This window comes from Quercus robur, chromosome 9 (assembly GCF_932294415.1).
Source record: "Quercus robur chromosome 9, dhQueRobu3.1, whole genome shotgun sequence".
Lineage (NCBI taxonomy): Eukaryota > Viridiplantae > Streptophyta > Magnoliopsida > Fagales > Fagaceae > Quercus > Quercus robur.
Genome location: NC_065542.1, coordinates 225451 through 363970, shown reverse-complemented (window position 1 = coordinate 363970; position 138520 = coordinate 225451). Strand labels below are relative to the sequence as shown.

General features: G+C 36.5%; 13 protein-coding genes across 33 annotated transcripts; 10 read left to right on the top strand and 3 right to left on the bottom strand.

Moving 5' to 3' along the window:
* The first annotated feature begins 18559 nt into the window (after positions 1 to 18559).
* LOC126699642 (protein NRT1/ PTR FAMILY 4.3) lies at positions 18560 to 23426 on the top strand. Its single transcript, XM_050397584.1, has 5 exons — positions 18560 to 18860; positions 19205 to 19422; positions 19767 to 20207; positions 20997 to 21139; positions 22336 to 23426. Exons 1-5 carry the CDS (start codon positions 18710 to 18712, stop codon positions 23228 to 23230), a joined length of 1848 nt encoding a protein of 615 aa, XP_050253541.1. The 5' UTR covers positions 18560 to 18709; the 3' UTR covers positions 23231 to 23426.
* Positions 23427 to 29240: 5814 nt separating this feature from the next.
* On the top strand, positions 29241 to 30333 carry LOC126699875 (ethylene-responsive transcription factor ERF039-like). The gene has a single exon (XM_050397845.1). It carries the CDS (start codon positions 29360 to 29362, stop codon positions 30044 to 30046), a length of 687 nt encoding a protein of 228 aa, XP_050253802.1. The 5' UTR covers positions 29241 to 29359; the 3' UTR covers positions 30047 to 30333.
* Positions 30334 to 42199: 11866 nt separating this feature from the next.
* Positions 42200 to 45067, top strand: LOC126699010 (probable beta-1,3-galactosyltransferase 8). Its single transcript, XM_050396555.1, has 8 exons — positions 42200 to 42497; positions 42747 to 42811; positions 42902 to 43095; positions 43393 to 43650; positions 43755 to 43842; positions 44291 to 44416; positions 44512 to 44621; positions 44747 to 45067. Exons 1-8 carry the CDS (start codon positions 42312 to 42314, stop codon positions 44893 to 44895), a joined length of 1176 nt encoding a protein of 391 aa, XP_050252512.1. The 5' UTR covers positions 42200 to 42311; the 3' UTR covers positions 44896 to 45067.
* A 3110-nt stretch (positions 45068 to 48177) lies between these two features.
* LOC126699539 (PHD finger protein At1g33420) lies at positions 48178 to 51675 on the top strand. Its single transcript, XM_050397425.1, has 5 exons — positions 48178 to 48782; positions 48898 to 49042; positions 49144 to 49359; positions 49906 to 50517; positions 50623 to 51675. The coding sequence occupies exons 1-5, from the start codon at positions 48416 to 48418 to the stop codon at positions 51476 to 51478; spliced, it is 2196 nt and encodes a 731-aa protein (XP_050253382.1). The 5' UTR covers positions 48178 to 48415; the 3' UTR covers positions 51479 to 51675.
* Positions 49447 to 62548, bottom strand: LOC126699543 (vacuolar protein sorting-associated protein 9A-like). 5 transcript variants are annotated; one of them, XM_050397433.1, is made up of 7 exons: positions 62209 to 62547; positions 61966 to 62113; positions 61480 to 61650; positions 60052 to 60231; positions 58858 to 59152; positions 58227 to 58465; positions 49447 to 49721 (listed from the first exon to the last, which is right to left on the bottom strand). In XM_050397433.1, exons 1-6 carry the CDS (start codon positions 62334 to 62336, stop codon positions 58233 to 58235), a joined length of 1155 nt encoding a protein of 384 aa, XP_050253390.1. In that variant the 5' UTR covers positions 62337 to 62547; the 3' UTR covers positions 49447 to 49721; positions 58227 to 58232. The 5 variants fall into 5 exon arrangements, with proteins under 5 accessions (XP_050253390.1, XP_050253391.1, XP_050253392.1 ...); XM_050397434.1 differs by lacking the exon at positions 49447 to 49721 and adding an exon at positions 59202 to 59241 and having other exon boundaries at positions 58114 to 58465; positions 58858 to 59095; positions 60038 to 60231; positions 62209 to 62548; XM_050397435.1 differs by lacking the exon at positions 49447 to 49721 and having other exon boundaries at positions 58114 to 58465; positions 58912 to 59152; positions 62209 to 62548.
* A 1138-nt stretch (positions 62549 to 63686) lies between these two features.
* On the top strand, positions 63687 to 74225 carry LOC126699537 (zinc finger BED domain-containing protein RICESLEEPER 2-like). 2 transcript variants are annotated; one of them, XR_007646811.1, is made up of 8 exons: positions 63687 to 63880; positions 64303 to 66478; positions 66588 to 67051; positions 67688 to 68185; positions 69131 to 69277; positions 72382 to 72601; positions 72826 to 72891; positions 73778 to 74225. XR_007646811.1 is itself a non-coding variant. In XM_050397424.1 (8 exons), exons 2-8 carry the CDS (start codon positions 64303 to 64305, stop codon positions 73799 to 73801), a joined length of 3483 nt encoding a protein of 1160 aa, XP_050253381.1. In that variant the 5' UTR covers positions 63688 to 63880; the 3' UTR covers positions 73802 to 74225. The 2 variants fall into 2 exon arrangements, 1 of the variants encoding a protein (XP_050253381.1); XM_050397424.1 differs by having other exon boundaries at positions 63688 to 63880; positions 72382 to 72489.
* A 7931-nt stretch (positions 74226 to 82156) lies between these two features.
* On the top strand, positions 82157 to 85337 carry LOC126699546 (SNF1-related protein kinase regulatory subunit beta-2-like). The gene is made up of 5 exons (XM_050397446.1): positions 82157 to 82584; positions 82887 to 82999; positions 84257 to 84456; positions 84546 to 84708; positions 84871 to 85337. The coding sequence occupies exons 1-5, from the start codon at positions 82581 to 82583 to the stop codon at positions 85222 to 85224; spliced, it is 834 nt and encodes a 277-aa protein (XP_050253403.1). The 5' UTR covers positions 82157 to 82580; the 3' UTR covers positions 85225 to 85337.
* A 385-nt stretch (positions 85338 to 85722) lies between these two features.
* On the top strand, positions 85723 to 90451 carry LOC126699545 (uncharacterized). 14 transcript variants are annotated; one of them, XR_007646816.1, is made up of 5 exons: positions 85723 to 86398; positions 86494 to 86646; positions 88482 to 88647; positions 88876 to 88947; positions 90106 to 90451. XR_007646816.1 is itself a non-coding variant. In XM_050397437.1 (4 exons), the coding sequence occupies exons 1-3, from the start codon at positions 85778 to 85780 to the stop codon at positions 88636 to 88638; spliced, it is 942 nt and encodes a 313-aa protein (XP_050253394.1). In that variant the 5' UTR covers positions 85723 to 85777; the 3' UTR covers positions 88639 to 88647; positions 90106 to 90451. The 14 variants fall into 14 exon arrangements, 8 of the variants coding, with proteins under 8 accessions (XP_050253394.1, XP_050253395.1, XP_050253400.1 ...); XR_007646813.1 differs by having other exon boundaries at positions 88471 to 88647; XR_007646817.1 differs by lacking the exon at positions 88482 to 88647 and adding an exon at positions 88122 to 88171 and having other exon boundaries at positions 85724 to 86398.
* Positions 90452 to 91766: 1315 nt separating this feature from the next.
* LOC126699542 (putative clathrin assembly protein At1g33340) lies at positions 91767 to 93643 on the top strand. The gene has a single exon (XM_050397431.1). The coding sequence runs from the start codon at positions 92134 to 92136 to the stop codon at positions 93517 to 93519; it is 1386 nt and encodes a 461-aa protein (XP_050253388.1). The 5' UTR covers positions 91767 to 92133; the 3' UTR covers positions 93520 to 93643.
* A 2193-nt stretch (positions 93644 to 95836) lies between these two features.
* LOC126699547 (B-box zinc finger protein 23) lies at positions 95837 to 97166 on the bottom strand. Its single transcript, XM_050397447.1, is given in 3 exon segments — positions 95837 to 96005; positions 96007 to 96273; positions 96918 to 97166. Coding segments are annotated over 3 exon segments (627 nt in total). The 5' UTR covers positions 97128 to 97166; the 3' UTR covers positions 95837 to 95855.
* A 5607-nt stretch (positions 97167 to 102773) lies between these two features.
* On the top strand, positions 102774 to 103727 carry LOC126699549 (22.0 kDa class IV heat shock protein). Its single transcript, XM_050397448.1, has one exon. The coding sequence runs from the start codon at positions 102960 to 102962 to the stop codon at positions 103536 to 103538; it is 579 nt and encodes a 192-aa protein (XP_050253405.1). The 5' UTR covers positions 102774 to 102959; the 3' UTR covers positions 103539 to 103727.
* A 683-nt stretch (positions 103728 to 104410) lies between these two features.
* Positions 104411 to 108284, bottom strand: LOC126699541 (pentatricopeptide repeat-containing protein At1g33350). Of its 2 annotated transcripts, none has more exons than XM_050397429.1 (3): positions 106449 to 108284; positions 105937 to 106123; positions 104411 to 104885 (listed from the first exon to the last, which is right to left on the bottom strand). In XM_050397429.1, exon 1 carries the CDS (start codon positions 108163 to 108165, stop codon positions 106576 to 106578), a length of 1590 nt encoding a protein of 529 aa, XP_050253386.1. In that variant the 5' UTR covers positions 108166 to 108284; the 3' UTR covers positions 104411 to 104885; positions 105937 to 106123; positions 106449 to 106575. The 2 variants fall into 2 exon arrangements, with proteins under 2 accessions (XP_050253386.1, XP_050253387.1); XM_050397430.1 differs by lacking the exon at positions 104411 to 104885 and adding an exon at positions 105218 to 105614.
* Positions 108285 to 110692: 2408 nt separating this feature from the next.
* LOC126699540 (CLP protease regulatory subunit CLPX1, mitochondrial) lies at positions 110693 to 137698 on the top strand. Of its 2 annotated transcripts, XM_050397426.1 has the most exons (15): positions 110710 to 112070; positions 112466 to 112527; positions 112710 to 112807; positions 112931 to 113010; positions 113431 to 113481; positions 120113 to 120187; positions 120279 to 120356; positions 132394 to 132450; positions 134151 to 134221; positions 134343 to 134442; positions 134585 to 134689; positions 136148 to 136210; positions 136325 to 136447; positions 136532 to 136690; positions 137375 to 137698. In XM_050397426.1, the coding sequence occupies exons 1-15, from the start codon at positions 111114 to 111116 to the stop codon at positions 137447 to 137449; spliced, it is 2154 nt and encodes a 717-aa protein (XP_050253383.1). In that variant the 5' UTR covers positions 110710 to 111113; the 3' UTR covers positions 137450 to 137698. The 2 variants fall into 2 exon arrangements, with proteins under 2 accessions (XP_050253385.1, XP_050253383.1); XM_050397428.1 differs by lacking the exon at positions 136532 to 136690 and having other exon boundaries at positions 110693 to 112070.
* Positions 137699 to 138520: the final 822 nt, after the last annotated feature.

Sequence of the window (138520 nt, the reverse complement as noted above, 5' to 3'; positions counted from 1 at the left end):
GGATGAATATATATATATATATATATATATATATATATATATTAATTTGAACCAATTTCAAACGTGGGGTTAAAAATGGGGAAGCTTTCTTTAAATTGTCTTCTTCTTCTTCAAAGTAATAATTGCTGGATCAAGAAAAATCTCTCCCTCTCTTGCAGATACAGAGTTACATCCACGCAATATGCACATACAAGTGGGATCATAGCAGTTAACACAAACACAAAATAAAATATGCTAAGAAATACCAAGCTTCATATCCTTTTTGGAACTGGAGGATTTGATATAGATTTGATAACTGGAGGCATATATAATTTCCATGAAAAATATAAACGTAACCAAAGCAGAAAACAAAAACAAAAACAAAAACAAAAAATGCCAATGAACTTTGGTCCAGTTGATAACATCCGTTTTCAATAATGGGACACATCTGAGGATTGAATTACCTTAAAACTTTTACCTAGCAAAAAAGGAAAAAAGACATGGCTTCCAAATTGGAAACAATAGACGGGGAAACCAATATCATTTCTACCTAAAAACTTAAACCAATGGGTCTAAAAATGTTGTTTTAATTATTTTAATTACTATTAACCAAGTAAAAAATTCTGTTTACCCAAGCAATTGTATGATGACTATATATATATATATATATATATATATATTCTAACAATATTTTCCCCCACTAGATCAGGTCATTAATGTTGTTGGTTAAATAAATCTTCTCAAAGCACTAAAAGTGGCAAAACGAGAAAATTACGACTAGAAAGGTGAAGGTAGTTAAAAACCAGAACTAATGCTTGGAATGCTAATAAGTAACGAGTGGTGTAAAATGAAAATCTAATGAAATGCAAAGTGGTTAAAGAGAGTAGAAAGAGGCAATTAATTAAGGTAGCTAGCGTCTGCAGCAAAAACACATGACATTGACATAGTCAAATTTGGTACAGTTACTTCGAAGAGGTTACCAATTAGGTTGTTGGGACCAATTATCAATTTGACAAGTATCACCTAGGCTCAACGAGGAAGCAACAAGTGGAAAGTGTAGGCCTCGAGTACAAGCAATGGCTCATTTTGCACAAGAATATGAAAGTAGCTAGAAGAGAGTGTGACTTTAGATAAAATATAATAAAGAAAAAAAAGACATATAATCAAATAGTCGCCTAAAAATGGAGCCAAGATTTCTTTTTTTTTTTTGGGGGGGGGGGGGGAATGAGGAAAAAAAAATCACCATTGTAGAATGAGAATATATTATTATTTTTTGTTAACAAAAAAAATAAATAATGTGCTTGACACACGGTCATTATCTCAAATCAAAATTCAAAACACTTTTCTTTATAGGTGAAGTAAAAGTCAAAATGCATACTAGTTTGGTTATAATTATGTCCGTAATCTTCCCTTTAAAGATTTCATCAAGCAGATTCTCACCCCCCACCCCACCCCCCCCAAAAAAAAAAAAAAAAAAAAAAGTTTTCATCAAGCCACTAAAAAAAAGGAGACTGTAATCTTTCTTTTCTGCCCACTCCCGTTCAATTTTCATCTCATCTCACCTTTGATTAATTAATTACTTTGAAGAGGATATATAGCCTGTACAAAACGTATAGGACATTAAAAAAAGAACAAGACAATTGGCACCAACTTTCTGAAAAAAAGAAAAAACATATGTTTATTTCCTACCGAATTGTTGTTATTTTTATTATTATTATTATTATAAAAAAGATTAAAAAAAAAATTATACAAAATTAAGGATCGGGTTGTAAACTTTTATCTATTGGTATCCAAAGTACACAAAATGATATGAAACAAAGTATTCTAAAGATATATATATATAATATTCTAAACCCACACCCGCACTTATTAATTCGTTAGAATGAATTTGGACAATAGGGAATGTTTGTCTCCCACTCACAAGCATTGTTGTGTGCAAACACAAATTAAAAATTGACACATTGACTACTCTATTATTATTATGTCCATAAGACTGTGCCATGTGGCATGCATAGACTAATAGGAGCTTGAGACACTTCTTGTGTGCTTTCTGATTTATGATCACCCATACTTTTTAATTAAGCAAATCATAAGTGGGGAGATAATGAAATGATGCTTGAGCTAAATCTTAGGCGTACTTTGTTGCTGATCTGATGGTGGCCAAAGACTATAAAATGTCCATAAACAATTACGGGAAAATCTTATTTAGAGGAAACAATTACAAGTAAGTATATATATATGGAATAACTTTTACCATATATATTTTTAGAATACAGCTGATATGGTATTCTACATGAATAAAAATAAGTTGTTTAATAAAATAATATGAATTAATTTGTTTTTTAAATTATGTGAAAATTTTAATTTTTGGATTAAATAACTTGTTGTTATAGTAATACATTTAAGGTACTTAATAATAATTTATTTATGTAACCAAAAAAAGAAAAAAGAAAAAAGAGTAGTGTATGGCCATTGTGTATGGCACTTTTTACCTACATTTACAAATTCTAGCTCATTTGACTCAACCAACTAATCCTACCGACCTAGCTACTTCTTTTGAGTTTTGACCCCTTTCCTTGGGAGGAAATTTCTATTATTTTTCTTCAAAGAGTAATTAATTATTTTAGCAAATTAAAGTGGATTTTACAGAGATTTGGTCGCTTGGTCGGTTGAATAATAAAGGATTTAATTACTTTTCCAAATATTTATTTTTTAATTATTTGGTTGTGTGTGTTTCCACGGAGGCACGGTTTAAAGCGGGAGTAACGTGGTTTAATTTGACACTCATACTAGCGAGGGTTGAAACGACAATTGATAATCATGAATTTGCTTGGTTACACAGAAGAAGATATTTTGAAGTAAAGTCACAAAAGTGCTGTATTTCAACTATAGGTGTTCTGACTGGCCAAAGCCAAGGCATCATCATTCCTTAGTATTTAATCTTCATCGAATTATAACTTACGTATCTAACAAGAGTATATGTATAAATAAATTATTGCAAGAAAATTCGAAACTGTAATTTGGTAGCACCTTAATCCGGGCATCTTATTAGTTCAAGTTCACTACTTTTTCGACAAGAAAACCAAATATCTTTAAGCTAGAGAGAGGAGCAAATTAATCTTGGTAGTTTCTAGGAAGCAAAAGATAACATTACTTCAGTAGAAAATGTACAAAAAGAAATATAAGGAAGTCCAGAAAGATGTAAACCATTAGTGAAACATTTTCTAATGTTTAAATAAAATTTATTTAACTTTTAGTTTTATAAATTTTCTTCTCACTTTTTAAGATTCAAAATTACTAACTTTTATGTTCAAGTTTTGTTGATATATATATTATATGTGGTTAATCCAATATATTTTAGATAGGATATTATCAATTTTAATTTGCAAAATAAAAAACATTCTATAAAAACAAACTGCAACAAATATTTTCAATAAAATTATGAAAATAATACAAGTATTCCGAAATGAATTTAGCTTTTTAATACATAATTTAAGTAAATTCATTATCCTTTTTTTTTTCCTACTTTCAAAACTTACTTTAAAACTTCTTGTTTTTGAAAATATATCAAAACCATCAACATTAACATTATAATAATATCATGTATGAGAAAACATTCAATATAAAACAATATATTTGTAAACTATCATCATCTACTGAGAATCTATATGACAACAGATTTGACAACAATATATGTAACCAGAAAGAGAGGAAAATTTTAAATTCATAGGAAGGAAATGGTGTTGAAAATATAGTCACGAAAAACAAGTTTCGATTCAACAATATAAACCCTAAAAAATTATCAATAACAAAAATAAATAGATAGAGTTAGAAAGATCTCACAAATTATAGAATCACGTAAATTGCGTTGTCCTTAAAAGTTGATTCATGCCGCATGGAGTGGAATTCGGTACGTTTGACTCTCTTGGCCAAACAACCCCCCTTGATTAGACTATAGCAAAAATATTCGAGATGGATGCACACCCAATCAAGAATGAAAGCTCAAATAGTGTAAAACACAATTGCTTATTTAGGCCCCCAATTCTTAATTACGACTTGATTAATTTTAAACTTAACATACTTAATGTGGAATATACGTGATTAGCAAATTAATCAATCAAAGCATTCAATAATTGCATGGATGAACAAATAAGTGCAATGCTAAAATGGAAAGCAAAGTGGGTAATAGAGTTGCAAACCCAAGATAACAAGACGATGTGTTATCGAAGAGGAAACCGAAGAACTCGGCAGAAAACCTCTCCTCGGCCTTTCAAGCCGAAATGATCCATTAGTGAATAAGTTGGAGTACAAGGATACCAAAAAGACCCTTCAAGCCTAATTTACCCTAAGTACTTGAGCCCTCCAAGCTCTAGTTACCAACAGACTTCTTAGAGTCTTGTCTTCATTAGCTTTCCGAATCTCGCAATACTGTAAAATTGCATCCACCAAGCCTGACTGGCTTATTTTGGCAAATACTCTCTACACTCTGAATATGTGTGGGTTGTATTTGGGTACAAATCTTCTCTCAAGGTATAACAATAGGAGAGGGGAGGAGAAGAGACTACAAAAGAATTCTCACTTAAGGATGAGTTATTCTCTCTAAAATGGTGGGTGTTGTAAAAACTTTTCTAGGGTTTTCTTCTGAATAGCCTCTTTACAATTTCGTGGTTAATGTTGTCTTATATAGTGTAGGTAAAGAAATGGGGAAAGAACTCTTTAAAATCATCCAAGTAGAGAGTTTTGCGGGTCACCCACGAGTTGGCTAAGTTGCGAAGTGACTTACGAAAACTAGTTTAGCATAAGTCTTTTCAACTTTTAGCATGTGCTTCTCACGTGGCCTTTCGCGGGTCATCCACTCGCAAGACAGTCATAAGCAAGTCGCGAACTTTACTGTCTTCACAATTCTCCACCAAACTCTCACACTTAATCCTTATAGGGAAATGATTGAACAAAATACAATCAAATTTGACACGGAATAAAAGCCAACAAAAACATAGTTGTAAATCACAATTTTACAAAGAATAACCTTCTTATTTTTCCTTTCCTTGCACCCAAAACAAGTGTATAAAGTTTTGTGGGAGAAGAGAAGAAAACAGAGGAGCAGAGAAGCTGTGAATTGTGGCTGGAAAAGGAAAAGATAAGAAAAAGAAATGAGGGCTAAAGGGTTTTATAAGCCAAAGGAAATAAGAAAATAGTGGGTTGGCTTCAACGGTCACTTTGCATGCCCAACAGGCAGCTTATTAAATGCCCAATGGGAGGCTTGGGCAAAGACCAACTAAAAAGGCTAGAAGGAAAAGAAAGAAAAATGATACAACCCAATAGAGATAGAGACAAGCATAAACCCAACCTAAGCCCAACTCTAACACCTAGCCAATTATCTTTCAAGTTACAACTTAAGGTGAATAATGGCTTATAAACACATAACATGGTTCACTCCTAATCAATGTGGGACATAAAGTACAATGCTTAGTGTTTGAAATACAACCCACTCCAATAAATAGTACCTCAATAGCATGGTGGTCTTTGTGGTATTTGAGAAAGAAAGAGCAGAGAGCACCATTCATGCAATCCAAGCAGTACATATTGCATACCCTCTTGTGGGAATTAGGGTGCAACTTGCATGGATCAAAGAACCTCTTTCTAAGCAAAGGTTTCAGCCATAGAGGCCACCTATTGTCCTCTTCATCAAAACCTCCAGTGCCCTATTTTCAAAAACCAAGAGAGGTCAGTATTTCAATTAAATCCAAATATCAAAAACCATAGCAATACAAATAAAAAATTTCAAAAAAAGAAAAAGAAAAAACCACTTGTACCCAATTCAAGTAAAACAGAGTACATTGAGCAGACCTAGAAGAGAAATCCAAAGAAAATAAAAGAAATGAGTCCAACGCAATGTAAAAGAAATAAAGAAAAAAAATAATGATTGTACCATGATTCTCGTATCCTTGGGCTTGATTTCCTAGATAGAGGTTTCTTGGTTTTCAATCGCTGGCTTCAAAATACAGAGTACTTTGTTTTTTTTTGGGAGAGAGTGTGTGTATGAGAGAGAGTTTTTTTTTTTTGGAGAGAAAGAAAGTGTTTTTGTTTTAAAAGATTGGAGGCAGTGAAGACAAAGAGAAACTAGTAAAATTAGAGAAATAGAGAAACAAAAAGAAACAGATCAAATTCAGAGAGAGAGAGTGTGTGTGGGTGTGGGTGTGTGTGTGAGAGAGAGAGAGAGAGAGTTGGGTTTTTTTTTTTTGGAGAGAAAGAAAGTGTTTTTGTTTTTTGAGATTGGAGGTGGTGAAAACAAAGAGAAACAGAGCAAAATGAGAGAGAGAGAGAGAGAGAGAGAGAGAGAGTTGTGTTTTTTTTTTTAGAGGAAGAAAGTGTTTTTGTTTTCTGAGAGTGGTGGTGGTGAGGGAGGGAATGGGTTCTATTTGTAGAGAATTGTAGAAGAAAAAGGAGGAGAGACAGAGAGACAAACAATCGTTCTTATCCCTACAGGAGCCTATGCCCAAGCCTTCAAGTTCCATGTTGATATTGAAAAAGACTCACTTTCGGTCGAGGTAATAGATGATCCCCTAGAAGGCACGATAGCCATCAAGCTGTCCAAGAAAACAAAAATGAATATTAAGTCTAAATGGGTCCATTCCCTTATTGTTAAAGTATTTGGGAGAACAATGGGCTTTCATTTTCTACATTTCAGGATAATGCACCTTTGGAGACCGACAGGGAGATTGGATTGTATTGATCTTGAGAATGACTTCTATTTGATTAAGTTTAGGTTAATTGAGGATTATGAGAAAGTCCTTAAAGGGGGGGAGGGGGGACTGGTTTGTAGGGGAGCGCTATCTTACTATTCGTGCATGGGAGCCTTATTTCAAACCCATAGCGGTTGCTTGCTCAAAGGTTGTTGTATGGACCCACGTATTGGGGCCCCCTCTGATTCACAATAAGGAGAGTATTGCATCCATTATTAGGGAGGGCTACATGTCCTTATTTGAAACTAGCAAAGCAAGTGCGTCAATCACCATTTGGAATGTCACAAGTTGGGCCAGCATTCTAAAGAAGGAAGAAGGAGAAACTCTTAATGATTAGATCACAGAAGAAGAGGTGAAAGTTGGGCTATGGATTATGAAACCCTTTAAGGCCCCCAGGCCAGATGGAATGCATTCGGGATTCTATCAGAGAAATTGGAGGATTGTGAAAGAAACAACTACTAGGGAAGTTTACTCGATCTTTAATAACGAAGTCATGCCTAGCCACTTGAATTAGACCTTGATCACACTTATTCCCAAATGCCCAAGTGCATATTGCTTAAGCCTCTTTAGATCAATTAGTCTTTGTAATACTATTTACAAGATTATAACAAATATCATCGTCCAAAGACTCAGACGTAACCTGGATAAATTGGTCTCCCCCCTTCAATCAACATTTGTCTCAGGGAGGAAAGGGCTCAACAACATGATTATCGTGCAAGAACTCATCCACACTATGAGCTTAAAAAAGGGAAATCTAGGCAACATGGCAATAAAAATCGACCTTGAAAAGGCCTATGACAGGCTTGAATGGCATTTTAACTGTGATATACTTATCCTATACAACCTCCCAATGGACACTAGTAATCTTATTATGAGCTATGTTTCTAGATCTTTTATCTATATTCTATTTAATGGAGGGAAGAACTACTCTTGGGCACACTTCTTTCTATTTGACATTTGGAACTTTTGGCTCCAAAGAAACAAAAGATTGTTCCAATCCACCCAACCAAATCTGAATCTATGCAAGGTTGTGGAGATGCAGGTATATGAATATTGGTTTTGCATTCTTGATCACGCTGGACCTAGGACTAGCTCCACTATTGCTGTTGGTTGGGTGAAGCCACCACTGAACTGGGTTAAACTAAATACATATGGGTTTGCTCTAGGAAACCCCAAGTTGGTAGGGGGTGGAGGCATCATACGTGACTGCAATGGGAATTGGTATTTGGATTTGCCAGGGCTATTGGCTTCACATCTAGCATTGCTATTGAACTCTGGACTGTGAGAGATGAGTTGGCTCGTTGCTGTAGCCTCTCCATAGCTGCGGTGGAAATTGATATTGATGTCTTTGTAGCTATTTCCTTGTTATCTCACTCCACTAGTACTAATGGAGAACTCTCTTCTCTTATTGATGATTGTAGGAACTTAATGAAGAACATTCCCCAAGTCTGACTAAAACATTGCTATAAAGAAGCATTGTTATTGATTCCGTTCCGTTTCAGCCGGAACGGCCAGAATTTTTTGTATCAGTATGCAAACCGGTACGAGAATACCTCATGTTCCACCTCGGGTCAAATTTCGGGCCGTTTTGGGTCATTCTGGACAATTTCGGCCAATTCCGGCCGAGATGTGAATTTTGGCTGGTACAAGATTTGGCTTGTTTTAAAAAAAAAAAAGAAGTCTTTTTTTGTGGTTAAGAACTTAGGAGTCAGGAGTTAAGATTAAGTGTTAAGAACTTAAGATATGTGATTGTGGTATACATTGTCATAAATAATGTCTTTTGTTTGTTCATTCCTTCTCCCTTTGTCATAATTTTTTTTTCTTATGATTTGTTTTGTGGTTAAGAACTTAGGAGTTATTATTTGATATTTAGTTATTGACTTGTAAATCTTATTATTGTGTGATGTTAAATTGATGTTATATTGATGTTTAAGACTTAAGAGTTAAGACTAAACGATTTGTATTATTTGATATTTAGTTATTTATTTATTAGAATTGACAATTTTATGTTCTACAAGAATATATATAAAATATTTTTTAGGAACCCCGAAACACTCTGAAACGGTACGCCGAAATCGGCCGGTATCGAAATATTCCATTTCACTGGACAAACCAAAACGGAGTCCGAAACGGGATTAATAACAGTGTAAAGAAGCAAATCGTTGTGCGGACTCTCACAAAAAATTTGGAGCAAACATGGAGGATGATTTTGTTATTTTTGAATCCCCTCCCTCTATAATTGCTTCCCTTTTACATTTTGACAAACTGGGCTTGACCCAAGATCGTGGTTGTAATATTGTGGTTGATACCACCTAGTTTTTAATATGTTATCCTGTCTACCAAAAAAAAAAATTATTATTAGACCTTCCACTTGGGATCCATGGATAATTACCTAAGTGGTCTGGTGCCTACTGCCTAGTGAAAGCGTCAGTCTATACCATAAGAGGCTCCGAGAATTTTATTGTTTTCACAAAATAGAAAGCTTATGGTAAGCGCTTCATCTAGGTACGAAGTAGTAGCTAGGTAGTTCAATTCATAGTAGATAGTAGATACTACGTAGAAAGGGTTACAGGCCATGCGTGTTGTCAAAACAAAAAGTGGCCTTCACATATTGGCGATTTTAAGGGCTGCCAAAGCCAATGTTTGCGGGAACTATAAATTCAATGTTTGCCACTATCATATATGAATTGTCATGCATGTGTCGGGCAACATAGAACCAAACCATAATTGATAATTGTTCTTTCCATTCATACAAAAATCATTCCAATTCCCAACCATATTTGGTGGCATTCTCTTAGTCAGTAACTTAATTGGATTATAAAATATATTCAAACATCTTAAGTGAATCAAAGCAACTGTTCATGACGCTTCCATGGATCGCCCACTACATTTGCTCTATCCAAAAAGGCTTAAAATGATAGACCTTTAAATGGGTGGGATCATGATTTGAATGTGTGACAATCACCAATGAATATATATGTTTAGAATGTGAAGTCTCCCCCTTAGGGTGAGTTTGGTTCAGCTTTTTGTAAAAATGCATAATGAAAAAGTGGAGTTTTCAAAAAGTGCATAATTGAAAAAGTGCATTTTCAAAAAGCTGAGTGTTTGGTAAAAAACTGTTAAAAAGTGTTTTTTGAAAAAGCTGAGTGTTTGGCTAGTACTTATAAAAGTGGCAGTTTGAGGGATAAATTACCAAAAAAGACAATGTATATATAAGAGCATCTCCAGCAGGTTAGACAAATGTTTGGACAATCAATAGTGACATTTATCTTTTGTCTATCCACTTTTTTAATTTTTATTTTGTAATCAAATTTATTCTTTTTTAATATTTATTTATTCTTTTTCTATTCATTCTCAACAATTATATTTTTCAACAAAAAGTGTTACTTTAACAATATTTTTTGCAATACTTTCACAAGAATCATAACAAAATCTTATATGAAAAGTTGTTACTGGTTCTAATTTGAACCCATTACTGAAATTATATTTTTACTCATCAATATTAGCTAATTACTTAAAATTTATTGTGAAAATATTGTGGTAATATTTTTAAATTGTGATTTCTAATTCTTTGTCTTTTTTTTCCTCCATACGTTTCCTTTTCCTTTTTTTTTTCTTCTCTTGTATTTTGTCCACCACACACGTATACATTATTTTGTCCACATCCTCTCCTTTTTCTTTTTCTTTACTTCCACAGCTCCACTTTCCAGAAGCTCCTTATTCTTTCATTCTTTCCTCTTTTATTTTCCTTTACTTCCACTTGATGATTCCAGAAGCTCTCCGGCTCTCTCAAATTTTTTTTTTTCTTTTTTCCACTTGATTCCAGAAGCTCTCCACAAACCACTGCTGACGCTATACACTTCCACTTCTTGACTTATATGAAGCAAATTGCTCGCAGACCTGAACTGAACATTGAGAAGCCTCACGACCTTGAAGTCATTGGATACGGAATCGAATCCGAACCCAACACTGTGGGTTCGGTCTTTCTTCGTCTTCCTCTTCTTCTTCTTTCTTTCTGTCTTTCTGCGTGTTTATGGTTGTTTGGCCGTGGGTTTGTGCTATTTGATTTCTGTAGTTTTGGATTGTGGTTTGTGTTTTGGGTAATGATTTTTCTGTGTTCTTTGGGTTGATTTCTCATGGGTATGGGTTGGTTATGATTTCTCTGTTCTTTGGGTTGATTTCTCACGGAGAGGGTAGAGCAGAGAGAAGAGATATGGGAGGCGTGAGGTTAGGCGTTGAGAGAATTGATTAATCTCATGGGTGTTTCCGTAATTCCATCATCAGCAACGGTAACCCATCAAACGCGCAGTGCGCGTTTTCATTTATGGACCCTCAGAGGTCCACAACTTTTCCGCGTTTAGTCCGCTTTTTTGGGCTTAACCAAACGCAATTTTAGGCCTGGCTTTTTTCAAAAAGCCCTTTTTGGGCTCAAAACGTGGAAACAAACGGGCACTAAATATTCTAAGACTCATTCTGCAAAGTGCAAGCAAACCAAATTTAAGCAGTTTCTAGATTGGAAACCTTTTTTTTTTTTTGATGTGAAACTCGTTACTTTCAATTAAACTAAAACCAACTACATGACATCTTGGGCCACCAGCCCTTTAATACAATCTGGTACTTCCTCAACCCACGCATATTGGTCTGGCACGCTTTTAGCAAATTGGGCTAGCGTGTGTGCAACCTTATTTCCTGACCGACCCACATGGCTAAAGTTTACTTCTCTAAACCCATACAGCTGGAGCAAGGACCCATTAATAACATTAACAATAGAAGCTGGGGCCTCTGTACGTCGCTGCATGGCATTCACTACTGTGAGGGAATCGCTTTCAAACAGGCATTCTCGGATCCCTATTTCCCATGCGAAACGTACGCCTTCCTCCATTGCTTTAGCCTCTATCTCAACAGCACCCAACGGAGCCTTTATCCGCTTGCTAAGTGCTGCCACTACCTCTCCGTGATGGTCCCTGATCACCACCCCAATCCCGGCTTCCTTTTGTTGAGTAAAAACGGCACCGTCCATGTTAGCTTTGTACCACGGAGGCTTGGGAGGTTGCCATATTGCTTCCACAGAATCTTTGAATGGCCGTGTAGAATAGTTGGCCATCACAAAGTTCTCCAAGAGCTCTTTTGTCCACCCAACGAGAACGGACGCTGGTTTTCTGCTCTTTCCATGGCGCACTTCATTCCGGTTCGTCCAGATGCCCCATGCCGTCGTTACCATCAAACCCACGTCCTCCATCGGCCACTGCTTCACGTTTCGGGCATACCACAATAAGTCCAAGAATTTCGGGCAGTTGTCCATCACCTTATCCGTATTCATCCCTGCTTCCTTCCATACTTCCTTCGCACGGTGACAGTGCCAAAGTGCATGGCCTGTTGTTTCTTCAAAGCTTCCACATACCTCACATGTATTATCCGACGTTATCCTTCGTCGAAAGAGATTATCCTTTGTGGGTAAGATATTCTGGCAAGCACGCCACGTGAAGTTTCGAATCTTATTAGGGACATTCAATCGCCATATGAACTTCCAAAACTCCTTCAGACGTGTTGAGTTTGAGCTCTCCTCAGCGTTGTTGCCAGCTCTCTCTTCAAGTGCCAATCTATAAGCTGACTTCACCGTGAACTTCCCTGAAGGAGTCAGCGCCCAGATAATGCTATCATCAGGCAACGTTGGGCTCAGTGCAATGGTAAGAGTCGATTCCACATCCTTGGCCATGAGAGTCCACTGTAGGGCTTCCAAGTTCCATTCTCCTCTTTGGTGATCGATTAACGAAGCCACTAATAATTCTTCCCCACCACTCGGGCATGGTGTGACAGCTTTAAAAGGGGAGGATAAAGGGAGCCAGCGGTCTCTCCAAATCCGGACTTTGGCTCCATTTCCTATCCTCCAACGGCTCCCTTTCCGGACTACCTGTTGTGCAGCAATTATACTCCTCCAAGCATATGAAGGTCTTGTCCCCATAGTGGCTGAGAGAAAGTCTCCATGTGGAAAATATCTAGCATGGAAGACACGATAGAAAAGTGAGTTTGTAGAGGTTTGAAGGCGCCATCCCTGTTTGGCTAGTAAAGTCAGGTTGAACGCTTTGAGGTCCCTAAAACCCATACCGCCTGTTTCCTTAGGAGTGCACAACTTCTCCCAGCTAAGCCAAGCCATTTTGTCAACCCCATTCTTTTGTCCCCACCAAAATTTGCGGACCATACTAGCAAGCTCATCACATAAGGAATCTGGAAGTTTGAAGCAACTCATAGTATAAGAAGGAATTGCTTGGCCCACTGCTTTTATTAAAATTTCTTTGCCCGCATTCGATAGGAGTTTTTCCTTCCACCCCGAAAGTTTTTTACCCAGTTTGTCTTTTAGATCATGGAAGGTGTTCTTTTTGGATCGCCCAACCAACGAAGGTAGCCCTAGATACTTTTCATGCTGGCGTATGACTTGAGCTCCAAATCTAGACTTTATTTCCTCCTGTATTGCCCGCGGAGTATTTTTACTGAAAAATAGGGCAGTTTTGGCTTTATTGAGTTGCTGTCCTGAGGCAGCTTCATAGACACTGAAAATGCGCTGTAACTCATCACATTTTTCCAAAGATGCTCGACAAAAAATCAAGCTATCGTCGGCAAAGAACAAGTGGGAAATTCTTGGGGCTCTCCGACACACAGCTACACCATTGATATTTTGCCTTTCTGTTGCACAACGAAGTAGTGCTGAAAGACCCTCTACACAAAATAGAAACAGATAAGGAGATAATGGGTCCCCTTGGCGAAGTCCCCTAAAAGGAGGTTATGCATTAAATGAAACAAAACAGAGTCCAAAGTACGTACAAATAATAGAATGTATAAGACGAGACCAACGCCCATCAAATCATCAATTCAAAAGCAACAATATTCAACTTGTGTTCTCCCCAAAAACATCCAAGGCATCAACGCAAGTATTCACTTCCCGCATGTTTGATTCTCGTGTAAGCAATCTTCCTCAAGAGCCACTTACAATCCTCTATATATAAAAGAACTCAAGCTAAGATGAACATTATTATAATTGCATTAATGAGAAAGGAAACCACTCAAAGTTTGGGCAAAGCACTCATACTCATACTTACTGGCCCTCCACCTTCTTGCCTCTTGGCCTAGATTCCTTTGTGAGGAACCATTTGTATTCAGCTTAATCCACCCTTTGTGACAATATGATTAATTTTTTGTTGTTTTTTTTAAACTCTTTTTTACTTGCCAACATGAATTGATATTTTAGTTGGAATATTACTATAGATATAATGAGATAATAAATATCATGTTTATTTGACTTGTAGATTATGAGAAAGTCAATTAAAACAATCAACTCTTCTCAAAAGAAAAAGAAAAAAAATCAAATGATTTAGAATCCAACTGAAGTACTATCAACTTCAAATGTTAATATACTAATTATTTAAAATCCTCATACAAAATTCAGAAATTTGAGATCAATGAAATTGATTTTATTTGTTAAAACATAATTTTGGATGGCGTTCATTAATATGGGATTATCATATTAATAACATTATAAAATTTGATCGATGAGCTTACATTAAGCTAATCCATACAACCTATTCTTCTTTTCTTATTGTTAGTACTTAGTACTATTCTTTTTTATTTCTTTGCTTTGACCCACTAGGGATAGATCATGATTCCATTCCTAACACTAACATACCTTTAGTAATGTGGGATTAAGAAATCATTTCACTTTCATGAGTTTTAGACTAGTGATTTAGCAGTTGCTCAAGCACGGCATCCAGAAGTTAGGGAAGACTATTTTTTTTTTTTTTTTTTTTTGGTTAACAGTTAGGGAAGACTATGCAACCATAAAATTGAGTGTTTTTAAGTTGTCACTTTTTCACCAAGCACCTTGTAACTCAATTGGTTAGCATTTTTTGATATTTTCAATAGAAATATTCAAAGTTCAAATTTCTCCACCCTCAACTATCAAATCATTATGGGAAAAAAAAAATTGAGACTTTTATTTGAGATGCGCCATGGGAAAAGCAATTTAACCAAATTATATGATTAAACAACAAATAAATCAAATCTAAAGTTGCCTTAAAAAAAAAAACATAAATCTAAAGTAAAGCAAATTTGTGGCTACTTGATTAATTCATTTAATTTTTGTAAGTCTTAATGGTTGCCATCATTTTCAAATGCATAAACTTTTCTTTTTCCCGTTTAACATATGCTTGAAATGAATTAGGTGGATTTATTAACGCGCACTCTAGCATCTGCCATGCGTCAATGTCTTACTCAGATGGAATCACCACTATCAATTAAAAATTTAAAAGTAAAAACCTAAATTCAATTGGCTCTCTTTCTTGGATACTGTTTGAATGCATACTATGACGTCTTTAACACTATGAACCACATCTCTCTCTCTCTCTCTCTGTGAGGCGGCAGGCCGGTTGCGGTTAGTGATGTGTTTGTCAATTCCCTTAATTAATAGCATAAACTATTACCAATCATAATTTCCAATCTTTGATCCAATTAAATCCTTCAAAAAGAGCAACAATTTATATTCTTTTTGGAACAACAAGGCCTTATATATTATTAATCCTGTAAATTGGATTGTGCCACGTACTACTACATGCTTCAAGGAACCTGCCTAGCAAATAGCGTTGGAATCTATCTGAGAAGTTTTGGAATACAGGTGCATGTACTCATTTTAATTAAAGACATTGCATGTATGATTAAAATTAACAGCCTTTGGCAAAACAAAAGAGATACGCTTACAGTTGCAACCAATGGCTAGCTTGTGTGTGCGCCTTCAGCAACACATGTTACCCTAGAGCTTTCGGAAATATTATAATAAAAAAAAAGACTATTTTAAATTATTTTATAGTCCCAGCAGCTGTATCCACATTATGAAGTGCATGCGTTTCTGTCCTATAATTAATGTATATATAGTGGTCACATGATCTTCTCTGCCTACCATATATAATGTATGAAAAACATGCCTACTTTAACGTCAAAAACATGAGTTCGATTAAAGAGACAGAGATTTGAACTAACAACTTCCAATTTCACGAGAGACACTCTTCACATAACTGTGTAATCCCAGACAGGCGATCATGATATTTAAATAAACTGTAACCAAAACAAGTCAGACCAACGTACACCCATGTGATATTCTGTCATCTGATTTTACATTTTGTGTATTACATGTTTTCAACTCTAATACCTTATTTTATGTCTTAAAAAAAAAAAAAAAAAAAAAAAAAAAAAAAAAACCTCCTATGGAGAGAAGGCTCAGCATCAAGATTAGTTCTAATGGATTTTCATTGATAATAATGATCTCTAGATCGATGACATAAAGCTAGCTATGACCTATGAACTGAGAATTGAAGATCCTACATAGCTCAAATGAATAATAGAATATACCTTAATTCTGGGGCCTACGTACATATATGGCTTGGTACCCACCAGCTGGCTCTTAAGTCTTGACCCTCTTAGTTTTACACTTAAGACAGGTGCAATCAATCATATTCATCATATCGATAATCCATTTTTGCCTTCATATATGGCATCGTTGGTTTTAGGTAAAGCAAGGCATGTAAACCCCTCCATGGTATAATTCATTGCCATGATTATTCAATTCTTGGTTAATCTTATCCAGCAAACTTGTCAAAAAATGCAATCATGCTCGACGTAGGAACCCCTTAAGTCTACGATTTTAAGTTTAACCATTACTTGCACAAGAAGCTCTTTCTTTCGAAATAATAAATTGTAGGGGCAAAGGCCCACAGGTCCAAAATCATACAATAGGCCTTGGGCCCCATACGGGATGATCAACCATGTCCGAGAAGAGAACGTGGATACCAAAAGGGGTCCCAGCCCAGTTCTCGTAGGCCTAAAGTCACTTAAAGGGCAGTCCGAGGAGAAATGTCTCCTCGGACGTGACGAGTAGTGCTCAACATGCACTCTGCCTACCAAAAGGATCCACCCCAACGAACACTAGTAGCAAGGACAAGTCCTACAGACCTGTGGCAAAGAAGGAAACGAAAGATGCCCAAGGAGAGGCTACAACTGCCACATTAAATGCATTGCAGCTACTTTTCTGGCCGCATTAATGTGGAGAAAACCTGTGAATATTGCTGCCTTGGCTACCACAACTTACAGTAAGGTGGAGGGGGTGTCCGATGGGACAAGCACTCAAGTGGGAGTCCAGATAATCAACAAGTGTAAGGCCACGATGGCTTTAAGGAGGCTATATAAGAAAGAGAGTCCTCATGAGAAAAGGGGACTAGGAAAATTTAAAGGAAGAACCTCCAAATATCTATCTCATCCCCTCGGACTGAGAATATTTGGACGTTAACAGGATCTTCTTGTGTCCAAGTGTTGTGTATCCCAACCTTAGTCTCTATCTACTTCGCTAAGGCCCGGTTTTGTAACCCACTCTCTACAAATTCATTGTTTCAAGACCCTTTGGACCAAGACTCCATATCTATTGGGCTTGGGCCCCAAATTCAGACCCTACATAATAATAATAATGTCATATAGAAAATAATATATTCAATACAAATTTATAAGCATTATCTTGCTATAATTACTTATGCATCTAAGTCAACTTGCAAAATTTTTGGAAAAATACTACAAAAACTTCATTGAGGTTAATTATAATGATTGAGTAATGCTACAGCCATAAAGTTGATGTGACCAACCTATTATTGGTTTTCATCTAAACTCATCATTGATATCACTTTTTTATTTATTAATAATCACTTACCACATCAGCAATTTGTAAAATCTTTTCACTCACCACATAAGCAATTTGTAAAATTTTTTGTAAAATAATTTGTATCTCTAGCATTATTCATAATAATTAGGACTTTATAGTTTCAAAGTTCCTAATTTACTTCATTTTCTCATGCGTCAGTCAAATGTTAATATAATATAAATTGGTAATCAATGATTCTTAGAAATTTTCCAAATTGCTTTTGGTAGATTAGAAAAAAAAAAGTTCTGCCATAGTGCCATTCATAAAGGCTTGCATCACCAAAAGCTGAACAATATATGCATTCTAAATGAAGTCAAGTTTTAATTGACTATGAGTTTAAGAAAAAAAAAATAGTGGTTCACCGATCAATTGCTTAGCACCATATCCTAGATCATTCAATTCTTGACCACAAGAAGATTTTGTAGGCACGGATTGGATGTTGATTTAAGCAAGGATAGCACAGTGTTAAAGCAAAATATTTTTTTTTTTAAAAATCCTTTTGATGAGAAGTAACTAAGAGTACTGGAAGAGCACAAAGAAGTGGTTTCAATGCTCCACTCCATGACTTGTGGGCCAAGTTTGAGAAACAATACGTCAGGCCAACTAGAACTATCATGATTCATCGGTGGATATAGTGCTCGACGACAAAATTAAGTACGGTCTATGGTACCCGGGCCTGAAGGAATTACCATATATCTGATGGTGGATGCTGGATATGGGTTTGGTTGGGAGGAGTTTATATATAAACAAAAGATTTCTTTCAAGCTAGTTGCTACTATATATCGCTATATATATACGTGTCAAACTCAAATGTAATTATCAAATACTATCAAAATATAGATATATGTATGTATAATACCAATTAAAACCGAAGTGGTGATTGTGATTTGTGGGGGAAAGGAGGCTGACTTGCATTTAAGCATTTTTTGCAATATTGCTTAATGCTTAATTAGTTTTGAGCCTAATGGTAATGGTAATGGTAATGGGGGCCAGGCTGCCACCTCCACTACTGCCTAATTAGTCAACTTGACGAGGAGTTGAAAAGATCGGCCACGAGGAATATTGTTGGATGGAAAATCATTATAAATATAAGGCCAACCCATGCCACTTTCTTCACTTGTCCCAAAATCACAAAAGAAGTAGTCCCTCAAGTTCCAAGTTTCAATAATACTAATTAAAGTATCTTTGTGACAGATAGTATAGACAAGGAAAGAAAAATTTGTATTTAGATAAAGGACAAATTAATTAAGGAGAAAGAATGGTGGAAAGAGTGGAGAAGACAAAAAAAGGAGATGCCATTGACATGCCTAATGAGTCTGTGTTGGTGGAGGAGACCTCTGTTGATTGGAGAGGCAGACCCTGCAAGCCTAACAAGCATGGTGGAATGACGGCTGCTGTTTTTGTCCTAGGTCTTCGATCTCCTATCTTTCTTTTTTTGTGTTGTTTTAATACTATTCTTCCATGTGCACCATGCATACTCTCTCTCTCTCTCTCTTTCATATATGTTGCTTCGCCTTGTAGTTGTATGCCTACAAAATCTAATCTCTACGTTTATTTAAAGTTAGAAGTACCATTTTAAACACTTATACTATTCTTCAAGTGTCGTAGTACAATAGTTAGAAAGAAATAAATATCAGAGTTTAGATTTTATTGATATACATGTTATGTAGGATATCCTTCATTTCATTTTGATGTTCTCTATATGAAAAATAAGTAACATACATATGCTTGATTTCTGTGGTTCACACTGCAGGTCTCCAAGCATTCGAGATGATGGCAATTGCTGCTGTTGGGAACAATCTGATAACTTACGTAATCAATGACATGCACTTTCCTCTGTCAAAGTCTGCAAACATAGTAACAAACTTTGTAGGGACAGTCTTCCTCCTCTCACTCCTTGGTGGGTTCCTCTCCGATTCTTATCTTGGGAGTTTCTGGACCATGTTGATCTTTGGCTTTGTGGAGCTCTCTGTAAGACCTTTCTCTGACATGTCTCTTTTTCTTATACTGCCCAACAGATTCTTGTCTCTCTAGAGATCTCAGTATATCTCTATTTAACATCTCTGCAACCTTATCTAATTATGAATTATAAAGTTTGAGATTCTTTTCATTTCATTCCTGTAAAAAACATAAAGATGAATGTATCAATGATGGTTTTTGTTCTGAAGCCCATTGGTTTGCTGCATCAAAAGGGAAAAAAAGAATATTCCACAGTACAAAATGCTAGCCAGTAGATCTTATTTAATTATATATTGTATTCATTTTAACAAATTATATATAATAATAAATATAAATTTGTGTTAATTATGTGACAGGGTTTTATACTACTTGCTGTTCAAGCCCATGTTCCACAACTAAGGCCACCAAAATGCAACATGATATTGGAGGAAGGCCAGTGTGAGGAGGCAAAGGGTTACAAGTCATTGATATTCTTTGTTGCACTCTACTTGGTGGCTTTAGGGAGTGGTAGTTTAAAACCCAATATAATCTCTCATGGGGCTGACCAATTCAGAACAAATTACTCCAAGCAATCCAAGACACTCTCTACTTACTTCAATGCTGCCTACTTTGCCTTCTGCATAGGGGAGCTCATTGCTCTTACTGTGTTAGTTTGGGTCCAAACTCATTCTGGAATGGATGTTGGATTTGGAGTCTCTGCAGCTGCCATGGCGATAGGAATGATCAGCTTGATTTCGGGTACGCTTGTCTACAGGAACACGCCACCCCGCGGAAGTATCTTCACCCCAATTGCTCAAGTAATCTCTAATGATTCTAACTACTATTATTTTCTTTAAAAATACTAAAATTACTATCAATTTTACTATAACAAGTTAGAAATTGACTTGATAATAAATATAATTGGTATCATTTAAATAACATAATAAATAAATAACTCTAAATATATATAGTAAAATTTGTAGTACACCGTCACTTTTTTAACTTAAATATAAAGGCCTTTATGCAGATTCTTTTGCTTCAACTTTTGGATAGTTAGAAACCATTCTTCTTTTAAGCTATTCCTCGAAATCCATGTTCATTAAGCATTATATTTTTGTAATCGATTGTCGGCTAACTAATTTTGATTAATTAATTCGAAAATGATAAATCAAAAGGCAAAAAGGAATAAAGTTGTCGATGCTGATATGTCATATGATGAGATTTCCTTTTTGTCCTTTTTCTTAAAAATGTTTTGTGACGAATTGTAGGTTCTAACTCAGGTACTCTCTGTTGGTTCAATATACAAAATATGTTCATTTTAGGGTCAGATGGTATATATAATTAATATGGCCATTCAGAGAGAATAGCTTTGGTTTACCTTTGTAGATTAAAAGAACAAGAATGGAAGTTTTTTGGCTTTGCAAAATACAATTACATGTAGCTATGTTTGATAATTCTTGCTTAAGTAAGTACTATAATAAATTTTTGTATTGTCCTATCCTTTTTCATATAAATAATACGGTCTACTTTAGGTAGGGATTTGGAAGTGACCCCTAGTTGTTTATTAAAATGTAAGTGCTTGATTTGTTATGTATTCTCCTTGTCAGGTTTTTGTTGCTGCATTTACAAAGAGAAAGCAAATCTGCCCTTCAAATAGTGGGATGCTTCATGGAAGCCAAAACAATGTACCGAACCATATTTTTGCTACGTCACCTAACATCAATAGTCTCCTCCACACCGAAAAGCTCAGGTAAGACAGAACATATTTGATGATTACCATACTAGATTTCTGTGAAGATGTCTTGCCCTGCATGAAACAGGGATTGTTTCAAATTTAAACAGGGAATTCTTGCTTTGGTTATATAATGTATGTTATTATGCCAAAATCCAAATTACACCAAGTTTGGGTAAATTCTCAGTCCTTCAAGTTTTATTTTTTGTTATTTCAGTCCTTAAACTTGAACATTTCTTTTATATTCTATGTCCATTGGCGTCTATAAAATTTCCCTTAAAGGTCCAACAATCCACCTCATATCACATACGTGAATATTGACAATTTTATAGACAACAATGGATGGGATGACCAATTTAACAAGAACAATATACTTTCAAGGATTACCTTGACAAAAAATTAACTTTAGAAATGAAAATGACAATTAATCCATATTTAAGGGTATAATTTAGATTTTAGTTAGGAGTGTTAATTCAGGTTAGCGTGTCGGGTTCGTATCGTGTCGAGATAGGAGTGTTCGACCAAATGGCTCAATCCGAACCCAACTCATTTAATAATCATGTAATGATCCTTCAACCCTAACCCGACCTATTAATAAGACTGGTTGACTTGACCCAACCCACTTAACACGCTTAGTAAACGGGTTGTGTTGGGCTGATGTGAATGTGATACAACCCATTTCAATCTGCTTAATATTAAATATAATATCCATCTAGAAATATATATATATATATATATATATATTTTACATCCCAAAAGTAGTGTATACACTTCAAGTTTCCAACCCATTTCAATTTCTAATTATATCATTTGTAATTTTTTGTAATTAGTCACTTTTCTTTTTAAGTTTAAAATATAGGTTGGATATAAAAGTTATTTAACAAATCTAAAATAAAATGAATATTATTTGCTATATGAGTTAAATGGGTTGTGTTAAATGTATCATTTCGAGTTGACACGAATAAATTGACATGTCAAATATGTTTATTGTGGGTCACGCAGGTTAATCCGCTTATAACACGTTTCTTATCGTGTCGCGTTCAGGTCGATCCGTTTATGACCCAAACTCGCTAAAAACCAACACTAACCCACAGTAAACCGTGTTGAGTTCATATTGTATTCGCAAGTTGGGTCAAATATTGACACCCCTAATTCTAGTTTTGTTTTTATTAAAATGTAAATATATATTCTCTAAGAGAGTCATGATATTGCAGATTCCTTGACAAGGCCTGCATTAGAATTCAAGATGGAAGTGAAAGTTCATGGAGACTTTGCACAGTTGCCCAAGTGGAGCAAGTGAAGATAATCATCTCAGTTATTCCCATATTTGCGTGCACCATCATCTTTAACACCATTTTGGCACAGCTCCAAACGTTTTCAGTCCAGCAAGGGAGCACGATGAATACCCGGATCTCAAGCAGCTTCCACATCCCTCCAGCTTCTCTTCAATCCATCCCTTACATTTTGCTAATCTTTGTTGTCCCTCTGTATGAAACTGTCTTTGTACCAATTGCACGAAGATTCACAGGAAGGGACTCAGGAATCTCACCTCTACAAAGGGTTGGCATAGGGCTGTTTATTGCTACGTTCTCTATGGTTTCAGCTGCAATGGTTGAGAAAAAGAGAAGAAATGTAGCTTTACATCTGAATGAAACTCTGTCGATCTTTTGGATTGCTCCACAGTTTCTTATATTTGGGCTGTCAGAGATGTTCACTGCTGTGGGGCTAATAGAGTTTTTCTACAAGCAGTCCTTGGAAGGAATGCAATCATTTCTAACTGCCATGACTTACTGTTCATACTCATTTGGCTTCTTTTTAAGCTCACTCCTTGTTTCCCTAGTGAACAAAATTACCTCAAGTTCTTCAAGTGGTGGATGGCTTAGTGAAAATGACCTCAACAAGGATAGGCTTGATCTTTTTTATTGGTTGTTAGCTGCACTCAGCCTCATCAACTTCTTTAATTATCTTTTCTGCTCTAAATGGTACTCTTATAATCCATCTCTATCATCCACTACTCCACCACAAGATCAGTCATTTCGACAAGACCACCCACAAAATCATAGCTTCGACCCCTCAAAGCAAATTGGAGTTGACAACATTGTACCATGATTCTTCTTTTCTTAACCTAGACGGCTAGACCTATCTCTAAGTAGTCTTTTGTATGTATTTATAAAGAAAAGAAAAAGAAAACCCTAAATATGTAGCTAGATGGAATATTACTTGATATACTTAGACCCACTTAATTAGTGCACCTGTTAGCTAGCTATGTAGCTAGGTTGATAATATAAAGTAGTATTATGGGTCACCTTTTTTTCTTTTGTCTTTTTTCATTTTCAATTTGTTAATAATAGTTGACTATATATATATATATATGTAAGGTGGACATTTAATTTGAAGGGTCCTCCGGGTCCCCAGTCCTTGAGATCGATGATATCAACTATCTATAAGGAAGTTAGGTCTAATACCATGAACCAGCAAGAAGATGCTACGCTGACGCATAGACTATAGTTCTCTCCTCCCTTTTCTTTCTCAGTGAATGCGTTGATCATGTGAAAGTAGGACTTCTTCTCATTTTTTCTTTTCTTTTTGGTAAAGGAGGTAGATGTAAGTGGTGAGTGGGCTTGTGCTATCTGCTTTAGTTAGTTAAAAGAAGAGTCTTTTAAAAGCAGATGTGATCTCTTGTGACTTGATTTTATGAATATGATCAATTTGGAAGATATTATTGCATCTAGACTTTCTATGCGACCAAAACAAAATACAAAATAATTAATTAAGAGTAAATAGTAGAAACTCATTTCTAGGTATATATAGTTGTCTTCTTCTCACTCGCTGATATTATTATATATATGATAATATCACTTTCACAAGGAAACATGTCCCCTACATGTTTTATATTGAAGCTAGGCCATCCCTTGCTATTGCTTATCTGCATAACTGTCCTCCCACCACCACTGGCTGTGAGAGTGTGGTTCTTCATTATACTTTCCATCCTATGTTTGCTAAAGGAATCACATAGCCCCCAGAAGCTACAGATGCACCAACAAACTTGGCCCATTGATCGATCTGTTGTTAACTATAAATCAATGATCAAGCGAGTCATGACTTAATAAATAAGTACTCAATTCTTAGCTCTAATTATTAGTATGGCTCAACTGAAAAACTCTACTACTACTTAATCTACAATAACTTGTACAATACTGTTTTTTTTTTTAAAAAAAATCAAAGGCAAGGTTGGATACTGGCTTTATATCTTCCCATCAAAATTAGTTTCGAACGTAATCAATTTAGTCCTCTAGCTTCATTCTTTTTTCTCTCTCTCTTTTCCTTCTTCTATTTTTTTGGGTTGGATAAAGTAGATTACAAAAAAGACCACAACTCAATTTTTCAAGACTAGAATCCTTCTCTAGCTTCATTCAAACAACCTAGATGTTAAAATTTACCAAAAATAAAAAAGATGGAGGAAGAGGTTTTTTTTGTGTGAGAATCTTATTAGAAGGAGAGAAGGTAAAAATAAGAGAAGTAAGAAGTAACTGAATTTAATATGACGGTGTATAACAATAAAAAGCCTTAAGCGGCTACACTTTGCTATTCACTTTTATTGATAATATGTTACAATGAAATCAATATATATTGCCAATTTGCCATACAAAAGTCCATAATAATTTAAATTTGAACTATATATTTATATAATATTTAAAAGTTGAAGCGTAGTATTTATCTTTTTATTTTTTTGTTAAAGACAAATTCATTCAAAACAACTAAACAGCTACATCAGTGACAAAGCAAACTTTGTTAACATACAAACCAGCAACATCATCACCTAAGATACTTCTAATGTCCACAAGCAGACTGTCAAAGGAAATAAAATCAGCAACTTGATCCATGCTCATCCTAGCAAGCATATCCGCACACGGATTGGCTTGGCGGTAGCAATGTCTAAACTGAACTTGGCGAAACCGAAGCACCAATTGCTTGCAATCATCCAAAATAGGCGAAACAACATTATTCTGATAGTTTGGGTTAAGAAAGACATCCACAACATTATTCTGATAGTATTTATTGTTGCTATGCTCATTTTGAATCACAACAACATAGCATTTCAGTCCATTTATGTCCATTCTAGTCTCATTTGGTCCATTTAGTCTATCTCAATTGTAAGATCTATTAGTAAATAACTAAATTAGTTAATATAATTATTTTTTCCAAATCTATTAGTACATGAAGTCATTTAAGTATTTTTAAAATTGATATTAATCAAACAAGAAGATCTTTTAAATAAAGCATCTTATGAATGTTTTCATTTAAATTTTTTTATAGTAAAAAGCTAACTAAATAATTTACAAAGTGACATGATTGGTTAGTTTCACATAAACAACATAATAAACAAATTCCTTATTATTTTTAGTAATACTATAATTAATACAAGTTTTACTACATATAAATCTTACAAATTTATATAATATCTAAAAGTTGAAGCGTAGTAATAATAATTGCGATCCATTATGGTCCACTTAGATCTATTCAGTCCATTTTGGTTCACTTATGTCTGTTCAGTCCAATTTGGTCCACTTAGGTCCATTTAGTCTAATTTGGTCACTTTGATCCATTCGGTCCATTTGGTTTGCGTTGGTCCACTTCGGTCCATTTGATTCACTTTGGTATATTTTGGACTACTTGGGCCTAAAATTGATTCTTTTTATAGGTTTATTTTTCATTTTTGGGCTCAAAAATTTATTTTTCCATAACTTTTTGGGTTGAAAAGTATGAAATTTTATTTTATTTGGGCCAAATTCCTTTGTTTTGGGCTTAAAAATACAAACAAAATAGGCATTATAAATTAGATATATGGGCCTTAAAAAAACAATTAAAATGATAAATATTTTTGAAAAACTACTTTATAATTTAAGTTTCAATAATATAAGTATTATACTTATATTTGGAAAGAAAAAAAAATACAATTCTAAACTTACATAATAATTTTAACTTAATGTAACGTGTTACATGTTTCAATGGAATGAGATTGTACATTATTCTCTCTCTCTCTCTCTCTCTCTTTGAATATATTTCTCAATCTATTGTGAAGAAGGAGACAATCACCCACAACAAACGATGCCTTTTGGGAGTAATAGGAGAAATTATTAGGTCCACCAGGAGGACTTTTGAAATAGTTCTCCCAACCAATTAAATAATGTCAATTATGCAAATATGTTAGTCAGATTCCTAATCAACACACACCCAAAAAAAAAAAACTAGGTGATGTCATATTTGTATAAATAGCAGCATTTTATTAGTTAGAATGGCCAAGAGGACCACTTTAGCAATCCTCCTAGTGGACCTAATAATGTAATAGGCATCAATGAAATTTTTTTCCTAACATATAGGTTACTCCATCAGTTAATATTTTAACAGATATGGACTAAGTTAGATTGTAATAGTTTATAAAGTTTATGGTTTAAAATGGTAAAAGTAGAAAATTTGAGGGTTAATTTCTCACAAATAGCTAAACATGGAAAAACGGGTCAGAATTATCTAACTCAACTCGACCTGAAAAATACTTGACCCGAACTCGATTTTTTTTTATCTGAAGCAAAAACGGGTTGACTCGTGACCCGAACCATTTTTAAATTTTTTTTTGGGTAAAAAAAATAATAAAATTAAGACAATATTGGTTTAATTGTTTGTTGTGAGTTTTAAGGAAACAATTGAGACATTTACATAACTGCAAGCAAATTAATTAAAAGATGAATGGTTGAGCATTCTGTAATGAGTAAAGATTTTTAGATATCAAATAGCAAAGTACATGCCAGATAATCTGGTTACAATACAGTTAAAAATATAGATTTAAAATTGTAGACATGTGTGAGAAACATTCACAAGTGTGAAAATAGTAAAACCAAAGTATCAAATTAACATAAATTATGAATGTTTAGACCTTTTTTGTAACAATTTATGTCCAAAATAAATGGCTTTCTAAAATAAATTATGATATTTCCTAGAGTGTGTCTTGCTTAACAATGATATGATATTCATAAAAAAGACAATGTATAAATAAGTATACAATCAAATTTTAATGTATATCTCAAATTGAAATAGAGTGCCAACCACAATTAACAATAGATTATAAAATTAATTTTCAAGATTGTAAATTTCTTATATGTTTTTATTTTTTTTTCAAATGAATTATCCAATAAGTCATTTGTAATTTTGTTTTATATTTTGAGATGTTGATATTGTGTAGAAATAAAATTTTTGTATTTATTTTACTTATCTTTGTGTTATTTTATTTTAAATAGCAATGTTAGGATTTGTATAATTTTAAAATTATTGAATAAGTATTAATAAGTGTAGTTCATTCTTGATATAAGTGGTGAATTCAAAGTAATGTATTTTACATCAAGTAATTTATTGCATAGCTTTCTAAATGGCAAATACATGTTGTTTTCTTTATTAAAAAAAAAAAAATTCATGCGAAAAATACGGGTCAACCCGACCCGACTCGCAACCCGATTGACCCACCCCAAACCCGAACCCGCCCTGCCCCATGTCTACAAATAGTTAACTTTCAGGATTTATTATTTTTACCATGCTCCATAACTTTAAGAGGTCATAGTAGATTCTCAACAACAACAACAACAACAACAACAACAACAAAAAAGAGGTCATAGTATATATATTGGGCCTTTGGAGTTTGGGTTGAATCCACAATAACCAAGCGAAACCTGCTATGTCTTAATGCACTTGGTGTTGTTACTGCAAACGCTTGGTCCCAAATTCTGAGCCCAATCAGCAGCCTATGATCCATTTGGTGACGGTTTACCCATAGCTGATAGCTCAATGGGAATGATTGGTTGGCGAGCAGACTCAATCCTTTTTTTTTTTGAAAATCTCAATCCATATTCATTATTCAGCGAGCAATCTATTCAATAATTAATTGTTAATTGATAGTCCATTAATATACCAATGACTTGGGGCATAATGCTATCTTAGTCTTAGCAATTCATACATAGATCAACACAACCACTACCCACTAAGCGACAAATCATTATGTAGCACACTTATATATATAACCATTTTAATTTCAGACATCTTTTCATGATGAATCTAATAATATCATTTGAATTGAAATCGAACCACCACGGTGGTGCTTCTAGTGGATTTCCTTTCTAAATAATAAATAGGTATGGTGAAAAAGAAAGGGAAAGAAAATAGAAATAGAATGATGTTCTATAAATTTTGGGTTAAACAAAAGAAACATCTAAGAAGGAGGGAAGGGAAGAAGTTGCAACAGAAAATATTAAAAAGCATATATGCATGTAGATGTAGGCCCCTTCACCTTGGATGGATTGAGTGGCCATACACTTCTATATTTTCTTATTATTATTAATGTAAGGAGTAAGGACTAACATTTTTTTTTTTTTTTAACCAAAAAAAAAAAAAAGAGTCAACACGGGGTGATGATATAATAAAGGCAATACTGACATGGTCAATTGGCATTGGTATTTGCATTTGCATGCCATATACCCACTCTCACAACTTGCAATATATTGCCACCTTACCCACCTACAGCTGGTTTTAACGCGTTTCATCAATATAATGTTGCTTTGCTGATGCATGCTTTTCTTTTTTCTGGATTCATCCTTCCAAATTACCACATTATCCTTCACTAATTTACTAGTTTTTTTTTTTCTTTTTTAATATACTTTACATGCATTAACTTCATTTTCGTCCGTTTTTATTCCAATTCCCTGAAATAATGAAAAAGAAAACAGTAATATTCCTTTTATATTTCAACTAAGTTGTCAAGATGACTAATTTTGCATAAACTAAAGCAGCAAATTAAAGTCTTTACAAATATGAAAAAGAAAAAGATCATATATAAAAATTAAAGAGAAAATGGTGCTCTTTTTTTTGTTTTTAGGTTTGGAGAAAATGGTACTTGGCATAGGTCATACTGGTCATTTAAAGGCATGTAGATAAAGGTAACGTCAGTTTGGGATGGTCTAGCAAAGTCAAATCCAGAACCCTCGCTATCATCCAAACTTTGCCAGCTAATCCTTTCTCACTTCCCACTTTCCAAACAAACAAACAAACAAACCCCTACTTAAACCCTCATCTGTCATCTCCACACTATCTCTTGCTATACGTCTTCTCATATTATTCATCCCTCACAGTGCACACTCGTACTAAGTCTGTCATTTTTTTATCAAACAGTAGTGATTCAAGTACTCCACACTATCAATGTCTGTCATGGCCATGGGAGAAGATCAACATGAAGCTCCTCAGAATCAATTGAAACCAACCCCCTTGGAATCCAACTCGAAGACCAATAAGAAGCGAACTGCCCAAAAACAAGAAGAAGCTCCCCAACGACAACGAGACAACCAGTTTCGCGGGGTTCGTAAAAGGCGGTGGGGCCGCTATGTCTCTGAGATACGACTTCCGGGTCAAAAGACGCGTATATGGTTGGGGTCATTCGGATCAGCAGAGATGGCAGCTCGGGCTTACGACTCGGCGGCCTTGTTTTTGAAAGGCAACTTGGCCTCTCTCAACTTTCCGGACATGGCCCACTCATTGCCTCGCCCGGAATCATCTTCCAGGAGAGACATTCAATCCGCCGCCGCCAAAGCCGCTCTTACACTTTCTGAAAATAATCGCTCAGCTTCCGCTTCCACTTCCAGTTCGGAGGAGGACTTTTGGTGCGGCTTTGATTTCGATTTCGATTTCGATTTCAATATGTGTACAACAAGTTCTTCTTTTCAGCAAGTGAATAATGCAACAGTTGAAGCTCCCCCGCTATTCATGATGGGTCCACTGAGTTTCGACTCAGTCGATCTCTCTCAACCTCAACCTCAAGACTTAACGGGTCTTCCCATTCCTTCGCCTACTGATGATGAACTTTTCTTGGCTTCCTATTTACATATGTGAAATTTTATTTTATTTTATTTTTGAAAGAAGTGAAATTTTGTTTTATTTTTTTAAAAAATCTTAATTTCCCAAATGTAAAAAATATATATATATAAGATAAGGTAACAAAACCATCCATGTTAATATGAGAAAATTTAGGCACAAAACTTTTGTTATAGCTTAAGTAATAGATTATGAACGATGGAGATAAAGTAAAGTAATGGGTTTGTGTCAAATTGTAACAAAAGCTGTTAAATAAATTGTGAAGCACTGTATTAATATACAATTTCTACTTCAATTTTCTTTTCTTTCTTTTGTTAAATTGTTTTTAAAGTCGACAAATGATATGTTGCGGATAATTCGTGTCAAACCTTCTGCTTCTGGCCACTCGAATTTGGATTTGTACATTACAAATCGACACTTCATGTAGATGGACTTAACATTTAAGGCTTTTATATATATATATATATATATATATATATTCTTACATACGTATTTTTACATTCATTCTTATATGTTAAAATATGGACATACATTTTGTGAATATTGATGTAAATGTTGTTGTAGGGTCACGTTCCGCGACGAACCGCAGTAGTGTTGGGTTCGCATGTGAATGGACCCAAACAATATCATTTGTAGAGAGTGGATTCGAAAGGCTAGGCCTTAGTTACCCAGCGGTGGTTTTGGTGGTGTTCATATGTTATTAAAGTGCCTTCACCCTTGGAGTCTTTCTCCTGGAGGTGGACTGGAAGCCCTTCCTTTTTGGCCAGTCTTCCCAGCCCCCTTCTCCAGATTACTTATTTTTTCTTTTATACTAGCCTGCGTTCACTTTCCTTCGTCCACGTGTAGGGTTAACCTTTTCAAGACTGATACTTGTCCCGTCAGTCCAAGTCCAAAGTTGTTGGGAGTGATTGATAAAGCTAAAGGATAAGGCTCTCTTAGGCGCAGAGCTATGCATGGGGAAGGTAGTAAGGGCAGCCTTTCCTAGATATTTTAGATTTCCTTTTAAGTATGTCCCTTTACCGTTTTGCCCCTCCTCTTGGTGGATCTTTGGGTCAGCCGAGGACTGCAATGTCCTCGGCTGCTTCTCCGGGCCAATTGGGCCTTATTATTCTTGAGCTCGGGCCATGACCTTTTTTTGGCTTAGGCCTTTGGACTCCCCATCAGCAAGTGGACCTGGCCCATCAATTATTGGGCCCCACAATAGCCCCTCAAAACCCTGCTGTCCGATATCTTGGTTGGAGAGGAGGGTTTTGATAATACCGAGCATTTATTATGGCTCATTTAATTCAGCCCTTGACTAACGCTGGCGACTCTTCACCTGACCGGGGAATATACCGGTCTGCAAGAGATTCCCCTTAATTTGCGCATGATGCTCTTATGCCGTTTGGTTATCCGAAGCGCGTCTTTAATATCTTCCTTTTACGAGACTTCCCAGATTCAACGGTTTTTGATGGCGTGGGGGAATGAAACGGACGCATTCATGTTTGCAGATTTCCTTGGGAATCTGAACACATTAAGTACTCTCCTCTTCGTCCCCTATATAAAGAGAAGAAACAAGAGTTGTTTCTCTCACAAATGAATCCCTTTAACCCCACCAAAATTTAAAAACCTCAGATTCCTTCCTGAGTTTGCTTTTACTCTCCGGTCATACTTTAACCTGAAATATATTCTCCATAGAAATAAGCAATGAAAAAAAAACCATTCCCCTCCCAAAAACACCGTGTTCTAATGAAGCTCGAAATGGCTCGGTCAGGACAAGGATGGCGGAGACTCAAAATTTGTCTCGCCTTTCTTTCAGCCAAAATCCGAAGCAGGGACTCGTCACGTCACACTTTCGGCGTGACTGAGCCGAGGACACACATCGTCATTACTACCTGCTCTCTCATGAGCATACCTAATATGGCCCCAGTGTGTTAGGAGTCAGGACTGGGGCAGGGACTAAGTGTCCCTGCTTCTTCCTCTCTTCGTTCACTGGCGCCTCCTTCTGCCTCTCTTTCTCCCTTCTCATCTTTTCCCTCTTCTTCTCCTCCTTCTTTTACTCATATCCTCCATCTTCCTCATTCATCTCCTCCATCTTCTGCTCATGTCCTCCATCTTCCTCATTCATCTCCTCCATCTTCCTCATTCATCTCCTCCATCTTCTGCTCATGTCCTCCATCTTCCTCATTCATCTCCTCCATCTTCCTCATTCATCTCCTCCATCTTCTTCTTCCTTGTCCTTCATTTTCTTCTTCCTTCTCCTTCAACTTTTTCTAAAGAAAGTTCTTCTCTCAATAGGAGCAATACTGAGGCAGAGATTGGAGAGACTTTGAAGACGAGTTTAAAAGACACCTGACTGTTTACTTATCTGTATTGCGAATACTATTGTTACTTCGGTAGTTTACCTTTTGTATAGGCTTGTTTAATCCCTTCTTTGTACGTTATAATAATTTTCATATTAATAAAAATTGTTGTTGTTTTACTTCGCATATTCTGTTTCTATGTTTTTACAAGTTTACAAGCGCTGCTCGGCACAATAGTATAGCATTTGAACCAATGACAACTAAGGCCGAAATACTTGCTAATAAAAAGATGTCACCATAACTTTAATAGCATTATTCGACACAGCAATGCCTACCTGTGAATAATGATACTTACCCAAGACAATGCCGACACTAGAACTGGATGCTCTATGCGGTGTAGGAAGTAATCATTTGAAGACATATTTCCCGCAAGAATGAACAACCCCCGTAGGCTGTCAAATAGTGGGGCGTCTCGCCATCATCCTAACACTTTTATCAACCTCAACATTTTAAAGTATTTGAGCCGCGAGCTTTCCACATTTGAGTAGTGGGCGTCCCAATAGGTTGGAGTCCGAGGACTTCACAACGCCTTGATTCTGTCCAAAACCTAGTTTTGTCACCTAGGCAGTTGGTTTCCCCATAGGCTTGAGTCCGAAGGCTGTAGTTCAGTTTCTCCCTCTCCTCAGGTATTTCGCGAGGTGCCGAGCAGGAGGCTGTCCTCGGCAACGGTTATTCCTCGGCGTGGGCCATTGTCCCTGGGCCCCCATGCAGAACGGGCCTGGGCCGCAAATTCACTAGGCCTACAACTTAAAGGGTATTTATGTAGTTTTTGGTCACGCAATACTTTTTGGCGTCCCAATGTTCGAGGTGCACCTTCCCGAGACTCCTTTAATCCCATGGTTGCAGGTGGCGTTGGAGATTGAGCCAGAGCCATCTTGTCTGTAGCGTTCCTCGGGACGCTGCGTGAATTAAATGCCACCACCTTATCTCTTTAAATAAATAGGAGAGAAAGTTGCTTCACCTACGCACCAATTCTTCAGTTTCCTCCCAGATCACAACTCCCATATCCAGTGCTATCCCCCCTTAGCATAACATGTTTGAGGCGAGGGTTGGGGAGAAGAAACTCTTTCCGCCACAGAGGCGCCGTGTCCTCCTGAGACTCAGAATGGTGAGGTACGGGCAAAGGAAGCATAAATTTAAGAGAGTACTCCACTTCGTCAGAGGGGAAAGGGTGTTTCTCCCTCTTCTAGTCAAAATCCGAAGCAGGTTCTGTTCATGCCAGAATTTTGGTGTGTCAGAAGAAAGATTCTCCGCCATCAGCGTCTCTGCCCTGTCGCAGGCAAATTTTTGGTGAAGGCTTCTCAACTTCCGGCTCCCTGCACCATTCCTTCAGCGGTGTGAGGCTCAAGTTGGGTTTCTTTTGCTGCCTGAGTTATGGGCATATAAAGGCATTGAGGAGGAACAAGGTCTTGGAGCAGTAGCCAACCTCTCCTCTGATCCACTTCCTCGGCTTTATCTTATTTTCTTGTATCTTTCTTTCTTTTTGGTTATGTGGTTAGCTTTAGAAGCCAACCTCTCGTCTGTACTGCCTCTTCTGCTTTGTTTTATTCTCTTGTATCTTCCTTTCCAATTATGTAGTGAGCTCTGGCATAGGCTGATTCCAGCTTTTCATTGTACGCTGTACTGTTTCTTTGTTTTAGTGAAAATGGAAACTTACTTACTTGTTTTGAATACTGTTCTTTTGGCAACACCACTTTGTGAATGGGTGTGCTCTATGTGTTTGTTTCTTCTCGGCGATATTTAAAGCAAGAACCCGTGAAATACAATCCAACTAATTCTAATTTGCCGACACTACCAGGCACAATAATAACAATTCGTAGTAAGTTGAACTTAGGAAACTAACTGAGATAATGGTTGAACGTTATGTAATAAGTGCGAGAATACTGTCTGAGAACGACAAATTCTAAATAATTCATCCAAGGGGATGACCGAGCATTGAATGACTTCGCTTATGCTTTTGGAAACATGTTGCCCCATTCCGTACTAGTCCCTTTGGTGTTGAGGATCCGAGGGCAAACTAGAGAATCCATGTAGTTCAGGAATTAACCCAATTGTTAATGGAGAGTTTTCCTCGGGGAGATTCTAAGGTCCACTTAACGTAGTTTTTCCTCTTAAATAGTTGGTTTCCCTAGAGGCTTGGGTCTGAAGACCATACAAGGCCTTGGTTCTGCCCAAAACTTGTATTGTCTTTGTAAGTAGTTGGTTTCCCTAGAGGCTTGGGTCCGAGGACCATACAAGGCCTTGGTTCTGTCCAAAACTTGTATTCTCTTTTTAAGTAGTTGGTTTCCCCAGAGGCTTGGGTTCGAGGACCATACAAGGCCTTGGTTCTGTCCAAAACTTGTATTTTTCTTGTAAGTAGTTGGTTTCCCCAGAGGCTTGGGTCCGAGGACCATACAAGGCCTTGGTTCTGTCCAAAACTTGTATTCTCTTTTTAAGTAGTTGGTTTCCCCAGAGGCTTGGATCCGAGGACCATACAAGGCCTTGGTTCTGTCCAAAACTTGTATTTTTCTTGTAAGTAGTTGGTTTCCCCAGAGGCTTGGGTCCGAGGACCATACAAGGCCTTGGTTCTGTCCAAAACTTGTATTTTTCTTGTAAGTAGTTGGTTTCCCCAGAGGCTTGGGTCCGAGGACCATACAAGGCCTTGGTTCTGTTCAAAACTTGTATTCTTCTTTATTTATTTATTTTCCGAAGGTTAGCTCCTTGAACAAGGTGGGGGAAGCTAGCCTGATGTTTGAAGCCCCTAGACTTGTCCATGCCATTGACACTGCGAGGCGTAGCCCCTAGTGGGAACTTATGTTGGCATAACAACACTGTGTCGCCGGTCATAAAGGCATCCTCATAGACCCTTGTTCGACAGAAGCTCAACTTCACCACCGCTCGAGCTAACGCGCAAGCCTTCCCCACAGACGGCGCCAATTGTAGGGTCACGTTCCGCGACGAACCGCAGTAATGTTGGGTTCGCACGTGAATGGGCCCAAACAATATCATTTGTAGGGAGTGGATTCGAAAGGCTAGGCCTTAGTTACCCAGCGGTGGTTTTGGTGGTGTTCATATATGATTAAAGTGCCTTCACCCTTGGAGTCTTTCTCCTGGAGGTGGACTGGAAGCCCTTCCTTTTTTGCCAGTCTTCCCAGCCCCCTTCTCCAGATTACTTATTTTTTCTTTTATACTAGCCTGCGTTCACTTTCCTTCGACCACGTGTAGGGTCAACCTTTCCAAGACTGATACTTGTCCCGTCAGTCCAAGTCCAAAGTTGTTGGGAGTGGTTGATAAAGCTAAAGGATAAGGCTCTCTTAGGCGCAGAGCTATGCATGGGGAAGGTAGTAAGGGCAGCCTTTCCTAGATATTTTAGATTTCCTTTTAAGTATGTCCCTTTACCGTTTTGCCCCTCCTCTTGGTGGATCTTTGGGTCAGCCGAGGACTGCACTGTCCTCGGCTGCTTCTCCGGGCCAATTGGGCCTTATTATTCTTGAGCTCGGGCCATGACCTTTTTTCGGCTTAGGCCTTTGGACTCCCCATCAGCAAGTGGGCCTGGCCCATCAATTATTGGGCCCCACAGTTGTATTTCTAACTTTATAAGTATTATTTCCCCTAGTAGCTAAAAAAAAAAATTATTATTTCCCCTCAAAAAAAAACTTTCTAACTATTTAAGGGAATCAAGTAGGTATATTTGCCAAGTTTGCAACATTTTCTAGAAATTTTAAGAATATTTCTCCAATTAACTTCTATCAATTTCACAACAGATGGAGATGATTATATATTATTCCATTTTGAGGAAGATGAAACATAACGTGTACTCTTATTGAAAATTGAAAGTACCATTTTTACTAAAAAGTGCTTTCATTATTTTCCTATCAAATGATGAGAAAATTGTCAAGAGTCTTGTACGTACCTCCTCTTAGTGTTCCCAATGAAAATGTTCAAAGTTCAAAATCTCTCCTCTTCCAATGTTACTATTGAATTATTATTTTTTAAATGATACAGAAACTATGTTATTTCACTATTTCAACCGTCATGCATTGGGTACACGAAACATGTTTGTATGAGCTAACATATTAAAAACAATGATTATAACCCTGCAAAAAATTTTACCAAATATTTCACAATCATTGATGTGATAAGTTGTTAATAGTAATTGATAAAATAATGTCAATAATGAACACAAATGAGAATCAATAAAATCTTATTAACTCAATTTTTGTGAAAATTAGTGCATGTGCATGTGTCGTTAGTCAATTAATAAAAAATAAAAAAAGAAGTTTTACCTGATATTTTAACAAAATTGTAAAACCATTTTGCAAATATAATTCATAAAAAAATTCAATTTTTTTTCACCTAGTACATTATTCATTAATAAATATACTTTAATTTATTGGCCGTATTTTCTTTATAACAATATTTGTGGTAGTGCATCAGAAAATTTATACTATTTAATTTCTATTACAAGAAAAGAGGGAAAAAAATTGGGGGAAAAACTATCTAAAACATAAAGAAAGAGAAATAAATCTTTGTATTTAAAATTGGAGCTTTCAAAAACTATTTTGTTCAACTAGACCACTCTTGTTTCCCAAAAAAAAAAAGGGCTTCATTTTCCCATTTGTGACCTTTTTTTCATAGAAAAAAGACCGAACACTTTTATTAAGAAAAACTAGCTATATAAGCCTAAAGTACATAATAAGTTTGTGGTGGAACATCCTCTATCTGCACAATACACTCTAGGACATTAATCGAATGTAGCTAGATTATGAGCAAGGTTATTACTTTCCCTACTAGTATGAGGGTAAAGTAATTGAGTAAAAAATTTAGAAAAGAGATTGGCATCTTCAATGAGAGGATTAAAAGAGGTCAGAGACTGCCCACCCTCCTTCAAAGCCTTCACGATGAGGACTGAATCTCCTTCCAACACAGCACTGACAATATCTATATCATAACCAAGCTCAAGATAAGTAATGCTATTTTTTTCGCTGTAATATTTAAGATTAACTAATCCCTTCAATAAATAATTTTTTTATATTTTAAACTTCATTTTCCCACTTGTGACCTTGTCTCAATTTTTTGTGCTTTATTTATTTTTGCTGCAATATTATAAATAATGCTATCTTCTTTTTTTTTTTTTTTTTTTTTTCCTCTGTAATATTTAAGATTAACTAGTATAGTTTCTCATCCTACATATATAAAGTGAACTCTCTTCAAAAAAAAAAAAAATATATATATATATATATATATATGTAGGGACACAATTTTTAACGACCCAAGAATGACGTTGTGCTCGTATGTAAAAGGCCCGAACAATATAATTCATAGAGAGTGGGATAGAAAGGCTGGACCTTGGTCGTTAGACGATGGTTTGGTCATGGTTTTCATGGAAGCTCATACGAAGGCAGGTTTGGCCTGTATAGCTGAGGCTTACATCGATGTAGTTTGAAAGGTTTGGCTCCTCGGAATTAATCCGAGGAGCATCGCATTCTCACCATTCTTCCCCTTTTTTGTAGGATCCTCCTCCCCTTTGTCTCAGCTCTCCTTTCCTTTTATACTAGTATTTACTTCCCGTTCTTCACCTACATGTCAGTTTTTCCTTTTTTAGGGTAAGTACTCGTCCTGTCAATCCATACGTCAGAGCGGTTGGGGGTGGTTGGGGAAAGTTGAATAGCAAGGTCTAGAGTATGGGCTTGTCAGGTGCTGGGCTCCACATTACGGTGTGGGCAGCTTTCTCCCTTGTAATGCTCTTGTACTGAGTTTGTCATTTACTTCAGGCGTTTTGTGAGGTGTTGAGCATGAGATCGTCCTTGGCCACATCCTTGGGCCTTTAAGGGACTTTCATCATACGTCCTTGGTTGTAGGGCTCCTTGGCTCGGGCTTTGGGCCCTTAATACAAGGTGGGCTGGGACCGCAGATTTTGGGCCCCACAATAACCCCTCAAAATCCTACTGCCCGGCCTTGTTGTTGGGGAGGAGGGTTTTGGTGAGGAGGGTTTTGGTGAGATAGGGCCCACATCATGGCTCACTCAAATTCTACACTTCTACTAATATCTGTGTTTTCCCACTTACATGTGAGACGTGCCAAATTAAGAGGCATTCCTTTATTCACTCACGCGGAGTCCTTTGATGCTACAGTATTCGAGGCGCGCCTTCACGAGGATCTTCAGATCCTACAGCTGCGGATGAGGTTGGAAATTGAGCCAAGTCTGCCTTGTCCGTAACATTCCTTGGAAACTTGCATGGATTAAATACCACCGGTTTGCTCTCTGTATAAATAGGATATGGGGTCACTCCCCTTGCATATAAACCCTTCTGCTTCCTTCAGAATCATAACCCTTCCTCCATACCCACGATCTCCATTTCCAGTGCCGTTCTGCCTCAGAGCAATATGTTTGAGGCATGGGTGGGGATGAAGGGTCTTCACCCACTTCAGAGGCACCGAATCCTTCCGATACTCAAGGTGATGTGGTCCGGACAAGAGAGGCACAGATTCAAAACAATCCTCCGTCTTGACAAGGGGGAAATGGTACTTCTCCCTCTTTCAGTCAAAATCCGAAGCAGGTACTGGTTGCACCAGATTCTTGGTGCGTCAGAAGCAAGATTTTCCGTCATCAGCGCCGTCTGCTTTATCGCAGGCATGATTACGTGGAGGCTCATCAACTTCCGGCTCCCGGCACCTTTTCTTCAACTGTGCTGGCCGCAAGTTGGGTTCCCTGCACCTTTTCTTCAGCAGCGCTAGCCCGGAGTCGGGCTCTCTGCACCTTTTCTTCAACGGTGCAGGCCCCAAGTTGGGCTCTTTTGCTGCCTGAGTTATAGGCATGTAAAAGTATTGAGGAATGGCTTCCTTAGACAAAATCTCGGAGCGGCAACACGTCTCTTCTTTGCATCTCTTCTTCGGATTTTCCTTCATTCCCTTGTATCTTTTCTTTTCGCTTGTGTAGTTAGTTTCAGTATGAGCTTATTTAAGCTCTTTCATTGTACGTTGTACTGTTCCTTTGTCTTAATAAGAAATGGATTTGCTTACTCTCAAACACTTTTCTTTTCTGCAACAACTACTTTGTGCATGAATATTAAATGTGCAATTTCCTTTAATGATGCTTAGAGTAGGAAAAAACCTTGAAAACAAACTCCTACTAGTTTGAACTTACTGACATTATCAAGTATAATAATGGTAATTCCCAGTAGATTAAACTCCTGAAACTAACCGAGATAACGACCGAGCGCTTCGTAATGCATGCAAGGCGACCGTCCGAGAATGATGAACTCTAAATAATTCATCCGAGAGGGTAGCCGAGCAGTGAGGGACTTTGACTGTGTTTTTGACAACATATTGCCCCATATTGCATCAATCCCGTTGGTATTGAGGATCCGAGGGTAGACTGGGGAATCCATACAGTTTAGGGATTAGCCCAACTATCAATGGGGAACTCTTCTCTGGGGTAGATTCTAAGGGCCATATAACGTCCAGGTTGTGTCCAAACCCCATGTTGTCTCTTCTAGGTAGTTGGTTTCCCCATAGGCTTGAGTCCGAGGACCATACAAGGCCTTGGTTATGTCCAAAACTTGTATTTTTTATTTTAAGTAGTTGGTTTCCCCATAGGCTTGAGTCCGAGGACCATACAAGGCCTTGGTTCTGTCCAAAACTTGTATTTTTTATTTTAAGTAGCTGGTTTCCCCATAGGCTTGAGTCCGAGGACCATACAAGGCCTTGATTCTGTCCAAAACTTGTATTTTTTCTTTTAAGTAGTTGGTTTCCCCATAGGCTTGAGTCCGAGGACCATACAAGGCCTTGGTTCTGTCTAAAACTTGTATTTTTTCTTTTAAGTAGTTGGTTTTCCCATAGGCTTGAGTCCGAGGACCATACAAGGCCTTGGTTCTGTCCAAAACTTGTAATTTTTTCTTTTAAAGGTTAGCCCCTCGACCAAGGTGGGGAGAGTTAACTTAAGGTTGGAAGCCCCTAGAGCTGCCCGTGCCATTGGCACCACAAGGCGTAGCCTCTAGCGGAAGTTTATGTCGGAGCAACAACTGCATGTCGCTGGAAATGGAGGAAACTTTGCGGACCTCTGATCGATAGAGACTTGACTCCACCGCCACCTGCGCCAACGCGCAAGCCTTCCCACAGACGGCGCCAATTGTAGGGACACAATTTTTAACGGCCCAAGAATGACGTTGGGCTCGTATGTAAAAGGCCCGAACAATATAATTCATAGAGAGTGGGATAGAAAGGCTGGACCTTGGTCGTTAGACGGCGGTTTGGTCATGGTTTTCATGGAAGCTCATACGAAGGCAGGTTTGGCCTGTATAGCTAAGGCTTACATTGATGTAGTTTGAAAGGTTTGGCTCCTCGGAATTAGTCCGAGGAGCATCGCATTCTCACCATTCTTCCCCTTTTTTGTAGGATCCTCCTCCCCTTTGTCTCAGCTCTCCTTCCCTTTTATACTAGTATTTACTTTCCGTTCTTCACCTACGTGTCAGTTTTTCCTTTTTTAGGGTAAGTACTCGTCCTGTCAATCCATACGTCAGAGTGGTTGGGGGTGGTTGGGGAAAGTTGAATAGCAAGGTCCGGAGTATGGGCTTGTCAGGTGCTGGGCTCCACATTACGGTGTGGGCAGTTTTCTCCTTTGTAATGCTCTTGTATTGAGTTTGTCCTTTACTTCAAGCGTTTTGTGAGGTGTTGAGCGTGAGATCGTCCTCGGCCACATCCTTGGGCCTTTAAGGGACTTTCATCATATGTCCTTGGTTGTAGGGCTCCTCAGCCCGGGCTTTGGGCCCTTAATACAAGGTGGGCTGGGACCGCAGATTTTGGGCCCCACAATATATATATATATATATATATATATATATATATATAAAGCAAACTTAAACATCAAGTAATACATCTCAGGCATGTTACTCCGGTCAATTGCCCACCAATAGAAGCTGGCAAGAACCATTAGAAGTGGCATGATATTATCTTTTTGATAAACAAGTAGGATGATATTGTCGAAAGTGTAACATGGCCAAAGGTCATGAGGATACTTAAAAATTTGAAAGCAGATTTTTATGAAACAAAAATTGAAAAAGTAAATAAAATTGAGATATTTGCACCATAATTTGGAATTGTTGACTAGTGATTTTATGGTTAGGGAGAAGTGTGAAGCATGATTAGAATGTGTGCTCCGACAGAGGGACTCTAAACAGCAAAAATTAAGGCCTATGTATGTCCATTGTCCCAATCAATTAAGAAGTTGAACTACTTTTGAAATATATATATATATATATATATATGTATGTATTAACTTGCTTGCAAACATAACATGTGGTGTTAAAACTTAAAACTCTCTCTTATTACGTGTATACACACAAATCAGGGTATTCTATGTAGAAAATTTAGGTGATAGACGCAAGTGGTACTGGTAGTGAAGAGAAAAAGGATTCTCACACAAAGAGAGGAGAGTTCATTTCCGTTATGAGACAGTTTGTTAAGGCATGAAAACCACATGATTTAACTGCCATCCCATACCTAGCAAATCAAATCCTTCCATCTAACTACACTCTATAGTTTATAGATCGAGATAGACAGATATTCCTTTTTAAGAAAATATATTCACCCCTTTACCCTACCTATATTATCATTCTGCATTAATAACTATTCGCCCTCATCCCGCAATCATACAGCCCTTCTTAAGGTATTTTCGTTAGCTGCTTTGCCTACTGACCAAAATCAAACACAAAAGCCGATTTTTCATTCTTGATGTTGATGTTTATAAATAGCAACTTTGTATATACTTTTCTTCTAGAAAGAAAATAAAAAATTGTTCTCATAATTAATGTTTTCGTTTTTAGTTTATCCTAAGCTAGCATTCAATTTTGGCAGCATAATATATTTGCTTAACTTTGCTCTACAGGATGCATTTATTTGAATCTTAACCAAAGGAAGGCGTGGTTGCGGGATTGTATTTGTGGCGTTTGACAAAAGAGTCCATGAAAATGAGGGGCAAACCAGTTTCAGGAAGAACCATTCTTGTAATATGTATTGCCAGCTTTCTGGCGGGTTCACTCTTTACTAGTCGGACATGGACATGGAGTAGTATTCATGACCATTCTCAACCTCAGATATCCATCATCCCACAGCTCGAGTCAGTGACACAAGATTGTGATCATAAGCGGGTAAGCTTATTGCTTCTTCAAATACCATCTCATCAATTCAAGCAATTTCAGTCCATTTGCGTTAGTAACTAGTCCAAGTTTAATTTGATGATTCAACTTTTAAATCAATTTGACATAACAGGCTAATAAATTTACACGCCTTGTTTGATGATCAAGCTGACTATTCATGTGGTTTTCTAGTCATCTTGTTTGTTTTCATGTTTATTTTGTATATTAGATCTCTCATATTCCTAATGTTACTTAAATCAGAAATTGGTTGAAGGAAAATCTGGAGATATTATGGGAGAAGTGGCAAAGACCCATCAAGCCATCCAGTATGTTCAATTACCTTCTTCTTGTGCAAATTAATGTGCTTTTTTGGATTAAATTTTGGGGGCATCTTAATTATGTGTGCATCATGTTAGGTCACTGGATAAAACAATTTCAACATTGGAAATGGAATTAGCCGTAGCCCGTACAAGGCAAACCAACGGACAAGTTCCAATAGAAAGAAAATCTAATCAGAATCTACAAAAGGCTTTTGTTGTCGTTGGAATTAATACAGCTTTTAGTAGCAAGAAACGCCGAGACTCAGTTCGAGAAACATGGATGCCTAGGGGTAATTTATTTATTTCCTCTCGATCTGCCTATTAATCTCTGTATCTCTAACTAATTTTGAAACGGACAAATTAAAGCTTATTAGGTACATCCTTCCTTACAGATCCAATGGCATGTTTCTTATATATAAGAAATTGAATTAATTGTATAGTAACTAATACTGCTTTTTATACAAATTAAGTTGTAATGAATGTAATCATATATTTTTTTGCTACATAAGAAATGAATAAATAGATATATATAGACTTCTATTTGATGTTTGGTTAAATATATAACATATGCATTATTATTACTGCAGGAGCCAAACTGAAAAAATTGGAGAAGGACAAAGGGGTTGTTGTACGTTTCGTGATTGGACACAGCGCCACCCCAGGTGGGGTTCTTGATAGAGCAATCGATGCAGAAGAGGCTGAGCATAAGGATTTCCTTAGGCTCAAGCATGTTGAGGGCTACCATGAGCTATCTACCAAGACCCGCTTGTATTTTTCCACAGCTGTCTCTATCTGGGATGCTGATTTCTACGTGAAGGTGGACGATGACGTCCATGTCAATTTGGGTTGGCTTCTTCTTCTTCTTCTTCTACTACTACTACTACTTAATTAATTATCAGGAACATGAATTTATTGCAGCCACAAATGTGGAATTAATGTGCTTTTGTAGGTATGCTAATGAGTACACTCGCAAGGTACCGATCGAAGCCCAGAATTTATATTGGGTGTATGAAGTCCGGCCCAGTTCTATCTCAAAAGTAAGTCTATTTATCAAAAACATTCAACTTTTTGTTTTCTATTAGGAGTCCCATTAGTTATAATAGTGCTCTTAAGTCTCATCCAATGGCCTAAAAGCAATTGTTAAGGTGGGATTCTCAATGCAATGGAATCAATTTTTATTTTTTATTAGCTTTCGTGAGTTTTACTATTTCTCAATATAGTTATAATTCATTTTATTCTCTTTAATGAATGTCCTAAAGATACTTAATAACTTATATACTTATAATTATAATTTAATATATTTTTAGTGGAGTTGTAAAATCATAATAATTGTCTTTTATTTTATATGCGATGATGATGCATAAGCTATGTTCTTGTACAAACATGAAAGCATGATTTCGTGTTGAAAACAAATTGACACTCTAATGAGTTTCTAGAGAAGTAAAATGAAATAAGAGTTAAAAGTGAGATTGTATGGTGTGGTAGGGGTGTGAGATATCACGAGCCAGAGTACTGGAAATTCGGGGAAGAAGGGAACAAGTATTTCAGGCATGCCACTGGACAAATCTATGCCATCTCCAAAGACCTTGCTGCCTACATCTCAATCAACTTGTGAGTCCACAATCTTACCATTGCCTTCTTTATTTATTTATTTTATAAAGGGTTTTGGCAATGGTTAAACAAACAAAATTTAAAATTTGGGGCAGGCCCATATTGCATAGATACGCAAATGAGGACGTGTCACTGGGCTCCTGGTTCATCGGATTGGAAGTTGAACACGTAGATGAGCATTCCATGTGCTGTGGGACACCTCCAGGTACGTAATTATTGTCTTAATGGGCCTTGTTAGTGAGGGTGTATGATCAAATATGTTTTTACGATGAAAAAGGTATCAATTCACGTCTCTTTATTAATTTTATGGGTGTTGGTTCGGTGTGATAGATTGCGAATGGAAGGTACGAATGGGGAATATATGCGCGGCATCATTCGATTGGAAATGCAGTGGAATTTGCAAATCAGTGGAAAGGATGAAAGATGTGCATAACTCATGTGGAGAAGGAGATGGTGCTATTTGGAACGTTGATCTTTGAGCGAGAGAGAGAGAGAAGACACTAAACCCTTTCTTTGTTATTCTGTCTTACTAGACTACTAGTTTAGTAAAGGTTACATCTACGCCTTCTTTTTTTTTTTTTTTTTATCAATTATCTTTTCTGTTATAATGGAATAAGTTTGAGGGTCATGCCTTTGTGCTAATTTTGTGGAGGATAAGCCTGAATATTACTATTACTTTAAACAAAACTTAAGGATTCATGCTTATAATATATAGTTTGGTTCTCTTACTAGTAAATTTCAATTTGATCTTATCAATTTTTATATGTCAATTTCATTCTTCAATTATGATAATTTAGCTTCTCAACTATCAAAATCAAATAAATTTCATCATTGAAAGTCGAGGAACCAACCAAAAGGTGAAGTGACTTGATTTTGGAGGCTTAAGAACAAAATTAACAAAATTAATTGTTAATTCATTAAATTGAACTAATAGTTGGAATTTGGAAAACTAAATTACCTTTTGATTACCAAAAAAAAAAAATTAACCTGTTCGACTTCTAAAATGGGCGGGGACTCCTTTCTCAAATTAATTGAATGTTCATAGCATAAAATAAGAGATTCATGATCAATGCAAATGTCATTACTACTTACTAGTCATGAATGATGGCATATAGATAAATATATAGTTTTTTTTTTTTTTTTTTTGAGAATAAATCGATAGTTGGAATAAGAGGATTTGAATTCTAGATATCTCAATTTGAAACACCAAAATATACTATCCAATTAAGCTACAAGATTATGCTATAGTTTATAAACAAAAGAAAATGGTGTATTTATTTATCATAATATTAACACCTTTGAAAACTTTCACCACAATAGTTTCCCTCCAATTAGATATTCCATGTTATGTTTAAACAATTAAACATTGATTTTTACAAAAATTTAAACTAAAAAAAAAATTAATATTCAAAATTTAGAAAAATATATTATAGAAAGTTTATGGATTCAGCTTTTGTACCACAACACTGTGACAATAAATAATAGAAAAAAAAAAGTGATGTGATGATACAAATTATTTAATTTATTTGCTTATATATTATATTTAAATCCAACATTTTCTAATTACAGAACTACCTATTTGCTCAACTATCCAACCTCAAATATTTTGCAGGTTTTTTTTTTCTTTTTAAAAAAAAATCTTTAAGAGAGTTTCCGTTGAGGCTCCCACCTTAAATTTGTAATTTTGTCGTTCAAAAACTGCCTTCCCTCCCTCCCGCGTTAATTGGATTTGGAGGGAAAATCCAACTCACGTGGACAGTGTCCTTTTTAGTTTTTAATATTTTTGAGCTGTTTTTCTCTTTTGTCTACAAAGTCAATGCTTAAAACCCAACCCAACCCAACAATTCAATAAATTGAAACACCAAACTCAGTTGCCCCTATCCAATACCATAAAACTGTTTTGAGTCTTTTGACAAATGGATAGCGACTTGCTGCTGTGACCAGTCAATTTTCCATATGAAGTTCTTAGCTTCATTTATTTTTATTTTTTTTAAATGAAAAAAAGAAGAAGAGGGTATCAGGGAGTAGTATCCTCTAGAATTTATGGGATTAGTTTAATACAATGTCTATACATTAATTTTAAAATAAGTTAATTGAATTTTAACACCCGTTAACATTTAATTATATGACAAATTAGGATGATATGACAAAGTACAATTCACTTTTTCAAATTAGATAATCAGAATTCTAAGGATTTGATGGGGAAGTAACTTGAAGAATTTTAATAAATCTAGACCCAGTTACTATAACAAAATGTTCTTATAAATTATTATTTGAAGAATTAATGTTTTAAAAGGGACCATTGTTGCTATCAAGAATCTACCTATCTAGTCCTTCAAACAAGAGGACAATTAGACCCGGATTAATTTGAAAAATGGGAAGTTTTCAATCATGTCAACATATCAACTTATAGTAGGAAGTCAAAAATGTGAACACTGTTGATTCTATTAGAAGCATAATCTAAAAGATTGACATTCATGAGAGGCTTAAGATGCATCTTTGGTGAATTGCTGCAAACCTTTTTTTCAATCAAGGATCAAACTAGTAGGTCCATTAATTGATCTGAATCAAATTGTCCTCTTTGTAATTCAGAGACAAACTCATTGACCTCCTTATAATCACTTATAATCCAATATCTACTTAGTAAATACCTTGATATTGGACTCAACACACACCCGCACAATCTAATCTTATTAAATTTGCACAATTTGGGGTTATAGGATATCTAGCTATTTGTATTTTGAGCTCAAAGTCTAACCAAACAAACACATGAGAGAGAGAGAGAGAGAGAGAGAGAGAGATGAGAAAATGGGCCCATAGTTTTTTTTTTTTTTTTTGTTTGGATAATTGAATTGCTAGAACAAATGGGGGAGGATTCATATCTTGGTTATCTTCTGCTGGAAGATTAAGTAATAATGTCGAGCTATAAAACTTGAGAAATGAGACGATAGTTGGATTATGATTTATTATTATTATTTTGAGATAGGTAAAAAGTGGGGAAAGCGGAAGTGGGTTCGAAGTTTAAACCACAAATATAAGATAATACAAAATATGTCATTACTTTTGAAGTATCACTTGAATATTGTATTTATGGTTTAGATAAAACTTAGGCACAATATTTTAAGTGTTGTTTCTTAGGTTCGTCTTTTAAGATCCAACCATGTGACTACTTAACTAAAAAATACACTTTCATCCTATGAAAAAAAATCCACATAACATAATTTTAAAAGTGAAATTTAAAAAACAACATTTTGAATACTGTACTTAAGTCTTGCTTTTATGGTTTAATTATAATCCTAGTTTGATTTAGACATCGTAGCAGACTTTATAGTTTTGAGAAAGTTTGTAAAGACAATTAATAATACAACTCTAATGTGAATAGTGGAGAAAAAAATGATAAATTTAGGTATATTAGAATTGTGAATAAAATGTGACAGCCGAAGAAATGCAGAGTTTTATGCAGTGTTAAAAAGCGGGAAAAAAAAGACGGAGAAAAGTGGAATTTGGATCGGATATAATATATGATAGGATAAGGAGAGGATAGAGAAAACTGTAGTGTAAAAAGACGTAATTGACCCGAGATGGAGACCCAGCAGCACAATAATAATAGTAGTCAAAAAAGGAAGACAGAAAGATACAAAACTATAATGTAAAAGAAAAGAATCAGCAAAATTAAAATTGAAAAGAAGAGAGAGAAGCGACCCGCCATTATTGCCCATATTAATTTTTCCGTATATATAAAAATAAAAATAAAAATATAGCGCCCACCCCGAAGCGAAACGAAGCCCCAAATTTGAGCAAAAAGGAAGAAGAAGGAACGAAGCCCCAAATAATAAAACAAAACATAAAACAGCCCCACCCACTCAGTCGGACAAAAACACACAGACTCATACTCATTCATCACTTATTATTATTATTATAGGACTGTTTATTGTTAAAATCTCTCCTCTTTTTGTTGTTGTTGTTGTTGTTGGTGGCAGATCTGGTAAGTTAGTGACGATGGTAGTGAACGAGAGGCCGATGAAGAGGATGAAGAGGAGGATCTTTGCCGATCTCTACGACTTCCATACCTTCCCCACCACTACCAACACCACCGAGGAGGCCGAGCAGCCCTTCAGAATAAAGATGAGAGCTTTTCTGGAGAAACACGCCCACCTCACGCTCTCGCACTCCGCTGCCGTACTTCCCTCTCTCTTTACTTGGCAGCTACTGTTACGAGTTACCTCCCACAGTATCACTCACACTACTAATAATATGCTCTCCCTCTACGTGGTCGAAGAGGATGTTACCCGCATATCATCATCATCATCATCATCATCATCTCGCAATCGCAGATCCGTTTACTGTGATCATTGCTGTGTCGCTGGTAATTTCTTTCAATTTTTAATTTTTTTCTAGAATGAATTATTATTGGATTGTTGTTAGAATCAATGTACTAACACCCAAAAAAAAAAAAATTATATATTTTAAAAATGAAAAAGGATGGAGTGGACACCCGGTGTGTCGTAAGCGATACCATTTGATAATACGGGCAGAGAGTGGGTGTGGGTCATTGGATGATGGATGCCAAGACCATAACAAGTCCTGTTCAAGCTGCGGAGCTCAACTCCATCTCTCCGAATCAAGGTACCTACCTGCACTCTCTCTCTCTCTTTCTCAGAGAGTCAGTATAGTAACTCAGCACTCACACTCCCTTACTGTCTGTCTATCTATCTCGTCATTTACAGGTGTAGAAGTTGCAATTGTGTGATAACGGCAGATGATTTGGAAGATTGGGCGTACAATCAATTTGAAGATCACACTCATCTCCTCCATGCTGTTGTTCACTCCAACGGTTATGCCCACCTTCTTACCGTCAATGGTAGAGAAGGCGGCTCCCTTTTTCTTTCCGGACGTCACATTATGGACTTCTGGGATAGGCTCTCTACATCACTCGCTGTCAGGTCTGCTCTCCCATTCCATATATTCCTATCTATACTATATTTGCAATTTTCCATCACAAACAAAACGAGAGACTGTTTGAGCCTCCAAATTGGCACTACTCTTAGTTATTGTTACATCATATGGAACTCAAATTAAACTCATATGCTGACACTCTGCTCTAGACCTAAGATAAAAGGACTTCTTTTTTTTTTTTAACAAGGTGCTTCCAATTTCGTATAGTGTGCTCAATATTCTGGACCTTGTTGCATATTTTCTTTTCAGCACCATAACTCTGTGCCATCAGATTTCTATTTGATTCTAAGTTCTGCCTCTTTTCAATCCTCTACATGATTCACATATCTGTGTAATAGTTCTCCCTTACCTGAGTCACAAACCAAAAACAAAATTGACAAATTGAACACATACACAAAACACGCTACCTCAAATAACAGAGCAACATGTTTCTCCCTTTTTTCTTCCCATTACAGTCTCCTCTTTCCCATGTAATTATTGCATGATTTGCTTTTGACTGATTAGCGTCATTGAACTTTCATTTGTTTGATCAGGAAGGTTAGCGTGATGGATGTATCAAAAAAATATGGGATGGAGTATCGATTACTTCATTCAATCACCAAAGGTCATTCATGGTATGGTGAATGGGGTTACAAATTTGGTGCAGGAAGCTATGCTCTCACGCAGGAAGCTTACCAGAAAGCAGTAGATACAATATCCAGCATGCCCCTATCCCCATTTCTATTCCAGGGGAGAGGACCCCGAACTCGTGTGCAGGCTGTCATTGCTTTTTACCAGTCTCTATCAGACACTGAATTTGAAACAATCAAGGATCTTTTCTCCTTTTTATTAAGTATGATCCATAAAGCATGTAAGCCATTGGTGCCCACTACATCTAAGAAGCCCGAACTCAGCACCTCTAATGTCTTGTGTGCATGGACAAGGAATGATGTTGAGTGCGTGCAACAAGCTATGATGAAGGTGCTACTTGCAGCAGCTGGTGAAGCCAGCTGGGTGACAAGGCGTGCCCTTAAGGGTGCAATGTGCAAGACAGCATCTCGGGAACTTCTTGATTACAGCCTTAAGCACTTGGGAGGCAAGGTGGCAGCCAATGGATTGGTGGTTCGTTCCTGGTACAATCCCATTTCCAGTGCAGTGGAATTCAGGTAAGAGGACAAAGATTTTTTGGTTTGAGCTGCTTTTGTTGGCTTTTTTTTTGGTGTGTGTGTACATGGAACTGATTTTCTTCTGACTTAACATTTGATAAACAGGCTTGAGCCTTTGAGTATTGTCCACGGCAGATTTGATTTAAATTCAAACTACCCATCAAAAGAGCAAATTGTTTGTGATCTCAAGCTTCTTTATGATTCACTTCTACACCCTGAAACCATGGTCAACTTTAGACCACCAGAAATGCGGGAACATCTTATTGACTCTGCAACTAAGCTTCTTGACTGCAAGCAATTTATGAAGGACTATGAGCCTGATAGAATGGCATTAACAAACCCTTTGTCTATACAACTCTGGTGTTATGTTGAGTTCTCAGATAAGCCTAAAGATGACATAGCTGTACCCCCAGAGCTAGTTGTCTTGCCCCTGAATGCCACAGTTGCTGATCTTAAGAGTGAAGCAACGAAAACCTTTCAAGAGGTATATGCCATGTTTAAAAGGTTTCGGGTGGAGGAATTGCCGGAGTTTGGATCTTTAGATAATTCAATTACAATGAAATTTTTGGTCGGATATGGTGCATCAATTCGAGTTCAAGGAAGATGCCCTGCCAAACATGGGCTAAGCCGTTTCCGGATGGAGAGGGGAATGGAGAGCTGGACAGTTGATTGCACCTGTGGGGCTAAGGATGATGATGGTGAGAGAATGTTGGCTTGTGACACATGTGGTGTTTGGCAGCACACAAGGTGTGCTGGGATTGAAAGTTTTGAAGAGATCCCAAAAAAGTTTATTTGTATGAGATGCTTTAAATTATACAGCAAAGAATCTGAAAAGGACTCTGATTCTAACCTTGAAACTAAAGATGCTGTGTTACCCAGCACATCTTGCAGGGACAAAGCAGTAGAAACTAATGGTCCTGGAGTTGCCTCTAACACGACTTTGACATTTGGTGTGCGTTGATTGTATTTTCTGTATGGTTCCATGTAAATGTATAGTTTCTTTTTGGTTTAGGATTGGTGATAAGGCCTATAATGCCTTATGGGGAGATTGTCAGATTACTTGAGGACACTACCCTTTTTTGAGTATGAGCTCATGGGCTTTTTGACTGTTTTGTTTCATATATATAAAAAGCTCAAAGAAAAGAATATTCTGTTCTATCACTTGTCAGTTGTGAACTTGCGAGTGCATATGTAGCCTTAACCAGATGGCCAATGAACATGCAAATAACAATAACCAAATTTGAACACGCAAATAACAATTACCAACACCTAGATAAAAACAATGTTAAATTTAAAATCTTCTGAACAAAATCCAGCAAGCCCATATTGAATTCAATGAGAAGAGTAGTCAAATTTGAGAGACGGAGAAAGAAAATCTAGATTTTTATTTTTTTTTTGATAAATAAGAAAGATGTATATTCAAGAAACTACCCCATGAAAACATAAGGTAGGGCAAAGAGTACAGAGAAAGAAACAAAAAGAAGAAGAAAAAGACTAGAAAACAAACGGAAAACAACAAAGAGCTAATTACAAAGAAGAGAACTAAGGAACAAAGGGAGAGAGTCACTAGAGGTGAGTCCCCAAGCCCTAGACCAATCAAAGAGAGAACCACAAAAATAAGCAAGCAATTGGTCATCGGATTTGTCCATGTCCTCAAAGGTCCGCCAATTTCGCTCCCTCCAAATACACCACATTAGGCACATCGGAACTAAATTCCAAATGCTAGAGGAGTGCTTTCCAAACCAATTCCACCAACTGAAAAGCATATCTGCAACCGATCTAGGCAAGACCCAAGAAATCCCAAAGGATCTAAACACAAAGCTCCACAACTGATAAGCTTTTTCACAATGGAGAAGCAAATGATTCACCGTCTCCCCATTACAACGACACATAACGCACCAGTCAACAAAATCAAAGCCTCTACTTCGCAGAATGTCTCCTGTAAGAATCTTCTCCCAAGCTGCAGTCCAAACAAAGAAAGAGACGCGCGTAGGAGCCTTAACCTTCCAAATACCTTTCCAAGGAAAGATAATAGGCAAGGGGCTTCGAAGCCTTTCGTAGAACGAGCGTATGTTAAAATCTCCTTTCTTCGTCAATTTCCATATCATACGGTCACCTTGCTCAGAATGAGGTAAACTAGAAGCCAAGGTGTGAAGGAAATCATCCACATCACCCATCTCCCAATCATTAGGATTCCTAAGTAAAAGAACCTTCCAGCTTCTTCGAGCCTCGGTCCCCAACCGTTCGAGAGACGAGGCCACAGAACCCTCTCTATTAGTGGCAATCCCATACACTACCGGGAAGGATAGATGGAGTGGTAAGTCCCCACACCACTGATCTGTCCAAAACTTCACTCTATTCCCCTCCCCTACCTCAAACCGGATATATTTGCTAAAAACCTCCCAACCTTTTCGGATACTTCTCCATAAACCACATCCATGAACACCTCTACCTAGCTTAGAAGACCATCCCCCCCACTCTTCCCCAAACTTCAAAGCTACGACCCTCCTCCAAAGACGAGTCTCCTCAACCCCAAACCGCCATAACCATTTACCTAATAAGGCTCTATTAAAAGTAGTTAACTTCCTTATCCCCAAACCTCCATTAGCCTTAGGAACACACACCTTATCCCACCCCACCAAATGAACCTTCGAATCCCCCCACATGAAGTCCCTCTGGATCTTCTCAATCTTATTAGCCACATGCGAGGGGATAGTAAAAAGAGATAAATAGTAAGTAGGAAGACTAGAGAGCGTACTCTTAAGAAGCGTCAGTCTACCTCCTTTTGACAAATACAACTTCTTCCACCCGGCCAACTTCCTATTAATTTTCTCCAAGATAGGATTCCAAATAGAAGGGGACTTATAGGAAGCCCCCAACGGCATACCAAGGTAGGTCATAGGCAAAGACCCAATCCGACAACCAAGAATCTCTGCCAAGGTATGAACATTATTGACCTCCCCTATTGGAACCATCTCACTCTTCAAAGCATTAACCTTCAAACCTGTCACAGCCTGAAAACAAAGGAGAAGCATCCGCACATGAAGGATCTGCTCTATTTCCGCATCACAGAACAGGATAGTATCATCCGCAAATAGAAGATGCGAGACACATTCCCCTTCACCCCGTCTCCCATCCGCCTTAAAACCCCTGATCAAGCCAGCACCTTCAACTTTTTTCAACATCCTACTTAAGACCTCCATCATGACCAAAAACAACATTGGAGAAAGTGGGTCTCCTTGTCTCAATCCCCTCGAACTCCCAAAAAAATCAGCTGGAGTCCCATTAATCAAAATAGAAAACTGGACAGTAGAAATACAAGTGCGAATCCATCTACACCACTTCTCCCCAAAGCCCATTCTCTTCAAAAGATCTAGAAGGGCCTCCCAATTCACATGATCGTAAGCTTTCTCAATGTCTAGCTTACAAATCACCCCCGGGATCTTACTCTTTACTCGACTGTCAACACACTCATTGGCAATAAGAACTGAGTCAAGAATCTGTCTACCTCCCACAAAACTATTCTGAGACTCAGAAATCAATTGATCTAAAACCCGTTTCAAACGATTAGCCAAAACCTTAGACAAGATCTTGTACAAGCTCCCCACCAAGCTAATAGGCCTGAAATCTCGAATATTAGAAGCATCATTCTTCTTAGGAATAAGGGCTAAAAAGGTAGCGTTCAAAGATTTCTCAAACTTACTATGAAGATAGAACTCCTCAAAAACTGCTAGAACATCACTTTCCACCACTCTCCAACAATGATGGAAAAAAGCCATAGAAAAGCCATCTGGACCTGGAGCTTTATCTCCAGCCAACTCATTAACAGCTAGAAGAATCTCCTCCTTCTCAAATCTCCTTTCAAGCCAACCCCTCTCCAGCCCATCTATCTGATCAAACTCCAAACCTTCCACAAAAGGCCTCCACTCCTCTGTCTCTTGATACAAATTTTTATAAAAGTTTACTACTTGGGCAGCCACCTCGGATTCCTCCTCATAAATCACCCCATCCACCTCCAAAAAACTCAGATGATTAAACCTTCTACGGGAATTAGCCACCTTATGGAAGAATTTAGTATTATTATCTCCTTCCTTAATCCATAGCATCCTTGATTTCTGTCTCCATGAAATTTCCTCCAAGGAGAGAAGTTTCTCAACTTCAGATCTCACCGCAACTCTCTCACATGTCTCAGCATCAGAGAGGCCAAACTCCCCTTCCTTGGCATCTAATAACTTCAAAGCCTCTAATAGTTGAGTCTTTTTGCGTCCGACATGACCAAACTCCAACCGATTCCACTGAACGATGTCTTCTTTCAAAGCCTTCAGCTTTTTGGCAAACACAAAACTAGGAGTACCAGAGAAAGAATGCCGATTCCACCAAGAATGCACTCTATCAGTAAACCCTTCCGACTTTAGCCACATGTTCTCAAATCTAAAAGGGCTTTTCCCCCTCGCCATTCCCCCTATCTCCACTAGAATTGGGAAATGGTCTGAAATAGGGCGAGGTAAAATCCGTTGAGTCACGTCCGGATGAAGTTCCTCCCAATCGGGAGACACCAAAACTCTGTCTAATCTAGACATCGAGGGCTGATTCGATCCGCTAGACCAAGTATAGCTCCCTCCCTCCAAAGGCAAGTCTAACAAATTAAGATCCTCAATGAACTCTGAAAACAATTCCATAGCCGGAGTAAGACGAGAATTTCCCAACCGTTCACTAGGGAAACGAACAATATTAAAATCCCCGATGCAACACCAAGGGACGTTCCAGAAATGATGAACACCTACCAACTCGTCCCACATTAGTCCCCTCGCATTGTTATCTACTTGGCCATAGACCCCAGAACACGCCCAAATGAGGCCGTCTCCCAACCCTTGCCACCGAACAGACACAGAAAAAGAACCCACCAAAAACTCCAACCTCTCTAAAACCCTACTATCCCACATCAACAACACCCCACCAGCCGTCTGGACTGCATCTAAAGCCACCCAATCCACAAAAGGACAACTCCACAGGCTGCCAACCATCTGTCTGTCCATACCAGAAAGCTTGGTTTCTTGAAGGCAGATTACATCACACTTCCACTCACGCAATAAATTTTTCACTATCGAACGTTTTCGAAAGTCATTCAAACCCCTAACATTCCAAGAAAGAATTTTTAAATTCATAAAGACTTGAATTCCCCAACTAATAAAATAGCTCAGCAGCCAGCACACTACCTGCCATCATAATTAACCGAAGATTGCAAATTCCTCAGCTCTCTCTTCCCCTTATCCTTATAGATGACAACTTTTCTAGAAGCTGTTACTTTCTTGGTCAACACTTTGGCAGCCTCCGTCTCCCTCTCAATCTTTTGTAACAAAGCAATGCATAAATCCTCATGTCGGCTCAAAGGCAGCCCCACCAATTTACTAAAACTAGGAAGCCTGTTCTTAACCCATCTAGAAATATCCAACATATTCTCACACTCCACAATCTCATTACCACAATTCAATTCAGCTGACGAAGATAATCCAAAGGGAGTGTTAGACAACAGAGGTATAGAAAAACTTTCCTCTCCACCCAGACCCAAGTCTGGACTAATCAATCCTTCCACCGCCAAAGCACTCACCCCAGGGACAGCACACACTGTCTTTGGGGGTGTCACTGCCAGACTGGGTTTCTCAATATCAAGGACAGCTTCCGTCCTAACAATGGCATAACTCTCCCAGCCTCCTTTATCCCCTTCATTGTTACCCAATACCACAAGCCCAGCCCGGTATAGGCTCCAGAAGAAATCAGCTAAAAAGCATTCAACCGGTGGCCGGGAAAACCCCTTGATAGACTTACCCGGTGTCCCCAAGGGATCATCAGAGCTATTTCCGACAAAGAAGGTTCCGGCGACCTTGCCCGGTGGTAACGAGGGCACGACGGCGCTATTTCCGGCAGCGGAGGAGCCATCGGCCATAACCGGAGGCTCGTCGGAGCTGGAACCGGGTAACCAAGGCTCGTCGGAGCTAGTACCGGGTAACCCAGGCTCGTCAGAGCTGGTACCGGGTAACCAAGGCTCGTCGGAGCTTGTACCGGTGGAGAATGGGCCGTCGGCCACCAACGAGACTGCTGCGCACTGGACCGACTCTACTGGCTCGAGATCGAAAGACTGGGAGAAGATCTTGGGGTGCGCCAGTGTCCACGGGGGCTGGGCCGAAACTCCTTCTCCAGTCAGAGAACTCTCGCCCACTTCAAAAAGACTTGGGCCTGAGAAAACTGACTGAAAATGGCCCACACCAGCTTCGGTCAACACTGGGCTTGAACCTAGGCCCAAAGCTGGGTTAATTGCAACCTGGTTGGTTCCCCGTGGAACCCATTTAAGGGTCTTAGAAGCTTCTTCACTGCATTTCCAATCTCCTGCCCGTACATCCCTTCTGATCTTCATATCTCCTCTTTTCTTTCTAACCCAGAAAACCCGCCTCCTCCCTGTCCCATCAACCTCCACGACAAGACTTCTCCCTGTCCAGCAAGATCTCCTTACTTCTCTCCTCCTCCCCTTTTCATAATCTTTTGAATTCAAACACAGACTAGGACTTGGGAAACGTATCCTATCTGCCAGATTTTGCTCACCTACCTCTACTACCTCATTAATACTTTGCTCCCTCCTCACCCCTCCCACCACCTCCTTCTTATCAGACTTACCCACCGGAAAATCCCTTGCTTTTGTCCCTGCAATTCTCAGATTCAACTCCGTTTTCTCCTCTCCTAGCTGAGTAACCTTCCCCTTGCCTGTGAATCCTAGTTGCTTTAGATTCTTTCTATGCTCTGTTCTTCCGTGAACACCTTGCACAACTTCAGCAAAAGTTCTAGAATATTGAGCCTCCAAGTTATGCCTCCGCACCTGAGGAATGAACTTAGGAAGACCTTTACCACCCTCCGCAAAATGAGAAGGGTTCAACAATTTTCTTAGTTCCAGACCAAAAGCCCTCCAACCATTTCTCTCTTCGCCTTCCGGAATAATAAGCGACCTTCTAGGCCCACCAGCTTTGAGCTCAGTCAACAGCAAGAACTGACCAGAGGAGTTAGAGCTCCATTGAAGAGTAAACGCAGTGTCACCTTCTCTAAAAGTAAAAAACTGTTTGGAGTTCTCCCCAAGGACAAGGTGTTCAATGTTAAACATCAGCCATTGTGCTGCATTCTTTGCAAACTCGCGAGAGAGGCTAATATCATTTTCCATGTGTATTCTCTTGGTTCAACCATGGCAGCACTGCCAGAGACGTGCCAGCCTGGTAAGCCACGGACTTCGGCTTTGGAGGAGTAGCCATGTCTAGTAGCGGCCCTCTAAGCCCAAAGCCAACCAAGTCTTTGTTTGAATGTTTTTGTAAAAATGGAGTGGATCTGTAGAGACCAACAAGCTGTGGTGGCTGGATTCGACTAGAGTGGGAGATGGGGGACTGTTTGGTTCCATGGAGAAGGTGGCCCTGTACTTGGTTTAGTGTGAACTGTAATTGATGAGTTAGCTTTAAATTGCTTCGGTGGCATTTTTAATTTTTAAATGGTGTGTATTATTCGTATTGGGCCACCTCTTATACATTGCAGGGATTGCATATTCATCAATTGTAGGTGATAAGCTCCAATGAGTTATTTAACATTGTGAATAGACTTTCAAATGACAATATCATTCTATTATTATCTAATACAAACAGCAGAGAACAAAAAAGCTGCACTAGAGAAACACTTACACGTTGTTAGTTCCCTCTTTGATGATCAATTTTTGTATTTGTTCCCTCTGGCTGTGTTAACAAAAAACTGGTTCCTTCTGAATGAGGAATTTCTGTTTTGGACATGGAAAGGTGTCTAACAACTTTGTATAGACTTGTATATTTTGTAACTACATCCTTGTACAGACTCAGCAATCTCTCCACATCCCCGACTGTCAGTTCACCGGCCTCTGCATCCATGTAAGGATAACTTGATCCACCTAATGCAATCAAAGGCATTTCAGATCTACTAGTAAAAAATATCCATGTATTCAATACTTTTGTTTTTTCCATTCCACTGAAAAATGAAACATTATAATGTTTCTATGAACTCCAGATGAGAAATTGATATATGGGGTGGAAAGTAGCAACTGCAGTAGTAATATTTATCTCATGCATCTGACATGTGCATCATCTCTCTCACATGTGGAGATGATGCATATATGCCAAATGCACAAGATACTTTCTTCTGCATCAGATAAAGGACAACAAAACAAATAGCTCAATGTAATATAGTATATCTCCTCTAGAAACAAATAATAAATACTCAGATAAATATTTTTTAATCTTCCTTGGAAAAATAAGTAAGGTTTTTTAGCAGTTCGAGGGTTACCACTAGTATCTTTTTCTTTATCATGCATTCTTGTTAAAGTAGGATCTGTTTGACCTTGCAATGTGGGTGAGGCTTCTATTTGTGTCGCTCTATTGGTCTGTGTCAATCTTGCTGCTTGCATGCTCTCCTCAAACTTGATTTCATCCATGGAAAGAGATTTACCATTTAAATCAACAATAAATGTCTTGGCTGAGACAAGATTTGTGAAATAATAAGCTGCTTCTGAGACAAGTTTGGCCTGCCTCCGATACAATTGGATGAATTTGAGGTTAGAATGCAATTGTGGAGGATTGGCCTGATAATAACAAGTTCAAAAGCTTAGTAATACTATTGTAAGAACATACCTTAGTTCTTGCCACAAATAAACAAAAATTAACATTCTTACTGCAAAAAGGACATGGACGATTTTCATCATACATATACCAACAAAAGCTGACATCAACAATAAAATACATGAAATTTTACAACTTAACTGATGACATCAATCAGAAATTGTTTTCCTACAATTTGTCAGGTGGTTTCATACATGTAGGACAAACTTAGTAACAACAGTTGATGTTGAAGGACTTCCAATGTTTCATCTACAATACCAATCATTCAAATTGAAGGCTAGATCCTGAGCAAGAGCAAGAAACACCAAATACAAACCAAAATATAATTAACGTGTTCCTAAGTCCTAACTCAAAAATTACCATACCACCACAAGTAAATTAGCAACTATGCTAATTTACTTGTGGTTTCCATCCAAAATATTCAGCATTTAAATAAAAGAATTGCATCCCATGAAAAAAGAACATGTTTGCTCCATTAGATAATATCTTCATTCACGATAGTGTACTAGTTCATTTGTTTCTTTTTTATTTTTGCTGCACAAGGATAAAGGAGATCAACCACAATTATCACCATAGTTAATGGTAACAATGTTGATAACTACACAGAAGTAATCAACATGGACATTGATCAATAATGATAGCAACTTTAAGTTCCTATATTCATTTCTTTTTTACAAGTTCAATTACTTATTCATTTCAAAATAAAGAATAAAAAACAGGTTTTTGGTAAGTATGGTTCAGTGGGGCTAAAATATCTCTCATTTTAAAGATTAAACTTAACAGATATATTATCAAACAATGTGAATAATTAAGAAACAGAACAATGATTAGCAGAAATGGCTTATTACCAAGGAGAGCTTGCCTTGATCGTAACATATATAAGAACAGGAAGAAAGTCATCTAGCCCTGCTAGGGCATGATTTTCTGACATGGATGCATTGAGCAACAAATTGTTGATGACCCTACAACAATTCATAATGCACAAAAGCTTCTCACGAGGGGCTTTGAAAGTGTTGATTTTCTGCAATTCTTTCTCTGCAAGCTGAGTAGGGAAAAAAAAGTGGAACAATTATGGGTTGTCCTTTGGAGGAAGAGGTAAGATAATTATAACTTACTGTTAATAGAAAAAGAATGAAGACTTCTACTACTTATAAAAGAAAAAATAATACACCTCAGGCACTTAAAAAAACCTGTTGGAAGACAAACTTCTGGGATGATTATAACTTCTTCACACCAAAAAAACTCAACAAGGAAAAGGGGGATGGGGGTTGGGGGTGGGGGGGGGGGGGGGGGGGGGGGTGAGAGAGAGATATAATACACTCCCAGAAATTGAAGGACCGAAGATCATTTGATAATATGATTTTCACCTCAAGGAAGTCTGACCAGTGAAATTTATTTTAGACAATTCTTTACAATTCTATCATAAACTACAAATAGTGAGCTATTAAATTAAAAACCTATTGTCTGTCAAGACTTTATAAAATGCCACACATAATACAAAAGATAAAATACATCTATGTAACACATTTATGCAATAGCATAAACCCTATTTTCCTGCAGACACTATAACAAGGTTTGAATTTGCCTTTACTATTGATTATTTTAATGCAAAGCAACTAACCGATTACATAAGAGTGAAACAATTTTTAAAGTTTATGTATTTATTTATTTATTTATACAGAAGCAAGTAGAACTGGGATTCTGTCTGGAAACAATGAACTTGGCTTACAATCATGATGCAGTGCAATAGCAGCAAAAAATTAAGGTTAATTTGTGAAAAATAAGAGGGGTCCTACCTAATCAAAATATTAGGCTGCATGCCATTGTGTACTCATTTATTGACTATATTACTTATCTGTTAAAGGGAGCTGATATAATACATGTTTCATGGTTTTATTTGGTAGTGCTACTTTAAGAATTTTAAATTATATGTTACAACAGAGCAGCTTAATAGAGAATTAGGATTCAAATTTCTAAGCTATCCTTTTCTAAATGCTACTTGTCTTCACTAGAGCAGTCTCACTAGAATAAAATTTAATTTCTGTTATTGCTAGTTAATATATGCTTTTCCCCCTTGGTGCATCATATAATATCATGAAATGCTCAATAAATAATAGTTCACCTTAGCATCCCCATGGAACTAACAAGCTTAACATACCATGCATGAAAATATATAGCAAGAGTAGTATTAGTATCAGCAAACTAGCTAAACACACATGTTTTAAACAACAAAGAGTAAGTTAAAAATTAGACAAATTTCCCAAAACATAAATAAAGCCAGCATGCCTACCAGCCATGAAGCTTCATTATGAAGAACTGCTGGTATATCTAAATGCTCGGGCTTCAAGAAGTTCTGCAACAAACATATTTTCTCTGAGACTTCACGATCAATCTTTGCATCCTCTGGAACAGAAGCGAATGTCCGTGAAAACAACTTTGTCATGACATACTTCTCTAAACCCTGCAGTATGCATTGTACAACATATGGCTGAATATGTAACTAAAATTTACAAATCAGGCACGCACTTGTCTACGTTTACAATTCGTTTTCCCACAAGAGAACAAGCATATTAGAGTGTATTTATTGTCAAGTGGAAAGAGATATATCCCCCTAGGCCCTAGAGATTCAAATTTCTATGATGAAAGGGCAAATTATTATCATCCTTGTGTAAAACTAAAACTAAAACTAAAACTAAAACACACATACAATGTGTTTAATAAAAGCTTTAAAAAAAGAGTAATTAGCGCTCTATTGCAGTTGCACAGTAGTGGGTACCTCCATTGCAGAGTCAAGTTCTTCAAAAGTAGCAGCTGCCCACAATGGGTGTTCCCTAATGGCTGCTTCCATTGACAAGTAAAAGTCTTGCACCTTTTTCCCATCATTGTCAGGGTTGGGCGTGTAGAATGAAAACGATACAATGAAGCTGGTGGGGGGAAGCAACAATATATATAAGAATAAAAGCAAAGAATCTAAAAGTGAAAGAAGGGAATCAAAAATATAAAATACAAAATTAAATACCTTTTGATGGATCGGACAAGATCGAGGGAAGCTGGGTTTCGCATTCGATCAAGAAAGTCATAGAATGTGACCGACCCTCCTGTTGATGTTGATGTTGATGTTGATGAAGATGAAGGTGCTGCCTCCATTGATCACAACTTCTTCTTCTTCTTCTTCTTCTTCTTATCTTCCTTTTGTTCTGTTTTTTAATTTAATTGTCCCCTCTTTTGATTCATACAAAACAATATAAAATAATATAATATGGAGAACATCTTCCATCCATATACGATGTTCGATGATATATCAATGTTCAAATTTCCAAGTTCAAAGTTCAAACCAACTATTCCCCACTTCCAAACTGTACTGCAAAAGCTCTATGAACACCCAAGACTGTTAGGTTTGCCTTTGCCACGTGACGCATCTCACCATTTTTTTTTTTTTTTTTTTTAATGCTGAAATCTAAAGTACCCCCTCATAGTTTGGGTAATTTTGATTTTATCCCTTCAAATTTTAAAATTTTAATTTGATCCCATAACATTATCTATTGTTTTGATTGTGAGCCCTTTTGTCTTTATCTCGTCTAGGTTGTCCATAAAATAAAATAAAGAAATTATTTTATTATATGTAATTTAAAATTTTTTAGAGCTATTTAATTGATATAAAATAATAAAAATGACATGGCATGATTTAACAGGATCAACTAAACATATGTGATAGACTTAGGTGTTACTTAAACGACATATCAACATGAGCATGGACATAACTCATAAGAGCTCTTAGTCAAAACTATAGGTAACATTAAGAGACCAAATAAGAAATTTTAAACTTTATAGGACATAATTAAGATAACCCCAGACTTTATTGAAACATTTTATTGTCTTTTGTTGTTAATTTAAATATGATTTCATAATGATCATGGGAGAAAAGAAAGTGATTTAAACTTAAGAAATACCAACCTATATCAACTAGTGTTTCTCAACCCAAAAAAAAAAAAAACATATATCAACTAGTTGAACTAAAAAGAAAAATGTAATTTATTAAATAATAATAAGGTGATGGTTAAAATTAAAAATTTAGAAATAATATTTTTTTTCTTTTGTTTTTGGGAAAGGAGTAAGTGATGAACTCAAATTCATCTGAATTAAAAAAAAAATCATAATAACAATTTTAAACTTTTAATATTTAACTTGAGACACTTTTTTATTTATTTATAAAAAGACCATAACTTTTATTTTATTAAGAATAAAATAAAAACAATATATCTTGAGTCACTGCATACTCAATCATATGAGTATATACATGTGTATATTCTATAAAATTCATTTTTGACTGCAAGATAAATATTTCATATTAAAATCATCCAATTTATAGGGAATTTTTATAAATGAAAATCAAAGTTTTATAAATTGAAATAATTTTGTTTAATATAAACAATAAAACATTAAGCAAACAATATTGACCATGTTGTAATTTGCTTATTTATAAAACTAGTGGTCCAATCCGGTCTGGTCCAGTCCAGTGCTAAGTGCTAGCTCAAACTCAGACGACTCACTCCCTCTACTGTCTACTGTCTCCCCTTTCACTTCTACTCTCTCTCTTCGATCAATCTCTCCAATCTCTTTCCTCCTTTAGGGTTTGCAGTCTCATCAAAGTCCAAATCTATGTGAAGAAGTCTGAAATTTTCTGAAGAGAGGTATGTTTCGAAATTTTTATAGGGTTTGAAATTTTGTTCTAGCTAGTCCATTATTTAGTTCTTTTGTTTGCTTTTTATATTTTCTTCGAGGTTTTCATTGTTTGTGAATAAATAAATAGTAAGAAATTGAGAAATTAATAGTTCGTTTTGGTCGGCTGTATTCTAAGAACAGTAACTCCGAGATAGTAAGTAAGAAATTGAGAATTTCATAGGGAATGTGCTTCTAGAGTATGTGCTGGTCTAAATTTGATTACTTAAATATTTTGTTTTTCAAGTTTTGACATTTATAAATGAATGCTTAAGAAAATGATAATCTATTATTCATGGGCTCAAAATTTCTTTTATAAATGAATGCTTAAGGATGTATGTATTGTTTGTAAATATCAGTGTTCTCTAAAATTTAATTTTTGTTTTGTTTTTAGATGTCTGATGTAAGCCCCATGCGCATTGATGGGAGCACCACTGGCCATGGTGATAGTGGTGGAAATGCAACAGCTGATACGTCATCACAAGGGAACCAAGGCCTTACTACTCCATGCCCACCCAATGTGAGTACTACTGCTGAAGCTGCTACTAAGGGTAGAAAAAGATCTTGGGTTTGGGAACATTTTACTATGGTTGGAGGTGGAGATTCTAAAAAAGCAAGAGCGGCTTGTAAGTATTGTGGGACTGATTATGCAGCTACTAGCGCAAATGGGACAAAAAACTTGATTGCACACATTTTAAAGCAATGCAAGAAATACCCAAATAGCATAGGTAAGAGCCAAAGCACCCTAGCATTTGAATTTACTACTGATGGAGGTAGTGGTGATCTTTTTGCGGTACCTTTTAGTGTTGAGGATTGTAGGCGAGCATTAGTTGAGATGGTGATCCTAGATGAGCTTCCATTTAGGATTGTGGAGGGTGAAGGTTTTAAGAGATTTATGCGTGTAGTTTGTCCCAAGTGGACTACAAATAAAATACCAAGTCGGATGGCAATTGCAAGAGATTGTTTCAATGTCTTTTTGAGGGAAAAGAAGAAGCTGGGGAAAGCTCTTAGGGGCCAAAGAATTTGCCTTACCACAGATACTTGGACATCTGTGCAAAATTTAAACTATATGTGTCTCACGGCACACTTTATTGATGACAATTGGACATTGCACAAAAGAATAATCAATTTTTGTGTAGTGGACAACCACAAAGGTGTCACACTTGGAAGGGCAGTTGAATCGTGTTTGTTTCAATGGAAGCTGAAGAAGATTCTTACTCTTACTGTTGACAATGCAAGTTCCAATAGTAGTTTGATTGAGTTCTTGAAGGATAAGACGAAAGAAAAGAAGGATACTCTTCTAGAAAATGAGTTCTTGCATGTCAGATGTTATGCTCATATTTTGAATCTTATAGTTCATGAGGGGTTAAAAGAACTGGATGAGTCGATAGCAAAGATAAGGAATGTTGTGAGGTATGTAAGATCTTCACCACAAAGGTGGAGTAAACTTCAGGCATGTGCGGAGAGGGAGACAATATCAAGTAAAAGTCAACCTTGCCTAGATGTACCAACAAGGTGGGACTTTACTTACATGATGTTGGATAAGGCCCAAAAATTTCAAAAGGCGTTTGAAAGATTGGAGGAGGTTGACAAGAATTTCCTCCCTACTTTGAGAGAGGGGGAGGAGGACGAAGATGGTGATGATGGAAATTGTGGGCAAAGTAAGAAAGGTAAGAACGTTTTTGGGCCTCCGGAGAGGGAAGATTGGATCAAAGTTAGGTTGTTTGTGAAGTTCCTTCAACTTTTTTATGATGCTGCATTGCGGTTTTCAGGCTCCAAGGCTGTTACTGCAAACCAATTTGTTCCAGAATTGATGTTGATTCGAGATACAATCGAAGAGGAGTGTTTAAATGAGAATGAGTCATTGAAGAAAATGGCGATGGATATGAAATCAAAATTTAATAAATATTGGGAGAATCTTGACAATCAAAATTTATTGTTGTATGTTGCAGTTGTTCTTGATCCTCGATACAAATTGCGATATGTTCATTTTGCTTTTAAGGGACTCTATCATGATATTTCTAAGGTGGATGAGAAGACAGAACAAGTGAAAGATGCTTTGGTTCGAATGTATGAAGCATACCTGAAAAATGAGAAGGGAAGGGATGCACAAAATAATATGTCTACACAATTGTCGCAGGGGTCAAGTGGAAGTAGTAGCAGTGGGCCTTTGAGTGTGAGACGATCTTTGAGGATGGCTCAATTTATGAGAGAAATTGAGGAGGAGAATTCTTTAGAGAAGAAGTCTGAGGTGGAAAGGTATTTAGAAGAGGGTTTGGCAAAACTTGATGGATATTTTGATATATTGAATTGGTGGAAGGCTAATTCTTGTAGATTTCCTGTGCTTTCCTTGGTTGCTCGTCATGTTCTTGCAATCCCTGTATCAACTGTAGCTTCTGAATCTGCATTTAGCATAGAAGGCCGTGTGCTTGATCCTTTTCGCAGCTCTTTGTCTCCTAGGATGGTTGAGGGCCTCCTTTGTGCGCAAGATTGGCTTCGTTCTTCTTCTACTCCAATAAGCCTTCAAAAGGCACTGGAAGATGTTGAGGAATTTGAAAAGCTTGACTCAGGTATACATTGATTTTTTTTTCTTTTCCTGTATTATTTTGTATAAGTAATTTCTCTTCTTAGAGCTTTTTTGAGTTTTTATACTAAACAAATTTGTTTATGTTTTTTAAGAACTTGGTGAACTTACGATTGCGGATGAAGAAAATCCTAATGCATCACTAGTAAAACAACAGCAGCAGCAGCAGCAACAACAAGAAGTACCAACGCTAACATGGCCAGAGAATAGCGAGCTTGATCTTGATTGGATCAAGAATCTGATATCGACCTTTGACTGGTCTTCCAAGAATCTACCACCCTCGGAATTCCAGTCAGTACTTCCAGTTCAAGTCTTTGATACTCTGATTCTTGCCGCATCGAAGATCCTCCACGAGGAACCTAATTGTCTCACAATTGATCCTGACAAGTCGAGCACTGTCGTTGTTGTCGGTGACATTCATGGCCAAATGCATGATCTCATCTTTCTATTGAAACAAGCTGGGTTTCCTTCTCAAAATCAATTCTTTGTATTCAATGGTAATTATGTCAATCATGGAGCTTGGGGCCTTGAGACTTTTCTTCTCTTGTTGGCCTGGAAGGTATTTCATTTCTCTCTTATTAATCAAAATTCCAACTTTACTTTGTTACAGTTTCAGCAAGTTTTGAACTTTTTTTTTTTTTTTATAATTTCAATCATAATCTTCTTGTAAGCTACTTTGTATTTGTTAGAGATGTATGGTTTTTGTTAAAACAAGCTATATCCTTCTTAGTGGTTTGCTTAATCTCTAAGTTCCATGTTTGATTCATGTTCATTTTGCAAAGAGTGATGTTATGGATACTACAAATTTTACTACCTAAAATTTTCAAACTGTCACTAGTCACAGAAAGTAATACATAAATTCATTTATTATGCTGTTAAAACCCACCAATCACATTCACCAACATGTCAGTTTGTTAGTTTGTAAACCCTGTGTATTAAAAATTAGTGTAGCCTTAGCATTTTCCATTCTCAAATAATAGCATCTTCTACAATATTTAGCATACATATAGCTTGTTTTTGTTAAAGCTATAAATTTCTAATTATTGATTAAATTGGGGTTAAGGTCGCCTACCAATTACTTCTCAGGATCTGTAAAAGTGAGAGTTTTGTACATTAGATATGATTTTTTTTTCTTCTTAAATTATTGTTTAGTAATTGATGAATTTATGCTGTTATGGGATGATATTCTGGCTAGGTCTTTATGCCAGATAGAGTATTTCTTCTCCGTGGAAATCATGAATCCAAGTATTGCACCTCTGTTTATGGCTTTGAGAAGGAGGTGCTGACAAAATATGGAGAGAAAGGTGAGCATGTGTATCAGAAATGTTTGGGGTGCTTCGAAGGGCTTCCTTTGGCCTCTGTTATAGCGGGATGTGTATTTACCGCTCATGGAGGGCTTTTCCGCAGCATACCTTTGACCCAATCAAAGACATCGAAAGGGAAGAAGAAGAGTCGTAAACTAAGTTCCAACTCTGAGCCCGAGTCATTATCTCTTGGTTCTTTGGAGGAATTATCTAGAGCTCGAAGGTTTGTTCTTGATCCTCCAGTTGAAGGCTTAAATCTGATTCCTGGTGATGTGCTATGGTCAGACCCATCAATGACTCTTGGTCTTTCTCTGAATAAAGAGCGAAACATTGGACTATTGTGGGGTCCTGATTGCACTGAAGACTTCCTCAAAAAGTTCAATCTAAAGGTTATTTCAAAAAACCGTTTTAATTAGAGCTGATATGGCTATCTTGTGATATTGTTCATAATGGGCATGGTTTATTTTCTGGTAATCTCTAATTGCTTAATGGAAAATTTCAGCCTAACTATATATATATATATATATATATATTAATTGATTTATTGCACATAAGATTAAATTTTGAATAAATGTGGTTATCTTTTGTGTCATTTTGATATTCAAAATCTATGAAAATATATATTTCATGTTTGCATTCATATATGTCATTTAATAAAGATATTATATACATCTTATTATCATTATTGTTCCTTTTCCATATAAATGTAATGAAGTAGCTGACAGTTGTGCTTTTCTTGACTCATACTTTCCCTTTTTATTAAGTAGCTAGTTTTAAATATGGGTTTATTTTTTACTTTTATTTTTTGTTATCGCTACTGAAGTTGTTTACCATCTTAACCGATACTTTTTACAACTTCTGACTTGAAGTAAAAAGACAACATAACTTTTTTTTTCTTTTTCTGGACGATACAATATAACTCTTTAATGGCTTTCTTTTGATATGTAAATAAAACTCCCACCAATATGGGATTGAACACTATCCTCATGCTATACTCCTTATTCTTATGGGGGGAGGAGATGCCATTTGGTCCATGGTCCATTGGCAGCTCCTTTAATAGTTGTGTATGGTCATGGAGTTCTATTTGATGGTTATAACTTATAAGCAAAATATGGTTTTGCGGTCCGTCTTGCTTTACTCTAAATGAAACCGCCTGTTGCTGTTGAAAGTGGGGCAACATACGACACTCCATAGTAAAACCATTTATACAGTTTCTCTGCACTTGTTTGTGTTTATTTGTTAACTTATTTGTTGGTGTTAATCTTTTATGGAAACATGCTGGCTTTTAATTTTCAAACTAATATTGTGGTTATCATTTGTTGATTTCATCCCAGTTAATCATCAGATCACATGAAGGCCCTGATGTGAGGGAAAAGAGGACTGGTTTTGGAGGAATGGATGAAGGATATACCATTGATCATGTTGTGGAGTCAGGGAAGCTGATCACTGTGTTTAGTGCTCCAGACTACCCGCAGTTTCAGGTTTCTATAGGCTCCTCTCTTTTTAGATTTGTTGCTTCCATGTGTTTTTTCATGCTTATATCTATATGAATTTCTTCTTGTATGCTTTTACCTAAAGAAATATTTGAATGCGTTCTATAACATTTAGAATGAGTTTTTTTTTTTTTTTCCTTATTGTATTGGAAACTAGTTACTATTACAATTTATTAAATAAGAGGAAAATATTTTGAAATGGGAATAATTACTTTTCATGAACAGTCAATCTTCATCAATATATAGTAATAATGATGGATTGGGGTTCAAGTGATAATCTAGTGATAATAGCATCCTTTGTAGTGCCCCATGTTTTTGGGTTGAATCCCCCCTCGACACTCCCCTTTCCCCACTATCTACTTATAAAAAAAAGGATTAATGATGGAATGTTCCTTCAAAATTTCATGGATTTGCTCATTTTGATGAAACTTCAGAACTCTAGACATTCACACTTAATGAGGTCTCATTCTGTGAGCTCGCACACATATACGCACAAGCATTTATTTTTTTAATATTTTTGATAGGTATACACACATGCATTTCTTAGTTTGATTTAAATGCTATTCTCTAGATTGTTTTATCAGAGTTACATTTTTTTTTTTTAAATAGTTAGAAAGAAATTTTTTCGGAGTTGTATTTATTTTTGGCGAAAACACTATTTTGGTCCTTATATTTTAGTGTTATAATCAATTTAGTCCCTACATTTTAGTAGCAGTCAATTTAGTCCTTATTATTTTCAACTTGCAGTCAATTTAGTCCCTACCGTTAGCTTATTAACAGAAAATGTCTATGTGGCAAACGGTTTGTACCGTTGGTGTTACCAAATTGAAAAATTAAATGAGATGTTGATATGTCTAAATTTTATTAGCTATTTCAGTGATTAGTTGGAAAAAAAACCACATCAACCTTTACAAATATATTTCTTTTCTTTTCCAATTTTTTTCCACTATTTTTTCTTTCAATTTTCCTACGATTTCTTTAAAAATTAATTTTATTTTCCCACATTCTTCATTGTTCTTCTTCCCAAACCCAGAACATTCTTCATTGTTCTTTCCCCAAACCCAGGACAGCCCTCCGTCTCTCCCAATCTCCTACTCCTCACTTAACCACTGGTGCTTGTGCCACCTCTCTTTCTCCCAATCTCCAAATCCGAATCTCATGCCTTAGAAACTAACCTTCTTGGGATTTCTCCTCCTCATCCTCCTCTCCCATGTGGATCCAAATCCCAGTTGCTCCAAATCCAGCCCCTTAGTGGACCTCCGATTCTAATTCAAAATGGTCTAGAATGATTGCTCTATTCAAGTTTGCCAATTTGACATGCAACTCGGATCAGATCCATGTCCTCTTCGTTTGGTTAACAACTGCATATGAAAGTTTTTCTCCTCTGTATGGGTTTCTAGTGGCCTTGGCTACTATACATTCACTTGCTATACAACACAACACAACACAATAACCCACAATTATTGAGAGAGAGAGGGGTTTCCGAATCATGGTCTCCACCAGGTGAGATAGTTATGCACATTCAATGGTTGTTTGCCGAAACAATGAAGAAAATTGTTATTGAAAATAAAATGAAAATTATGTTTGATTAAAGAAAGTTAAAAGAAAAATAGAGAGAGGAAAAAAAGAAAAGAAGAGAAGTATATTTATAAAAGATGATGTGGCATTTTTTGCCAACTAATCACTGACATGGCCAATAAAATTTAGACACGTCATCATCTCATTTAATTTTTTAATATTAGACATGTCAACCTTACAAACCGTTTGTCACGTAGGCATTTTCCGTTAATAAGTTAACGGTAGGGACCAAATTGACTGTATGTTGAAAATAACAGGGACCAAATTGACTGTTATCAAAATGTAGGGACCAAATTGATCATGACACCAAAATGTAGGGATCAAATCAGTATTTTTTCATAAGGTAAGAAAGAAATTTTATTAACTAATAACCATACCATAGAAGGGATTAGCCCAAGTACATAGATAAGATGCTAAAAAGATCATATAAACATTTCAAAAGTCAACAAACTCAAGCAAATTAGAAAAAGAGCGGTCACTAGCAGCAGCCATCTGGTTATACCTGGAGGGTAAAAATAACATCTTCATCTCCACTGTGGATCATTCAATTACTTGGGCTGTGCCCTTTTCATGCAATACTTATTTATCAAAAGCAAAAAAAAAAAAGAGAGGATGTTGTCCTCAACAAATAGTCCACATTATGTAAGAAGGTATTGCATGCCAAATAGCTGCACTTTGATGCCTTCCAAACCGCCCCTTCTAGCATGCCAACAAATCAACCACACTCTTAGGCATAACCTAAAACACCCGAAATAAGGCCAGAGACTGTTATTTGTGACCAATATCACAATGTAGAAGCAAACGATCTATGCAATCCCCGTTTTTCTTGCACATACACCACTTATCCACTACAACCATATTCCTCTTTTTTTTAATCATCCAACGTGAAAATCTTTCCTAGTGCAACTATCCATGTAAAAAAGTTCACTTTAGCTTAAAATGACAGCTTGGTTTCACTGCCAAATTATTAGGTACAACTATACTTTGACACAACTTGTTTTTTGAACAAATTATCCAATGGTAATAAGCTCATCTAAGCATGTTCTTAAGTGTTTTAAATTCTGAAGGTGTTAAATTTGTTTCTTTTCAAAAGCTAAAAGATACTCCTTCCTTAAATAGGTAACAGTAACATATGTGGCCATACTTTGTGTTGTGATTGTAAGCGAATCATTGTAATTGGATATATTTAGTTAACATTCAACATAGCAGAAGAAAGAACCTTAAACTGCTTCTGTGCACATTATGTTCATTGATGGAGAAGGTAAAAACAATCATTTGTAAGAACAGTTACGGGTCTTGCACCAGATTACCCCTAATTTCATTTTTTATTTAAGAGTTGATGCTAAAGAATTTCCATCTCTAAATAGGAAGTATGGATTTATGCCACTGTTGAAGAATGTTTTCTGATTTTGTTTAATTAACCTTGTGTTTTAATTACTGAATTTAAATCTTTTCATATTGTTTACTGCATCATCTGTAATCTGTCCTGATAAAATGTCTTGTATGCCATGCAGGCAACAGAGGAAAGATACAAAAATAAAGGGGCGTACATTGTTCTGGAACCCCCTAATTTTGATAATCCAAATTTTTACAGCTTTGAAGCAATAGCTCCAAGACCACAGGTAGTTAATAACACTCATTTTTAATTGGAAAAAAATGATGATTATTTTCAGGTTTTATACAAATTTTCCGAGAGTCTGAGGATAATCAAAGCGGCAAGCTCCATAATCGCGGGTGCTTTTGCTTTTGTATTTCCTTTTTTTTTTTTTTTTTTTTGATAGGTAAACGTAAAATATTATTAAAAATTATAGCCAACCTGAGTACATTGGGATGTACGGTGGGAGCAAATGCTTTTGTATTTCATATTTGTTAGTTTGTTTTATGCAAGTTATGACTATATCAGAGCTACACTTTCTTTTTTTTTTATTTTGTTGGTGACTGTTTCTTAATGGATGCAGGTGAATCCCTATTATGACTACGTAAATGTGATTGACTCTAATAAAGAATTGGACCTGGCATCAATGGTAATTACTCCTGAAGGTTCATAATCACTTGCTGCATATGAAATTCATTATTTTGAATTGTGCATGTATTTTCTCCATGATTTTGTTGCATTTTAGCTATTTATGTAAGAGATTTCTTTCCCTTGCTAGCTGTTCTTTTCAAATCTAAAATTATGTCTTGAGCTTAGACAGAGCAGTTATGGTAGAATAAGAGGTAGAAATACTTCTTTTTTTTTTTCCTGGGATAAGTTAGGGAGAAATACATGCTTTTAAGATATCAATTGTCCCTATTTTTTTTTTTTTTTTTTTCCCTCGTGATACTAGTTTTGTTTTCAGCCAACCCCAAATTTTGAAACTAAGGCTGGGCTGTTTTGTATACTTGTTTTCATATATGAAAAATTAGATCATTGGAGTGCTCGTTAAATGTTGATAATGAGCCACTCCATTCCTTTAAAAATGCCATGTTAGATAATTTTTGAATTTTAGCTCGTTGGGTTTACAACAGTTTTGCGAAGCTCTCTCAACCTAAGGTATTCAAGTCTCATTGTGAGGAGCCCCATTACTGTCTTGCATCCTTCTTTTTTCCCCCTACCTGTCTTAGTCCACTATGACCATTAATGGTATGGTACAAGCCATTAGAAACTTATCTGGTCTGACATTCTATGACAAAATGAAATCGAGAATAAATAATCTTTACTCATCTCTGGTACCAAAATGGAGTTGCTCAAGTTTAAGGCTTCTTGGAGTTAGTATTTTAAATACGTAATCGGTATTATGTATTGTTGAAGCAGAACCTTGGGGGAGTTTAGAATTAACTGTGTGGAACTAGATGCAGAACTATAGTTTTACTTCTTAACAATCATTCTCTGAATAATCTTATGATGGAGCCGCTGCTCAATGGTTGCAGGATCCTATTGAGGAACTTCCATAGGTTGACAATCAAACACAGCTACAAGGAGGCGAATCAGTGTTCTGATGCACTGGCTAAGTTTGGCACTAGCCAATCTACTGACTATGTTATTTTTGATAGCCCACCACTTGTGGTGGAAAATTTGCTGGCTTTTGATAAATCTGAGCTATTTATAATAGATTTATTTGCAGTTAATATATTTGCACTGTCGTATTATCATTATATGATATTTTGGATGATACTTCCCAAGCTAGTAGCAGATATGTAGATGTAAAAAATTAAAAATGATTTGGTCATGTTCAATGTCTTAGGAGTTCATGGATTTAAGTATATGAGTTGGGTTCAAGTTGTATATGGAGTAAAATTTATGAGTGTACATCACTTAATAACTTTTTACTGGATTCTTCAAATTTATTATTAGATTGCATTATCTCATTTCAAGTTATACGTGGTGTATTTTTTTTTTTTATCAATGTTGCACTAATTAATAATTTATGTTGGATAATTACAAATATATATAGGATGTGATTTTTGATGAGTCAATTGTTAGATTACACTAGTTGCAGGTCCACGTTTTGCATGAGAATAAATAATTATTTTGTATTGTAATATAATGTATAATTTTTTCTTTAAATTTTTTTGAATATAATTTATTTTCCCTAAAACTAAATAATTTTCATTCTGTCTAATTAGGTCTACTTCGGTCTAATTAAGTCTACTTCAATCCAATTTGATCTACTCGGTCTAATTCAGTTAGTTTTGGTCCACCTTCAGTCTATTTTTAGAATTTATTGGATGTGTTTTTTTGATAAATTTACCATTTGATTACTATGCCTCCTTAAACCCTACATGTATTTAAACTTTATAAGCATGTTTAAAATTTTAAATTTCAAGTTTTTTTTTTTTTTTTTTTTTTTGGTACTTTAAAATTATCTTCTATGTATTTAAATATAAGATAAACCCAACTCATTATTATTTTGAGCATTATAAGAGTGTAGTATGGAGAACTTTAGCTTTAAAGCTCTAATTAGTTTAGAGCTAAAATGCCATCTAACCCACTTGAAGGTGTCTAATGAAGACATGAAGAGAAATATTATATTCACAACTAATTTTAAGTAGTAGGTTGTTACGAGTTGTTATTAGTGAGACAAAAAAGTAATTTTAATGAAAAATTCAAATTATAATCAATTATAATTGATCACCTATGATTTGTTTGTGAAAATGTTGTGGATGTAGTATTTCTCAAACATTAAAGTATTGTCATATAAAAAGCTTGACGCCCAATTTGCATCTTATACCAAAAGTGAAAAGTAATTACCCATTAAAATGAAACTATACCTAAAATTTATCCAATGTTATATGTATTTACATTTTCTTTTCTTTTCAAGAAAAAACCCAAATCTCACATTAAATGATCTAATATTGTAGATTCTAAATTCATGCATGATCCTATTCATAAGAATTGTGCATTAAGGGTTTGTTTGAGATTCGTTTATTTTGTTGAAACTGAAATTTTTTTACTGAAAGTACTGTAGATAAAAGTAAAAGTTAGCTGAAATAGTACAGTAGAACCCATGAATAATACCAAAAAGTGCAGTGAGGCCCATGAATAATAGCAAAAATAAGCTGAATAGTAAAATAAGTTGACAAAAATAAGTGTTGTCAAACGCACATTAAGTGACCCATTCCTAAGATGGATTTTTTTTTTTTCAAAATAACAGCCTCGAATGGCAACCTAGAAAACACAAACAGACCAACCTAGAAAATAAAAAAACACATTCAAAACAAAAAATATTCCACCAGAGACAGACCAACCCAGAAAACATAGAAAACAAATCAAGAGACAAACCAAATTAGAAAACACAGAAAACAGACCTTTGGTGCCAAGATCAACAAACCCAAGCTGCTCCAAGTGTCAAGATCGTGATTTTTGGGTTTGGATTTTTGCTCCGAATTTGAGATCATGATTTTTGGGTTTGAGAATTTGAGAAATGGGTTTGGATGTTTGAGGAAGGAGAAGAAGAGGGAAGAAAGCTAGAGAAGGAAGAATTGTCTTGGATTTTTGGGGCTTGATTGAAAAAAAAAAAAAAAAAAAAAAAAAAAAAGAATGAAGGAAGAAGATATTGTAGAGGAAATTAAGTCTAAAAAACTCGAGTACCACGTGGATTTTAAGTCCACCTCAACTTTGCCAGCACACAGAAATCGAGTCCAAGAAACTCGAGTTGCTATAGGAACTCGAGTCTAAGAAAGTCGAGATGCTAGTTTCTTAAATAGTTTGGATACGTTGCTAACTAACAAATTTGTTAGCAAAATGGTGTTATTTTGCAAAAATATCCTTCCTAAGACTTAGCAAAATTGGACTTGGGTTTGTTAATTCATCCAAACCCAAACAAAAAGACATTATTTGGGTAATAAGAACAACAACCTGTTTTATCTTGATAAGTTGATGTTCTTTACCTACTTTTGACTTGACTTGGTTGGGTCGAACTTGTTCCCCAGCATGATCCACCCTACTCTATTCAAATTTCTCTCTGTCCAAAGAGGTGAAGGGGTGAGGACCAGTTTTGCTTGTCTCACCCCTACCCAAATGTGTATATATACAATCCCCAAAACACTTTCTTTTCTCCATGTTCTGTTTCAACTCCATCATTAATGTCAAAGCCTCCATATTAGGGATAAAAAAAATACCTCCAACCTGACATATTTAAATAGATTTCACAATTTAAAAAGAAACAATTCCCTAACAAGATTACCACTACTTAGCAAAATATTTACTATTTAGCAATATACCATTGTTTGCAAAATACTTAGCAATCTACCACATTTTTGAAACTCAAGTTTGCTGTGTAACTCGAGTTTTAGAAACTCAAGTTCTTTGAAAAAAATAGCCTTCAAGTTTGTCGTGCTATTTTTTATGGAACTCGAGTTACATAAAAAAATGGTGGCTATTTTCCATGGAACCTGAGTTTGTGAAACTCGAGTTACATGGAAAAACTTAAGTTTCACAAACTCAAGTTTTAAAAAAAGTGGCAGACCCTAATTATTTCACAAACAATAGTAGATCCATACATATTTTGTCAAATAGTGGTACTTGGCTATTTTGGTTTATTTCTACTTGCTAGTTGAAAATCCTAGAGCCCTTCTCCCTCTCAAAAGTGTTGTCGCTAGAGAGTTTGCCAGAATATGACAAATTTTCATCAAAAAAGTTTATTTGAGCTCTAAAACACCATAAATCAAGAATTAACGAAATGCTAAGCAATCTTGATTTTATAGACAAAAATATTTGTGATATACTGGTCAAAGATGTGCTCATAGCTAACCTATCAATTTCCATGTTCGTAATCTATATTTTATATATATCTAAAAGCTAAAACGTAGCATTTATTGTTACTATGCTACAGTTAAGCCACATTGGCATTCACGTTATTACCCTATTTCTTTATAATTTTTTATAATTCTTTTTAACATTTACTCATTTTTAAAATATTTACACTTTCTCCCATCCATACCTTTTCATCTCCCCACTACCCTTTACATTAATATCACTCTTCATCTTTCCCTTATTTTGTCTCTTCTTATTCACACCATTTTACTATAAATTTGTCACTCTTTTCCATTCTTTGCATAGTTTTCCGTCACAAAAACAAAGGTTTTCTCTCTCTCTCTTGATTTTTTTATTTTTATTTTTCTTGCATCTCTGCTTTAGGTTGATAAATTTTTGTATTATTTAGAACTCTACTTTTGGTTGATGCGATTTAATTTTGTATTTTAAAATTTTTTTTTTTGGTTCTCTTTGATTGTTGATCTACTCTAATCAATTATTTTTTTTAAAAAAAAATAATCCTAATATATTAATTTAGTACAATAACAACCTCCATATCTAATAATTGTCAACTATGTTTTAATTTTAATCTTCTATCATGAAGAAATGTGGAAAATACTCAAATTGAAGGAATTCATCTACAATTCAATATAAGTTAGAGTAAAAGCAATTAAGTATTAATTTAAAATTGGGGGTCTAAATAAGTATTAGCGTTTTCACACTAATTGAGCTTTCAGAATTAAATATAGTATATAAAAATATAATATTATTCTATTACATAGCATGATTTGGATAATTTGGTTTTTTTTTTTTTGGTTTTCTTTGATTGTTAAATTTTATCCTATTGTGTTATAAAGAATTAAATATAGCATATAAAATATAATATTATTTGTAGTTGCACGATTTTTCTGGCCCAAACCCTTTTGATCAGGCCCTGACCCAAAGCGCAACACACAATAAATGTTTGTAGAGGATGGGTGAAAGAACTTAGCCTCAGTGAACCTAGTCGGCCTTGGATATGGAGAAGGTTGTAGCAGGGATAAAAACACCAGAATGAATATTCCCCAGAAGATTTTATTTCCTAAGTGATGAATACAGTTTTTTCCGTCCCCTTTCTTTGAGGGACTCTATTACATTATATAGCTCTATTATTCTTATCTGAACCTTACACTTGTTGATCATCTAAGCCCCCACTTAAGCACCTGTCCTATCAGACACCTTTATCATCCCCTTGTGAGTTGCAGTGGCCAAGGCAGTACTGTTCAGGGGTCTTTTCCTCATTAATGCGGCCAAGAGGGTGGTTGTGACACATTTAATGTGGCGGTAGCAGCTTTCCATGAGATATTTTGGGTTTTATTCTTTTTATATGCTTGGAGGATGAGCTGCAGTGGTAGGGGCGAGCTCTTGGTCTGGACTTCGTAGCGTCCGAGGAGATGTTACTTCTCGGACAGGTTTCTTTTACCGTAGTTAGGCCTGAATAACGTTTTGGCTATGACTTCTCCTCGGACATGATGCTTTTCGGACGGGCCTGTGTTTAGGTGGCCCATTGTTTTGGGCCGGGCCCCACATTATTCTATTACATAATACATAGCATGATTTAGATAATTTGGTATTTATTTTATTACACATCATGATTTTTTATAGTGCTTAATTTAGATGTTAAACTATGAGACTTTACTAATTTTTGTTTATTTTTTAATCATTTGTGGTGGAAAAAGTACTCTTAATAGTTGTATTAGAAGTACTCTATAATGTCATTTATTTAGAGAAAAACAAAGGTTAGCTAAACCAAAAATAATCAAATGGATGACAAATTTTATCTTTTGCAATTTTACTTTAAATGTTATTATTATTTTATAACAATGCATATATAGAAATTTAATTATTAGATTTTGCTAATAATTGTTTATTTGATAATATGTTTTGGGTGGATGAAATTACAATTTTTGCAAAGAAAATAACCTTAATAGATTATCAACAACAAATTGTTTTTTTCTAATTGGTCCAATTAATCATTGTTAAGTTTATTAATTTTTTTAGTTACATTTTTTGGTGTTTTGGATTGTAGGCAGAACAAATAAGGTTTGAGAAAGTTTGTTTAAAACTAAAAGAATAATTTCCAAATTTTATATTCTTTTTAATGATTCACAAAATGTTATATATACCTTTTATTAAAAATGAATATTTTCGTTAACTTGCCTTTTGAATTTTTGAAAAAAATGATATTATTTTCATTTTGGAACGAAAAAATTTATATTTATGATTGTTCTTATTTACATTTATAATTTTTTTATATTAAATAAAAATATGATTATGAAATACATTATTTTTTAATTAAATTAGTTTAAATTGTAAAAAAAATTAATAAAACCACCATAAAAATGATTATCACGTGTAATGCGTGGGTTTGCGGCTAGTATGTATAATATTTGCCACTCTTTTGTGTGCATATATAATGTAAATTTGCATTCTACTGAACCATGTAAAAGAACAATTTAATTTCTTTTTAGATATGGCCTCTGCAGTCTGCACACACATTAAAGATAGCAAAATTAGAAGCAACTACTAAGTTACCCGTATGCTGCACGGACAATGTTATACTGTTTTATGTAAGATAGTTTTGGAGAATTTTGTATATGTATTTGTTGGGACACGTTTTGCAGCCCAAGCCCAAGATGTATGAGATCTTGGACCAGTGATCCTGATACAATAAATTTGTAGAGAGTGGGTCAAAGAGCTAAGTTTTAGTGCATGGATAACAGTTAATATGGTGTTCATGACAATCAAGTAGAGATGAACTGAATTTATCAAAGAAGGTTGGTTCTCGGCACAATCCGAGGAGTTTTTTTCTAGTACGTCTTGAGTGGTAGCGGTTACCCACCCCTCAAATTGCCTCCTGTCCCTCATTTTATACTAGCTTCCCTCCTTCTCCCAATGTCCACGTGTAGATTTAAATTTGTAGTGCTAATACTTGTCCCATCAGCCCCTCCCTAAAGTCGTTGGGAGTGGTTGTAAAGGCTGAAAAACATGGTTCTGTTAGGTACAGAGCACTTAATGCAATAATGGCAGCTTTTCCTTAGATATTTTCATTCCTTCCGTTATCCTTTTAATTGTAAGGACACATTTTGCAGCCCAAGCCCAAGATGTATGGGATCTTGGACCAGTTAGACCAATACAATAAATTTGTAAAGAGTGGGTCAAAGAGCTAAGTTTTAGTGTATGGATAACAGTTAATATGGTGTTCATGACAATCAAGCAGAGATGAACTGAATTTATCAAAGAAGGTTGGTTCTCGGCACAATCCGAAGAAATGTCTTTGGCCTCTACTTCCCTTGTCTTAACTGTGTCATCCTGAATCTATTGCCACCGGGTTTGCCTCCTATATAATACACATGGGGGGGGTCATTCTTCCTCATTTACAGATCCTTGAGTTCTGCGGGAGTTTTAAGCTCTTAACTCTTCAGACGTTCCCAAGGGCCCCACCAAAGTGGTGATTGAGGTTTAGGGAATGAAGTGGCCAAGGATAAAGGTGAGGGTGAGGGAACCAAGCCTTCTTCAGAAGCCAAGGACGTCGCCAAGATTCAGAATGACACAGTTAAGACAAGGGAAGCAAAGGCCAAAGACATTTCTTCCTTTCAACCGAGCAAGAAAGAAGTCTCTCTTTCTTCAAGACGTACTAGAAAAAAGCTCCTCGGATTGTGCCGAGGACCAACCTTCTTTGATAAATTCAGTTCATCTCTGCTTGATTGTCATGAACACCATATTAACTGTTATCCATGCACTAAAACATAGCTCTTTGACCCACTCTCTACAAATTTATTGTACCGGGCTCACTGGTCCAAGATCCCATACATCTTGGGCTTAGGCTGCAAAACGTGTCCCTACATTATTATAGCATAATTGTTATAGAACTTTATTAGTAATAAGTTTATCATAGAAAGTAACCACTATAATTTGCACACACATATCTATTATAATTATTTAATTGAATTAATGAGAAAAAACAACAACTTTGGACGATTATTATAGAATAAAAGTTGAAATAAAATGTGTCTTTCTCTTTCACTTTAATTCTAAAACAAAATATACATCCCAAACACCCACAATCAATCACATCATTTACAAAACTCACAAATCCACAACGTTTGTCCTTAACATCAAAATTGTAATTGTCGTTGTAACTCAATATAAAATGCAAGTTGGCTTCATTAGTTGTTGCTATCTCATACGAGTTAGGATTACATGAAACAATAATATTAGAACTAAGTAGGTGTTGTCGAAAGATTGAAAGTAAATGACATCATTTTTTGTTTGTGTATTTGACATGAGAAGGCATGAAGGGCTATGAGTAGAGGGTAGGTATATATAAAGGGGTAGAAGTGCAAGAGGTGGAAATGATGAATTAAAATAAAAAGATTTTTGTGTGTTTGTGTGAAGGATGAAAAGTTTAGAAACATTGAACCAAAATGAAAAAAAAAAATATTTATTTTTTAATTAGAAATGTCTTGAAACATTAAACCAAATAAAACAAAAAGTCAATATTTAATTTGTTCATATCTCTGATGTGGCACATAAGAATATTTTAATTTTCTTTACATAAAAAGCCTCACTTGTCAGAACCTCATGCTTTCCTAGATGAGATCTCTGCTTTTATAATGTCTTGAAGCATTTAACTAAATGAAAATAAAAGTCAATATTCAATTTGTTCATATATATATATATATATATTTTGAGAAACAATTTATTTATATCTCTGACGTGACACATGAGAATATTTTAATTCTTTTTACATAAAATGCGCCACTTAACAGAACCTCATATTTTCCCAGATAAGATCTCTACTTTTTTATATATATATATATATATATATAAATGTTTTTTCCTATGTGGTAGCACTACCTTAATTGCAAGAAAAATGCTTCTACTTTTATATATATATATATAAAATTTGATAGGTGGATGATTACCCGAGTAATATATTTTATATATATATATATATATATATATATTTGTAGAGTAATATACTACTAAATTTTAAAACTAGTAATTTTTGTTTTCTCTTATTCTTTTTCATTCTCTGTATCCGCGTCTTTCTCTTCGTCTAGTCTAGGAAATGGGTTGGTCTGAGTTTGGTTGTGTCGAAGGTGCGGAGGAAGGACCACATCAGATCTTGGAAACACTTTATTTGTTTTGTGGAATTGGGTCGGGTTTTAGGCTTAGGATAAGGAGGTGATTTTGACTTGAGTCGGTTGATTATCTGGGATGAGCATGATGACAATGCTACAAATCATTCCTACTAGCTATCGGAAACTGATACTCCTGTTTGCTATTTCTCCTCCTCTTCGTATTAATAATAATATAGCTTATCGTTAGTATAAAATAAAACCAGGCACCAACACCACTCCTCATACTTTCCTTTGCTCATTCATTGCTTTGCTTGTCTCTTCGTTGCTGTGCCTTCTCCTCTATGCTACAGACATGGGTATGTTTTCTGTTTTCTTCTTGTTTTTAGTTTCTCTGCTTCTAATCATTCAGGTAATGCGGAGTTGTTTTTGTTTATATAACCTATAAAAGTCTTGGTTTTTATGATTCTTAATAATTTCATGTTTTTCTACTAATGTTCTTCTTCCACAAAAATATGGTTTTTAATCTAGACCAACTACTTAAGTCGTGTAAAGGAGTTTGATTGTTGTAATAGTCCAGATTATAACTCGGACAGTTGGCAAACACACACACTCAGAAGAGAAAGAAAGATTATAACATTGTTTTATTTTCACTTTTCAGCTGGTTGGAGAAAAGGTGGAGCAGGCCCTTCTGGAGTTAAGAATTTTGAATACAACAATGACCATTGGAATGGCTTCACAGAGTACTATAATGCTCATCACTATAATCCTCAGGTCAGTGTTTTTTTCTATCTAATTTTTATTTTCAGAATCTAATCTTTTGGCATCCTATTATTAATAAATTAAAAAAAAAAAAAACCAGTTATGAAGAAGGAGATTTTTAAGTAGACAATGTTTATTTGTTTATAACTCTGTAATTTTATGGAGTAAAAGAGCTATCTACGTAATTCATTAGTTGAATGTTTTGTGTGCGGCTTTGTTATTTATTCTCTGAGGGAAACTTGGGAAGAAGTAAAGTCCTACCCTACATGCTGCCAAATTAGGATGAATTTTGAAGTTCTGAAACCTGTTTGTAATTGCTTTATGTTAGTATACTTTAATTCATTGAACTGTTTAGTTCACCATTAAGGAATGTCCTTGAACAAACTAAATTCTCCACTATCTTGTTTCTAGTCTTTTCCCCCTCTCTGTTTGCTCTCTGTTTTGCTTTTCCAATATTCAAGCCTAATATTGCTTCCGTTTAAATTGAAAATATTGAATATATCCCAATTCTTTGATGACATTGGGAATTTTTTATTTTATTTTAATCAGTGACATTGAAAATCCTTTAAATAAGGATACTCATAACTAATATTCCTTCTTTTAAGTTAAAATTAAATATGTCTGATTTTTGTGGGATTAAAATTGTAGTCTTGAGACAACAGTTCTCACTTTCAACTCATTTATATTTCATGTCATGCACCATTCGACATATTTTGTGCCTCTGTTATTGTCAAAACTATATTTCTATAAAATACATTAAAACATGATGAATATATCTAAGTGCAATACAATAATAGTGTCACGGAAAATATTACGTAATGTGTCACATATAGAATCATAGCTATCAAATTTCTTATTGTGACACGTGGTTAACATCTAGTGATTATCATGTTTAGACTAATCTAAGAACATCTTTAGAGAGTTAGTGCCTCTCCATAACTAGCAATTTTGAATTAGTGACACATCTGACAACGAATGCTTCATAGGCTTCTTCAATACAATTTTGGTGTGCATACACATAGAGAGAGAGAGAGAGAGACACAGAGGACACTTGAGGAATCTAATTGTAGTTATACATGTAAAAAGATTCACGTTTATGGTTACAGATATCTTCTTTCTTTACTAAATTTGGTGTGTACATACACACACACTTGGACACACAGAAAATCCCAAGTCACAGTGAAGCAATTAAAACATGAATGCCCATAAGGGTCAAACATGCACAAAATGTTTATGAGGATTTAAGCTCATTTTACATTTTACTTGCAGGTTTTTGTGACTCCCATGCCAACACCCCGTGAATTTACACCTTGTGAATTTATACAGTCTAAAATGCGGCATCCATTGCCAGGAAGCATGGTGCATAATGAGAATTACTTCGGTGGAAGATTAATTTCTGTTGAAATCACATGGTATGGTGGTGGCAATGTAGTATCTGTGGTGGGATCGTGGAACAACTGGCAGACTAAGTAACATAACTTTTCATTTTCCAAGTTTCAACTTAGTTTATTTTTCTCCTTTAACTTCATAATTTGATATTGATGAACTTCTTCAACAGGGAGGACTTGCAGAATATAGGAAAAATTGCTTCTGTTACTATGATGCTTCCATTAGGAATACACTACTTTTGCTTCATTGTTGATGGAGAGTTGAAATGTGCTCTCAACTTGCAACGGGTCAATAATAGCGTAGGAGATCACTATAATATGTTATACTTGCAGGTAACTTTGTGGTTTTCTTTTGGTTTAATGCTACTCATTTATATATTATTATTACAATGTCATTAATAATAGATTACTTTGTGGTAGAACACAAACTCTCTCTCTCTCTCTCGTGTTCAATTATTAACATTTTGCATTTGTTTATATATGTGCACATGACAGGAGGATGCCCTACAATTAGCAGCACCTGCAATTGCAAATGGTGGTCCAGATTTGTCCGAGTTTGAATGTCCTCCTTCTCCACCATCAAGTTATAACAATCAACTATTTTCTTTTGATGAACTTCAGGTTGAACCACCAAACCTACCCCAACAATTAGAAGAAGCACTTGTGGATATGCCGCCAGTGCCTAATCATACACAACTAAATCATCTATACTGTAGCAAAACAAATGATGCTAATCAGTCTGTGATGGTCAACTCAACTGAAAGATTTGGTGCTAGATATGTTACACGAGCAGTATACAAGGCAGCTTCTAAAACCAAATCATGGTCAAAGAGATTTTTTTTTTATTGAGTAGATTTTTGGAGTTAAAAGAACATTAATAATGACTTTGTTTACTGTTCATTGATTTGTGGGATCGATGTTTATTTTTGGGCTTAATCATGGGATTTTTATAGTTTCTACTTTCATTTCTGAATCTATCTTTATTTTCCAAAATTCAAATTACATTTTTTGGTTCTAAATAGCAAAGCAAAATTAGTTTTAAAAAGAGGCTGCAGTTGCCTACATTCAATTTGAGAGTCACAAAATTAGTTTTCTCTAAATTCCTCCCTTGTGTAATGACTGGTTTCCTATGCAAAATATGAGGTTAGATTCAATTTTTTTTTTTTTTTTTCTCTAATTCAGACATGTTAAATGGTATTATTGAGAACTCAAATAAAATAAAATAAAATGGTATGGTGTGACCGGACGAGGAGGGCCAGAAAGTTGAATTGGGCCTACAGAGTTATGGGCTAGGCCCATAGAGAGAGAGAGAGAGAGCACGAAAGGAAGAGATATTTGGGGGAAGCTTTCGGTAGCGGGCGATCGGTTTGGTCGCAGAGAGAGAGAGAGAGAGAGAGAGAGGATGGGAAGTGAATTGGTATGGAGATGGTGTGTTGCTGGTAATGGTTTGATGAGATGCTTTTATAATAATAATAATAATAATACTGCCATTGCCAAGGCCTCCTCTTTGTATTTATCATCACCCAAACCCAAACCCAAAATTTTAATTCAAACTCCAGTGCCACCACTGGCACTAGTAAGAATAACAAGAAGCAGCAGCAGCTTCAGCTTGAATTTGGGTCAAGGATATAGCAGCAGCAGTAGTAATGAGAATAATGAGAAGAAGAAGGGTGGTAGAGAATACCTGGAAATGACAGAGCAAGAACTGATGAGAGAGTGCGAGGTGGACACATTCAAGGCATCGGGTCCAGGTGGTCAACACCGCAACAAGCGGGAGTCAGCGGTGAGGGTGAAGCACATACCTACTGGTCTTATAGCCCAGGCTGTTGAGGATCGATCTCAGCATATGAACCGCGCTTCTGCTTTAGCTCGCCTCCGCACTCTCTTAGCTCTTCATGTCAGAAACACTGTCGATATTCACACCTATTCTCCTCCTCCTGAGCTCCTTACCATTCTTCCTCTCAAGTCTACTCTCAGATCTTCTGGTCCCCAGATTGGACCCAATAACCCCAAGTTCCTTTTGGTTCGTTCTATTATTTATTTTTGTTTGTTACCCATTTTGAAACAAATTACAAAACAATCATCTTTTATCTTTATCTTTATCTTTGTTACAAACAGGGAATGCAAGCTCTCCTGGATTTAATTTTGGCAGTGGATGGTTCTGTTTCGGAAGCAGCCAAATATGTTGGTTTAAGCACCGGTGCCCTCTCTCGCTTAATACTATCTCATGATTCTCTTCGAATGGCTGTCAATCAACTCAGGGCTTCCAAGGTAACCAACCACCTTCTTCTACTTCTAAACAAAACAAATAGGATTTCTTCAATTTCACCCTCATGATATTCTTCCTTTCACACAACTGCAAAATTTAATATACTTTTGTCTTGTCTTAGTTAGTACTGTAGCAGTAGTAGTAGTTACGAGTTACATATTGGCAAAGACTGCTCACTAATATTTTTCATTTATCTTTGGCATTGACAAAATGATATCAGAAAATGAGTTGGAAGCCCCTTAATCCTAATGCTCTAAACCATATGCATGCTTTAGATGTCTGTTGTAATGCACGCTGTTTTGGCCCTCATCATCTAATTGCCTAGTTGTACAAATGCATTTTTCACATCAACTTTCTATAATAGCCTATATCATTTATGTTTACAATTTTGATCAGGAAACAAAGATATGTAATTAGTTTCTTAAGGAAACTTAAAATATAAGATTCTGTCAATGCAACCAAGTCCTTTTCCAGGAACTATGCTTTTGATAATTGTTATCAACTGTAAATAAATGATGTGAGGATTCTCTGTGAAAGACATGGTATAAATAGATGAGTCCCTTGGAATTGGAGGGCCATGTCCATAATTTATTACCTCCTTTTCTTTTTGTCTTACAATAACTGGGGAAGGGGTATTTGAAGGTAGGTTCTCCTAATTTGGGAGACTCGGGCAATGCCATTGAACTACAAGATGCTTGGCTTATTACCTCCTTTTTTCATAATATTTAAGCTACTACTTTCTCCATGAATGTCTCACTGGTTTTCCTAGAAGCATAAGAAGGGGTATACATGATAAACTAAACAAGTACTGGAACTTAAAAATGGGTCATGCCTTTACTGATACTCTCCAAAGATAACTTTATTTTTCCAAAGAAAGAAGAATTAAGGTACAAACAAGTGCTCAGGACTAAAAAAGACAAGCCGCAAACCAAGATGACCAAAGCACACTACTCACAATACTTTTTTTTTTTTTGTTTGGTAACACCCACAATACTAACCTCAGAAACAGAAGGATAAAACCCTGGACTCCTCTCTAGAAGGATGAAGGTGATCCTTTAGTAGAAAACTTCTGCCCATGGTCGATAGTCAACTTCAGGCCAGACTTGTTGTGGAGCCTTCTGAGAAAATATGACTGGATAAAATTTCTGTTCAGACACACACACTTCTTTGGACATCTGATGTTGGTCTATATATATATTTGCATTGCAGATGTTGATTTTGTATTGTTTTGTTTTCTCTTCTCCTCTTGTATTCCAGTGTATACTCCTAGGGTGGCGCCTTTTTTTGTGCTTTTAATTGAATTATAATTATCTATCAAAAAAATAAAATGTTCTGAAGTTTGTGCCAAACATTTTCTGATTACTAGTATACATCTGGAATCTTCAGGTTTAGCTGATTATTTTTTTCTTCCCATGTTGCACCAAATATACTGCTGTGTTAGTTCTCTTCTAGTTTCCTGATCAAATGTGGTGTGTAGGGTTTGAAGCCTCTCAAGTAGGAGTTTGTGGATGCTAATTGCATTGTTAGGTATAATTCTTCAATTCTAATCCTCTTCAGGCCAATACAATCACTCTGCAAAACTGGTCTTGTTGCTAAAATTCCAGAGCACCATTTACTGTTTCCATATATTGAGGCTGGAGTCTATTATATTGAAGACAAGAAAGGATGCCTTTTGATTTCAAAAGAAAAAAAGAAGAAAAAATTTTGAAACTTGGAAGTTTTAAGTATTGTGTCTGATTACCTTTGCATTATGTGCGTGTGCATGTGCGTGCGTGTGTCTTCTCTCTTCTTGTTTGCAGCTTCCTTCTAATGCAGTATGATTTTAGAGATGCTGCAGGACTCAGAAAAGGGGTTGCCATGGTATCATTTTATCATTTATGGTGTGGTTCCAAATTTATAAAATTCATAGACAGCAGCCCGTACTACCCAAAAGAGGGGGGGAAAACCTATGTGACCAAATCCTTTCCAGTCTGACAATCTACATGGCACATTGAGACTAAAAGGTTGGATGTAGCTAGGCATCATTCCGATTTAGTTAACTGTATCAAGTTCTGAGGAAGGTTATTTTCACTCTTGTGTTGGTTTTTGGATGGTGCTATTTGCACACCTCCAATCTTCTTTGCTAGTGTTACATCCAGTAATCATCAGTTCTATTAACTTTAATTTAAAAATTAATGGTACAGAGAGGTGAATGTAATATTTTTCCTGATGTTAGTGGATTTTACTTGTAGCAATATAAGGAGTTAAAAGACGAGTAACTTATCATGCACTTGGAGAACCGAAAACGTTTACTTGTAAATGTGGTATGTTATGCAATCGTAACCAATTAGTTCTATTCTCACCATGGATTTTTTCATTTTCATCTAAATGTGGCTTATATTAGATCTGTGATTCAGGTAGAATTTTTTCCCCCGAACTGAGCTTTAGCTTTAGCTGCATCCTCCCTCCCCTTCTCTTTCTGGTTCTTAGTCTGTTAGTCATTTGGTGAAACAAATTCATTTTCACGTATTCATAGTTGTCAAATCACGAAATGGACTATGAATCAATTTTTTATTTGTGCATATTATCTAGATTATACGATATATGATTATGAACACTATAAAATCAATATATGTCTAATTTTTTTGGCTTTTACCCTGGACAACTGCGCAACACATGACTTTGGGGGTGGGGTGAATGGTGGTTGATTTAGTAGCCAATAGGAACACCTCACGTGTTGCTTAGCTATTCAATGGTCTGTTAGTTACCTAAACAAAAAAAATACATTGGGAATAATGATTAGACACGTTTTAAAATTTTTGAGGATCAAAAAAGAACCTCATAAATTTCATGGACTAAATTAAAATTTGTATCCAAATTTTAGAGATTAAACCCTTTTTTTTTTTTTTTTTTTTCAAAAAAAAAAAAAAAAAAGGTCACATGCATCTATTACATGGTTCATGAGCATCCTTAATCCATTCACAAGATGTTTAATTTTTTTTTTCTTTTGATTTGATAGATACTAACAATCATGTTTCTAATTAAGAATGTCCATGATAAAGAATCTTTAATTGGCCTGCTGTCCGAATTTGGTCCATCTAGCATTGTATTGGTATTTTCATTTATTAATTATTATCTGAAACAAGAAAAAGGCTATCACAAGTTGGCAACCCTTCCCCCCCCACACCCAAAAAAAACAAAAAAAAAAGGCTATGGAATCTATAGCAAGGAAAGTTTATTTTAATAATTTTGTTTTCTCTTGCACATTTGTTCTCATACCTGCTTGTCTACATTCTATACCAAATTTTAAAAATAAAAATCAAACTTAAAAAATGCTTAATAAAATCATTTGACTCTAATATAGGGTTCTAGAGAGGATTAGATTTGTTTTTTTTGTTTTTTCTTAATAGAGGATTAGATTAGTCTCTTGTACTTAGCTGCTTTAATATTAATACTCACGTATGCTTTAATGGGTTGCACAGCAACTTGGCATTTGAAGGAATTGTCCAACTAGAGCAAGAGAATATCAACTACAATGTATAATCATCTCCCCAAAACAGAAGCTGACAGGTCTCAGGAAGCATCGAGATTACTTTTTGATACATACATCGTAGTTGGCCCAATGGTATGATTATTTATTCTTGCCAAGCAAAACCGTGTGTGTATATATATATATATATATATATGATATACTGCTGCTGGCAAATATATTCTTTCTTGAATGATTTTTTTTTTCCCTGGTTTTGTTTTATGCTACACGAGTCAGCTTCTCTACATCAGTCAGTGAAGTAATAAATTCCCATGATCAAATATGACATCTTTTCCTAATCTGTTTGTACTTTTGTATGGGACATAATAGTGGTTTTTTGTTGTTGTTAATGACGACTCTAAGTATTAGTCATAGCACAAACATTTTGGATAACTGCTAGTATAGAATATGACAAATTAAAGGCCCTTTTTATTTCTATTTACCACTTTCTTCCCTAGTTGAGTAGGGGTTTCAACCTCCCCTACAGGAGGAAAGAAAAAGTTGCATGATTATGAAAGAACCTGTGGATGAGAAGAAAGAAAAACTTTCCAAGGTCAAAAACGTTGTTTATGTTGTGATGTTGCGAATGGGCAGAGAGTTTGATGCAGAAGAATCCTATTCCTAAAGAATGAGGTTCTTTTTACCCCCACCACAATTAGCTTTTCCCTCGTTGACTCTTTAATTTGTTTGTTTATTCATATCCAAGAAAGTTTAGAAATAAAGCCTTCTAAGGCACTCTTTGTTATTCCCTCTCTCTTTTAGTCCCCCCACACCCACCCTAACTTTTTGTGTTTAATTTTTCATATGCATTACCATCAAGTCAAGTCACCCTTTAAGAAGTGGAAATGTTGGATGAACACAATTAGATGAGTATAAAGAGAATCCAAGGCTTTTAGTGGTGTGGCCAGTGACCGAATTAAAGTTCCTTTTCTTCATTCTTTTGTATATTTGAAAAAAAATAACAATAATAAAGAGTCTCATTTCTCAATCAATTCTTATTTAGCTTAATGTTGGGGCCGCCATTTTCCCTCATTTAAGTATGGAAGGACTTATTGGCTTTATATGTTTATTTGCTTCATCGTACAAAATGCTGCAGTCCATGTTATCAAACTTCTGTACAATTAACTTTTTTTTTTTGGGGGAGGGGGTGCGCAAAAATGAATTGTGCAATGAGTGGGCCCTTTTAAGAGATCCGTTAGATCCAAAGCCATTCTTAATAATATCAATGACTCTGCTAGAGTTTGCACAAATTAATACTCCATGAAATTGATGTTTTAATCCAACCTTTGTGTAAGTACATTTTACCTTGGTTTGAAATTGAAGTAATGCTTGCCAAAGATCATAAAAGGACAATATATTTGATATTGCGGAAGTTTGAAGAAAGCACATATAATGCTCGGTAGAACTTGACATAAAAAAATCCTAATTAATAATAGCTAACCATATTCCGTCTCTCCCTTCCTGTGAGATCAAAATGAATCTCCTATCTGCACCTGATTGAAATGTTTGCGTGTTGGTTCGTTTGTTACCCAAATCAACGCAGTTGGGTGATCAATTTAATCCAAAGTGTTTCTTTTAAATCACTCAACGGTAATAATAACTTAATAAGTTCATTTCTACAGTCCCCGTTGACTTGAATGTGAATTACTCCTGTGTAACATAGAATAATGATAGTTGTTGGGCCACGGAGTTTGGAAAAAAATATATTTATTTAATAGGAACATTCTTTGAGCATAATGTCTCTTTTGTTTTATGGAGTAGAGTCTGACTCGAGAGCACTCAGGTCATGTTTTAATTTAAAATACAAGATTTGATTCCTCATTCCTCTTCAGTCTTCAATTTTCAATATCTCTCTCTCTCTCTCTCTCTCTCTCCACCTCCCCGTTTTATATATGTGTTCTCTTGTTAGGCCAGCTTTGTTTCTACACACAAAAATTGCTCCCATTTCGAAACTAAAAAAAACTCATCTTAACATAGAGAAATGCGGGTAGACATGCAAGAGAAGCTGAGGACAGCCCTTGGCTCAGTAAAGGATCATGCATCAATAGGCAAGGCCATGATATACAATTACAATCATCACGAGAATGGCTTCTCCAACATAGAGATTGCAGTCCTGCGTGCTACTGGGCATGATAATGGCCCCATCGATGACAAGCACATGCATGAGATCCTCTTCCTTGTGTCAAACTCTCCTGGATCCATTCCTTTTTTGGCTGAACGAATTTCTCGTCGTCTTTGCAAAACCAAGGACCGTCTGGTGGCCCTCAAGACACTTGTGCTCATTCATCGCCTCCTACGTGGAGGCAACCGCTGCTTTGAGCAACAGCTACGCGCTGCTCATGTATCTGGCCATCTCCAAATCATGACTACCCGTTGGTTTTCCAAAAGTAGTAATAATTCTGACCCTTCACTTTGTTTTCTACACAAATATTCAGCCTATCTGGGAGAGAGGATGGGGTGGCTCATTAACCAAGCTGGCAGACTTGAACCAGCTGTTACGTCCACTCATCAAGGCTTGGAGTTTCGATGCTATGAAGATAAGTCCATTGACATGGTATTTCGTAAATTGCCTAAATGTCAACTACTGATAGATAGAGTCTTAGATTGTTCTCCATCTGATATTTTGCCTTCAGATAACTTGGCTCAAGCAGCTATGAGTAACACCTTGAAAGAGAGCTTTCAAGTTTACCTCACATTTTGTGAAGGCATCGCAGCTCTTGTTAATATGTTCTTTGATTTAACAAGGCCTGCCAGGGCTTTAGCCTGTGACATACTCAGGAGAGCTTCTCATCAAAGTCAAGAGCTTTATCATTTGTATGAGAATTGCAAAAGGATTATTGAAAATAAGAACTTGGAATACCCTTCGGTTCAAATCATCACCATGGACCATGTTATGGCATTGGAACAATGCTTGGACTGTCCACAAATTAATCAACCACCAGCACCAGCTTCGTGTGGCTCTGTATTGAGCAAGACTTGTTCAAGTACACCTCCTCCTATCTTGGACTGTCTATCAAAATCAATCAAGCCCAGGGTACTGCCAACAACAGCAAAAGAAGGCAAAAAGAATATTGAGAACAAAAGTGATATTAGTTTGTCATCAACTCTTTTCTCATGCGCACTGGAGACCAAAATAAGCAAAGTTTGGGTTGTGTTTGAAGAAGATGATCTCCACCAACCACAAGTCCCGGTACCAGTACCAGTACCAGTAGACAGCTGGCTCTTCAATGGTAAGCTCTGTGATTTTGCTAAGCAGCATAAACTGGGGGATCTTGTGACTAATAAAGATAATGAACAAAGTAGGCCTTGTGGTTTTCAAAACCCATTTACAACATGTATAGATACAAGCATGGTGCCCAAGGAATGAGCTCCGATCAAGAAGTTATATTGTTTATAATAGGAGTGAGTGACCTTTACTGGTTTTGTACTTTCAACTCAATTTTTCATTTTTATTACATCTTAATGTGAGTGAGTTCATGTTGCTTGCTTCTTGTTTCAAGGAAGGAATTTAATTTGAAGGTGCATGCTTTAATTTAGCAAAGCAATAGTGTGATCTCAAGTTGAATTGGCCCCAAAGGAAGCATAAAGAAGAAGACAAAATTAGAACAACATATATAATAATAAAAGCCAAAGAAATAAAATTATAAAGAATCTTATTTAGAACTAGTAATATGGTAATACAAAGTTTTAGGGAAAATTGAAATTAGTCAGCCATCGGAGATTATTACTAAATTCACAGTAATGCCAAACAAGAAGATTACATTAAAGTATTATAAAACGTGTGAACACCAGTCTTTATGGTCCAATGGTACTTCTTTATAAAAGGAAAAGTTTCTGATTCAACACATGGGAAGGGCGGGAATTGAGGATGGGAAGTTTCCACTCGTTTTGAGAAAAATTGAAAAGAGAAAATAAAAAAAGGAAATATATATAGAAACTCAAATATTTTAGAGAACAGCTATGATAAAGTCATCTCATTTGAATCAAATATTGGAATAATGCTTTTAAGATCTGATGCTCGGTTCATTGGACTATTCATTCCTTTTCAATGACTTGGAAGATTGATGTAACTTGTTCAAAAGGAATCACCTCTTTAATTAATGTTGAGTAAGAACTAAGAATAGATGTCACCTCCAAAACTCAATTTGTGTGGTGGGCATGGGTTATAAATCAGGTATGATGCAGTTCTAGTTTTCTCCAGCAGCAGAGGCAAATCCACGGCATATTTATTTTCTTGATCCAATTGGTAATTGAATTTGTCTATGTGTTTGTTCACTTGTGTACATATTAATGGTATCTAGTTAGACCTTAAAGATGGGTGTGGATCAATTACATATGCATGCTATATGTCATAAAGCTAACGTGACTGTTTTCACTGTATATGCATGTGACGCAATGCATGTGGATGTGGTGTATGCTGTATAGCACCACTGCATTACTAATTATTAACCTCCTGTCCTGTAGTTAATATGGCACAGACAATATATTTTTGCTCATGAAGAGAAGAGATCCAACACCTACAGAGTCTAGTAGAATAGTTAAGTTCCATCATTTTCTTTTTCCTTTTTCTTGTTTTATCTTTGTTATGTACGAAAAGAAGCTAAAACCTACTCTTGACTTTCCTCCCATTCCCCAAAGTCCAGACAACTTAACAAAGAAGTCATAAAATGCAATCTCAGACAGTGATCGAATACTTTAAGGATTGTCAATGGTAATGTCTTAGTGATTCCAGTGAAGCAAACAACATATATCATCAATATCATAGGCATCATTGATATAGAAAAAATCACCAAGAAATTATTGGATTTTCGAACTAGAGGTCACCATAATCATAGCGGGTATGACCAAATCAGTCACTAAAATGGAAAAGGAGGGTCCTAAGGCCCAAAAGCTTGACAGTATGGTAAGCGTGACAGTTGCATTTTCTGTTGCCCAAGGGATGCGGCCACAACGTCAACGTGCAATGCATCGCCTGTGTCACTCATTATATACCTCTTTTAAAACTCCTAGACTGACATTTGACATAGATTGGTTAAGGACGTATTGGTGGTCAAACTCAAATAATGCTCCAAATAAAAAGAGAAGGCAGAAATTAGGATTGGTAAGCGTGGATAGACACGGCCAATGTAACAAAACTTAAACCAATCTATTTCTTTCGGGGTAAAAAATTAACTCAAACCGTATTACATATATAACAAATGATAGATTGATCTAGATTGTGTATATGATTCCCTTTATGAGATGTCATGTTCATGGTTATGCGGCCTTCATCTCATTATTGTAACTATGCTAAATATTAAAATATACCTTTGAAAAAGAAAAATATTTTTATGAATCAAAAGACTTTCTTTTCAAACACATGTCTAGGAAATGTATTTCGAGGAATTTTTTTATTATTATTTTCAATTCACTCAAGAGGACTAATGAGCTTCAGTACTCCAAAATATATTAAAAGCTATGAGCGCTATATATATTTCTCATGCAAAATACTAAAAAAATGAAACGGAAAATAAAGAGCTCTCTTTTGTGAGTGATTGTGTATATAATGAATTTTAACTCCTCTCCTACGAAGACAAGGAAATAAAGATCTTACCGTACTAGATATATTCTTGTGTGTTTTGAGAGCACATTTGTTGTTTTATTTGTCTTTAATGTTATGTGGATATGAATCTTTAGTTACTTGCTGCACAACAAATTGGAATTTTATTGACTGCTTATCCTAGATGATCCAACTTCTGAAAAATCATTGAAATTAAAATTATTTGGGTCAAATATCTCATCCAATGACCAACCAGGTTCGGTTGCCAAGTGAGTTTCACCCGAGAAGGTAGCTCTAGTTTCTGTGGACTGTGGATCCAGCTTCAACTTCCATTGTCATTGCTGTCCTGCTCTCATTGTCGGCAAGGAAATTGAAAGAAGTTTCTGGCATTGGCAAGCTTGAATTTCTGCTATTGAAGCCTGTGTTGTTGTTGTCAATTGAAGAGTGAAGAGTGACTTGGATGCCAGAATTCAGAAACCGTTGGTGTGATGATGCATGGAGGCTTCCCATGTGGGTTGAAACATCACAGTTTGTGCACAGTGATGCTCTATCCTCCAAGCAGAACAAATAACCATTTCTCTCCTGCATGAATAATTCAAAATTCTATGCATGAGTCTGTTGAGCTACTCTGTATCTGGACAGGGCACTACAAGATGCCAGACAGAGAACTAAAGGAATATAAGCAATAATTGTAGTTTAACAGAATAGTCAAGAGTAAGACCATCCCATAAGAGAAATTCTTCCATGCTCTAGGAGTGATGCTACTTACACCCTAATAAAGTAGGTCCATAGTTTGCCCATTAATAATATGAAGGACTCCTAGATACTATTTAAATTCATGTGCTAGTCGTGTTAAACTTGGCCTGATGATGATCAGAAATTTAGAATACAATCTCAAATATGTTAAAAATGGGTGACACTACACAAATTAACCAAGTAGCAGCAGATCAACAGTTATTAAATGTTAAAGTAGCCAGACCGCTGCAGCATCAGTTTTATGAGCCATCCATATCTATTAAAGATGTGATCTAACCTTAGTTTTCAAGTTGTGGACTAAACAAAAGTTAACTGGCAGTAGATCCTTGGGGCATCAAAACTGTAGACATTCTTTAGCCTTAGATTTTCTGTGTATTGTGTGTATAGCTTGGTAATAGTATGGATGCATGTACAAGTTAAAATAATATCTTTGAAATTGAAATCTTCCTGAGGGCTGCAATTATGCATACCTGGCACAAATCACATGGAGGGAGCTGCACATTTGAAGAGGAGAAAGATGAGGATGATGATGGTTGTTTGAGGAGGACACGCTCATGATTTTGTGACAGCTTGTGAGCTGCATGCACCTTCCTGTCGCATTCCCTGCACAGTACCGCCTCATCTGCACAACATAGCACCTCTGCCTCTACATTCTCGCATACATCACATCGTATTTTCATCTTTTCTTCTTCTCCACCTTCTTGAGCTCTACAATGCAATTGATACTACAGAATATTTGAATGTTTTGTTATTATGATCAATTATATGGCTCTATTCTTCTTTAGCTTTTACCTGCAATAGATCTGAGGTATTTCTTGAATGCTTTTAAAGAACAAGCACATATCTCTCTCTAAATGATGTGAAAATATCCCAAATTTACTGGATGCAGGCAACAAAAAGAGGTCATATCATTCTCTTGCAAGAATAAAATGAAGGGCATTAAGACAATAAAATGTCAGTAATAACCAACATATATGGAAAGAAATAGGCTATAAGATCAGATTATACGGATTCACAAGGATATTATCTTCTTTGAGAATTAATGGAGTGGACATGTTCCTATAAGCCAGCAGCCAGCATGCAACTTAAACAGAAATATTCTTTTCCTTTAGGTAATTTCTTTGCATTTAGTGTGGTGTGGGTATCATAAGGAGGGAGCCAGTATATATACTGATGCCAGTAAGGAAGCAAGGTCTCAATTATTGCACTTTCTGTCTCTAAGACTAGAAAAACCCAAAACTAATCCCTTCTTATCTCTTTTTTATGGTTGAATTCTTAATACCAGCCTATATATATTTCAAGCATGTCAACAACAACAATTTGGAAGAATGGATGGTCCCATTTTTGACAGAGAAAGAGACAGGTGCCCTAATTAATGTTGATAGATAAAAAATTTTCTTTTTCGATGGGTGAGTTTGGTCCAAGGGGGAAGGGAATGAAAAAAATAAAAAATAAAAACCAGAACCCTTTGTTCCATGAGGCATGATTCCGAACTGATTATTCTACTCTCGAGGCATCCTCTTCCTACATATACTTACATTTCACCTAAATCAATTGAATTACAACGTGAACACAGAGAAATCCAAATAAAAATCCTATGTTTCAACCTGAGTGTTTCACTTGATGCTTCACTAATTGCAGTATGCCCTGCGCTCAACTTCTTTTTTTCCAAATTAAAATTTAGTTATGCATACGAAAAAGAAAAAAACGTGTGACAAGTTGCAATTGGTAAAACACTCAAAATGAGATTTTTATTCATGAAATCCCATATGACTTGCTATGCAAGCATGTTGACATCTACACTATGGTACAGTTCATGAAGGATGTTCTGTCAGTGAGAAGGTTTTCTACGCAACATGCCAAGAACACAAGAAAAAAGCATACGTTCCCAAGGGTTTAATGACAGCAGAAAGATCGAGGCTGACCAATTTCTATTGCAGAACTCCCAGTTATTTAATAGTTTCACTTTTCATTCCTAAAATCTTATAAAGTGGTCTTTTAGTTTGATCACATTCTGCTAGCTCGAGGTTATCTCACTTCTTTTCTCTTTCTGATCAGCAACTGGGATAATCTCACTGAACAAAGTTCATTGTATTTGTGTAGTCTCCTTCCCATGAGTCCTGCACTAATTATGTCAAGCTGCATGTATCACTAGCTAGGATAGACTGCCATTGCCCATATGGTGAATCAGCTAGAAGGGGGACCACACAAATAGGGAACAGTTGGCTCAGTTTTGGCTGTGGTGGTCAAAACCACATCAACCCATCTTCTCTTGCATGGTTTGCTTGCTTGTTGGTCCATTTTGTCAGTGAAATTGGCATGGAATGGTAGACTCAAGACTGCAACTTGATCACAATCAAATCTTCCTCATCCCCTTGCGGCCATGCCTTCTTTTTAGTGTTTATCTTCAATGCGACCACCAGCTACTGCGGTGACGTAGAGCAGATAGTGCAAACTTTTCTTGAACAGAGGAACCGCTAGAGATGTAGAGGGGATAGTGCAGACTTTTCTTGAACAAAGGAACCATTAGAAATCAGACTACAAGAAGTTAGGAAAGTAGAATGACTTGACTAGTAAAGATCATCAAGACTAATAATAAAATCACGTAAAATTTGGTGAGCTAAAAGGGAATTAGATGAGAATCAACTCTACTTTTTGAGCATATTCTTTTATTTAGACATCTGTTAGTTAAATTATATAAATATATATATATATATATATATATATAAATTTGTGTTATAATTTTCAATTTAAAAGTCAAAATAAGGTCTCATTAGTTTTAAGATGCATGTTTCCTAGAGTCAATAAGATTTAATTATGTAATTTAATCCGTTTTTTCTTTTTGGTGATTTTTTCTATTTTTTAACCTAATTTTGTGCTTAGCCCGAATAAGATTTTTAGTCGGGGATGACAAAAATTCTCCAATCTAGCTTGACTTCTCCTCCTCTGCTTATTCTCCAATCTAGCTTGACTTGTCCTCCTCTGCTTTGTCTTGTACGGATTTTGCTCGTCCCAAAAAAGTGATAGGGAAGGGATGTGTTTAGTCACTTTGACTTGTTTCTCATAATTATCCATATTTCATATCTACCTCTTTAATGTTAAAGCCACCGCAATAGGAATAACAAAAAACCTCCAACCGGCCTTAATTGTAACTTGTTCTAATACTATTTCACGCAAGTTTTTCCTACCCCAACCCCAAATAGAGGACCATGCATGGATGGGCCACCTGATCCGCTCAGCCCTGCCCTATTGCCATTCATACTTCCAATGTAGGGAGGAGATTGGCACAATGGAGGACACTTGACTCAGTTGATCTATTTGAACTCAGAGATGAAGCAATGACAATATTTTTAAAATAAAAAAGAAATAAAAGACCAATTAGGAAGAAGTTTGACATGGCATTCCTTTATTTAATGGTTGACGTGTCTAATGTCACAAACTATCTAATCAATATGTAAGAAACTTATGGTAAAATAGGTAACATCCCAACAAAAGCTCTTGTTTAATTATACTTTCACATCTAGGTAGCATGCCAATTGTGGATTGTAGTTAATTCAACTAGTAAAATCTCGTATCGTTGAATAAGATATTTGCAGTTTGATCCTCGCCTACACAAAAAACCAATTGGTGTCTTTGGTTTGATGATAAAGAGCTACCATTAAAAACAATTGTCATAAGTTGAAACTCTCTCTAAAAAAAAAATAGCATGCCTATGTGAAAATAAATAATAAATATTGACTAAAAATATTTAGTGTTAGTTAGAAATTACACAAATTAACCATAAACTGTGAGAATATTTATACTTTATATCACAAACTTGCCAAAATTTATAATTGCTACCCCAATCACAAGTTTTGTTATAATTAGGATGATGATTACAAGTTTTCATAGTTTTTCATACAAAGTATAAACATCCTATCATTTATGATGAATTTGTACAATTAATTAATTTTTTTATTTATAAAAAATTTGAATATTAATTACTCTCTTATTGTTGGACTAAAGATCTTATTTAATTTGTATACTTCTAATTACTTTGCATTGGTTAAAAGTTTTATAGTTCAATTGGTTGTTTACACTAAACTTTCATTTTACAATTCCGAAAGGGTTGAAAGGGGGACCTCATATATTAACACTAAAAATTAACAATACTTTAGTTTCTAAAAAAAAAATAATAATAATAACAATACTTTTTCTTTGTTGGCCAAATAGTAATTAAACGTCAAATGAGGTTTATTTATTTATTTTTTTCACGCAATACAACATACGGGTATACAACAAACAAGAAGTGATCAACTTTGATACCTTTCGTCAAAGCCCATTTTTTTTTGAAGCCCAAGATAAGGCAAGTCCAAGTATAATTGTGCCCATTTTTTTTTTCTTTCTTTTAACACTTATATGGCCTAAGCCTGTATAAAAATTGTGGTGAATCTTGTGATTTGGAGACCTAGAATAGCTCAATAGGCATAAATTTTTTTAGCTTATCCATGGGCCAAAAGTAAGGTTCTGTAAAGCAAGTTTAGAGCACTTGCAAAACCCATACGCGAGAAAGCCATACTGTAAGGATCCAAATTCATCCCCACAACATGTTGCAGAGGAAAAAAAGACATTGATTAACTCACACTCACTAATATATTTTTTTGATAATTGCTCACACTCACTAATATATATTATATAGTACACAGTCAATTTTATTTCTAAAAAAAAGGGTGAGAGTATATTCTTAGAAAATGTGAATATAATGTGTAAAATATAGACATTGTGATTAGAAAATGAGTATGAAACAATATTAATGTAAATGCATTTTTGGTTCTTATATATTTTGACCTTATTTCTATTTTAGTTCTTACTTTTTTATTTTACTTCTTTTAGACCCTAAATAAAAAAAAGGGTTCCATTTTAGTTTCTACCGTTACTTATTTAATGGAAATATCTTATGTGGCAGACGGTGTGTACTATTGGCACACTACATATTGACATGGTAAATAAAATAATATTAAAAATGCCACATTAGCATTTAATTTTTTTAAAAAAAATAATTTATCAATTTTAACAAAAAAGAAAAGAAAAAAAAAACAGAATTAAAATTCAAAAAATACATAAATTTAGATCTGGGTTCATCTTCAACAAAAAGAACACAAATCCAGATTTAAATATAAGAACACGCACCCAAATTTTCTAGCATGTTCTTGCCATTTCTTGTCAACCAAACACAAACACAAATCTGGCAACTGACCTTTCTTGTCAACCAAACACAAAAAAAATAAAGGTGTAAATGCAAACATAAACCCAACAATCCGGCAATCCCAAACTCCAATAATAATACTGTAAGGGGGTGGGCTGTGTTAGTGGTGTTGGGCTGCCTCCTGCTGCACTAAACCCAAATTTCTCAATCCGGTTTTTTAAGCATAGAGAACTTGACATATGTGGCAATTCCATGAACCCCTAAAACCGAGGTTGGACTGCACGGTTCATTCAAAACCGGTGGCAAGAACCGTGAAGTCCAACCCCTTAGCAATTTTTTTATATATAAAAAAAACTTAACAAAATTTTATTCTACTTAATTAAATTATCATTCTCTTACAAGGAATTAAAAAAAAAAATTATAATTAAAATCCTTCAAAGATATTCAACTTTACTTCAAAAATTAATCATAAATTTTAATGTTTTCATGGTTATTATTTTATTTTATTAACTTTCTTATTTAATTATTAAATATATGTTTAAAAATCATTAAATTTCTCTCACATATATAGATATATTAGTCAATTTTGCTAGTTTTATAAATTTAATATTTATATTTAGGTTTTTTTTTTTGAGAAAAAAATATCTATATTTAGGCTTTAATTAATTATTAAATTAATTATGATATCATCACGATTTGATCCTGATTCAATTTCGGTTCGACCTTCAAAAATCTTGAACCTCCTCCTTTTACGGTTATTAATTATTAAATTAATTATGATATTATCACGATTTGATTCTGGTTCAATCTCGGTTCGATCTTCAAAAATCTTGAATCTCCTCCATTTACGGTTCATTCTGTTTCAAAAACTTGATATGCAGTACTCATTATTGTGAATAGAACAGGACTACGAAGCGTCTGGAATCTGCTGGAAAGATGTAGCACTTCCGTGAGAGCTCAGACTAATTTCCACACATAATATAATCAAAGCTGGAACCTTCCCTACCTTTCTACTCTCTTCACTTCTCCAAACTTCTCCAATCCTCTCCTCAAACATCCACATAGGATTTCCAATAACAACGTAGACCCCGCCACGTATATTGCTTTGTCCCTTCCTTTCCCCATATAAATAGCCATTGGCATCCCCTCCCCCTCCATATGTAGGACACAGCTGCCACGCTCATAATACATATCATTATCATCATCAGCCTTCTTCAACTTACCAAAATCTCCATAACTAGTCCTTCCAAAGAAAGCACTATATACGTGACATATAAACAAAAACACGATATATCCAATCTACTAGTCTAGTATATAAGAGTTGAAAATGAGAGCTCGAGTGCAACAACTTGTCCTCCCTATATTTCTCGTACTCTGTCTTGTTGGGTTCTCCAATGGATCTTTGCTACCATTCATAGATCGTCCAGGGAGTTTGTTGGGTGATATCTGGGCAGACCCTTTCCGAGTGTTGGAACAAATTCCATATGGGCTGGAGAAAGATGACATTGACAATGTCATGGCACTCTCCAAGGTAGACTGGAAAGAGACACCAGAAGGTCACGTTATCAAGATGGATGTGCCTGGGTTGAGTAAGGATGAGCTGAAGATCGAGGTGGAGGAGAATCGCGTGCTGAGAGTGAGCGGAGAGAGGAAGAGGGAAGAGGAGAAGAAAGGAGATCATTGGCACCGTGTGGAGAGATCCTATGGCAAGTTTTGGAGACAGTTCAAGTTGCCTGACAATGTGGATTTGGATTCCATCAAGGCGAAGTTGGAGAATGGGGTGCTCACTCTGGCATTTGACAAGTTGTCCCCTGACAAGATTAAGGGTCCCAAGGTTGTTAGCATCGCAGCCGGAGAAGAACCTGAACCTGCCAAGCTCAAGAGTGAGGCCAAGCAGGAGCTTTAAACCTTTCACCTTCTGAGTACTTCTGAGTTTTTAAGTGTGCCTACTGCCTATGTTTGTCCTTTTGAGTGAGTTAATAAATTTGGTTTCACTTCAACTTTGTTGTTTTGTTGTCACTGGTATGGTCTTTGTACGTCGATGGATAATGTAATCTCTTTTGGTTAATCTTAAAATTTCCTCACATTTCTCTGATTCTATCCCTCCAAATCTTGGTATCACAACACTTTGGCGCTGAGTATACTTGTATAGCATCTTCCATGTTACAAGGGAATTAAAAAAAAAACAAAAGTAGCCTCTCCCCCATTACATTTTATCCCTATAAATATACGAACTATCTATTAACACAACTCCACTTGCATCAACTCCAAGGAATGGAAAATCCGAATGGATCAGGTGGGAATTTTTCTAAAAAATAACTATAAAATCCAAATTATATTATAAGTTGGGTAAGGTTTCAAACACTTAAGAAATGAAATATGTTTGGAACGTTGCCTAATTTATAATATAGTTTGGGTTTTATAGTTATTTAAAAAAAAAAAAAACTTATTAGGTGGTGTTTGGTGGAAGAGTTTGAATAATATTGTTTGGGTGTTTTCGATATATATGTTAGGTGCAAAAATGTGTAATGTTGTTTAAAATATTAAAAAATGTGTTCAATTTTTGTAATTGCTGGACATTTGTTAATAATAAGTTATTTGCGAGTTTGCTGGCTATATTATGCTCTAACCTTTTAATACAATAAGGACATTATTTTTCCTTGCAATTGTGCTTATGCAACATTAGTAACTTTTTTTAATAGTTCTCAAGAATGGACCATCCTTTCACGTCACAATGGCAGATGAACTAGCAAAGAGAGGACGGGAGCATCAATTCAGTTTTGGAGAATATAATGAATGTCCAAATTTTGTTTACATAAAATATACATGTGATATTTTGCAACTAGCACTTCTTGCGAGTACTCAACGGACAATACTTATAACTGTGCTCTAGTTAATAAATACAATCCTATAGCAGAACATTTCGTCGTGATAGGCAGACACTTCCCCCTAATAGAAGTTAAACGTGATGCCTATATTTCTTTGCTCACAATTATGTGCAAATTGCGGCTCAGTAAAAACTGTGGTAAGTCTCACCATTAAAGTTTGTGGAGCATGTCATATAATGCAGAGCATATGATAAAGCCATGGGATGGGTATGCAACAAGCATACTATTAGTCACGCTCAACGATCAGAAGATCAATTTTTCCAACAAGTATAATGCCCATTATGCTCAAATATCAGAACAATTCTGCAGGTGACCAAAAGTTATAAGGGCCACTATGGACAATCATCCTTGGTGCTATTCCGGCCCTGCAATTTAGAAAGCAGATTATTTCTTGTTTTTCAACCTTAATTCTATCAGAATAATGCTTCAATAATAAGAAGCTGACAAAAGTGTTTAGTTCATGGACAAAAATAATTTCTCTTCGGAGATTTTACTCTCAGGGCCCTTTATATTAGTTATGAATGGCAGAATCAAATTACTTCCACTTATTCCTCACTGATCTTTCTATCACTTCTTTTGGACTGATTTCTTAGGGCATCTAAGAGCGTGGTTCTACTGCTTAGTTGAAAGGGTCCATATGACCTAACTCTATACTTCTAGCAACAAAAGAAACGAACCTACTTATTTGAACATCTGATCCCATCAAAGCACCTTTCCTCTTCCTACTGAACAATAATATACATCAAGAAAAATTTACTGCAAATGATAGAAAGTCTTTCCCCAAGAAATGAATTATATGACCACATTCCACTGCATCATATCCTAATTTGGACATATATGGAGAAATATCTTAGCGGCACTCGAAGTTTCTTCAAAACTTGTATTCCAAACTTAGAACCTTCAAATTTCATTCTTTCAAACTTTGATGCCTTGAGATTTAGACTAGATACTGCAACTGACTCTTGATTGGCTCCATCAGGACTTCATATAAAATCTAACCCACAATGGAAAAGTGAATGTGGAATCTTGAGAGAGAGAGGAGTCAATTTATCTCTCTAATTTCTCAGTTTATTCCTTTGGTAAATATTTCTTACCTGTAAGTGCATAAGAATGTGATAACCGTAAATGGTGATCAGTCAGTTCTTAACATCCACAATCAAATGTTTTTATATACCTAATATAGCATGCAAATATTTGATTTATCATAAGAATCATAAACACATGCTTCGGTAGCCCCTTTTGCATCTTTATGAATGTAACTTCACTGAGAAAAATAAAAGTCATGGAATATATTATGTTCATCAGATGCAGAGAGTAGGAGCAAATACAAGGACAAACATGTAATAAATAATAATATAAGGAAAAATCATGTGGAAACCATGCATGTAGATAAGGAGGTGAGGCTGGGGAACTTACATCAATGGGAGGCATTGGCATATGCAACTTAGAGCTGTGGTGGAACTCTTCAGTGCAGCCATGGATATTACCTGTTCGCCGTATACTGAAACCTATTTTCCTTATATTCTCCCCAAAATGTAAAAAATGCACTCAACTCCAATGAAACCAAATTCAACTTGCATCTTTCAACCCCCGATTTTTCAGCCTATTTTGGAAGGGAGAACAAATAAGATATGAACAGCAAGATTAGCTTGTTGGAAAGAACCTGAAGCTAGCCCAGCTTTGCTAGAACTAAAGACTTAAGTGACAACAAAAAGGAATCCAACAACACTGAAGCTCAAAAAAATAAAAAAGTACTAAAAGCACGCTGGGGTTTTGATGACCCTTGAAATGGATTAAAAAAGAGGAAAACATCACCAACAAACTCCAATAATTCCCTTTTCTAAATGAAGTAGAAAATCCAATCAACAAAACAAAAATGATCTATCAAAATATTTTTTACAAACAAGAAGAAAAGTTGAAATTCTTACCAGAATTGGAAAATTTGCTTTTGCAGCTTCCTTGCACTTCAAATAACAATAATTTTCTTTCTCCCACTTTCAACTCCTCTTCTTTGTAAAAGAAAGAAGCAATAAAAGAGAGAAGACTCGCCTTTCTTCACTTCAAACTAATAAAACCAAGCAGACTTTCCAAGATTTTGTATATCTCCTCTGTTCTGTGATGTGATTTATCAACGGAATAAAACTGATAAACTTGGTTATCGACCTCAATCCAACTGCAACCTGGAGTTTTATAGGCTTTCTGGTCCTTCAAGATCTTCCTCACCTTCCGGACCTCATCCCACTTCCCCAACTCCCCATATATATTGGCTAGCATTATACCATAACCACCATTATTTGGATCAATCTCAATCAATTTCTGGACTACAAATTCTGCCAAATCTGTACGGCCATGAATCTTACAGCCATTAAGCAAAGAACCCCAAACAACCTCATCAGGTTCCATACTCATTTCCCTCACAACTTCCATGGCTTCTTCAAATCTACCTGCTCGACCAAGAAGGTCTATCAAGCACCCATAATGTTGAATTTGGGGCTCAATTTTATAATCCCGAGTCATCAACTCAAAATAAGAAAAGCCTTTTTCAACCAGTCCTCCATGAGTACAAGCATTCAACAAGCCAACAAATGTAACCTCATCTGGTTTGACATCACCTTCACATTGCATCATCTCCTCAAACACGGTGATTGCACTCTCGCTTTGGCCATGGAGAGCAAAAGAATTGATCATGGAATTCCATGAGGTTAAGCTTTTGTTCAAAGTCATGTCAAAGATCCTTCTTGCTTCTTTCAAGTTCCCACATTTCCCATACATATCTATTAGAGCGTTTGAGATAAATGTATCATAATTGATACTATTTTTATAGATGTAACCATGTATCCATTTACCAAGCTGGAGCATGCCAGTGTTGCCACAAGCCGAGAGTGCACAAACAATTGTAACCTGATTCGGCCTATTACCATGATGACTATGCTGCTCCTTCAGTACAAGATTGATCATTCTTCTGAAAAGTGAAATTGCCTCAGAGAAGAACCCGTTTTGGGCACACCCTGCAATAAGAGCATTCCAAGCAGGAACATCTCTATCCGGCATATTTTCAAACAATGATATAGCGCAATCAATGTCCCCAAGTCTGGTGCAGGCAGAAATCATAGCAGTCCAGGAGACAACATTTCTGTCGGACATTTCATCAAACACCTGTCTGGCACTTGCGATGCCCGAAGAAAACTTAGAGTAGGAATCAAGAAGAGCCGTTTCCACAACCGGGTATCGAAGAAAACCGGATTTTGAAATCTCGGTATGCACCATTTTAGTGGCATGAGAATAGGAAAGGTGAGGACAAGATTTGAGGACGTGTGGATAGATAAAATGGTTGGGGGAAGGGTGTCGCAGACGAAGCATTTGGCGGTACAAGAGAAAAGCGGAGTGGTGATGGTGAGACGCATAGGCGGTAATCATGGCAGTATAGAGATAGACATTGGGAGAGTGGAGATGGTCGAAGATAAAGCGAGCGTAAGGAAGGTTGACGAGAGAGAGAGCGCAGAAACGGACGAGCTTAAAGGCATAGAATTGGGTTTGGGAATGGCCTAGAGCGAATAGAAAGGCTTGGAGTTGCTTCAGATGGTTGAGGTGATTGCATTTTGCAAGTACAGATAAGACATGTTGGTTTAGGTTGACGTTGGACATGGACTTCAAGTTCAAGTTCAAGTTCAAGTTCAAGACTTGGTTTTGGTTTTGGTTTTGGCGTTGGCGTTGGTTCTCAAGAGAGTGCACTTAATTTGCTATTTTATAACTGCTTCCTTCTACTACTCTGCTTTGTGTTCCATTAAGGGTGAGTATAGTACAGCATTTTGATATTGTGCTTTTTTTTAATGCGGAGGTTTTAAAATGTGCAGTATGGAACTGAGATTTTTGAAAAAGTTGAATGTTTGATAAAGACTGTTAAAAGGTATTTTTTGGAAAAAATTGAGTGTTTAGCTAGCACTTATAAAAGTTTTTGTTTGAGTGGTAAATTACAAAAAATAACAATGTATATATAAAGGAATTTATTTCATACTTAAATCAACTACTTCATAATACTTAAATCAATTTTTCTTCATTCATTTCTAAAAACTACATTCATAATATTTTTACAATACTTTCACAAAAAATCATTTGTGATAAATTGATATTGATTTTAATTTAAATGTACTATTAAAATTTTTTTTTTCTCTTTCTAAAAAAATTATTTTTTTCTTACCAATTAGCTAATAATAACTTACCACTTAAGATTTATTATGAAAGTATTGTAAAAATAATGTGATAGCATTTCCTTCTTCTTCTTCTTTTTTTTTTTTTTTTTTTTTTTTTCCTCTTTTTTCTCCTCCATACACGTATCATATTTCCTTCTTTTTCCATTTTTTTTCTCCTCCACACACGTATCTTTATTATTATTTTTTTCCTTCTTTCCTCTTTTTTCCCTACTACTTCCTCCAAACTCCATAACGTTCTTGAGAGCTCTCTTTCTTCCTCTTTCCTTTTTTATTTTTTATTTTTTTTATTTTCTTTCTTCCTTTCGCCCTTTTCTCTTAGCACTTCGTCTACAAGTTTCTTTCCCTCTATCCCATCAAAACACACAAACTTAAAGGTCACACACAACCACACCAATTGATTCTCATTAAATGAAGATAGAGAGAGGGGGAAATCGCCAAGGGAGGAAAATCGCCTCCATCATTTGCTGATCTGCTCTACCTTCACCGCTACCTGTCTTCCTCCCCACCACTGCTTGATCTCTTCCCCACTGCCAATGACATGTGGTAGAAATGGGTCAGATCGATTTTGTTTTGTTTTGTTTTTTGGTTCTAATTTCATTATTGGGTTCCTTTGTAAAATTGTGTTGTAAACAAAGGGATAAAATTGGGTTTTTAAGAAAAACTAGTGGACAATTTGGGAAATTTGTGCAACTTCCAATGGTAACATGAAACGTGCTTCTGTGCTTTTTTTGCAACAGAGTTCCTTGCTGCTTTCGCAATTTGGATTTTTTTCTTCACAAATGAAATCGCAGCTTAAAAAAAAAAAAAAAGCAACTTTTAAAAACTTACCAAACGTACATTTTATTTATTTTTTATTTCAAAAAGCGCGTTTCAGCTTCTAAAAGCGAGCACTATTGCGACGAGAAAGAAATGAAAACAATATTGGAAATCTATTAGATAAATCACACGATTTATATTTTAATTTTTTTTAAAAATAAAAATTAATTAAAAAAATTCATAAGAAAGATACACCATTTAATACATTGTGTGGTTTGATAAGTAACATTTACAATAAAAAAAAAAACCAACAAATATTTAAAAATTTTGATTGGCTAACAGCTTTATATTGGACCAAATAAACTAAAAAAATAATTTAAAAGCTTTGTTTACTAAGTTATGCAAGTGTTTGGAATTAACTTATTTAATTTTTTGCTAAGATTATGTTAAAATATACTTGTATTTTGAAAATGTGAGATTTTAAAATTTTTTACATAAAAACTAAAAGTTAAAAACTTGTGAACGTAGTTAAACAAGAACTATTTTGTAGTTTTTTATATTGACATTTTTTTTGTTATATTTGTGGTTCGAACTTCACCTTCTCCATTTCTCATTATTCACCTTAAAAAAAAAAGAAAAGTGTGGCTACTTGTATTTTTAAGAGATAAGATATTCTCTTGCCCAAGGTCTTATGAGTATTGTGGGAAAAATATAATATGGATAAAAAAAATTGTTTTGATAAGGAACAGAAGTTAGAAATTAGGTGAAGGAAAGCAACATATTCAGACATGATTATATCCTAAAGATAAAGAGTGCTCTCCTAGTCTGATAGGGCCAAGTGTAGTATTAAGCACATGAGGGAGTCCTATTAAAAAAAAAAAGGGCATATGAGAGAGTCTTTTTAGGTGTAGAAATAAATATGAAAAGAAAGGAGCATCTTCTTCATTTGAAAGTATTGAAACAATAAAGGTGGAAATAATATTATAAATGGAGGGAGAAAATTTATAACATGGAAGCGTGTCATGGATGAAATACCACTGATTATAAACCTTTATTTGAATAAGCATGTGACGGGGGATCTGATGGAAGTAGTGGTGACTCGTCGTGGGTATTTTAATTTTGTTTGATTTGAAGTGAGGAAATTAGTAGGAGGTGGTAAGACTGGTAAAGACGCAAAGTGCATTATTTTAAAACACAAAAAATACTAAAGTACCATACGTATGACCGTAACAGAAGCAAAGATAGATAGAAAGAGAGAGAGAGAGACAATCCATTAATGTTTTGGTCAAGTTTTGTTTCCTTTGTTTCTTAAAAAATACCCAAAAAAAAAAACTACCTTCCTTAAGAATAGAAACGCATCGCAACTCAGTCGCAGCTTTATCTTCTTATTACTACCTTCTCAATCCTCTCCTCTCCTCTCCTCTCCTCTCAATGCTTTTTCCACCACTCTCTCTATTTCTCTTTCTCTTGCTGTAGACTCTATTTCACCACTATAAACACTTGTTGTTTGTATTACCTTATCCAAATAGGCAGCTCGATAGAATAATACAATACAATACATACGTATTCGCAGCTTTTAATTATTATTTATTACAGCAATTGATTGTATTTTGTGTTTGTAAAATTATGTCTGGAATGTTGTTGAGATCATCATCGTGGAACAAGAAGGTGAAGCAAGTGATGTTGATAAGGTCGTCAGGGTCAGGGTCAGAGAGATGGACTCAAGCATCGGGAATCTCGACCCTCCTTCAAGTCCCAATTGGCCGGCGTGAGTCCTTCATCGGAGTACAAGAGCGTTACAAGTGGGACCACGGTGGTTCTTCCTCTTCCTCCTCTTCCTCCTCCTCCGACCATAAAATCCGCAGGATTCGTGCTGAGGCCAATTGCCCCCGTTGTTACAACCACATGGATCTTCTTTTCTCCTTTTCTTTCTCTAATCGACACAATTTGATTTCCCCTCCTCCTCCTCCGCCGCCGGATAATGATCATCATGAAGATCCCAAATTCAAGACCGGAGCTGGAGCTGGAGCTGGAGCTGGAGCTGTCAATCTTTGCCCTAATTGCAAAACTGCATACTACTTCCGCCCCTACGGGATGTCTCCTCTTCAGGGCAGCTTCGTTGAGATTGGGACTAGACCATCCACCAGGAACAACAACAACAACAACAACAATAATGCTAAAGGCGGTGCTGGTGGAGATGACGACTTTAATAATAATAGTAATAGGAATTCTAATAATAACAATAACAATAGGGTTGTTAGAGATAGATCCTCCTTTTGGGACACTTTAAGATCCTACTCCTATGCTACTTCCGGTGGCAATGGAGACCCTCCCCCTAATGGCTTGGCTGTCCATACTCCTCCTGGACCCCCTTTTGCCCCCGGGGTTAATGTAATTCGCGCAGCTGGCCCTGGTCCTAAAACTGGTGGTCCCGGCGGTGCAGATAATGGAGGAGGAGGTGGAGGAGAAGGAGGAGAGAGCAGTGGATGGGGAGGGTCCAATTTAGGCAAGGATTTGCCCACGCCCAAGCAGATCTGTCAGGGCCTCGACAAGTTTGTTATTGGTCAACACAGAGCCAAAAAGGTCTCAATCTCTTCTTCTTCTTCTTCTTCTTCTTCTTCTTCATCATGCTTTGTTTTCTTGCCGTTACTATCACATTTCCCACTTCCTTAATTTGTTAATCATGTTTTCCACACGCCCATTCATTTTCCGCAACACTTGAACATGCACACTCCAACACAACTCAGACAACACTTTTGTTGTTGTTGCAGCACATGCATGTAACAAACTCTTCTATCTCTTATATTCAGCATACATCAACATTTAGGTGCAGTTCATTACTTCTTTATACTTTATCCTCAGTATTTCTCTGGAATAGACTAACAATGCACATTTAACCAATTCAATTCTTTTTTCTAAAATCTTATTTTTACTTTCTCTGAAACTTATTCTATGGATGCTTTATGTTTATACTGCAGGTTCTTGCTGTTGCTGTATATAATCACTATAAAAGAATATATCATGCATCCCTTCAAAAAGGGTTAGTTTTTATTTTTATTTTTATTTTTTTTATGATATACATATAATCTGGAATTCATTCTGATTTTTGTTCTCTTTTTTGAATGGGAACACCTTTTTCGGCACTGGCAGAATGTTTTTATAGACTTTTATAGTTGTTTTGGGTTGATCTAATAGAATGGAAACATTGGATTTTAATACTAGGTCAGGAGCAGAATCAGGAATTCCAGACAAAATAGATGATGACGATAATGTGGAACTAGAAAAGAGCAATGTGCTTTTGATGGGCCCAACTGGTTCAGGTTTGATTATAACTGAGCAATGTTCTTCTGTGACATCAACTTAAAATCATTGGCGGCCTACACATGATTTATTTATATCTGCGTGATCAAACTGCATTTCTAACTTACATATCGTAAAAACAGGGAAGACATTGCTTGCAAAGACATTAGCTCGATTTGTGAATGTGCCCTTTGTCATTGCTGATGCAACAACATTAACACAGGTAGGCCTATTTCTCATTGATGTATTGATTCTAATTATTGATTAACATGGAATGATGGACTAACAAGCTTTAAAAATTAGCATCAGGTCAAGGCTGTGTTTGTACTTTTATGTTTCCTTTCAGTTTTTTATAATTATTTTCTTTCAGCAATAGTAATTATTCATGCATGTTATCTATTACTAATTGCTATGGGAATTTCATTGGAATAGGAAATTTCGCATACTAGTAGATGGCATTCACATACTCTGTTATTACGTTAATTATTTTCTCTGGCAACTGGCTACATTCCTTTGGGGTGTGGAATTATTCATTTACTTTTTATTTATTACCATTCAACTATAGGATGCAATATTTTTCAAAATAAAAAAACTATAGCATGCAAATGCTGACCTTTTTTTTCTTTCTTTTAAATTTTCGCAGGCAGGTTACGTGGGAGAAGATGTTGAATCAATCTTGTATAAGTTGCTTGCGGTATGCTTCACGTTTTGCATCTTCAGATTTCAAACTGACATTCCTTTTTAATCAATTTGGAATCATATATTGTGAGCATTTTCTTGTTCTTGGAGTTCTGCAAACATCTCATGATCTTTACAATAGTTTGATTGCATAACAATTAGAATCTATTTAGTTTATTAAGAGGGGAGGTTCTTGAGGATATTGCCTTGTTACTTGAGATGAATATTTTCTGTGTGTGAAGACTTTGTGTCAAATTTCAAAAGGGAAAAATATTTTTTCAAACTTTTTTAAAGCTGAGATTAAAATTTTTTGGCTTGGGGCTATAGATTCTTTCCTTTTGTTCTGCTGACATGAAAGGGAGTGTTCCCAGTCTATATGGGTTGTGTGATCATAATGTAGAATAAAATTTCACTAGACCCATCCTCAGTCTCTGTTGCCGATGCACTTCCTAGCCTTTGGAGTTGCACATAAGGATACCCACCATAATCGCTACACAGTGGGTTGTTCTCACCACATAATGCATGACCTCCGACTTGCCATTCAACAACATGTCTTGGGATAACTTGTGGAATTCTGAATTTGCTCAGCTGCATGATTTTTGTATGTCAATCCTTTGGCTGATATTTGGTATGAGGTATTTTAGTTATTGCTTAACTAAAAAAGAAGAAGATTATATTTGGTGTGAGGTATCTTTCTATTGGATGTTGCTTGTGCACTTGGGTTGTGCCTCCATGGTATGTTTTAATATTGGCTCATATAAAAAAGTGGGTGCTTAATGTTACATTTTAAGTAACCTGTGATATGCTCTGGGTTCTATGAGTTCCTACTGTTTAGTTTGGTTGTACTTCGGTTTGAAAAGTTTACAGTTTGTTCAGAATTTTCAGGTAGGAATAGGCATATTTTGAAAATAGGAACTTGATTTTTTCTATTTATTCTAGTGGGAGATGGATTTGAAAGTTCTCATCTTAGAAGGCTGAGAAGAGGAGATGCATGAGCTTGGTTTTGAAGGTTCTCACCTTAATAAAATATTTTTAAGAAGAATTAGGCTTCTTTTGAAGATAGGATTTGGATTGTGTTCTAGACAATTCTAGTGGAAGTAACAAGAACCAACAAAGGTAAAATGGCCAATGGTGGACCGCCTATCAAAATGACTACTAGCCCAATCAACATTACTAAAACTTGTCACATATAAAGAAGTATAAGGCTTGTATAACAATCCTCACCCAAGAGTGCCTTTCAGATTATGCAAGATATGACAAATAGCTTCATAGTGAGGTTGAAGATGAGCATTCATATGCTAACCTCACCAATTGTATAAGTAATATTAGGGCCAGTTGCAGTAAGTTAAATCAATTTCCCAATCAACCCTTAGTATTGACTGACATCGGGAAGCAAATCACCTTGCTGTCCATTAAGTTTAATAGTAGTCCACAGAAGTATCAATAAGAGATAAGGACTCTGGATATTCAACACCATATGTCTGTGTAAACCCTTTTGTTACCAATAACGCGTTAAAGTGCTCACCAAAACCATCAAGGAGGTAATTAACAGTGTAAACCCAATGATATCCTATTGTTTGGTTCCCTGGTGGAAGAGTAGTGAGCTCCGAGGTTCGATTCTTGTGAAGAGCAACTCATTTTCTCACCCACGGCAAGTTTCCATCAAGATGAAGACAAAGCCTGCTCAAAGATGAGGAAATATAGATAGAGGACATGGTACAAGCAAAGAAATAAAGACAAAGTGAAACATGATTATTGGAAAAAAAGAAAAAGAAAAGAGTAATAGGATGTTGAGTACAAGTATATTTATCTCATCATAAAGAAATAGCCAAATGGATCCGGCTCCTCTCTAGTTTAGTGTCTCATGTTTTCTCCTGTTTTTAAACAGATGAACAACATGTGGTGTCTATAAAATCTAATGGTAAAAACAAGGCCACATCAAATTATCATTTATTTCTCTTTTACTCCACTCTTCAGCAGTAACCCACTACTCACACGCCAAACACCACTACACCGAATCTAAGAGACTATCACAAACAGAGTTGCAAGAGAGGGGGAAAGAATGGGCTGAGAAATTGCGGAAGGATAACAAAGGCTTCTTGTGTATTTTTATTTTTTTTGATAAATAAGAAAGATGTATATTCAAGAAACTACCCCATGAAAACATAAGGTAGGGAAAAGAGTACAGAGAGAGAAACAAAAAGAAGAAGAGAAAGACAAGAAAACAAACGGAAAACAACAAAGAGCTAATTACAAAGGAGAGAACTAAGGAACAAAGGGAGAGAGTCACTAGAGGTGAGTCCCCAAGCCCTAGACCAATCAAATAGAGAACCACAAAAATAAGCAAGCAATTGGTCATCGGATTTGTCCCTGTCCTCAAAAGTCCGCCAATTTCGCTCCCTCCAAATACACCACATTAGGCACAACGGAGCTAAATTCCAAATGCTAGAAGAGTGCTTTCCAAACCAATTCCACCAACCGAAAAGCATATCTGCAACCGATCTAGGCATGACCCAAGAAATCCCAAAGGATCTAAACACCAAGCTCCACAACTGATAAGCTTTTCCACAATGGAGAAGCAAATGATTCACCGTCTCCCCATTACAACGACACATAACGCACCAGTCAACAAAATCAAAGCCTCTACATCGCAGAATGTCCCCTGTAAGAATCTTCTCCCAAGAAGCAGTCCAAACAAAGAACGAGACGTGCGTAGGAGCCTTAACCTTCCAAATACCTTTCCAAGGAAAGATAATAGGCAAGGGGCTTCGAAGCCTATCGTAGAACGAGCGGATGTTAAAATCACCTTTCTTCGACAATTTCCATATCATACGGTCACCTTGCTCAGATTGAGGTAAACTAGAAGCCAAGGTGTGAAGGAAATCAACCACATCTCCCGTCTCCCAATCATTAGGATCCCTAAGTAAAGGAACCTTCCAGCTTCTTCGAGCCTCGGTCCCCAACCGTTCGAGAGACGAAGCAACAGAAACCTCTCTATTAGTGGCAATCCCATACACTACCGGGAAGGATAGGTGGAGTGGTAAGTCCCCACACCACTGATCTGTCCAAAACTTCACTCTATTCCCCGCCCCTACCTCAAACCGGATATATTTGCTAAAAGCCTCCCAACCTTTTCGGATACTTCTCCATAGACCACATCCATGAACACCCCTGCCTAGCTTGGAAGACCAACCCCCCCACTCTACCCCAAACTTCAAAGCTACGACCCTCCTCCAAAGACGAGACTCCTCAACCCCAAACCGCCATAACCATTTTCCTAATAAGGCTCTATTAAAAGTAGTTAACTTCCTTATCCCCAAACCTCCATTAGCCTTAGGAGCACACACCTTATCCCACCCCACCAAATGAACCTTCGAATCCCCCCACAAGAAGTCCCTCTGGATCTTCTCAATCTTATTAGCCACATGCGAGGGGATAGTAAAAAGAGATAAATAATAAGTAGGAAGACTAGAGAGCGTACTCTTAAGAAGCGTCAGTCTACCTCCTTTTGACAAATACAACTTCTTCCACCCGGCCAACTTCCTATTAATTTTCTCCAAGATAGGATTCCAAATAGAAGGGGACTTATGGGAAGCCCCCAACGGCATACCAAGGTAGGTCATAGGCAAAGACCCAATCCGACAACCAAGAATCTCTGCCAAGGTATGGACATTATTCACCTCCCCTATTGGAACCATCTCACTCTTCAATACATTAACCTTCAAACCTGTCACAGCCTGAAAACAAAGGAGAAGCATCCGCACATGAAGGATCTGCTCTATTTCCGCATCACAGAACAGGATAGTATCATCCGCAAATAGAAGATGCGAGACACATTCCCCTTCACCCCGTCTCCCATCAGCCTTAAAACCCCTGATCAAGCCAGCACCTTCAACTTTTTTCAACATCCTACTTAAGACCTCCATCATGACCAAAAACAACATTGGAGAAAGCGGGTCTCCTTGTCTCAATCCCCTCGAACTCCCAAAAAAATCAGCTGGAGCCCCATTAATCAAAATAGAAAACTGGACAGTAGAAATACAAGTGCGAATCCATCTACACCACTTCTCGCCAAAGCCCATTCTCTTCAAAAGATCTAGAAGGGCCTCCCAATTCACATGATCGTAAGCTTTCTCAATGTCTAGCTTACAAATCACCCCCGGGATCTTACTCTTTACTCGACTGTCAACACACTCATTGGCAATAAGAACTGAGTCAAGAATCTGTCTACCTCCCACAAAACTATTCTGAGACTCAGAGATCAATTGATCTAAAACCCGTTTCAATCGATTTGCCAAAACCTTAGACAAGATCTTGTACAAGCTCCCCACCAAGCTAATAGGCCTGAAATCTCGAATATTAGAAGCATAATTCTTCTTAGGAATAAGGGCTAAAAAGGTAGCGTTCAATGATTTCTCAAACTTACTATGATGATAGAACTCCTCAAAAACTGCTAGAACATCACTTTCCACCACTCTCCAACAATGATGGAAAAAAGCCATAGAAAAACCATCTGGACCTGGAGCTTTATCTCCAGCCAGCTCATTAACAGCTAGAAGAATCTCCTCCTTCTCAAATCTCCTTTCAAGCCAACCCCTCTCCGACCCATCTATCTGATCAAAATCCAAACCTTCCACAAAAGGCCTCCACTCCTCTGTCTCCTGATACAAATGTTTATAAAAATTTACTACTTGGGCAGCCACCTCGGATTCCTCCTCATAAATCACCCCATCCACCTCCAAAAAACTCAGATGATTAAACCTTCTACGGGAATTAGCCACCTTATGGAAGAATTTCGTATTATTATCTCCTTCCCTAATCCATAGCATCCTTGATTTCTGTCTCCAAGAGATTTCCTCCAAGGAAAGAAGTTTCTCAACTTCAGATCTCACCGCAACTCTCTCACATGTCTCTGCATCAGAGAGGCCAAACTCCCCTTCCTTGGCATCTAATAACTTCAAAGCCTCTAATAGTTGAGTCTTTTTGCGTCCGACATGACCAAACTCCAACCGATTCCACTGAACGATGTCTTCTTTCAAAGCCTTCAGCTTTTTGGCAAACACAAAACTAGGAGTACCTGAGAAAGAATGCTGATTCCACCAAGAATGCACTCTTTCAGTAAACCCTTCCGTCTTTAGCCACATATTCTCAAACCTAAAAGGGCTTTTCCCCCTCGCCATTCCCCCTATCTCCACTAGAATTGGGAAATGATCTGAAATAGGGCGAGGTAAAATCCGTTGAATCACATCCGGATAATGTTCCTCCCAATCGGGAGACACCAAAATTCTGTCTAGCCTAGACATCGAGGGCTGATTTGATCCGCTAGACCAAAATTCTTGTGTATTTTTATGTGTGAACTAACTGCTAAATGCTAAATGCTAGTTGTGGTTGTGTGTGTTTAACTGCTTCGGATCTGCACTTGTTGGTTTGTTTATCTTTTTTGTTGGGATTTGGTTGATTTCAGACTTGGTAGTTTGATACTGAGCTCTCTCTTGCCATTTCTACCGTGGGTTTTTGTCATGGGTCTGGTTTGAATTGAAATGAAATGGATTTTCTCCCTTTTGTTTCTTTATTTTTATATTCAATATAATTTTTTCTTTGTTTGTGCTTATGGGTTCTCTCCTTCCCTTGAGGCTCTGTTTATGTTTATGGATTCTCAGATCCGGTGATATTTCTGGCATGATTTCTGACGGGTCCTTATCATCCACTGCCAAGTGCAGTGGGGTGTGAACAGTGTATTTATTGCCGAAGAGTGCTGGTAAAATGGAAATAAATGATGTTGTGATGTGGCCTTATATCTTACCATTAGATTTTGTAGATGATTTTGTAGATGCCACGTGCCATTTACCTGTTTAAAAACAGGAGAAAACATGAGACACTAAAACGGGAGAGGAGCCGGCCCCTAGCCAAATCATTAGTGTCCGAAAGAGAGGAGGATGGAGTAGGAACATCAGACAGAGAGGATTTAGTAGAGAGCTAATAAGAAACAACACATCTATCTAGAAATTGCCAATAATTCTGCAAAGGATTTATAATTGGGGAAGCAAGGTAAAGATATTGGAAGAGTAGGAGAAGGGAAGTGAAGATGTTCTCGTGCATTCTAGGGTTGGATTGGTAAGCTCTGATACCAAGTTGAGTTGTGAAATACGAGATATTAAGTTTAAAAGAGAAAAAGTGCAGGAAGTAAATCCAACAATCTGAATACAATCATTTTAAGCAGAAGGGTATTTTTACCGTAATCTGGTGTGGTGATAATTACCGTTTTAGCCACCTTCAAAAAGTCCACCCCCTCAAAAAAAAAAGAAAAAAGAAAAGAAAAGAAAACCTTTGCTCATACTAACGTTACTGCAGCTTTTTGCTCGGTTTTTCTTAATTTTGTATGCTATAAGTGTTCCTCCCTTTCCCCCTTTTATTTGTATAGCATCTTCGGTACCTTTCGACTGGGTCCCTTTTTTTTTTTTTTTTTTTTTTTTTTGAGTGTGTTTGTGAATTTCAATTTACTTTTGCTCCAATTTCATCTTATATTTAAGCTTGATATTTATTTTGTAAAATTCAATATCAAAATGCAGCATCTTTAGCCGTTCAGCTTGTGCTTGTTTATTATTATCAGTGGACTAATATTGTCATGCTTGTCCTTTGGCATTTAGGCAGCTGAGTTCAATGTACAAGCAGCTCAACAAGGAATGGTCTATATTGATGAAGTTGACAAGATAACTAAGAAGGTTTTGTGACTTTTTTGGCTTCACAATAATTTAATTTAATGTGTAGATACTTTTATGTCTGAATTATTCTCACTTGTTTGTCATTTTTTAGGCTGAGAGCTTAAACATTAGCAGAGATGTTTCTGGTGAGGGTGTCCAACAGGCACTATTGAAAATGCTGGAAGGAACTGTGAGTCAATTGGTTCTACACTGCATTCTTTATCTATTATGTTACTTGTTAAAGATAAATCTTTTTTATTTATTTATTTTTTAAAATATAATAGCCGGGGGAGCGGTATATGAATCCTGGATATTTCTGTTGGAAACACTAGGAAGTGCCAATTGGTTAAACTACAAGGCTCTTGGCACTTATTAAAGATAAATCTTTTTGGGTGAACTTTTGAGCTGTTCTGGTTCTGGCTTTTCTAGTTTATGCATTCCTTTCAGTGACCTTTAGAATCATCGACACATGAGAATCACCTATAAATGTCATAATGTCATATAGTGCAATCTAGTATGCATTTTTGGCCCTATAGGTTTCTCAAACTGTATGCACAGTATCAAGCATCCCTCTTGTGATGCTTATGAAAGTATGTGAGGAAGAAGTTTTTTTTTTTTTTTGATAAGTAGTATGTGAGGAAGAAGTTAATGGTATGGTAATAGAATTCCTTGTAGTTATCTGAACCTTTTGAGAGAGGCTAGCAAGTAACACATCATGGACAGAGTATATCTGAAGGGGTTCCTTGGAAGAGGTGTTAGGTAGAGAAGACTCTTGTTTGAAATGAACCAAAAAGTATCTTTATTTAGAAGGGATAATGCTCTATGGGGGATGGGAGATTGAAGAACCTGGTAAAGCAGTTTGAGTTTATAAAAAAATTCATTAGAGAGTAACTCTACATCAGAAATTAGTGGCTTTATGTGGTTGGAAGCTACTAATTGGAAATTTAGAGTCCTATCTGGAGAGTAGTGATAGATGGTTGGAGAAATATTTGGTTGAGATAGTTTAACGTGTACTTTTGGGATGAAAGGGACAAGGCATGAACTTGATGATTTTCTAAAGGAGAGTTGGTTTTCAAACCTTGTTACGTGCATAGAAAGTGCCTCTTATACTTTTCCCAGTTGAGAATTTTTACTTTTCAAATGGGTCTTAGTTATGCAACTGATTGCAGCTAGATATATCTTGTTGGTGATGGTTATGCGGCCATAGTTTGGCAAAATTGTTTTGTTTGAAAGTTGAAGTGCAAAAAGGTCTTGAAAATCTTCTTGATAAAGATGATGATCTGGTTGCTCACATAAATGCCTTACAGCAGAAGAGTTATTACTCTATTCCAATAGCAGAAGAAACCCACCATTACAGTAAAAAGAGTGTTTAAGTTCAATTAATTTGGAATAAAGATCTTTTGATGAGTATATTAACGGTTACATATGTAACCATAGAGACTTAATTTGAAATATTAAAATGGAACTTATAAAAAAAAAAAGGGAATAAAATGATGATGTGCTAGGTCTGAATCCCAAGTCAGCATTCCTGGTTAGGTTTTCATCATGCTAACTGCAAATAGAATCGCATAGCTGCTGAAAATTCTGCCTAGAGTTTTGCAGCTCAACTGGCATCTCCTGGTGTTTCCAATGGAGATGTCCAAGGTTCAAAACCCCCCCTCTCCCATTATTGCTATCAAATTTATCAAATATAGCTGCTGAAAATTATGTAGATTCCTTCCTCTCAAATTGAAGGTGGTCCTAGCTGCTCCAAATAGTATAAGATGAGGACTGTAATGTTGAAACTACAGAATTAAGACCTTAGGGTTGTAAGACATAGCAAGAGACCATATATAGTGGCCAGTAACAGAATTATACCCAAAGATGAAAGATCATCTAAATCCTTAGGATTGGGTTTGGCAACACGGAGGGGGAGGGCTGGGAACCCCATCTCTTGTCCTCATCCCTGCCAAGTTAAATGCCATTGAGTTCTAGCTTAAATAACACCTTCTATTCTTGCAAAGAAGAGTGGATGTTGAGGTTGTGGGTTCAAGATCCACTAGGTGCATGTGTAATACTTTAAAAAATCCTTGCCAAGTTTATTGTGCACATCCCTTTCTTGCAAGAAACAAAGATCCCACCCTTGGCCCTATCCCCCTTAAATATGTAATCATCAATGTGTAAATTAGTAAAATTATTCATATAATTAGCTATAAAAGGAAATTTCAAATAATTTCTAAATGAAGTTAAATAAATATTAATAAGCAATCCAAATTCCAAACTAAATCAAGGTCATTGGGGTTTTAGAGATTTAAATTTATATGTGCAGGTTTATTTTGGTATATTTGCATAAATAAAGAGTCCCCCTTTTGTTCGGTTTCGTTTGTCCACAATTCCATTTTGGGATGTCCCAAATATTGTTCACTTTGAAAAGTCATTGATCCTTTTTTATTCAATTTATTTGTGTTTAAGTCAATGTTGGTAAAAGCGAGGGGCGCACTTAAGCACAAAGACCTCTTGGGGCCTAGGCGCGAAGTGCGCATTTAAAATTTTTTTTTTTAATAAATTTAAAAATAATTATTAATGAGAAATGCAACAATCAAATGATCAAATTATCATAGAAATTGAAATAAAAAATTTTATATAATTCATATAACATTTAGATAAGCCCTACTTTTGCAATTTTAACTTCAAGTCATTTTATTTTTTTGGATAAGCTAGATATGAGTACTTCCATGTAATATCCTTTCTTAAATCTCCAATATCCATAATGCCCTATGACTAATTAGTAATATTAGTTAATAATTTAATCACTTGTAACTCTATAGGAATTAGTCTGCTATGTTCAGCATCAACCACTAAAGTAACTAAACAATTACCACAAATATGTTATATCGTACTTTTTTTTTTTTTTTTTTCCATGAATGAGCTAAGAATATGAGAACATAGCAACATAGTAATTGGTACCAAGCAGATATCCAAAAAGGAAAAAATAGAATAAGAAGAAGAAGCTGGGTGGGTTGCTGTTTCAAGGAGAAAAATCAAGAGAAAAAAAATAGGGAAGAATTGGGAGGTTGTGGGTTGGGTTTTAGCCTTTTAGGACAAATTACACTCAAAATATCTTTTTTTGATAAGTTACACTAAAAACATGTCAAATCAATGGTTTATATCAATAATGTCAAGATCCTAAAGTTTTATTTCAGTTTTGATTTATTTTTTTGAAAAATATAAAAAAGCGCCAAAAAGCGCTGGAGCCTTGGGGCTTTGAGTTTTGAGCTTAAGCACGCTTAAAGCGCGCTTTTAACAACATTGGTTTAAGTTAAGAAGGGTAAGTTTGGGAACTAATAAATTTTTTATTTCAAGACAGTGCATTAATTAAAATTTCCTTTAAAAGTTGGATTTTTCTAAGGTGGACAAATAACAGGGGATAGAGGACTCTCCTCGCTTTTCTTGGGCATTAAAGTCTAGTTGGATCCCTGCTTGGTGGCTCTAAAACCCAATTGAATAGATGCATAGTTGCATACCCAAGTTCGAACTTATGAGGCTACAACATAATGCTCCACCTTGCTCTGGCAAGGGAAGGAGGTGCCGATAGAAGTATTGAGTGTATCAAATAAGGTGCATGCATGATGTAAAGACACTTAAAATAAGATTTTTATTAACTATGCTAGATGATTAAGGATCTCAGGCAAGGTTGTTAAAATTGGGATCTTACATAGGATCGTAAGAGGTAGGTGGGATCGTGGATCGTAGGATCGGATCGTAGATCGTAAGATCCTACATATTTTCATATTTAAAGCAAAAAATACATTGATAATGATTTTGTATGTTGGATAATCACGTAAATTGTGAATTTATCTATAAAAAAAAAATTTGCATTATATGATGTAATTTGCATGTCTTACATCGCTATGTTTATTCTAACGAATCAAATATATTTACATTTTGACCCAATGTATCTAAAAAGTTCAATAAATGTTTAATTAGCAACCAAATACCAAAATATTTATCAACAATATGGAAATATTTTCCAAGTTTTAAGTTCTAAGTTTAAAATCCAAAATAAGTTATCAAATGGAAACTAGCTAACTAAAATATGAAATCCAAAAGTAAGATTAATATTAAGGTAAAGTGAACATTTAATTATTCTCGTTATAGGGTTCTTATGACTACCGTCCTAATCATCATCAACCATTTTATCATCTATGTAGACATTGTATATTTGTATACTCTTTTTTTTTTGATAAGTAAGAAGAGAATATTTTTTTTTTTTGATAAATAACGTAAGAATATTATTCATAATAAAAAGATTGCCAAACCGAGTACATTGGGGATGTACTATGGGGGCACAAGTCAAGAAACAAAAGAACAACGGTCAAGAAACAAAGAAAAGGAAGAACAAGAAAAATGAGAAAAAACCACACTCCATTCAAAGAGAGTATGTAGGAAAAAAGACTTAAGCTCCAGTAAAGAGTGTTCACAACCCTCAAAACTTCTATCATTCCTTTCACGCCAAATGCACCAAATCAAGCAATGAGGCACCATTCTCCAAACATCAATGTGGCGATGTCGCACAAACTTTCCTTGCCAAGCCTCAAACAACTCAAGAACAGTATGAGGCATAACCCATTGAATACCAAACAAGCAGAAAACCATGGACCACAACTCCCAAGCTATGGAGCAATGAAGTAGAAGATGATCCACCGACTCCCCACTCCTCTTACACATATAGCACCAATCAAGCACCATCACTCGTCTTTTACGAAGGTTATCTGTTGTTAAGATCTTACCCAAGGAAGCAGACCAAGAAAAGAATGCCACCCTTGGGGGAACCTTTGATTGCCATATCATTCTCCATGGAAAAGAAACAAAAGTAGGAGGGTAGAATGAGTTATAATAACCTCTAACCTCAAAACCTCTATTCCTTGCAGGTTTCCAACAAACCTTATCAGGACCAAACCCCCGCACCGTCGAAGAATAGACCAATTCCATAAACCGGTCAAAGGCTTCTTCTTCCCAATCTTGTGGTGGACGACGAAATTGCACATTCCAGTGAAACCTCCCAGCAGATCAACCCATAACTTCAGCCACCGAGGAATCCTTTGACCTACTAAGACAATAAAGCTCTGGAAATGCCTCTTGGAGAGTACCATCCCCACACCACAAATGCTTCCAAAATTTCACTCTAGTACCATCCCCCACATCATAAACAAGGAATTTAGAGAAGTTCAACCAGCCACTTCTAATGTATCTCCACAGGCTGGCTCCATAAGGACTTGTCACCTTTTTCGTACACCAACCACCCCAAATATTCCCATATTTTGCCTCTACAACCCTCCTCCATAAAGCATCAGTCTCCATGCCATACCTCCACAACCATTTACCTAGCAATGCAGAATTAAAGTTCCCCAACCGTCGTATACCCAACCCCCCCTCCTGCAAAGGCCTACAAACCTTGGCCCAATTAACTAAATGTATTTTAGGTTCACCACCAATCCCATTCCACAAAAAGTCTCTCTGTAATTTCTCCATATGCTTTGCCACCTTCCCTGGTAAAGGAAAAAGGGAAAGAAAGTATGTAGGTAAAGATGAGAGTGAGCTTTTAATGAGAGTCACCTTACCCCCTTTAGATAAATACATTCTCTTCCAACCTGCTAATCTCCTCTCCATTCTCTCTAGGATAGGATTCCAAACAGATAAATCCTTAAATTTGGCACCTAAAGGAAGACCCAAGTATTTCAAGGGCAAAGAAGACTGCCCACACCCCAACAAACCCACCAACTCCTCCAAATTGTGTACTCCACCAACAGGAACCAGCTCAGACTTCCCCAAATTAATATGAAGCCCTGAGACCTCCTCAAATCTAGCAAGTATCGCCCTCAAATTAGCAATCTGAGAAGGTTCAGCATCACAAAAAATCAGAGTGTCATCTGCAAATAAAAGGTGAGACACCATCACTGATGAACCAGCCGTACTACCCACAGAAAAACCTGAGAATTGCCCAGCAGAGGCAGCCACATCCAACATACGGCTTAGTGCCTCCATCACAATATCAAACAACAACGGAGATAAAGGATCCCCTTGTCGAAGCCCCCTAGAGCTACCAAAGAAATCAGTTGGGCTACCATTGATCAGAATAGAAAACTTTACAGTTGAAATGCAATACCATATCCATTTTCTCCATTTTTCAGAGAAACCACAACGCTGCAGCATATACATTAAAAAATCCCAGCACACATGATCATATGCCTTTTCCACATCCAATTTACATAACACACCTGGAACTCCTGACTTCAATCTACTATCAATACATTCAGAAGCAATCAGGACGGAATCCAAAATCTGTCTACCCTTCACAAAAGCATTTTGTGAATCCGAAATAAGCCCATGCGCCACCCTACGAAGGCGATTAGCCAACACCTTAGAGATAATCTTATAAATCCCGCCAACTAAACTAATGGGCCGAAAGTCCTTGACCTCCACAGCATCCACTTTCTTAGGAATAAGGGCAATGAATGAGGCATTAAGACTCTTCTCAAACACCGCCTGAGTATGGAAATTATGGAACACAGCCATAATTTCTGTTTTCAAAACGCCCCAACAAGACTGGAAGAATGCCATTGAAAAGCCATCTGGACCAGGTGCCTTGTCACCATTGAAACCATTAATCACCTCAACCACCTCTTCTTCCTCAAAAGGCCTATCTAGCCAACTTGCATCTTCCACCGAGATACTAGCAAACTCCACATCATCTAATACGGGTCTATTAGCCACATTCTCCAAATAAAGCTGCTTATAAAACTGAGAGATACAGTCTGCTATAGCAGCCGGGTCTGAAGACAATGCCCCATTCACCATAAGCCTCTCAATAGAATTAACCCTCCTATGAGAGTTAGCTATGCGATGAAAAAATTTAGTGTTCCTGTCACCTTCCTTAACACAAAGAACTCTAGATTTTTGCCTCCAACTTATTTCTTCCAACAGAGTAGCTTGTTCTAACTCATCACGGATTCTACCCATTTCTACCCTTTCCTCTGCTGATAAACCCCGACTCTCCTCCATATTCTCAAGAACACTTAGGTCCTTCCACAATTTTTTAATCCGAACTTCAACATGACCAAACATCTCCACATTCCATCTTTTCAAATCATTTTTTAAGAGCTTCAATTTATTGGCCAGAATGAAACTCGGTGCAACATGAACCTGATAGGAATCCCACCAAGACCGAACCCTATCCACAAAACCTTCATCCTTGAGCCACATATTCTCAAATCTAAATGGCATACTCCCTCTCTGGAAGGATCCACCCTCAAGAACAATTGGAAAATGATCCGAGCACAACCTAGACATCCGTCTTTGAGAAACTGTTGGAAACCTATCCTCCCAATCTGCAGAAAGCCTTCGAGACAACTTCTCTAGAATTTGACCAAGTAAAAGAACCCCCTTGCAATGGCAAGTCAATGAGACCCTGTTCTGAAATAAAATTGGAGAACTCCCGCATAGCAGTAGTGAAAGAATTAGACCCCAATCGTTCGGAAGGGAACCTAACCACATTGAAGTCCCCACCCACACACCATGGGACACTCCACCAGCTATTCAAGCCACAAAGTTCCTCCCATAAAAACCTCCTGTCTCTGTGTAAATTAGGACCATAAACACCAGAAAACGCCCAAACAAACTGATCTGACACATTTGTAAACTTACAAGAAACCGAAAATCTCCCCACTGCTTCCTCCATTTTATTCACAACCCGAGTGTCCCACATCACTAACACCCCACCAGAAGCTCCACAAGAACCTAAGTAAGACCAATCAACATGTTGTCCACCCCACAAGCTACGAATCACCGCTCTATTAATCAACCCCATTTTGGTTTCTTGAAGACAAACCACATCTGGCCCCCACTTTCTAATCAAGTTTCTAACCCTAAGCCTTTTATCCTGCTCATTCAACCCTCTTACATTCCAAGAAATAATCTTCACATTCATTGATAAGACACTAGAGCCCGCTCAGAACTTACACTCCTTGCTTTATTTGGATCATACTCAACCTTCAAAGATGTCAACAGATTCTTCAACTCCCGTTGCCCTTTCTGGCCTGACTTGACCAACTTCGTCTAATCACCCTCCTCACGTTTCTTTTTATTTTTCTTTTTGGCCTCAATGGCTAATAACAAACCAGTAATCTGCTCCTCAAAACCTTCCAATGAAGTGCCCACAGATTTCTTGAAAGCCTTTATCCTATTGGTTACCCACTGTGATAGCTGGCAACTATCCACACTCTCCTTACACCCAATCTCCTGCACTTGACTAGACTCCAACTCAGTCGGATCTTCCGTGGCCAAAGGTAACACAACTAATGGCTCATCACCATCCTCACACAAATTCTACGTTTCACCAACTTCCCACAACTCACTCTCTGACCCAGGAAAATACTCTACTAGCCCCGCACAGTCATCTGCCCAACTAACCCTCTGCCCTTCATAAGTACTAGAGTCATTGCCTGGTACACAATCTCCCTCCAAACTAGAGCTGACTGACATACTATCTGGAGAACGATACAGAGACAATGGGAGCACTAATCGCCTGCCATCACGTAATTGTAAAATCCAGTCTCTGGAATTACCCCAAGACTTATCTAAGTCTCCCACCAAATCCTTTATAGTTGGGCCAGCTAATTGAGCTCCCTCAAAAACAAAATTTCCCGGACCTTCCAAACCCACAAAATCCTCCTCCCCAACCACCGATGCCTCTGGAATATCCAAAGAAGCTTTCGCCGGTACTATCGGATTCGTTGCCGGTTCCGATATCATGCCCGATGGCCCAACCGGCACCAGTTTTGACCCACCCAGCTCTTTGATCGGCGACATCAGAACGTGGGAGGCTTGAGCCACCACCGCTGGTCCAGTCGACGCAGTGGGTGGCTGGGCTAGAGGGATCGTGATGTCCTCTTCTGCCTTGTCCACCACTTCTGTCACTGCTAAGGATGGATTCATGTCCACCGATACCCACAACGGCGTCGCATGTTGCTCCGATGCGGTGGGTGTGGTCCTTGAGCTCTCAACTTCCTTCGTGGAACTCCTACCTGAGCTCGGTATACTTAATCCAGTCTGATATGAAGCCTCCAGAGCCTTAAGTCCAGAAGTTGAACTCTCGCCAGCCTCAAAGGATAGTGGGCTTGACAGACCCAGGCCCAAAGTGGGTTCTTTTTTGCCCAACAAGGCTTGGGCATTCTGTTTGGCTGAGCCCAGACCCACACTAATATTATGGGGAGTCTTACTCACCCATTTTCCAGCCTGTTTAACACCTTTAACACCATCCCAAGATACCCGCCTCTTTCCAACTTCATTCACATTCACAATCAAACCTCTCCCTAACCAACGTCCCTTCCTCTTATCACGTAACTTTCCAAACTCAAACATATTTGAATTCAAATTGGGCTTCAAGGAAATATTGCATTTATTACCTTCCGGGATTTTCTCCTCAAAATTATTCTTACCGTTAATACCATCTTTCCATCCCTCACCACCACCCACGGCTGACTGGGAACAACTACCAGCCTGAGTTCCAGAAACTGCTACCTGTGTGCAAGAATAATCACTTGGAAACTCCACAGAATTCATCACAGTACCAGCCTGAACTATTTCTTTGCGGAGGGGCTGCTGAACCTGCTTCAACCTTGCCTGTACTGGAACTTTGACAGCCTCCACATAAGACCTGGCAGGTTGATATTTTGGGGTTTGCTTAAACCTGAACGGTACAAATTTCGATCCACCCAACGCATATTGAGAAGGTTCTAGTAGCCTTCTTAATTCAATCCCAAAGGTTCTCCATCCTTGTTGTAATTTTCCGGCAGGAATAATAATAGTTCGCCGCAGCCCACCTACCTTAAGCTCTGTCACTGATAAGTACTGCCCATACGAGTTGGACCCCCGCTGCATCGTGTAAGCAATATCCCCTTCCCTGAACGTAAAGAATTGTTTAGGACTAATCCCACTCACGGTGTGTTCCAGATTCCGCATTGTCCAAAGAGAAGCACTCTTGCCCATAAACACCGATTGCATGTAGTATTTACCCCGTTCAAGAATCTTAAGGGAGAAAAAATTCCCACCTTCCTCAATCACCAACTGGAACAGCTTAGATTCAATAAAGAAACTACGAAACCCCCCCATACTATCCCTAGGAAATAAGACTAAAACAGGATTTGTGGCTAATTCGAGGTAGCCGGGCCTCCTCTCAACTCAGAGAGAGAGAGAGCATTGCTTTTGGTTTTTAGCCCAAAAGAGTAGCAGTAAGAAGAGAATATTATTAATAAAAGAGTAGCAAGAAAAACACAAAGGATTCACGATAGTGAACAAAGGAAAAAAGAACTAAAAAGACAGGAGAGTATATTTGTATACTCTCAATTATTCAAGTTATATTACTCAACAACAATTACAGAGCATGCTCAAAAAAATCAATCAATCAATATACAAATATAAGCATACTAATAACGTTATATATAAGAAAAACATTTTAGTAATATTATAACACAAATTAGTATATTGATCAAACAAATTTAACAGCATTATAGCTTAAAATGTAGCAAAACTAATATAAATTCTTCATTTAGAAATGATGAAGTATTCCTTCATTTTTATTACAAGTGAACTAAAAATTAGAAAATATTTGCTTAGGTTAACATAATTTTATAAAAAATAAAAATAAAAAGCCATACCATCACAACATTGAAAAATAACAACCCTTAAAGCTAGGGTTGTCCATGGGTCGGGCGGGTCGGGTTTTTGCCCAACCCACAACCGACCCGTACAAGATCGGGTGGTTGTTTTCAACCTGCAACCGACCCATAGCAGTAACAGGTTCGTCGGTTCGGATTGCTGGAGGGTGGTTGTCGGTTTCGGGTGAACCCGATTATCACTGGAATCCTTTGAAAAGCGGCGAGATCTCGTCAGATCGGGCGAGATCTTGCCAGATCCATCCAAGATCCGGTGAGATCTAGTCGGATTCGGCGAGATTTTTGCCAAATCATGATGAGAAATCACTGGTTCGGCTGGATCCGATGTTTATTGTGCCAGAAGTCGACGGATTTAAGTGAAAAAGTTGCCGAAATCTGGAAAAAATGGCCGGAATCTAGAAAAAGTGGTCGGAATTTGGGAAAAAATGGTCGAAATCTGGAAAAATGGCCAAAATCTGGAAAAATGGCCAAAATATGGAAAAATGGCCTGATTTTAATGGACGTCGGGCAGGTTGGGTTTCACGGGTTTTAGAGGAAGAGATCCGACACCTGACCCGCTGGCGTCGGGTTTTTGGAGTCGGGACCCGAGTCCGACCACCGGAGCCGTCGGATCGGGTGATTCCGGGTCGGGTCCAGGTGGGCAGTTTATTTGGACAGCCCTACTTAAAGCTTTATCAAAACCAAAAATTTATTCTTAAAAAAAAAAAAAAAAAAAAAAAAAAAAAAAAAAAAAAAAACTGATGTTTTGTTAGGATCGGTAGAATTAGTAGGATCCCGTATGATCCTATGATTCTATATGATCTTACACGATCCTACCATTTTTACGATCTTAGTGCGATTTTAAATGTATTGGTGAGGCGAGATTGTAAAATTGTGCGATCCTACGATCTATATTGCGATTTTGACAACCATGATCTCAGGTGCGGTGTGGGGACCCAAAGTCCAAAAGACCTATTAAGTGGTGTGAGGTGAGGGAAAACCAAATCCTAATTGAGTCCCACTTTGCCTAGGTAGGGGGAATGTCCTGCACCTTATATGGAGGCCTTGGATTCTAATTGGTATGAGGCACTTTAAAACCATAAGGGGCAACTTGAAGCGGACAATATCATGCCTGTGATGAGTTGAGGCGTGACATGGGCCCCTTTCAAATGTGAATCCTATTGTTGAAACTTTGGTCTTTAAGCTTTCTCTTTCATGAGCCTCTCTTGTAGTCACATCCCTGCTATATACTTGCAATGATTATATTATTATTTATTTGCATTACAGGTTCCCTCATAATTTAAACTTAATATTATATAAATTTTGTTTTTGTTTTTTTTTTTTTTATAAGTATATATTATATAAATTTTGTTTCGGCTTATATGTTAATGTTTGTAGAAGGAATTTCTGCATTCCTTTTTATTTTTCTCTTTGTTCATAATAATTTTTTAGTTTTATATATTATTTACTTGTTATGTAATTGTTAGCATTATGTTTGTTATTATTCTAACAGTAGAATAATTTCTTCTTGTCTAGATAGTTAATGTTCCTGAGAAGGGAGCAAGGAAGCATCCAAGGGGTGATAACATACAGGTATACGAGGCCTAAATATGTCCTTTTCTGCCTTCTCATAAATTATGTTATCTGTTACATATATTTCTTATGGTAATGATCATTCTTGCATTACCTAATTAGAATCTAGGTTCTACTGAAGCAAAATCTATAGATTGTTAATTCCTTTTGGTTACTTTTTCTTAAAAAAAAAAAAAAAAAAAAAAAAATCCAATGAGTACAAGCTCAAATGCAACCTTCTTCCTTTGTAAGAGCATGGTGAAGCATTCATTGGGTGCATGTTTAATTTACCGATAAAAAATTATAATATATGTATGTGTTACAGTCTAATTGATTCTAGGTGTGTGCTCTCTCTCTCAGGTTTTTTTTTTTTTTTTTTTTTTTTTTGGGTATATGGTGGCAGGGTGCATTTGCAGTTTTCCATGTATCACTGCTTTTAGCTTTCATGCCAGTGCCAAAGCCAGCCAACTACTAGGATATTATACTTTCAATATTGGTGTGTGAATAGCTCATGTAGTTGACGATGGGTAAAAGGTATAAGTCACTGCCAAAAATACTAGATTGACATAAATGGCTGCCTAATCAATGAATGATTGGATGGCTGCCATAAGTAGGCACTCTTTTTCTTCCGTGGAGGACTTCCTAGACTTATGCAATGTCTTTAAATATTGTGGCTCCCTGTTTACAAGGGGCCTCATTTTTGTTTTATGGAACCAGTGAAGGAGCACTTGTTTTTTTTTTCAGCTTTTTGTTAGGGTTAGTCATATCATGCATTTTCCTTGAGAACTAGTTAAGGCAATATGTAGGATAAGCCTCTTCCTTACGATGAAAGAAAGGAGTCATCCTAAATGACTTTTTCTTACCAGAAACAAATCTCTCTGCGTTTGTCTTCTGTTCTCCTCAGAAATGCCTAGGCCACATTTGGTATACTATAATAAACACTGACTATTCTTAAGGAATATCTATTCTATTGTTCGGTTGTGTCTGTGGATTATGCCTAGGGCACATTTGGTTGTAGACTATGGTATTCATCTTGTTTAGAATCCAATGGGTGATGTCGAAGGCTGTTGTTGATCTGCTAGCTTGTTGGTAAGGAAAGTTTGGGCATTATCGCAATGGTGTTGTTTTGATGGTTGTTCCAAATTGTTTGATGTGGTGCATTTGGCAATAGAGAAATAACTGGAGCTTTGAGGATTCTGAAAGGTCATTACTATATCTGAAATTTTTTTTCAGAAATTTATTGGATTGGATGTCAGTTGTCGGATGTCATTCTATATTTTTAGTTTGTGATTTGATGGATGTTTGTAATTTGTGTTTGATTGTATTGGTCCCAGATTGTATATTGACTGTATAGGGTGACTTTTTTTTAGGTTTGATAAAATTTCATTACTCATATATCAAAAAAGTTTATAAATAGGTGTATTATAGGAAATTTGACTTAAATATGATTTCATTTCACCATCTCATCATGTTGTACCAAATTGTGGAATCAAATCCAAGGTTATATTCCCATGTTGTCACCAAACAATTGAATGGTAATAGTTACTCTATTCCACCTTCTTGTATGCCTTGTAATAATGATTCCTATTCCCATGCAATTACTACCATTACGGTGTACCAAATGAGCCCCTAGTTTGCACTTATGTGAGTGAATATTACCAATTTTTTAGGTTAGCTATTGCTTTGGTAATATCATCTTACATTCTTGTATATGATTGCAGATAGATACAAAAGATATCCTTTTTATATGTGGTGGAGCATTTGTTGATCTTGAAAAAACCATTTCAGAGAGGTGATTCCTTCAAGTTTTCTGTTGCAAAATTAATCAACCAATTATCTCTCTCTCTCTCTCTCTTGTTCTTATAGTTTTTAAGAGCGTTCTTGACTATGAAATTATTCATAACACTAAGCAGGCGTCAAGATTCTTCAATCGGTTTTGGAGCACCTGTTCGTGCAAATATGAGAACTGGTGTAGTTACTGATGCTGTTGTGACATCATCCTTACTCGAGTCGGTGAGAAATAAGACCCTTTAAAGTCATTGACATGGGAATTTAAAGTTCGTATTTCCATTTATATATTTAGAATTTTTGGCCCGTCTATTATGAAGTTCATGTACTCATAAGAATGAAAGTTTTTTTTTTTTTGCACCTTCAGGTTGAAAGTGCTGATCTTATTGCATATGGTCTCATACCAGAGTTTATTGGCCGTTTTCCAATTTTAGTTAATTTGTCAGCTTTAACTGAGGACCAACTTGTTCAGGTAATTCTGCATTATACTTTATTATGGTTTTGCTTGGATTTTTAAGCCATGTAATTGAATGGTTGGATGTAGTGACCCAAAAAGGAGGGTCTTGCATTCTATGAAATCCCACATCACCTAGGGAAGCACATGGGAATGTGTTTATAAAGAATGATCTCCCTTCAATGTGTAGAGGCCTTTTCCCCAGCGCAACCTGGGGAAGAACAAAACCGTGAGAGGTATGGGCTCCAAAGCGGATAATATCTACACAATTGGGGTGGGGTCGTTACATTGGAACTCATACTCTGTGTTCTTTCCTAGGTGGGCTTTTATTTATTCAAAGTCTTATATTTCGTTTGGTTTGGGAATGGAAAAGTGGGAGGATAGAATAGATTTTATTTCTCTCAAGGAGTTTGGTTGGGAGATTGGAAAGTGGAGGTATAAAAAAACTCGTTTGTTTGAGGAGATAAGTGAGAGGATAGAAAAAGTAGATTGTATATATTTACTCTCATGCCCCTATTATTATTATTTTTTTAAATGTATTTTATTAGGGAAAAAAACTAGAGTTGGGGTATAACTAAATAGTGGGGTAGAATGGTAATTACTGTAAGTCCCCTCTCTTTCCCCCACATTTTCTATCTTTTTTTTTTTTTTGGGGGGGGCGGCGGGGGGGGGGGGGGGGGGGGTGGGGGAGGCGGGGGTAGAAAAGTGGTGGACCCAGGGAGAAAATTCCCCCACCCCCCAAAAATAATCACCCCAACCAAACACCCCCCTCCCCCCTTTTCTCTCCTATTTTCTCTCCCCTTTTCACCCGACCAAATAGGCCATTAGGGAGAAGTAATGCATGCTAATCATTTGAAAATCAATGTAAATCATCTTTCATTTCATTATAATTTATATGTTTGTGAATGATGTTGAAATTGTTCACATATTTGAAATAGTGAATGATATTGGATGCTTGTGAATATTTGGAACATATTTCTCTCTATTTGGCTATTCATTCCAGCCTAATGAATTAAGTCTGAACTCTAAATGAACATTATATCTGACACCAAATTTTATTTCATAACTATAGTAATTATTTTGTTGAGGACCCATAGCTGACTCCAAAATTTTGGGACTAGGCCTTGGTTGTTGTAATAAAGAGGATTATTAGTGTTTGTTAGAGATGTGATGTTCTGGACTTCAATTGTATCTGTGAATTGGAAAAGCTGCATTTCTTTTATTATCATATGTTATCAATTTTGGGGCCAATGATGAGAAATTGATCTTTTTAGCCCCATCCCTCAATTTAAATTGATCTTTTTATCATATGTTCTGGCTTTTGCTTGTTTAAAGTTTAAATGGAGATGGGCAAGCCACTGTCATTGTTTTTTTTTTTTTTTTTTGATGAATAGCTGCCATTGTTTCAATAAACGGACAGTGTATTCCTCATTTTTGGAATATCTACTAAATTTCTTTTTTATTGTTGTTCTGCAGGTTCTCACGGAACCAAAAAATGCTCTTGGTAAGCAGTACAAGAAATTGTTCAGCATGAACAATGTAAGCATTTTGCCTACGCATGTTTTGTCATGCGCTCTCTCTTTCTCTAAGCATGTAACTGAATTTGAGTGTGGCCTTTTTATGTCAAACACATGAACTTTCTCCTAATTACAGGTGAAGCTACATTATACAGAGAACGCACTGAGACTGATTGCTAAAAAAGCAATGGCTAAGAATACTGGTGCCAGGGGCTTAAGGTCCTTACTGGAAAGCATTCTAACCGAAGCCATGTATGAGGTATGCAGTTGTTGATTGCTTTGCTCTTGCTGAGGCTGAGGACCTTGATTACCATGAAATCATATGAATGCTTGTATGTTTCAGATTCCAGATGTTAAGATAGGAAATGATAGAATAGATGCTGTTGTGGTTGATGAGGAGTCAGTGGGCACAGCAAATGCACCTGGATGCGGAGGGAAAATTCTTCGTGGAGAAGGTGCATTGGAGGGTTACCTAGCTGAAACCAAGTTGAAAAATTCAGCGGTATGAATTCATATGTAATTATGCAGGGACCTGTTCCCACCCTTGCATTTTTCTGAGATTCTAGGATTCTTTCTTCTAATCAATATCAAAGGTGTGATAATCCATACCTTTGCATGCACACATGATTATCTAAGTTGTTTTTTAGGAACAGCTTCTGATTATCACTTGTTAGATCACTTGGTTTCCCTAAGAGTACATCCTTGCCCATAGAACAATAGATAAAGGTCGTACCCAGAGCACAAACACCTCACTTCTGTGGCGTTTGGGAGTAGTGATTGGTAGGCAACCTTACATCCTTTTTTATTTTTGGAGATGTTGATTTCTAGACTCAAACCTACGACCTGTTACTTTTGGTGGAAAAAACCTGCCATAGAACACTAGATGATTTCTATAATCCATAAAAAAAAGATGATTTCTATAATCCATAAAAAAAAAGATGATTTCTATAAATACAGATTGATGTGCCAATGAGTTCTGGCTCAAATGACTCTGACAAGAATGAGATGGAGGAGAGATCATGGTTTAAGATCCATTGGGTGTTTATGTGATTTACTAAGAAGAAATGTAAACAGAGACTGATGACCCAGTTTAATCTATTTGTTTTGGGCCCTTGACCTGATTTTGCAGCACTGGTGTTCTAGAGTGAGTTTGGTAATTACATGGCCTGGCTTTACTTGTTTGCAGGATAATGTTGAACTGGCTGAGGGAGAGTTGCAGGAGGGTGAATCAGAGCTTTCATCAAGAGCCATGAGCATGTAACATTATTATAACCATAATTGTTGTTAGGATGTGCAAATTTCATTTTGTTATTTTTTAAATTGTAAATCACATTCATAGTTTGGCGTAATTACTCCCTTGTAAAACAGCACAGCTTCTGGTTCATTTGCATTGAATTATAGGGAAAAATGATAAAAGAAAATGTAGCTTTGCTGATGTACACAGCAGACTGTATAAAATTGTTGCATTTGAGGAAGGGGTTTAGTTTGAACAGATTATTTTTCTGCATCATCTTTTCGGGTTCTATTTTTTTGATGTCTTTTAGACGCGCTGTCAAATTAGCTTTATAACATTTCCAGGTGTCTTGTCTGTGTAGTCAGTAAATCTGGTTGCCAATACGGGATGAACAGAAGGAAATTCATGGTGTGTTTTGTTGCATGGGATGGGGAACAGGCAGGAAGACATCAAACTGCTTTATTGGGGATTTCTTACCAGATGTGAAATCAGACCAGAAGTCGGTAAAATCAAATTTTAGCAGTCAAAAACTTAAATGTTTTAGTTTAGTCCCTGTACTTCTAATAAGTAATCAATAAAACAAGTCCTTATATTAGCGCTCCAGTCCAATACAAACAATTCTTAGATGAGTGGTGTTTATTACACATTCTATCTTTCACGTAGTCACGATCTGAGTTCAAATTGTGTGCGCGGTTGTGTGAAATAGAGAGGCCTTCAACACCATTCCATTTTGCACTAAAGCTCACACAGGCCGAAGTGACGGGACAATAAATTTGAACTTCAATTATCGTTAATCAATACCCTCAATTTAACTACGTGAGATTAATTTATGTTAGTTTTCTGTTTGTCTTACCTGACATGAACACCACCACAACTTGTCAAATGCTTTAACGGAGTGCTCTAACATTCCATTTCGTTAGGATGTGGATTTTTATTGGACTTGATTGCTACAATTGAGAAACATGTATGAGTCTTTATTATGAAAGTTCTTTGAAGGTATTGTTGTTAAACATTACCTATTAAACATTAGTCATGCATGTCCTCCAATTATATATCATTCTAAAATAGTCCACCACACAACAATTCATCCTCCTCCAA

What these genes read in the sequence shown, in the direction of transcription:
- LOC126699642 (XM_050397584.1), top strand. Translation starts at nt 18,710, where the DNA reads ATGGTGGAAAGAGTGGAGAAGACAAAAAAAGGAGATGCCATTGACATG. An exon ending in TTGGCTTTGTGGAGCTCTCT is followed by an intron (nt 19,423 to 19,766) that starts GTAAGACCTTTC and finishes ATTATGTGACAG; the next exon opens with GGTTTTATACTACTTGCTGT. An exon ending in TCTTCACCCCAATTGCTCAA is followed by an intron (nt 20,208 to 20,996) that starts GTAATCTCTAAT and finishes TCTCCTTGTCAG; the next exon opens with GTTTTTGTTGCTGCATTTAC.
- LOC126699875 (XM_050397845.1), top strand. Translation starts at nt 29,360, where the DNA reads ATGTCTGTCATGGCCATGGGAGAAGATCAACATGAAGCTCCTCAGAAT.
- LOC126699010 (XM_050396555.1), top strand. Translation starts at nt 42,312, where the DNA reads ATGAAAATGAGGGGCAAACCAGTTTCAGGAAGAACCATTCTTGTAATA. An exon ending in AAGATTGTGATCATAAGCGG is followed by an intron (nt 42,498 to 42,746) that starts GTAAGCTTATTG and finishes TACTTAAATCAG; the next exon opens with AAATTGGTTGAAGGAAAATC. An exon ending in GCCTACATCTCAATCAACTT is followed by an intron (nt 44,417 to 44,511) that starts GTGAGTCCACAA and finishes AATTTGGGGCAG; the next exon opens with GCCCATATTGCATAGATACG.
- LOC126699539 (XM_050397425.1), top strand. Translation starts at nt 48,416, where the DNA reads ATGGTAGTGAACGAGAGGCCGATGAAGAGGATGAAGAGGAGGATCTTT. An exon ending in TGATCATTGCTGTGTCGCTG is followed by an intron (nt 48,783 to 48,897) that starts GTAATTTCTTTC and finishes AAAATGAAAAAG; the next exon opens with GATGGAGTGGACACCCGGTG. An exon ending in TCTACATCACTCGCTGTCAG is followed by an intron (nt 49,360 to 49,905) that starts GTCTGCTCTCCC and finishes TTGTTTGATCAG; the next exon opens with GAAGGTTAGCGTGATGGATG.
- LOC126699543 (XM_050397433.1), bottom strand. Translation starts at nt 62,336, where the DNA reads ATGGAGGCAGCACCTTCATCTTCATCAACATCAACATCAACATCAACA. An exon ending in CTTGTCCGATCCATCAAAAG is followed by an intron (nt 62,114 to 62,208) that starts GTATTTAATTTT and finishes TCCCCCCACCAG; the next exon opens with CTTCATTGTATCGTTTTCAT. An exon ending in TTATATATGTTACGATCAAG is followed by an intron (nt 59,153 to 60,051) that starts GCAAGCTCTCCT and finishes TGTTATTATCAG; the next exon opens with GCCAATCCTCCACAATTGCA.
- LOC126699537 (XM_050397424.1), top strand. Translation starts at nt 64,303, where the DNA reads ATGTCTGATGTAAGCCCCATGCGCATTGATGGGAGCACCACTGGCCAT. An exon ending in TTCTCTTGTTGGCCTGGAAG is followed by an intron (nt 67,052 to 67,687) that starts GTATTTCATTTC and finishes TATTCTGGCTAG; the next exon opens with GTCTTTATGCCAGATAGAGT. An exon ending in TCAAAAAGTTCAATCTAAAG is followed by an intron (nt 68,186 to 69,130) that starts GTTATTTCAAAA and finishes ATTTCATCCCAG; the next exon opens with TTAATCATCAGATCACATGA.
- LOC126699546 (XM_050397446.1), top strand. An exon ending in TGGAACAACTGGCAGACTAA is followed by an intron (nt 84,457 to 84,545) that starts GTAACATAACTT and finishes CTTCTTCAACAG; the next exon opens with GGAGGACTTGCAGAATATAG. An exon ending in ATAATATGTTATACTTGCAG is followed by an intron (nt 84,709 to 84,870) that starts GTAACTTTGTGG and finishes TGCACATGACAG; the next exon opens with GAGGATGCCCTACAATTAGC.
- LOC126699545 (XM_050397437.1), top strand. Translation starts at nt 85,778, where the DNA reads ATGGGAAGTGAATTGGTATGGAGATGGTGTGTTGCTGGTAATGGTTTG. An exon ending in ATAACCCCAAGTTCCTTTTG is followed by an intron (nt 86,399 to 86,493) that starts GTTCGTTCTATT and finishes TGTTACAAACAG; the next exon opens with GGAATGCAAGCTCTCCTGGA. An exon ending in ATCAACTCAGGGCTTCCAAG is followed by an intron (nt 86,647 to 88,470) that starts GTAACCAACCAC and finishes GTATGATTTTAG; the next exon opens with AGATGCTGCAGGACTCAGAA.
- LOC126699542 (XM_050397431.1), top strand. Translation starts at nt 92,134, where the DNA reads ATGCGGGTAGACATGCAAGAGAAGCTGAGGACAGCCCTTGGCTCAGTA.
- LOC126699549 (XM_050397448.1), top strand. Translation starts at nt 102,960, where the DNA reads ATGAGAGCTCGAGTGCAACAACTTGTCCTCCCTATATTTCTCGTACTC.
- LOC126699541 (XM_050397429.1), bottom strand. Translation starts at nt 108,165, where the DNA reads ATGTCCAACGTCAACCTAAACCAACATGTCTTATCTGTACTTGCAAAA.
- LOC126699540 (XM_050397426.1), top strand. Translation starts at nt 111,114, where the DNA reads ATGTCTGGAATGTTGTTGAGATCATCATCGTGGAACAAGAAGGTGAAG. An exon ending in TGAAAATGCTGGAAGGAACT is followed by an intron (nt 120,357 to 132,393) that starts GTGAGTCAATTG and finishes CTTCTTGTCTAG; the next exon opens with ATAGTTAATGTTCCTGAGAA. An exon ending in AATTGTTCAGCATGAACAAT is followed by an intron (nt 136,211 to 136,324) that starts GTAAGCATTTTG and finishes TCCTAATTACAG; the next exon opens with GTGAAGCTACATTATACAGA.